Source organism: Centroberyx affinis, unplaced genomic scaffold, assembly GCF_046629955.1.
Source record: "Centroberyx affinis isolate AG114_WGS23_722 - 3 ecotype Tasmania unplaced genomic scaffold, CSIRO-AGI_Caff_v1 ptg001209l_1, whole genome shotgun sequence".
In the NCBI taxonomy this organism is placed as follows: domain Eukaryota; kingdom Metazoa; phylum Chordata; class Actinopteri; order Beryciformes; family Berycidae; genus Centroberyx; species Centroberyx affinis.
The window spans coordinates 90,084-232,636 of record NW_027279727.1 but is presented as its reverse complement, the minus strand read 5'-3'; the positions used below and the strand labels follow the sequence as shown (position 1 = coordinate 232,636).

General features: G+C 42.1%; 1 protein-coding gene across 1 annotated transcript; it reads right to left on the bottom strand.

The window, feature by feature from the left end:
• Positions 1–33,972: 33,972 nt before the first annotated feature.
• On the bottom strand, positions 33,973–91,412 carry LOC139648483 (cilia- and flagella-associated protein 46). Its single transcript, XM_071524621.1, has 61 exons — positions 91,364–91,412; positions 91,148–91,269; positions 89,304–89,435; positions 88,883–88,947; positions 87,812–87,976; positions 86,438–86,561; positions 86,190–86,281; positions 85,060–85,215; positions 84,758–84,857; positions 84,245–84,343; positions 83,374–83,564; positions 82,568–82,793; positions 82,160–82,277; positions 80,700–80,829; positions 79,945–80,069; positions 78,934–79,037; positions 77,781–77,893; positions 75,870–76,082; positions 74,602–74,803; positions 71,035–71,184; positions 69,477–69,587; positions 68,153–68,334; positions 67,638–67,769; positions 67,320–67,485; positions 67,068–67,140; positions 66,565–66,700; positions 65,849–66,032; positions 65,482–65,635; positions 65,325–65,378; positions 63,632–63,855; positions 63,306–63,440; positions 62,676–62,837; positions 61,978–62,126; positions 61,472–61,570; positions 61,327–61,387; positions 60,024–60,176; positions 59,258–59,458; positions 59,043–59,149; positions 58,179–58,361; positions 57,843–57,981; positions 55,868–56,065; positions 53,653–53,841; positions 52,876–52,989; positions 52,363–52,545; positions 51,509–51,682; positions 50,175–50,272; positions 49,750–49,826; positions 48,846–49,012; positions 48,451–48,557; positions 47,894–47,958; positions 47,145–47,318; positions 41,968–42,047; positions 41,531–41,591; positions 41,288–41,320; positions 40,837–40,862; positions 39,225–39,307; positions 38,442–38,554; positions 35,000–35,081; positions 34,666–34,802; positions 34,399–34,500; positions 33,973–34,138 (listed from the first exon to the last, which is right to left on the bottom strand). Exons 1-61 carry the CDS (start codon positions 91,410–91,412, stop codon positions 34,029–34,031), a joined length of 7,854 nt encoding a protein of 2,617 aa, XP_071380722.1. The 3' UTR covers positions 33,973–34,028.
• Positions 91,413–142,553: the final 51,141 nt, after the last annotated feature.

Below are 142,553 nucleotides of genomic sequence, written 5' to 3'. Positions count from 1 at the left end.
ACGTATCCACGCACACAGTGTTCATCAATCAGTACCCATACCTATTCACTTACCCTTACACACACCTCCAAACCAAATCCACACACACACACACACACACACACACAATACACCAAAATACTAACATGATCTACCTTAGCTTGTTAGGGACATACAGTATGCTGGGTGGGGGTGGGGCGGGTGGGGGTTGGTGGGGTTGGAAGTGGTGACTTTGCCTTGAAGATTAGACAGGATATAAATCAAACAAACCTGCCAGTGTTACATTTTGGGGCAAGGATTACAGACTGCACTGCATGCTGATAACGGGAGGGAACAATTCCAACATGTACAGATAGGTAGAGTTCCTATTTCTCACTTTCCTGACCCTGAATATCGAGCCGCTCCAAACTGTTTGCTGTGTTGTACTTAACAAAAAGGCATGTCGAGACTTGTTCTGCTGTATGTTTTCTCGTGTCAAGAGTACGTTTGTCTTAGTTTGATTTACAAGAGTTTACAGGTCATAGATGCACGCTGGTTATGAAAATGTCCGTATTAAAGTATATTTTTTGAAAAGCAATTAGGCCCCTCGTTGTTCTGTTGGTACCTGGATACAAATACAATATATACTTCAGCTTCTGCCATAAACGCTACAGAAAACGATGAAAATTCAAGTGCTACTAGTGCTGGGGGAAAAAAAGTAGTCCTGAAATTCCACCAGGGTCTTTTGTCTTCATTCTCTCTCAATATTATTCTCCTCCCAGATAGGCATTCTCAAGGTCCTATCCCACTCCATAAACTGAAGCGATCAATATTTACACCTACTTGTGTTGATGTATGTTGGACCATATGCATGTCCCAAAGCCAATCCCACACATAATAGCTGACCCTGTAATTCAGCAGCTATTGGGGAGCTGCAGGAACGGCCCATAGCCCACACGACGACATTACCTGGAAATGTCCATAACACCGTGTCACATACTTTAACATACTGGCCAAATTGGAGTGGATTAAAGGGCCTTATATCCACCAGAGACGAGCAGGCAGGCTGGACCAGGATCAATTCAATTCAGTGAAAAGTCACAATGTCCCTCCCCCTATTTTTCTCCTCCTCCTCCTCCTCCTCCTCCTCCTGATAGTAAGAAGATTTTTTTTTAGGTTGTGAGAAGTCAATGGCCCAAGTGAACAAGTGTTTTGGTTCTTTGGTAGTAGTCATATGAACAGCAGTTTATTATAGTCACAACATGCCAATTAAATTCGAGCATTACTCATCATTATACCATAAAACTGCTGTTGATTTAAGATGATTTGAGATTATTTCAGCATGCAGTTGAATCATGTGCACTGTGGAAAGCAATAACAGTCAATTTACGTTGTCTGTTTCTTTATTTGTGTAGTACAGGTTTAATGTTACTAAAATTATGGGTACTCTGGGAACATAATGGAAATATCATTATGGAAATGCACTTGTTTTCTGTGGTTTTCAGCCAATGCCCACTCAGAACCATCATGACAAGCAATTTATTACCCGCTCATCAGTAGATCGATTAAAGAGAGTAATCTTAATGGGAACTCCATAACTCCACAATTGAACCTCCAGCTAGTGAACGTAAGGTTAATGAAGAATTGTTTGCGTGCCACAGCAATAAAGGGAGGCAGGCGTTGACAGGCGGGCAATTCATGGCACCATTAAGGGAACCTATAGATCACTGCAGAAGCCATCTATGAGCACATCTAACCTAGTTGCTGTACAATTGATGCCAAAATACAAATACAAGCTAAAACAAGAGGATTTGAGAGAGAGAGCAGTCCAGGTGTGGTCAAAAGAGTCCGTTTTTAAACCTTGAAATAATAAAGTTGAAACTAAGAAACAGGTAATGTCACATAGCATTTGTCCTAGAGGTAGAGACTGACTAAAAACCAAAAGGCTGCTGGTTTCATCCAATCAGAATCAACAGTCTATAACAGACAACAGAGAATCAACAGTGTGGCGCCAAGTACCCACCATTACTGCTGAAGTGCTCTTGAGCAAGGCACCGAACCCCTAATTGCTTCATGGTTGGCACACTGTAGGCGACCATGTGCTCCAACATATCTGAAAAAATACACGTGTCTGTGTTTGTGTGTAAGTAAAAGGGCTTTCCGGAAAGACAACATTCAATTGCCTTGTGTAAAATAGAATAATGCAGTCTTCTCCATCCTCTTCTAAAACTTGAGGCAGACTTGACCAGACCTCCACAAGGCCACAGGCGATGGGTAAAAATTGGAAGATACATGTTTTAAATGGCCTTAACATATTATACGGTGGTTCTGATGACAAGGACTTCTTGTCTGCACACGTACAGCAGGTAATGGAGAAAGGTGATGACAAGCCAATCTTTGTCACAAAAGAGGTGGTAAAGAAGGTGAACCCAGGCAGAGCTCCATAACCAGTAGAAATGTTCTGCAGGAAAATTCCAGCTAGGTTTCTCTGGTTTTGTTTTACTTTTACTTGTTCAGAGAAGCATTTTGCTGAATGTGAAGCAGCACCACCCTGCTTCACATTCATACGGCTATATGCATTCACAGCTGGCAGTTCAAGTGAGTCACACTGAGGTTTATGTGCCTTGCTCAATCGCACATTCATGGTAGCTGTTGAGTGCGGGGAGATCAAGTCATTTTTACCACCCAGATTTTCACAGTTGTTCTGAGGATTCAAGCTGACGATCTGTAACCTTTAGATGACAGCACCTCCAGTGGTTAGTATTCTGTACCAACTCAGCTGGTCACTTTAGGAAGATCCCTCAATCCACCATCCGCAGAAAGCAACCCTGGGAGGTTTAATGAGATCCTGCCTGTTGCTTTTACACCTGTCATGGTTAAGTGCCCAGTGTGGCCGGTGCTACCTCCCCTAACAATGGCCTGAAACTGCTTGACCATCTCGTTCCTGGCCGATACGGTGCCATCAATGACCAACAAGAATAACCTGAGAAAAGTGACCACTCTCTGGTCTAAAGTCTGCGGGCAGCAGTGTCCAGGCCTACAAAAACTTTTCATTTCCCGAGCCAGGAGGAAGGCAGCTAAAATTGATGCTTACCTCTCTCACAAACTATAGGGCAGTTTTCAAATCCTGACCTCTGGCTGGAGATACAGTCTGCTATGATCAATCTGCTCAACCTGAACAAGGTCCCTGTGCTGGAGCCCTCTTTCTCTCCCCTCAGTACTCATGGACCGAGCAAACCACTGGATTCAACTTAATGAATGATAGTGACAGCATATTTAGGACAAGTAACTAAATAAGTACTGATGTGGGTCAAGGACATTTTAATATGTTAATTTATGTTTCTTGCTGATCTACACAAAGTAACGACTCAGCTACACCAGATGCGTTTCCGTTCCGTCCATTCATGACAGAAGTGTCGGATCAGATATGCAGTCATTTACTTCAATGGAGCTTGCTCCACTGGCCGCGACTGTTGAGATACGCATAGCTTCTATTTTTGTTGGAGTATGCAGCTGTTTGTTGCGTATTTGAGCCATATAAATGTACTGTATATACAGTAAATGCCAGGATTCTTCTTAGTACAGTCATTTATCATCATGTCAGCTTTAAAAAAAACATCATAGTGCATAGCAGAGAAATAAAACAGCTTAAAAGTTTGCAAAACATTTACAAACCAACAATGCTATCAAAGCTCAAACTAGATACGCTACAATTGCTAAATCTACTTGTGTTGTTTATGGACAAAAAAAGAAAAAATAGATAATTTTGTTCACTTAGGCGACCTATAGGTAAAATGTAGATAGGTGCAACACACAACGGACCTGGTGTAGCAGCTCAAAATGCCTTGCTGCAACTGGGCTGCAAGTTCAGATACGCAAATGTTACACATGCTGTTTAGTTTAGATTTAACGTGCAATCTGTGGACAGTTTTAATGTGGTCTATTGTAATGTAATAATCTAATAAAATTCAGTCTAATCAAGTCATTTTTAAAAAATGACTTGATTTTGCTGTTGATTTTAAAGATATTATCAGAGCCAAACCATGTATCCCAACATTACCTGGACCAAAGACTATGCTCAGATCAAAGCACCGGCCGACTCTCATAAGAAAAATGGATTTATCCTTTATTCATTCAATCTTAGACTGAAAAGCTCTTTTAAATTGAATTATAGTAACTCAAATTAGCTTTCATTGGCATGTGAAAGGACCTCAATTTACCCTCTTATGGATTTAAAAAAATCCCTTTGTGTGATGTCCATAAACTATTTTAATCAGACTTAAAAGTTGAAAAGGAACAAAGGAAATTAAATCAATGGTCATGAAAGCCACTTGAATGCTCTTTCTTATTTCTTATTGTAGATCAAGGCCTGCTCTTGATCTACTTCCACGGTCTTCACAAAGTGAGGTGCAGGTATGCCTCTCCTGGAGGGCCCTGGGAAGTTTCAAGGGAGGTGAGGAAAAAACTGCAATTGGACCTGTACATTGTAATTTAGTGTGAATGATAACTACTGAGATGGCAGACTTAATTGATGTTTTTTTTCTCATTTAAATGTTTTTATTTTTCAAACACCCTGCAACATTACAATACAAAACATACTGTTCACGTGGTAGTCTACAGGTAACAAAGTAGACTTAATTGATGTACGTTTGTTCGTCAATAGACACATGGGAAGATGAACATGGATGGGTATACCAACAATGCTATCAATATCTTCTGTATTTCTGTTGGCTATGGATAGCCAATGATGCGGCTCAAACAAAAGAGGCACCCTTTCTTCTCCTCTCACTTGACAATTCACCCAGGGAACTTATTGACCTTCTCATAAATCATTGTGAGTGCTCATACTCTCATTTAGTCAAAATACTGACAGGTGCCGTCTATCACCTATGTGGATTAGGTGAGAGCTATGGACAGCGCTCAGAAGGACTGACTGAATAACGGCTTGGGTGTGAGCATCTGTCATCTTTATTGAAGATGCTGAGTAGACATGGTGGCTTAGGCAAACAGAACAACCTTCTGATCAGTAGTAGGCTATGGGCACTGACCTAGTACACTTTAAGGTTAAAAGGCCTCAGATGTGATAGTACTGCATGTTCCTGATAGGTATAGACTGCGTGGCATAAAAGGAAACTACCTAGCTTCTTTACATAACAACCTCCTTCATCTGTGAGTCAGTCTGATCAACTTAATAAATTTGAAATTCAGACTTTTTGGACCAAAAATACAGTCACCATTCTATGGATCATATCAACACGTATATGCTGTAGTATATGCTGTTAAATCACTCACTTCTAGCATTGCCCAAAGAACTCTATCATCTAAGTTTTACTGATGGCAATGCATCCAGGTGGATCTCAGAGTTTGGCACCCAACTTTCCACCCATCCCTAGCACACATCTGAATCCCATCTTTCATCTCTGCCTATGGTGGCTGAACCCCTGGTGTCCTCAGGACACAAAATCAAATAGCCACTTGCTTTATCAAGGGGAGTCCCACTGTGTATAAGCCGCTACCTACTTTATGATTGATAACATACCACCAGAACTCTAGCTCAAGACCCAGTTGGACAAGATGGAAAAAATCAAGAAGAAAAAGAGTTCTACTAGACAAATCCAGGTGCTGCAAAACCTGGACACGAATCAGTAAAAGTGAGCGGGATCATGCTTTTGAGTAGAGAAGACTTGAGACTTGGGGTGCTGTGACTGCCTACAGAGTAAGGAAATTGCGGCAGTAATTTGCACTTTTCTGAATCATTAATTATAGGGCTGCCCTCCTACAATGGATTGATAGCTGCATTTACAGAGTTTGTGGGTGTCATTATGCTCTCAGAGGGGGCCCAAGGATCTGACTGAGCAACTGAACTCTGCTGCGCTGAGCAGTGGGCCCGTCTTTGTGGCAGTGACTTGGGCAAGTCTGCGGCTCACAGGTGATATCGCAGACTCACACCTCTAACTAGGATGACAGAGGGCAGATTGTATTGCAGAACAGGTGCTGTGTCAGTAAGGAGGAGGAGGAGGCACTTTAAAAGCTTTTGCTCTTTCTGACCCACCTCCCCCCGCCATGGCTCTTTAAGGTGCCAAATGAGGCTTTTCACTTTGATGTATTTACTCAGTCGATCAGAGAATATTCTTCAAAAGCCGTTTTGTGATGATCAGTATCAAAGTCATACCCGCTGGCTGTGTGGCTGCCTTGCAGAGGTATGGTGCCATGCTCATGCCCTTCTGGCAGATGGGTGTCACCGCTGAGCTTGGCACAACAGATCCTTCACTGCCAGCCAAATGAAGCTGTATCTTGCCGACGACGGAGAGCTGGTCAGGTATCAAGAAGGGCATCACTCACAAAGCAGCTGAACTGAGGACAGGGTAACTAGTGGGGGAAATGAAAAGAGGGATGGATTCATTCAGCGAGTGAAGTGAGCTGCTTGGTGTAAGTACTGTAATTAGATGATTAGCTTTGATTGTAAGTGCTGTGTACAAATGTAGAGCAGACTTGTACAATTTATGAAGATGATTGACAGTTAAGTGTGTTTCAGTAAGAGCCGGAGTGTGTGTATGTGTGTGTGAGAGAGAGAGAGAGAGAGAGTGAGAGAGAGAGGGGGCAAAATTATGTCCCATTTTCTAAATTGGGTTTTAAGTGCATACGTTTGATTAGAGGGGGTGGCTGGAGTGGTGGCTTTAAGTACAGTAAACTGCCATCAGGTGTAAGCCACTGAAAAGCACGACTCCGCAGTAACTTTTTTTTTTCTTTCGAAGCAAACACTTGGGACTGGGAATCACTACAAATTGCCATCTCTTTTTCTCTTCCATGTTTGTTTTTTCCACAGCATCATGGTCTTCAAGAGCCAAAGCTGCGGAGCCTCAGTGTGAATCACTTCACTCCTCTGTACCTGAGTGCTGTGAAACTTCATCATGGTGAAAGTCATTTTGAACAGATCAACTCTGTTCTTTATTGAGCCGTATATAATAAAATGAAGGAAAGGTATTATCAATTCAATTGGGACAATTTTACTTTAACTATAAATCTTCCCACCATAGCTGCAATTTTAATCTCCCATAATCTTCTTTGTATGCTAATTGAGTTTTGAGAACTTACTTCAGGGTTCTTTGTCTATTAGTTTGCATGGACTGCTGCAGTATAGTGATGTATATAGCTATATAGGCTATATAAGGTAAGACAACACATATTCTAACATTGCTACTTTGATCATCAGCTAGCAGCCTTTCCAAGGACAGCCAACCATTGCTCCACCGCTCTTTTCTACATCTAGCTATCTGCTGAGTGAACAAGCAGCAATCTTACCTCAGCTGAATAACTGCAGAACATATGAACAAGAACAAGATGCAGTTTTGGGGGTTTTACTTCAACCATTTTAGGCAAACACAAATTATATTATTGTTACTTGCATTACCATTACATTCCAAATCATTTCCCTGCACTTCAGAGGCTGTCCAACAAAGTAACAGTACTTTGAAAGGAAAACATCTAAAAGGAGATATAAATGGTGTAAATCTAGTGTTGTTGTTGATGATGATGATGGTGGGGATGATGATGATGAAAACCTCTCCTCTTCTCCTCTGTTGTGTAATGCCACAACTCCTGTAACCATCCCTTCAATATACATATGTCCAGGATCACTGTCCTCCAGAATAACATGCAGCCATACTGGGTTCTAGTGTTCTAAAAGTGGTTGACCTGTTGATCATTCTGTCCTATGGTATAAATTAAAAAGTGAATTATCTGAAATAGTGCTAATGCCATCTGGCACTGAAGCAAACACACCTAGAAATGCATTTGTTTGACTCTCAGGACGATGAAAAACTTTGATGCAAAACGAAGAATCATTTTAAGTTTCTAGTTGAGAGCTGAAAGTTAGGGATGAGTGGGAGGAATAAAGAACAGAAGCAAAACAAAAGGAAGGCATGGGAACCCCTGTCTACAAATTATGTAATTCTGTTGAGTCACATACGGAGGCAGCCCAACTTTACAAAGCAACACTATGAATGGAACCGGGTGATGAGTGATTTCTCAGAACCGGTACAAGGCCAATATAATTGCTGGTGTATAAATATTCCACAACATCACTTTTTTTTCACAAGATGAAAAAGGACATTAGGGCTTTCTATTTCCCCTGCACTTTTAAACCCATCATTAATTGATAAGATGTCATCATTTTGTCAAGCCTTCAGTGTTAATATTTTATCCCGGGAGAAAGGCGAAGGCAGAAAATTGTGAGTCCTGATGAAATGGTCCTGGTTGGTTGAGCTGAAAAGATCCTATGTTGTTGGTACCTTTGGGTGATTCAGATGGAGGCTAAAAATAAATCCAAATGTCAGTGATAAATTTTGACTAGAATAAATTATGAACTTAAATACCTGCTAAATTGGGCTCTAAAATAATTAGTCCTGAAGGATTATATGAATATCCTCCATCACCTGCAGGGAGAGGGACATTGCTTTGGCAAGGTATTCTACTGGGTGTATTGCAGAGTTCTCTGGATTTTTCATGAATGATTCAATGAGAGAAAAATGTAACTGAGAAAGAAATGTTCAGCTGCCATCTCTAAGCTCCCTTACTTCAGATGGATGAGGTCTTTGGAAGAAACTGTAACTGTAATCATTTTATTATATAATTAGATTAGTGTCCTGTAATCAGCACAGGATAGTTTTCAAAAAGTGAACAATGTGATTACAGTGATTTTTTTTTAAAGGATCATAGTTACATCACTGATAATTTGATGAATTTTTAGAAGTTAAAGTTGTGGTAGGCATTTTGTTATATAATTTTGGTAATATTTGTTGAAATTCTCTTTACATCTTGACAGCTATCAATAAATCAAATGCTCTGAGAAAAAATATGGTCTCTGTGAGACCCAGGCCCTGAAATCAGCCACTCCAAAATCTCAGGGCGCCTAAATCTTAACAACCAATCAGGACAGCTCTCTGCAAGGAGGCATCCCTACCTGCCTGTCAATCACACGCTCACAGACAGTCTAGTCCTGACCAGCCTGCAAACTGCAGAGAGAAAACTAATATATCCACAGAAGAGATGTGGTCAGATTCAGGTCAGTCAGTCAACTGCTGTTAGTAGCTATAGTTTTCCAAAAAATATTTTTTTTGACAGAGCTGTATTTTGTGTAGAAGATTTAGAATTTATCAAGTTTGCCCCTCTCATGAACACGCCTGAGCCTTGTTTGAAGAGAGGAGTTATGAGAGGGAGGGAGGGAGTGTGGGGGGATTGTTGTATACTTCCAAATTCTTGGCCATCTCTCCGAAGTTGCCTACCCCAGCTTTAAAGCCATGGGTCATCCACTGCAATATATCTTTATAGGATAAGCCCACTGTACGACTTCAGGTCTTAACATGGACCCAGATGGAATGTAAATGTTTACCATCAAATGACTGATTACTTAACATCACTAACTGATAAGATTTCATACATTACATTTTTGGAGTAAACCACCAAACACAGTTCAGATATGCCTTTTCAACAAGTTAAACAAGCTACACAGTCTTAGTCTTTGTGAACAAAGATTTACCATTTGGTGGATTCTCTGCTGCAGCTCATTTCTGGTCAGTGGTCTCACCCCTTCCTCATCATCCTCTTCCTCACTGCCATCATAAAAACTGAGAGGAAAAACATATATTCACTCATGTTAGCACTGATTGTACCATCGGTGATATAAAAGTACCACAAGAGAAGGGGCACAAGCCGAGCTTTACAAGAACAAAGGAATCAATCAGAAACCCAGCAAGTGCTACAGACCATTAGCAACGGAGTGGCTGCTTGACTCCCTGACTGACACATGCTGCTGGGGAGGGACGTGGAGTGCGATCTCTGACAGACAGCCATTAGTGAGTCACACCGTAACCCATTTAGAGGGCCAGACCAGAACCGAGACAGATGGCGAGCGTGGCTGGTTTGGAGCTGTGAACTGGGAGCGCGGCACGGGGCGAGCCGGAACGGTCAGTCGGCGAGCCGCGATACTGCCACCTCACGCTGTGTTCATTTCTCATTGCCACAGAGAGGCGTGTAATGAGTGAGACCCTCACGGCGTCCCGAGCAATCTCCGCATGGCCGGGCCCATGGCCGGGCACAAGGCCGGGCCCATCTATCCCATCTTTGATCAGCCGTAGCGTCGTTTGACTTGGAGGCATGATAGGGTTCTCTGGCTAATGCCATTGATTCATTAGGGGGGTCCTTTGAAACTTAATCGAATTAAAAGGAGAACATTGGGTAAAGGATGAAGGAAACTGGCAGACGTGTAGGAATTTCTGAGAGATTCTGTCACTGTTTGGTTTGTTTGTTGCAGACTCTCTTGTTGCCAAATTCCATTGATGTGCACTCATTCTAAACACACTCAATGGAAACTCGAAAGCGAAAGCATTGTCAGTTTAAATGCATGATTGATTCCAGAGTAAAATAAATCTGGCTGTGTTTAAAGTGAGTCAGCAATATAGATGAGTTATATGACAGAGAAGGAGCAAAATAAGCTGTAGTTTTTATCTTCTTTCACTCATAAGTTGCAGTAAAATCTGTGCACTCAACAATACAAAAACCTTCAACATGCTCAAGTGTAATTCTTGATGGTTGGCAATGCATTATCTCCTTTCTCTGGCTTGAAATCAATATAAATCTATATCCTTTGTTTAGTTATCAAGCAACAGAAAACAACTGTACAGGAAGATATATCATGGGTACAAATAATGGGTGTCAGTTATGCTGGTCACACACTATAAGACTTTCAATATCCTAACAGGCTGTGAAAACAGAAGGCAGCGGACACTAAAGGAGGGAATTTCTTGACAATCCAGTGGAAAGGTGTGGACACTAGACAATGAAACAGGGAGTGAAAATCACACAATAAATGACTGAATCTGCAAGAATCCCCAACACAGGTCTAAAAGACATGCAATGAGTCTGTAACATTATATACAAAGGGCTTTTTGGAGCAACTATTTTCTATTTTCCTAGAAACAAGGGACTAATTGGTTTCAAAATACAGATTCATTTCAGTGTTTAAGTGGGATAAACTTAATACGTAGGTCCAAAAATTCTGAACCTTCCCTTTAACCCCCCTCACACTACAAGATTTTCTATGCTAACCGTCCATCCTGACCACCCCAAATCTATTGAGTCAGCAGCAACTCAGCCCGACCTTGAAAATTGTTTGCCCAAATTGCGTATAAGATTGGGGTAAAGGTTAAGTAGCCTGACACTTGCATTATTGTGTATCAGTCTTCAATGTTTCTACTTTCATTTTACATAGCAGGGCAGGGGTGCTTGTACCACTGTTGAATGAATGCAGATCAAACCAGACCTAAAACCATTATGGTCTAAAACAACTAGCATGCATTTTGATGACTAGAAGCAAATGTTACCTGTTAGGGGGCAGGAGGGCATCAACATTCTGAATCATGGGAGGTGCTGTTATACCCAGAACTGGTGAAACAGAACTGATTTTCCCACAAGTTCCTTCTTCATCCTAACAACAAAATGAAACTGTTATTCTTCCATAGCGGTAGATGCCAAGGGGGAACCGAGAGCTAACTGTTAGAAAAGTGGGGCTCCCATGTGTGATATTGTGGCATAAAACACAGTGCAGAACTGTCGCCAACATTTATAGCCGGAAAAACCTTCTTCTGCACCAGGTAAGACATTCAGGGCCGTATTTACTAAGCATTTGCAGTAACGTTAATGCAGTTGCGTGCGTAAGACATTCGCGTTTGACCCAATTAATATGTATTTTGAGGAGTGGCAACGGTAGGGTGCAATAATGCAGGAGGAGATTATTGAAATAGATAACTTCCATCAATTTACTAAACCAAAATGCACATAATTGGACATGCTATGGCCAGAGGAACCACATCCTAACTTCTCACCCTGAGAAAGCCACAGCTGCTGGGTTATAATTATATTATTTTATCACTTCTTGATTTAATAAAAAAACAAACTGGAACCTCAGACCAAGTGGAGCCATGCCATGCCTGCGTTGACAAAACTTGTGGCAGCCCTTCATCTCCCAGCCTCTGGTTCAGCTATACAGTGGGGAATACCAGGCTGCTCTCCTCCAGGCACAATGTTAAAACGGCTTGCCTTACACGTTTCACCTGGTAGATATGTGCACTCAATACTTATATTGTACCTCAGGTGTTCAAATTGGAAAATTGAGACAGACTTGATTTTCATAAGTGGTCTTGATAAATCAGGTTGCACTCGTAATATTTTTGTGTACAGTAGTAATTTGCCCTCAGTGTGCAGAGCGGTGAAAACTCGGGGCAATGAATGCCACGTAATTCTGGTGTGAGCAATGTTAGAAAGAAAGAAGTTATTGGAGAATGTTTGGCTGCCACAATGCCAAATTGTTCCATTGTGTAATAAAATAGGCCTCTGTGTGTTCTAATAAGTTTGTATTCAACAGCCACGGGGTATTTAACCAGTGCCTACTGATAATGGACAGTTAAACTCGATTGTCTGATATTTCAAACTGCATCTATGGGCCTCACCTTGTGTGTGTAGTAGAGGTGTGCAGCCAGTAGGTCTGTAGCCTGCTGCTCAGTCTGGGCCAGGAGTCCCAGGACAGCTCTGGTCACTGTGTCATAAGTCCACTTCATACTGATCACAGGTTCAAAGGTGCTGACCCTTGACCCTGCCATGGCCACGATGCCTGGCGACACAGGGAGGAACACAGAATTGTATTATTGTACTTCCATTGACATACAGTAATTCTCTAAATCCCTAAGATGATCCTCATCTTGCTATCTTTGAGTGGACATTTGGAGTAAGAAGGACACACACACATACTCATGCTCACATACTCAGACTCTGACTCAGAGTTATGTTAACTCTGAATGTGAGTATGTTAGTTGAACCTACTCCTAGAAGAAATGAGAACCGGCCAAAATGACCTCAATTTGCAAAAATGTTCCCACTTCAAAGGTCTACAACTCAACTCATATTCTGACAAGGATATAAGTATAAACACACACACACACACACACACACACACGGTGGATTTAAATGGTGACCATACATATACCACCACACTCTGTGCTCCAACTGATCTATATGTGACATTATGTTTCATGTATAACGTTTTCCATGTCTTCTTAGAAACTAATGTCATGGGTGTCACACAAAAACAGTCTAGACAGCAATGTAGGCCAGGGCAAAATTCTAAATTTCAAAATAGATTGGTTTAGTTCTATCCCTGCTGTCCCAATGTGTCTCAGATTTTCCTCTGGTCCTTCAGCCCAAAAAGCCATCAGGTGATGAGTCTGTCTTTTAAGGGACGAATAATAAGGGACGAATAATAAAAGGACTCTCGACAAGATGTTGTGCATCACACCCTCTTACCCCTCTATTTCTACCTCTCCTTCTCCAAACCCCCCTACCGAAATTGTTCTGGAGGAACAACCACATATATTAACATAATTTGATTTGGTGCAGTGGGGCTCTCTGGACATTGGGCATGAGGAATCAATTCGAGGAAAAATCATGACCTCATTATTGTGTGTGGTGTAAATAATTGCATCCTGGATGACATGCTTTTCCTTGCCAGGACCCCATAAATATCTAAGTAAAAATTGAAATGTAAACATGTAATATCGGAGCTTGCTGTCAGATGGAATAAGCATATTTGCAGATCTGCTCATGGTCTATATTTAGATGAGGGTGCGGGGGGCTGGAGGGTCGTGTAAGTAGGTTTCTCTGTCTCCATCTCTTGGGTTCACTCTCCATTTCAAGGTGTACATTTCTCACGTCTCTGAGTACATATAATGGTACGGCTAAATGGGCAACCTCTGTCCTAGAATTCACAATGCCCAGGGTTGTCGGAACATGTTCTCACAAATGTTAAGTGATCTTGTGTGCATACTCACACACAGACACACAGACGCACACACACCGCGTTCGTGGAGGAGTAAGAGGCAAGATTCACTAATTACTGAAATTTCTTTTACATAAAAAGCAGGATCACAAAAAATTTCTTCATCGGCTTCTGACATGAATAAAATTCTCTTGTGTGTCTGTTTATGTATGACAAAGGCAGTCTGAGTCACACTGTCTGAACAAGACTGCATACACCCCTCTTGTGCAAAATAAATGTTCTTGTATGAAAATAATGAAGATAATGACGGGGCAGTGGTAGATCATTCTTGCTAACCCATGGTAATATTAAAATCTGACTCTGAGATTACCTGAAGATTAGAGAAGTGGGCTAATGAGTGGACCGTCGCCAGTTCAACGACGAGGAAAATCTGGGTGGGGGAAGTGAATGAGTAACGCTCTCCCTGTCCCTAACAAGTACTGTCAAAGTGTCCTTGAACAAGGGCAATTGAATCCCCAGCTGCTCCAGTGGAGCTGTGTATTGAATTGGGCAAAATAGGACCAAGCAAACTAAATCTGTATAAGTCACCCAGTGACAGGCCAACGCCTGCTGTGCACACTGCGCTTCATCAATAGCTCTGGATACATTTTCCACAGGGCAACTAAGCTGGCTATAGCAACAGTAAGCCTTACAGTCAATGCTTTCACTCAATGTAAGTACTGAATCTGCATACTGCAATATTCAGTTCCTGAGGGAAATGTGTGTAACATCCTAAAAACCCAAGACCATAGATACAAAAAGGGGCAGACAGTAAACCTTGCATGATGAACATCTGTATGGGACGTGACATACACCGGCAGTGCACCTGTTACTTCAGGAGGCCTTGAGCTTTCTATCACTCTTTCAACTGTGGAGGCTCTCTGACATCCAAGACCATTTGTCATCCCCACAATTGCCCTCCAACCTAACCCAAAAATGCTCTGTGTGCCTGGTGTGATGTATACCTGTCTTGACAAGGTCAAGGATCCTCTCGTGCTTTTCCACATCTGTGTGGAATTTTCCAAAGGCCTCGGCAGCACGCTGGCGGGTTAGATCCACCTCTCTGGCCTGGTGGCTAAGCCGCCGTCCCTCAGCGGAGGCTGACGTCTGCTGCTGCTCGATACTCCGTCTCAGCTGCAACAGAGCCAGTGGTGTTGTGACACGCTGGACCAAGTCCCTTTTTAATCACATCTTTCAGGAGGGAATCAGCTAGCAGTGCCACAGGGGTAATACCATTACTTACTACACTATTCACCTTTAACAAACCCATACTTCATCCTTACAGACTCAAGTGTGTTGCTGCGCATTATCGACAGATAGTGTAGCCTCCAAACGATCAAAGATCAATAAAATCTTTACCCACTGGGCCTATGTGTGTGTGCGTGTGTGTGTGTATGTGTGTAAGCGGTTGGGCTATAAGGCAGTAAAACAGCATCTCACTAACAGAGATCCATATATGTAGCAGGTCATTTCGGGGGTTAATTATCCTATTTTCTATTTCAAATCAATGTTTCAGCTCACCTCATTTTCTTCTACCCACACTTTCAAAAGATGAACACACATTCAAAGCAGAACACTTACAGCATGCACACGCACACACACACACACACACACCCATCAGCAGTCACATCAGCTAAGTGCCTGTGTAATTTATCTCTTTGTAACAGTCACTTCACCGAACGCCTGTGTTAATTACATATTTGCCTGTGTGATTGACTGCAATAGGGAAAATGGCGAGGGAAAGCATGGAGATGAAAGGAGACTTTAATTTCAGGTACATATGCTTCAGTCAACTACACAAAAAAAAACACTTCTCCAATATGCTGAAAGCCCTAAAATCATCACTGTGCCACCAAAAGCCAGACTAAATTGCACATTTAAAATGCTGATGCAAAAATGAATGTCTGATTGGTATTGGAGGATACAAACTTTATTCAGTCAGCCTCACTGAATCTTCCTCTGCCACCTGAGCCCTAACCTACAGAACCGCTCATCCATCATCTATCTTATCAAATACACACAAACATGCTTGTATGCACATAAGCGCAATAAATCATGAGCATGCTCGTGAGCACTCACACAAACAACACACAGACAAACACAGAAACACGCACTCACAATACCTGCTCCATGTCTGCGGTTATGGTGTCAATCACTCCACCCTGCTCCAATACATAATTGAAGAGGGCAAAGTTTATCTCTTCCCCTGACAGCAGAAGAGACAAACAAACAAGACTAGTTAATGGGGAAAAGCATAAAGGAAGTGTGGAGGAAAGAAAGTGTTTTGATGAAATGCTGATCGTGTCACACTGTGGACAGACACACTACCACACGATCAACAGACTAGAGGCTGTAAACTTGACCAAACAGTGTCTGTGGCTGTGCAAATAATTTTATATGCATTGTGGCTTTGATATTTCATAGGAGCAAAGCAAGTGGACAGCTGAATAATATTATTATTATTGTTCAAGAGCACAGTACCGATTCATAAAACGCTGCACATGTAAGCTCCCTTTATCACACTAGACACCATAGGGAGTATCTTTACGACCTACATACTGTGTTTGCGTTTTGTTGTGTCTGAATAAACACGAACACGGTAATCCAGATAATACATCTGTGGCTGTGTTGGGAGCCCAGCTAATAAAGCCTCAGTCTATATAGCAGAGCAGAGATAATGAAGGAACCGGCTTTGATTAGGCAATCGGAGCCAATCAGCCAGCTCTAGATCAGCGGCCCTGGGTCAAATTCTGTTTGATTTTTTAGCCCTTATTTGAGCAGGTGAATTGACTTAGGAACACATTCTTATTTACAGCAACAGCCTGGGGGAGTGGTTGCAGGTGGAAGGAGGGCGGGGGTTTGTGCGCTCACTGAAACAGTTCCTAGAAAAAGAAAGGTTAAAAAAAGAATCCCCCCACCCAGATTTTCCCAGCTCATTCTAGGATTTCACCTCGGCAATCTTCCCACCACAAGCCTGATTCTGTCTAATCTTCAAGCCTCTACCTCCTCTTTTCAATTACATTAGCACTTACACTAACTTTGATTAAATATTTGAGCTGTACTTGACAGAAAATAATTCATAGCAAAGGATTCCAAATATCATTTGATCCATATGTGGTAAATACAGTAACATCTGTAAGTATACAGTAAGTAACAACTGTAAGTAAATCCGTACATGTATGTAATCCATACTCCATACTTTGTTCTCTTGCATTCTACTTAATGTGTTGAAATCATCATTATTATTTCTACTGTTTTTATTCTATTTTTGTGCTTAAATTCTGTTGTCTGTTTCCCTGCTGAATCCTGCCCTAATTTTACAACGGGGATCAATAAAGTTTCATCTTATTTTTATACAGGATGGATGGTGGTGCATGTGATTCACAACTCTCTTACTCTCCATATAGGCTTTTGAATAGTCTTTTCTGCTCGGTGGCCCGCAGTCCAGGGAGCAGCAGGGTGGAGCGCCTCCTGTGCTCCGTCAGCCTCCGCCCCCGATGCTCCCCCTCAGCCCCACCGCCTGCTGCCGCAGCTGTCCGGAGCGTGGGTTCCATCAGAGAAGAGCGCCTCCTGTTGAGTGCTGGAGAGAGAGGAGCAGGGGCGAGAGAGAGAGAGAGAGAGAGAGCACCTCAACTTCAATGAAACAGAGACAGAAATACACTTTCTTTGCTCATGTCCAAAATATAACAAGTGGAATTTTAAGAAATATTCTCAAATTTTAGCACCCTATCACAAGTAAAAGCCACCAATAGTCCTGGGTGAGGATGAGAGGTGTCTATTTTTGGCAGCAAGATATGCACCCGCCTGCCGAGGCCTCAGAAACAGAGAATAGATCAAACTGTTGGACTCTGCTGCTCCAAACGTATGTCCGATTATTAATATTTCATTGCATATATTTCAGTGTTATCTGAATGAATATGAACATATGTGAAATGCTGTTGGGCGGTATCCAATGTCATATTTCCCATGCATGATTATTGTTTGTTGGTTCTGGCGGCACAAATTCCCTTGTCCTCCCAATAAAGATTATTAGAGAGAGAGAGAAAGAGAGAGAGAGAGAGAGAGAGAGGCATGAAAGTTAAAGTGTATTCTGTGTAGTTGCCACTACATGACGTGGTGAAGTGGTGAAGTCCAGGGTGCGTGAGAGTTGGAGCTCATTCACCAAGACCCTTTAAGACCATTATTAGCACCTCTCTTGAATGATCCAGCTCAGTTGTTATGCAGGTCACACAGTAGAAGAAAGAGCAACCACAGGGGAAAAAAAACAAAAATCCCCAAATAATCTAGTGCTTGTTGCTGGCAGACGGTGGCGATTACAACGAATTGCTAAGAAATTCAAGAAATTTGCTCTGTGGCACAAGTGCAAAGGCAGCAGCTACATTTGAGAATACAATAATAGGATGATTCTGAGAAAACAAAAAGACATGATACCTCGCTGTATTTCTCCACTCACACTGTGCTGGGAGCCATGCCTCCTCAGGACTAATGAGGCTACTGTATGTGTGGCAAAAATATGAAAGGATAGATTTTGCCTGTGTGAAGCATTCACGACACCCCTTACGGATAATGTGTTACTGTAACATGTCCTTCTAACACACTGTTTTTACACATTTGTTTCTGACAACACATTGTGATTGGACCAAACTAAAATGAATATATTAAAACCCAAAACTTGTATCTTTGTTTAATGTTTGATACTGTTGTAACGAGAGACACTTGAGTTGCCTAATGTCCCGCCATAATCACCAGGATAAACATAACCAGTTATGCTAATTAGGCCATTAATTAAGCTAATTCATGCTTTAATTACCAAATATTTCTATGTCAACATACTTGTCTTCACATAACACATGGGTGGTATTAATATGAACTCTATATATTTTTAAGGATTTAAGGATTAAGAGAGAGAGAGTTAGAGTTATAGCAGTAATAGGAAAATCACTCCTCATTAATATGCAAATTTAGGCAGCAAGATGCTCCAAAAATCCAAAAGTTAGCTCTAACACATTGATTGCATTGAAAAAGCATTTGTTTTTCTGTAAACAAAGGTCTTTCAGTACCTAATAACATTCCATTATAATTCCACAACACTACATGATTACATTATTATTCCATTATATGTTTTAGTCTCATGGCAGCAAATATTTTGTATTTTTTTTAATCTCATTTTGAAACTGGGCTCTTAATGGGTCTCTACATTTTAGCAGTGAGCACATTGAGGCTGCAATCCATGACATCCATTGGGTGTCTGAGCCCAGGGGGAACCTCCTCCATCCTCCGGCACACTTTTGCCTCCACTTTTCTCCCTACCACTGTAGCCACGGCCACACGTTCTCTCTGTGGAACCAGCCATTATTAAAATGCATGGCCAGCCCGGTTTTTCCTCCTGAGCCACCGTGCCCTTGCAATGAGGTGTGAGCAGAGAGATGGGAGGGGGTGCAGAGGGGTGGGGATGCTGAAGAGGGCACCAGGACAGCAGGAGGAGGAGGAAGGAGGCTGGGCTGGCTGCCCTGCTTGCCAGCACCTGGAGTCTAAAGCCCCAGAGGCGTGCCACAAGAACAGCTCCTTGCCTGAGGGCCACTCCTCCATCCACATTGTGTCAACCACAATTCGTCAGTGTGTCTCCACGGTTGTGACTGACATGCTGGCAGTTGGTTAATCAGTGAGACTGACCTAGACAGTCAGTCAGCACCGCCTGGGGGGCCTCAGCACGCTGATGCAATGAGATGCTCGCCGTCTCTAGATAGTCCCACACAATCGTAGAAACTTGATAGTTGCATATATTTTTCTCCCCTAGCTGATGTAATGGATGGCGAAGGCTAATAATCAGAAGTGAGCATGCTGCCGTGGGTGGATCCAGAGCTGGGAGCCGAGAGAAGAAGCCACAAGGTACAACAGAAAGTTTAAGTGACTCTTCCCTCCTTCTAGTTAGATGATTGCTCTCTCTTTCCCCATCTGTCTCTCCAATTACACCAGCGCTCAGTTTCCCGACTCACTTGGACAGCAGTTTTTCTGTGCCTCTCTCAGAAAAAAAGAAAAAAAGGAAAACCTTGTGGCTTTTCATCACATAGAAAAATAGGTCTTGTGTCAAAATCTAGTTTTCGAGTCCCAAAGCTTTTAGATTCTTGCGTTTATCTCTCAATGGATGTTTGGTAATTTAAAAATGTTCAATGTCCAGTCTATGATTTCATGGGAAAACAGCAAATGCTGTATTCACTGTGTGACCAATCTGGGGAACCGTTCCACTTATTTTACTCTAAATAAAAAATAATACATGACTGTGTACTGTATACTGTTGGCTCAAAGCATTTAAATAGAACCAGAAATGCACCATAACAGAGCTGACAGCTTCATGCTGTTTTGATCAAGTGGACACTAAAGTACACAATACCATTTCAGTGTATTAACTGAAGTGTAAGTCTGAACAGGACACACACCTTTTGCTGGTCACTGCACTGCATGTCATTTGTGCATATGGCCAACTTGGATTCTGAAAACTTAAATGTCAGACCCTCACAAGGTGATGGTGCAGAGCATCTTACCAGATTGCCACAGCGGGGGGTGTGGCCTTTCCTCTGAGGGGGCAGACTCTGAGTCCTCATCCCTGTGTGGGCTCTCGGCCTGCCTCTTCTTGTTACTGTGTTGTACAGTCTGTCTGATCTTCTCCACTGCAGCTTCATACTGGTTGAGCTGCACCTGCTGCTCCATACTTTTCTCTCTCGCCTGTAAAGCTACATTTAAAGCTACTGTAAGATACATGGGATAGCCGGCTAGTGCAAGGTGTAGCTAAATGGCTGGCGTCGCTATCAGTCTTTCTTTGTACCTGTTAGTGTTACTGAATTCTTCTTCTTACCATTTTACAGTCTGTTGTGTCAAAATCTATATAGCTATGTGATAACAGGCTCACAAAGACACAACATAGATGTCTGGCTCACCAACAGTCTGTTAGTGGTTTGAATAGGAGTCCACCCTGCTAGTTGGCATCGGTGCAGCTTTATAGAGCAACAACAAACTCCCCTCTCCTGGACTGTTAAGCTGTGTTTTTTGCTCCTGTGTGGTCCAGTCTTCAGCATTACCACATAACAAGGTCCTGTGAAACTTTATCATAGGCCTCTGCAGCCACACTGGCTCCACGCTCATTTGTCTGAGTGAACAAACAGCAAAGCACTGTTATGTGGCACATAGCTAAGTCTAGCATGTGGAAGCAAGATGCCTGGAAGTATTGGGATTCAAAGGCCTACGCCAGCAATCAACAGATAAAATGGACAAAGGGAGGACCTCCCACAGCCTATGAAGTTCTTCTCTCTACTGATGAGAAGCTGGGAGGTTCCATTTAGCTCGGCCCTTTCAATCAGACTCATAATTTCCTGAACACACCCACAGCGATAAGACAGTGGAACGGTAACAACACAAGGTGAGTAGTCTGAAGGTCGCTGATGAAGCCAATCAGAAGAGGGGCGATTTCGTCTAATGTGGAAGCATGGGACAATCGCCTTGAGGCTAGCACACTAAAGGTTCTGTGGAAATGAAACGGATCAGTTAATGCACAGGGCTGTAGAGAGTATGAAGATAAGCTTGCCTTGTGTGAATTAACAAGATATATTATAGGCTATATCATCATGTATTATGAGACCATACTGCTATTGCTTAGAAGATTGAGAAATCCATCAAGTCGCATTGCCATATGCTGCGCTGTGATGTTGGCTCATTGGAATTCAGTGGGATACCTGGGACAGCCTGAGACAATAACACTGCCATTCCAGCAGAGGACAGGTAACACATCGCCTTTTATGTTAAGCACTTAAAATTACTTATATGATATGGATACTGTGTCTTTTAATGGGTATCAAGAGGGTTAGACAGTAGACAGACACCTCTCTTCTCCTCGGCTTTGAGGAAGCCCTTGTGGCGTTCCCTCGCTTTGGTCTTCTCCAGCAGAAACTGTTCCGTTTTCCGAGCGCGGCAGAGGTCTCGCTGGAGCTCGCGAGCCTCACCGGCGTGACTCTCGCCGTCCTTTATCTGTCGATCCCGCGTGAGCCTCCTCCCTAACAGCAGAGGATGGATGGAAGGATGTCAGGAGTCCCATTTATAAACCGCTGCACCTGACACTATCAAACGCCCTGCTTTGAGGACTGATGTGTGTTAACTGCCACTGACATATCCTCACGGGTCCTCGGCGGCTCACAAAGCCTGACTGAGGGGGACGAAATGGAAGTCACGCAGAGAGGAGTCCCAATCTCATCTCCACTGAGGTGCAGCAGATTAGACCTGCCCTAAACCGTCTAAATAAGTGTTTGATGGCCAAGTAAATCAAATCGACCGAGTGAGCGAGAGTTGGACAGTGACAAAAGAGATGAGAGAGAAATGGAGAGAGAGGTGTGAGATTGGGAGAGGGGTTTTTACCACATATCAATGTGTTCAATGGCTTCATCCAAAATACTCCTCTTCCTCTGTTGTGTGGTTAATAACTCCTGCACACACACGCACAAAAAACAGTTTCATTTACAATGACCATGGTATGGGAATATGGAAACACCAGTGCTTATGAGTTGCAATGCCAATGCATATCTTCCTACCCTCTGGAGCTTGTGGCGTATCTGCAGAAATGTGTCCTTCTCCCCTCTCATGGTCTCAATGTCCTGACAGAGTTTGGAGTTTGTGGATACCAAGGCGCTGAACCTGCTATTGGCCTGATGGATTCATAAGGGGAGGCAGGGAATTACTGTCACCTCCTCTTTTAATGTAAATTAACTCACTCACGACAGCACATACTTGTCATATTGTAGGTTCAAATCTAGCTCTTCCTTGCACATCATCCACTGCCTCTTCCTCTTGCACCTTTCCTGTCTCTCTCATAACAGTTAACTAATAAAGCAGAAATATGATAAAAAAAATAATTTAGACAAAGGAAATGAGCCTGCTCTTTTCTAGCACTTGTCAAAGTGGCATGGAAGCAATCCGAGTAGCAATCGGGCACATATTTATGATCACATTTTACAGCTGTGTGCCAGTTGTACCGTGGATTATTGTGCTGCTCTGTTGGAAAATATTGCTATTTCAGAGTTGAATTTACAAGGCGGGCATGGCTGTTGAGAAGCCAAACAACATTCACAACACCGAGAGCTCTGTAATCCTTTCACTCAATTACTGTGCCCTCTGCTTTCCAGCACGAGAATAAACTTCCCCGTCTCACTTCCCGCCTGAAGACTTACAGAGTGGAATGTGGTCGGAATACAAACTCAGCTTCTCAGCATGCCTCGATACTCCAGTGCGAGAAGCTCAGATTTTAGCAGTGGGGTTTTTACAGTAGTTGTATGAGTACGCTCATACTTGAAATGAGCTGGAGATTAGATACCTTTTTGATGGTGTTTGATGTTTTGACAACGCGGCATTGACATGGCATATGTGTTCACGTAACCTTGAGGTCAAGAGGGCTCTAACAGCATTGAAACTGAATGGGAAGATCAAGAGAATTGGAAAAATGTCAAAAGAAAGCTATCCGAGCCATTAGCTGTTCTTCAACATGCCCTTCAACAGTCAAAAGGCAGCAGACGTGCATTGCACATTAAATCGCCCAGCTCTTGACATCGTAATGTACATTAGCTGCAGCCTTTGGGGAAAGCAAGACGTACACTAATATGGTAAAGTGCTTCGTATAGAATAAGAACATTTCCTGACTGTGAAATTCATGCTCTGACTACTTGGACAACAACAAAAGGGAAACATTCGAGTCTACTCTACTTATACGAGATGACGCTGACTAAACCTGGGTTCACATCCACTGTGCTACCATTGGGCCACACAAGAACACATTTTGAAGTAATAAACGCCGGTTAATTTAATAATATGGTACTTTTTCTTACATTTTTTATCAATTTAAAGGTATGTTTTATAAAATTTTGACAAGTTATTACATTATCTGCCTGTTATTACATTATCGCTCTCTACATGCCACTATAAAGAAACAATCAGAAGCACATACAGCATAGCTCTGCAGCCTCATAAGTGAATGGGTACTTGAAGCATACCCAGACACGCAGATCCAGCAGCACTGCAGCAACGCCTGCAGTGCAGCAGAGCCCTCACAGAAAATTGAGCGTGATAGGTTGTTAAGGGAAATCTAAATTAAACTATGCGAAATTAATTCATTTCTGGTACTTGGAGGTACAGAATGAAAGTGGTAGAACTCCCTGAACAGCACATCCCGCATATACTGTACAGTACATACTCTAGTCAGACAGCGGAACAAGATGAAGGGGGAAGAGAAAATATGTATAAGAGCAGAGGTGATGGGAATAAAGGAGGACACATTAAAGATGGAGCAAAAAAGTAAAAGAGGTAAAAGAGCAAACAAAAGGGGTTGAGAGAATAGGGGTTGAGAGGTAGATAGACAGAGCGAGTGAGAGAGAGAGAAAGAGACAGAAAGAGAGAGAGAGAGAGAGGGAGAGAGCGCAAACCTTTGCGAGTTGTGTGATAAACTTAGGAATTTTTCTGGCAGCGTCCTTTTTTGAAGTTGACCCTTTCCTCTCCTTGTCAATCTTCCTCTGAAGATCTTGGATCTGCAGCGAAACAGAGCCACAGGCCAAAGAAATATCAGTTGTGTCATGCTAGAGAACACACCACTCCTTTAAATTGACCTTAACAATACTAGTCTACTGTACGTTATGTTTTGTATGTGGGATTAGCAGTGCAGAAATATCCTCATATTAAAGTGAGTACCTGTCTCTTTTAAAACTTTTTGCTTAAATTGGCCCATAAATGTTGAATACTGACAGACTCACACACACACACAGTTCATGTGGGAAAGAAAAGATTCATAACATAAATGCCCTATCCTGGTCACAGGAAAAAAAACTTGTGAGATTCTCCAACGGGGCAAAAAATGGTGGACTTGCCTTGGCTTTGGCGCTGTGCATCAAGAGTCAAATCTCAAACTTAATTTCAGGCAATTTACTTTCTTCAAAGCAAAAACCACTACTGGGAATCAATGGCAGGTGAAGGGTAAACATTTCAAATGATACCCTATTTTTGAATTGGGCACACATAGCAAAAAAATGATTTATTACAGAGAAAATTTCAATTAGAAGATGCAAACAGCAGTGGAGGGAAGTCGTTTTGCTAGGTCTTTACCCAGATTTCAGCACAAGTGGAATACTAATGCCTTGTAATCACAGGCAGGCAGACAAATCTATCAGCCTATTTCAGATACGCGTGTTTGTTTGTTATCTAGCCCTCTTTGAGCCATCCAATTATTGTTTACCAAGTCCCTTACAGGGTGTAGATTGTATAATTTTCCAATTTGTCTTCAAATTCTGGAGGGTGTTGGAATATCACTGCAGTATTGTACGTTCTCTCTCTATTCTAGAGTTTATTTTCCACTGGGGTCTACATTGGAAATATATATTTTTAATACTTCTATGCGGTATCCCCTGTGTGCTATATATGCATGTGTATTTCAAGGTGCATGCTTTTTGCTCAAAATAAAACCATTAAATCATCAAATCAGATTATATGAAATCATAAAGAAGTGAAAAAAAAATCAGCATACAATATCAAAAGCATCACTACAGAGTAACAGTTTGTACCTTCACTTGAAAATGGCACTTAGGAGCTGTACAGTAGTGTTAGTGAAGAAGGTCACACAGGTAACGGTTTCTTTGAATTAAATGTTTCCAGCTCACTTCAGAGAGTATAAATGGAAGTGCATACACTGCATGAATATATAGCAGAGGTAAGACACTACACCATAGGGCCATAGAGTGCAGAGAGTCAGGTCATCCTGTATATTAGAGGTTTATTTCTATGAATATTATTACAACATGCGGTGGCCATATCTGGCTCCTTTTACCTTGAAAATGTGGCAGTAATGCAAAGAGGTGCACCAAAGAAGTCATTTCCCTTGACAATTCCTGAAAAGGCAGAGCACTGCACTGCATGCAAACGACCTGGCTGCTTCAGTGTGCCACAGACGACTGCCACATACTGTACTGAGGGAAAGTATGTGATTTATCTGCTTCGCTCAGCATTTTGTGTTCTATTGATTAAAAGCTGTAATCAACATGCAAATTTTCATATATTACATAACTGCTTTTATGCGCTTATTCTAATGTGCAATTTGACCTGAGTTCAGTTTGAGTTTCCTTCAAATGATGCTTTGAACTTATTTTGCATTGCATTATTTTTGTGGTTTTATATTATTTCATTTTTATATAATATCTTAATATACTGTATGTCTGTTTTTTTTCTTTGATTCTGTTGTTTCATTCATTTCTAATGTTGTTTCATTGTTGTAAAGCGTACTGAGACAACTTGGTGTGATGTTGCACTTTAAATACATTTTGACTTGACTATATTCAAACCTGTGACAGGATTTCATTATAGAAGTGCTATTACATCACCTCTTTGTATCCAGTACATACAGTATTTATTTACTTTGCTATGGTAACTGATAACACTTTAAAACACTGTGTATATTTAGAGGACAGTACACGGTGGTATGTGCCAAAAGCAATATGGCACATACTGAACACAGAATTGAAACCGCTACCAATTGTCAGGCCATCACGGCAGTTTCACTGGCTGAAATAGTCGGTGACGGTGGCTCGGGTTGAAGAGAAAGGACTCCAGCTGGGACCCAAAGTAGGAGATCAATCACATCAATAGCTGCTGTACTAGATAGCTTGGGTGGTGTGATGGGGTTGTCATACACTGCCTTAGCTGCCGCTGATACAGCTGTTGTCCCCGTAGCTCCATATAGGATTGGATTGTTTCATGGAGACTGCATTACGAGACACACTTTCTTTTTGTCACACAACATTGAGAAGACTTGGAGTCCATATTACAGTGTCAGGGTGCTGTTGAGAAATCGATACCTGGGGTCCGTATTATGGGGTCCAAGTTTGTCAATGCTAATTTTTAAGTTGATGATGAGATGGTTTTGTTTTAGATGATGAGAACACAGTTCAATTTAGTAGTTTAGTTCAGTTGCAGTAGTTTGATTTCCCTCCCACTCTGTTGGCTAGGTGACCTAGTGTAGTAGGAGACCTAAACAGCAAATTGGTAAACCCAAGCATACATACATACTGTAGATATTCTATGCATTGACTATGCATATAGTTTATGGTTGAGCGTACTGTATGTCTTGTGCTTTCCCCTTGCATTGTATGTGAGGTCTTGTCATCCTTGTGCCATGCATGTCAGTATGTACGATGAAACTGTGCAAGTTGTCAGAGTGTCTCTGCACCGCTGTCACCAGGACAAATTCCAGTGCATATATTGTCCTTGTTGAATTTCTGATTTCTGAAGAGTGCACAGGCATGAGACTTAAATGGGGAGGTCCTCCACTCTCATCATACATACAGTCGGCGTGGAGCTACTTTAACTGTGTCAGAACATATAATTACACAGCATCTCTCAGCACATTCAATTTCAAAATTGATAAAATAGAAATATCCTCAGGGAAGTGAGCGACAATCCTCCCTGTTTCAATATGATTATACCATCTAATTGCATTTTTATTGGCATGAATAGTATGATTATGGCTCCGGAGAGCAAATGTGAAGAGCCTAATTCTTGCCGTGCTGTTCAACTGAATGTGGAGCAGCAAAAGTTCCATTTTAATGCGTGTTAGTAGGGAGCCTAACCTCTACATCATTCCATGAGCATGGGCAGATTGCTTTCAAATCTAATTTTCAAAAAGCTAAATGGGATGATGTTGCTAATAAAATGATGCCTGTTTACTGGCTGTGTTTCCCCTCTCTGTTTTGAATGAAGAGGGAATCAATCTGCTTTACTGCCCTCACAGTTTTCTGCACCAACTAGATATTTTGAATTGGAATTCACCAGGCTTTATTATAGATATTATAAACCAAATTTTTTGACATGATGGGCGAAGGGCCAAAATGTAAAATGTTTGGTGGATCAAAAATGCTACTGGACATTGATTATTTAGAAATGGGACTGTGTAAAATCAGTAATAACTTCTTAGGGTCTTTTATCATCACTGTTATTCTTGATATGCCTTGGAAAAAGCAGTACTGAATGTTTGTGGAGGGCTGAATTTCACCTGTGGACCTCACTTTAGTTGTCATCTAGCTGCTGGGAAGCCATGTAGCATTAGTTATGACATTATCAAGCTGATTTTTCACCAGCAATGCCTAAAATTAGATGCTCAAATAAATAAATAATAAATGTAAGACACACCTCTTTTTCAAGATTGGCCTGCTTGTCTCTCTCTTGGGCCATCAGCCATTTTGTCATTGCAGAGGTGCGTGGCATATATGGCCTGGAACACATGATGATCCTCTCTCTTGCTGGGCAGCAAGCGAGTTAGTGAGCTTTGAAGTCCCTCCTTCTCAGCACTCAGGGAGCCAATGAGTTGTCTAGGAACAAAGAGACAGGATGAGTGATGATGCGAGCCTTGAGATGACCTGTCAGTGGTATGGAGATTGACAGGGGTTGTAATTTTGGCTAGGTACAAGGAGGAGGAAGGATGAAGGTTAGTTTGTGAACACCAAACACTAAGAGCATCTGTCTACAAAGCCAGTCAGACAAACAATAAAGGACTTTTATGATGTCTCCAATATGCAAAACAACAAAACCGTGAGCTTTGCCAAGGAGGGATGGTCGTCAAGTGAGGCATTACCATAAATCAGCGCATTGTCTAGGCGTTCATGGTTAGCATGCAGACCGCTCAGGCCTTGAATACAGAAGTGGAGGCTCCACGGATGCTTCAGATGGCTACATCAATCACACACTTATCAGAGTGGCTTCGGGTCACAGTCACGCCGCTCGTCAATGGGATTCCACATGGGGGAGACTCTCGCTTGCCGCATTAATTCCAAAGGCAGCCTCCGGCACTCACCTGACATGAACTCAGTGGCACTCAGGGGTGAGAAAATACTGTAAGGGGGGATGGCTGGGAAAGTCCAGCAACTCAGTGCAATCACGTCTCTGTTTTTTTTAAGATAATTTTTTTGGCATTTCTGTTTTATTGAACAGTCATAGTAGAGAGAAACAAGAAAGACAGGGCAGAGAGAGAGGGAATGACATGCAACTCTTACCTTCACGTTATGTGCGAAACTACTGTAAAAGCATGGATAGAGCCAACCATGCAAACCATCTGTATTTCTCAACTCTCACAGTACCTGCCCCTTATGTATATACAGTATGAACATTTACCACAATGAAAAATGCCAATTAGTAGTGCTGTAGTAGTACCTCTGTCTGCGGATGGTCTCCTGGGCCTCCCTCTCCTCAGCTCTCCTGGCTGCCCCCAGTCTGAGGTAGGTCTGCTGCAGAGGGAAGAGCTCACTCTCACCTACACACACACGCAAAGGGCAAAGGTCATACTCTAGAAGAGCATCCTCAGGCCATGGTTCTCCTTCTCTTCTCAGAACAAACAACATGATAATGTGCACCTATGGCTTTGGGGCATGACACAGATTCAGTGAGAGTGTGCTAAAAAGATGTTTAATGGTGAGGCACGAGTAATAATGTGCTCTGCCTGCCACTGTCAACACTACAACTCGGCCTCTATTTGCATTACAACAATCTACAGTATCCACTACACTGTGCTGAATGTGATGCTTCTGATGAAGCAGTGTGTGTTCGACAAGCTTTTAGACAAAGCAGTGCTCTGTAAATTGCTGGGATTCATATATCATCTATATCAATTGATAAAAACAAGTTAATTTTATTAAACTCATTAGAAGTGTTTTACTGCAGTAAATGACAATCTTTCTCTAAAAATAAACCATCATGAAAAAGTCAGGAAAAGGTTATGTAGCCTATCATGAAACGCAATTAGCTTTTTAAAATCTAATGCACCCGACAGTATATAGGCTACTATATAACTCACACAGTTCAATGATTGTCACCCAACATAGAACTGTCAGTAAGTGCCATAACGCATGGTGTGGGGTTATGGAGGTGGCTGCATCCTCTATAGATAGGGACTGGCTGGTGGAGCCTCCTGTAGCCAAACTGTCCTTGTGGTTTGCCACCAACTTGTTTGGTTCTTTGTCTAATATCACTGAACTGTTTCCTACATTGGGCAACGGCTTTCCTAGGACCAGACCAACACAGTAACCAAATGTGTTTGGCGCCATATTTTCATCAGTTTCAATCAGTTGCAGATGTGAAGCTCAGCAGTGTGTGTGCGTGTGTGTGTGTAAGTGTGCCCGAGTGTGTCTGAACTTTGGGAGCAGAACAGCGAGTGAGACAGACATCTGTTGGCTGCCCAGAGGGGTGAAAGCCAAGTGCTCCCTTGGTGAACAGGCAGAAGAAGCCACACTGCTGAGACAGACAGACAGTCCGGGGCAGGGGAGGCAGGAAAGCGGCATCCAGCGACTTGCCCTGAAAGTCATCAGCCCAAGAACAAGCTGTTCCGACCTCAGCGAGGCACGCATGATCTGACATCATAATTTCTCGAATGTTATTTCACCAGCAATTTGTTCCTAATGGGTGGAGCGCTCTGCATTCATGAGCAGCACTGTGGCACCGCAGCCACTGTGTGTCTGCAAGGAAGCCGCTCTGTAAACTCATTATTGATATCTGATCTGGGACACGGGGAAACGCCGGCCTTGCGCTCAACATAAACAAATCCATTATATGACACTGAATGTTGCTATGGAGCGGGCATATGTTTCTGTGACAAAATCAATAGAGATTTGTCCTCCTACAAGCCAATGAGATGAGACTTGAGCCCTTCATGTTGCTCTGAAACATCAAACATTTATTACCTTAAACAGAATACTAGTTTAAAAGGCCAATCCATAGGCTCATACATAAATGAACATAAGAACAAAATGTCCTATTTGATCAAGGACAAAATGCTGATTCAGGAGAGTAAAATACCTATTTCTTTATCCATCTGCTGGACCTGAGCCTGACCAGTACAGTACCTTCAGTACCTCTGTCCGCTTCAGTACTCTCCAACTTGGCTGTGCAGTTCCCACGCATCTTTGAGGAGTGTTCACCTCAACACACATACAAAGAGAGAGAGAGAGAGAGAGAGAGAGAGAAAGAGAGAGAAAGAGAGAGAAAGAGAGAGAGAGAGAGAGAGAGAGAGAGAGAGAGAGAGAGAGAGAGAGAGAGATTATTCAAAGGGCAGAAGCAACTAATTCAGGAATTCTCATGTTATTCCTGTGGCCTAAAAATGGCTGAACTACATTTATGAACACCGAAATCTTTCTACCAAAGCCAGAGAACTAAGACTCTAAAAAGTAACATTGTTAACATGTATAGCTTGGCACTGCTTCATTTATAATACATCTGATTTTGTCAACTCAGAAATTTATTTTTACACCCAAATAATCTTAAGTGTACTGTCAAAGTGACCTTGTGAGCAACAATCAGAATGATCTTTGCCAAACGAAGCAGAACAAACTGTCTCCATTCTGAAATAGGATCAAAAGTGATGTCTCTTAGGATGGACTTGCACACCCCATCTTCTAATTTCAGGTGTGACTTAAGTAGAGTGTAAGTAGAGAGTTTGTAGCGCATAGGAATAAGCATAGGAATAGTTATAATTCATTGGTATCCCCCTTTAAAACATAAATAGGGCAGCATTTTAAACCTGAGGTCACATAGTTCTTACAGTAAGAATATTTAGAATATTTTTCACCCACCCACAAGTCGCAAAGGGTGTGTTTACCAGGAATCCTTTGATTAAAATTCAGTGGAATATAACAACAAATATTGGGAAATGGAGGATTACAAGCTTATGGATGCATTCCATAGTCGGATAACCACATCCCCTAAATTAGAATTAGCAACCACAAATCCATTTAATTAAATTTGTTTGAGCCCCATTTAATTGAGAGGGTGAATCATGAATTCTCTCAACTGGAGTAAAGTGATGACAGTTCTGGTGGGTTTCATGTTGACACGGTTTGACTTGGCATGTCAAAATGAGAAGTTGAGTGCACCCTTACATGTAGTAGCAACTTTCAAAATGAACAACTAAACATCTCTACAAAAACACAATTGAAGCTGCACTTTTCTCATCTGACACTATATTTTTGACGTCAACTTACCAAAAAACACAACATACCTGCTTCAGATGAGGTCTTTTGTTTAAGCTCCTTGGACTTGGTCCATGATACTTCAAAGCACTGATTTCAGAGAACTGGTGTCTGGGATGACTCTTGATAACAGCAGCCCTCTGATTCCCAACACCACTGGTCTCCATGTAATCAGAAGAACTTGCATAGATACCAGATAAGAGACTAAACATCTCAGCACTAATTGTGCATGATACAGTTGACAAAGCTTGAGTAAACATTCACAAATTAATAAGGAAGCATAATAAAAAGTTGACTCAAAGTATACCCCACTACTGGTCATGGTCTCTTGTTGTTTCAGCCAGCGTTTGGTCCTCTAAGATGAGAAGCAGTTTGGTGTCATGAGTCTGATACTGAAGCATATCAATGCAACAACGGTAATCATGGCGAACGACACAGAGAGTACACTCGCTATAAACTCAATATACAGATAGTGTCGACCGCTGGGTAGAGATCGCCTACCGCAGGCACAGCTTCCCCACCAGACCAGCACAATCCCAGTTTACTCTGGTGTTTTCACAGTGCTGCTCCATGTTATTCCCGCCAGTAACAATGTTACTTTACTAATACAAGACATCTAGGTGAATCTCTTAGTGTTGTAGTACTCGAGATCGGTCTTGGTCTCGAGACCGGTCTTAAGACCACATTTTGCTGGTCTCGGTCTCGTCTCGGACTCGACTGCATTTTTACTCGGTCTTGACTCGGTCTCGGACAAAGAGGACTCGGAATTTTATTTCAAGACCAGTCTAGACCATAAGTGCAGTAGCATCATTACCTGCCGGTGCATTGTCTGATTTATTTATTTTTTTACTGTGATTGGATATAAAACTGTCCCCTTCAAATTGCAACCATGTGTGGCTGAGGAGGAGAGAATGAGAATAATACAATTTGCCTACAGAAATCACAGAGAGTTTTGCAAAACAGTTCTAAGAACAAGCACCGATTCCATACAGGCACATGGCGCGTTCAATTCAATGCGGTGCATTAAAGCATTGCGACACAGTTATCGGTTAAATTATAATTTCACTAATGTTAGGCTTAAATTCCACAAGGTAATAACGTTACCGTTAAAGTCTGTAGTGCAGCAGAAGACGTGTTATCAGGTTACTGTTTATACCGTTACTAACACAGGAGAGTAAATTGTGGAATTTTAAGTTTCACTTTCGTCTGCACAACAGGGCTCTGGCAGATTGAGTAGGGGAGAGCGGGGCAAGTTGTCACATTGGTCAAAGTCAAAACACTATAACATAAAAACAATTTGTAGCCTATACATGACATTAAGTTTATGTTTCTTCTCATTTCAGGAATCAAAATAATTATACATTGTGACATAAAAGCAAGGGTCAGCTATAACCTGATAATAATTTTGAATGTTTTAGTGAAGCTATCTGCTCAGGGTGTTTTAACACTTCTGTTTCATTCTGCCCACTGTCTTGAGCCTTTCCAAAGGTCAGTGAAATCGAATTGCAATGTTTCAAAGGATTGCCTTCTGTCACTGTGTACATACTGTACATCCATTTGTATTTTACTTAAATTCCTAAATAATGCTTTCTTTCTTTTTTAATTTTAGCAGAGAAATGGTGTAAATGTTGAGCCATCACTCTGATTACATGGTCTTGAAAATGGACACACATTGGTCTGGTCTCGGTCTCGACTCGGTCTCGCCCCCCTTCGGTCTTGGTCTTGACTCGGTCTCGCCCCCTCAAAGTCTTGGTCTTGACTCGGACTTGATACGCTCTGGTCTTGGTCTTGACTCGGTCTCGGTTTAGGTGGTTTCGACTACAACACTAGAATCTCTATAAGCTATCCTCTCCCAGGGATTACAGTGAATCAACATACCTTGGAGCTCCAGCCCTATTCTACCTCTGGAGCCATGCATGTTGCATAACTCACTTCTGAGTTCAGCATAGTAAAACATAGCAGGAAAAATGAAAACATTTATTCACGTAAAATTCAAAAGAAAGTGGAAAATACATGTGAAGAATCAAGGGTCATCTTTAATGGAATGTTTTACTTTGCAATGATTAAACTCCTCGTACATCTAATATTTCTGAATATTGTTTGCATTACAAAACTGAGCCACATATGCCACTAATGTTGGAACAATGCAAATCAATTTAGAGAGGAACTGAAGTAAATCATGTGATAATTAAATTAGGGAGCCCATAAAGAATACAGTTCAAGGCTGATGGTGTAAGATCCACTTTGTGGTGAGCATCATCTCCCTTGGAGTCTGAGTGGAATACATCTGCAGAGGAAAAACAGAGAAAGGAGTAATTATATCTGAGGGTTATATATTGAATTGTTCTGTCTATATCCAGCTTGAACTATGGATTTATTTTTTCTTACTTGGATTCGTTCTAGAGAGAGAGAGAGTCTGAGTGTGTGAGAGTGTGAGTGTCTCTATGAACTACCCTTTATGACGGGACTTAATACGGGCTTGAATGTACGTGACTATAAATGCAAATATGAATTGTGGGGCTCGACAAGATAGAAAGTAGGGTATACCATATGATCCTGTAACCTTCTGATTTCTGTCTAAACCCTGAACGTCTCCTTTCCTCAGGGCATGGATGGTCCGGCCAGAGGTCAGTCCGACTCTCAGGAGATCTGCAACACATGGTGTTACATACCGAGTGCGTTACTGTCACTAATGATGCCCCCCTGTAAGCATTGATCATACAATCTTACAACCATGGTTACTAATACTGATGACAGACACATGGAATTGAACTGTTATTTATTTATGGGTGTGTGGGTGTGTGTAAAACCCACTGTCCGTAATAGCTTCCATATTTTGTGTGTTCCTTTGAGGGCTGCTGTGCCACTGGTTGAGGACGATACTGCCTACCCCGGCCAGACTCAAAAGCACAGCGGTCTCCAGGGGTTTCTCCAGGGCAAGTTGTCCAGCACTGGAGAGAGAGAGAAAGAGAGGGGGGCGGGGGGAAACAGGAGGTAAGTGTGAGAGCAGAGATACTGTTTCCACAAGCTACCGACATAGCAACGAAATATACAGACAAGGCAAGACAAATCACTTCAACAAAGCATCAACTGTCAGGTTACATAAAAGTTGAATCTAAGTTGTGATTCAACAGAGCCGTTCTGTTACCTCTTCTGCATGTCAAGGTTAGACTGGCGGAGAATGCTGGCACTGTTCTGAACCAGGTCGAAGAGTAGCGCCAAGCGGCACTCTGGAGAGAACAAACATCATTGCCGTTATCTGACAGTGGAGTGCATACAGTAAGCCTCTTCTGGTGCAAACTCTCTGCTACAGGAATAGGCAGATAATGTTCAATGTTGATCGATGAAAGTGTAAAACAGTACCTGATGACACACTATAATCGGTGATGTAGTGATTAAAGGAACAATCCACCTTACTCTTCCACATATAAATGCAAATACACAGTATGCAGTGTTAGATATCAATTTCAGTACATTCCAGGAGGTATTTTGTGATCAAGTGTTGCAGTTAACTTTTTTGCTTTTTGCTGTTCAATTAGCAATTTCCTACATTTCCCTGGATAACTTTTGACAACTTGACGGTTTCAGTCAAAGGTGGGCGTATGGGCACATAAATAGTTTGAAAGTGTGACCATTCAGCTATGGGTTACACATGTGATTGGAGGCTTCAACAGCGATAGCGGCCACGGCCCTTCAATATGCAATATGTCTTGTAGCTGCATTGCATTCTGGCTATTGAGGCTACTGTCAGTGGAGATATCGGTCTCTTTGCCTCTTCTACGATGGATTTCTCCCTGTATGATTGTTGAACGCTGGTGCAAAATGGTGAGTCTACATACCAAAACCTGACGTTAACCATTGATGTTTGACATAGCTGACCAAATTTCTGCTATCAACAGCTCAATATGACATCACGTCATCTATGTTTGGCCAGTTTGGAATTGGAATAACAAAAATACACCACTACACAACAAAAATGCAACGGAAATGCAAGGTACACTGCCAACAGCTGTTGGGTTTAAGTGTTTTAGGGTGGATTTTTTTCCTTTAAGAAACTGGTTATTTTCAGAATAATATTAATTTAGGTCTTATTTACACAACAAAGGATTTTCATGCTGACATCAGTCTGATCCAACATGCTATTATCTACAGTATACTATGAATTTATGAACCTTCACATCAGCTTGAAAATGTGGGTATATCTCTTCACATAAAATGTTGGGTAAACTGAATCTTGTTTTACCGCTCAATACATGCCTGACTCCAATGGACAGTGAAAAATGATCACACTTTGTTTACAGCAGAAGAAGTGAAGAGTGGTGTGGAATGCTGAATGAACCAAGACAAACAGCGACCCACAGCTCCAAGATATTAGGACATGTGGTGCAGGTGGTGCAGCATGTATAGGCCTTTTTTTCCCCAGGAACACAAATCTGCCATCGCCTTCTATAATCATACTCCTGCTGGCCAATTAAATAGGAAAGCTTTGGTGTGTCGTGAAGTAACAGCTGGAATTCAGACCATGGTGTCAGTCGCACTATAGTTAGCAGCGCTAACACCAGGCTAGCGGGTGGCGCATATGTCTGGCCCGGGGCGATGTGTAAGGCCAGCTTGACTCTCTGTCAATCACATCAGATAAAGCCCATCCATCCTCAGACTACCTTTGTATCCTGGGGAGGGAGAGGGAGGAAAAAGGAATCAAGGAGCACTTGTTTTGTGCAATGTGTTTGAAGGTGCGGAGAACTTAAAGGTGGTTTGGGGCAGGTTATCATTTATTTAGGGAACACTGAGGGAGGGAAAAGACCTCCTCTAATAAATAAGACAGGGGAGATAGGTTGGAGTCTCCTTGTCCCCCTACTGTGCTGTAACCACAGCGGTGCTGGAATTTAGACAACAGAGAAACCTTTGAAACCAAATTTCAGAAAAAAAATCAAAACATTGTTCTTTAATGATTTTAAGAAAGCTACTCTGTAAATATTTCTAGAATAAATGTGAATCTGCTGATCCCAGATACCGCCAATTATTCCAAAATACTAATTCTAAAGAAGACGAAGAAGAATACTTGGCAGAATGGTTTAAATATTGAATCTGTTGTGTGTGACATACATACAACTTTCACCGCAGTTACAGGTATCACTGGATACCGTCTTCACCAACTTCTACTCCGACTGAATTGAATCCAGTGCTAAAATTCAGGTTTATAAAGCTCTTATTCTCATTTGATTTTCTCAGTTACAGTATTTCTACAAGCGCTCCATGTAGCTGTGAAAATGTTATAGCAGGGAACCCATAATAAAATCCCATTGATTTCACACTGCTGAAGAGGACACTTCTATATATACACACACCCACGGAATGAAAGATTGATGCGTTTGAAGAGATTAAGCCTACCGCTCCATTTACTGCTTACGTAAACCACACACAACCCTGCTCATAATTTCAATCATTCATTATCTTTCCTTTACCTCTTAAAAAAGCTTTAGAAGACTCAATAAATCATAGGATTGCGTAAAATCCCAGGTACATCACTTAGGACATCAGAGTTGTACAAGAATTTTGAGGAAAAAAATCTGCTCTTCCATCATTTTCATAAAAACAAACAAAAAAAATCTGCCTCTCCGTCATTTTCATCGTTTCATGTTTTTCATGAGTAAAGTTTATCTTGATAAATTTTCATCTTTTTGAAAAGGCCTATATGCAGTGATAGTGGCAGCAGCATCAACAGTATGTCTATGACACCATGACTGATATCCTGCAAGTATGAGAGGTCAAAGGTTATGTTATGGTAATACTACAGCGATGGCATATTTATAACGTCAGCTTATTGTAACAAATAGCTGGGACAGGTCATGTTATGTATATAACTTGTGGTATGGCTCTTAATGGTTGTGGTTAAGGACATTTTTGTGTATTTGTATTCTGAGAAATTCTCCTTTGGCGATCAACACAGTATCACAAAAAACAAATAAAATGTATGAAATGAGATTCAGATTTCAGGTCAAATTGTCTGTTTGCTCAAATTATGGGCTTTCCTGTGGAGAGAACAGGCAGAGGACTATTGCTGCCAACAGTACTGAGTACAACTATTAGGGCAGATAGTGTTTTGATAGCCTATATAACAAGCTTTACAACTGAAATTTCTGTTTGATTTTACATTCTAATTTTGTTGCAATGTTTCTGTAATTTTCTCTTCCATCTCGACACTAGCTATGCAATGCAATGCAGGTCAGCGAAGAAAACATTACCGCTGTCGTCATTTTGTGAAGTTTCTTTGAAATAAATCTGTCAAGAAACTTTTAAAATATTGTTTTCAGTACTTCACATTGTTTAATGAGACTTGTGGGTGAGGATCACGGCTTTGCCTGTATGATAAACAGGTTGGGAGGTCACATTGTCTCTAAAATAGGTCGGCGGGTGCAGATTCAAAATAAGCTGAGTTGGGTTCCACTACCTGTTTTGAAGAGAAAGCCTGATACCACAAAAGAAAATTGCCTTCAGGTTTCACCCAATATCTCAGGAGTGAAATGTGTTTCTTTGTTAGTACACCAAACTGAGACCATGGAGAATTGTTAGTGTATCAAGTACATTACCAGACAGGTTGAGGGCTGCTAGCTTGGCGGGCGGAACGTTTGCCATGAAGCGTTCCATCCCCAGGTAAATGAAGGCACTGCATTTGCACAGCAGCTGCTCCACCTCGGACAGACTTGACAGACATGGATGAGGGTTAGTGGAGTGCAAGTGATGTGATGTGATGTGATGTGTTGCAACGTAACAAATAGATGTTGAAGGTGCTCAATGCAAAAACCCAAGAAAGACAAAGTGAGAGGCACGGCGAAATCTGGAACATTATGTTCAACGTGACTGTCGAATAAGGACACAGCTCATTAATTTTGTTTTGTTTTTTTTGTAGAGTGATGCCTATTATATGTGTTGTCTTTCACGTCTGTTTGCACTAAACAGACAGCCTCTACATTTATATGGCATGAATTATCTCATTTCAAGTTATCATAGCATTCTCATAATTTATTGGACTGCTACATAGTACAATGTGACTGGATTAGGTGACACATTTTAGCATTATCATCATACTATAAAGCAAGGAATCTCTGTCTGTGTGTGTGTGTGTCCTTCGCATATCTCGAGAACCGTTCGTCCGATCTACTTCACACTTGGAGGGTGTAGTGCTGGGGACCCAAGGACATGCAGTGTCGGATTTGGTGCAATTTGGACACACGACACGTTCAATATTAATAAACTTTGAATTAACAAGTGAACAACGCTCTGTAGTGGGCACTGCACTAGTCATGACTGACTTGGACTACTTAATGGATTACTGTGTATAGTTATGGAACCCTTCATCCCTGACCTCTAACCTGGGTGTTTGTTTGCTGCCCATTAAGCCCTCCCACAGAGGAGTGAAATGCTGGCTGTGGGTCTCCAGAGTCTTCTTCATCCTCTCTGCCAGACTGCTCCCTTCTGTGTCACACACACACACACACACACACACACACACACACACACACACACAACAAGATGCACACTTCATGAAACCTTCCACTTGCTATAGATTTGACACTCACTGGGAATTGTAATTGGATTCATATAAGGCCAGCAAAGTAAAGCTTTTTTTAAAGGAGCGGGGTGGAAAAGTACATGAAGCGTGCTGTAAAAGGTTAAGATCAGAGAAGAGGGAACGGCGTGACCGGTTGCAGCGATGCTCGGCCACGTTACAGCGAGGAGAACATTAATCACTGTAGAATTCTGCTTCCTCAAAAGGACTCCCTGATCTCTGCTGGTCTAACACCCAGGGCCCAGTTGTTCAGAAGTAATCTGATCGGATTTTGGATTTTGGATCGGATCAAATCTTCAAAATGGGTTGTTCAAAAGAAAAAAAGGATTCTGAAATCGGATTAGATCACGTAATCCAATCTTGGTTTTGATCTGGATCAAACCTTCAGTATGTGTTGTTCAAAACTTTTTAGTAGGATTGGGATACCTTTGATCCAAAAAATCAGGATTATACTGATCCCAGCAGAAGGGTGGATTCAGAGTGGATATCAGGGAAAAAAAATGTAATAAAGCTTTAAAATTGGTCAAATAATAACATTTGTATCATGTAGTATATATACATTTATTTATATTTTGCACTTGATTTGTTTAACCGTTACAGTGATAAAGTAGATAAAGTAGACATTAGGCTACCTATTAAAACTTTCAGTACAGTAAAAAAAAAAAGGATTTTGTCCCCATAAAATAATCCCCCAAACAGCTGTCAATATCAAACAAAAATAATATATTTAATTTTAACTGTCATTTATCACTGTATATTAATTACAATGACACAATCATCAGAGATGAACTAGTCAAAAGTAGTTTCTAACCCTTCAAAAAGGTGGTCTCTTCACAAATGAAGAACTCTGAACGTTCTTTATTTTGTTAACTAGCTGACATTTAGCCTTTTTATGATTTAAAACACGTGTTCAAAATATCCACAATGTATTTGTGAATAATGTATATTTGTTTTTATTTATTTGTTGTGGGTCAGATGAGGGGTCTGACTGTTTAAAAGAAATTGAAAATGGAAGGGGATGTTTGTATTGTTTTATTGTGCTGTTTTCTGTCTCTTCAAATAAAAACACTTAAAGTGACCCCACACTGGCTATTCTACCTGTTGCTCTTTACATAGCTAGTAGCCTACATTGTGATATGTAGTCCCATTTAGAGCACTGGTAATCCGGATTTGGTAATCTTGAAAAATTTGTATCTGGATCAGGGTGATCCAATCCAATGTTGCTTTGAAAAACCGGCACAAAAGTAAAATGGATTACCTGATCCTGGATAGCAAAACATAGGATTTCCAAATCTGGATCATTCTGATCCAGATTAAACTTTTTGAACAACTGGGCCCTGGACACACCACCCATACAGACACTAAAACAAAGCTAGGGCTGTAAACTGATAATCAGCGACAACAAGCGTTTTTACTGGCCACGGTACAGTACATGTTCCCTCTTATTAAAGCGGAGATAAGATGGTTAAACTAGCGGTGACAACATTGGTATTATTTATCAGAAAGCTTATAAGTGTCATATTTTGCTCCAGATTGGGAGATTCTCTTTATAGCTCGTACGGTTGGATGCTGCGGTCAGGATTGACATGCCCGCAGGATAGCAGCTGGCGCAGATCACAGAGAAGATGAACACACACGCACACACACACGCACACACACACGCACACACACCACACACACACACACACACACACCGAATGTCTGATGATCTAAAGGGCAGATCTGGAACACCGCTGTTTAAATAAAATGTTAAACTACCTGAGTGTAGCTTGGCTGTATTGAATTGTAAAACAACAATAGGAAATGTTTGGAGGTCATTTACAGCTTTATCACTAACAAATAATTCCATGGATTACATTCACTTACCAAAGTTGCCTTCGTTGTATGGGTCAACAATATCTTAGAAGGTGTGTTAAGAATAATACTCTATAAAAAAGAACATATTCCAAGAGCAAAAATGAAATTTAAAAGTATTGAAAAGTATTCATGGCACATACATCATCAATAAGAATGCAATATGTACATAAATTATCTGTAGTAAAGTAGCCACAGACTTCTAAGATTTTTAAAAAACTATTTTTACATGAAGACCCACAAAAAAAAAGATACATTTGAAGTTGCGTGTGTCTACTGGGAAGGCGTTTGGAGGCAAGACACGATTCACAGGTGCCTGGATAAACAATAAATTTAAGTTATTATAGTTTAGGCCAAGCACAGCAACAAACGTATACTGTATATATCCATACAAATGCAAATAATGTCTCCATTACTTTTACATCTACAAATACCAGCTGCAAGGAGGAAGGAGGAAATGAGAGCGAGAGGGGAAGGGGTTGGTGGGAAAAACAGAAGAAGCAGTGCATGACAGAGGATAAATGCTCAGAAGCCAGAAATAGGATCTTTACAAAAACACATTATGTAATTGATTGAAAAGCCATACTTAAAAGAGAGGCGGGAGGAACTTAAATAATTGCCAGTGCTGACAGCAGGTAAAAGTAATATTACTGCCTGTATCTGGCAGGCCCAGATTAATTTACTGAACTCACCACTTTGATGGCTTTGCTTTGATCTCCCTTCCCCTTGGCTCCCTTGCCACCTTTGGTCTCCTTTTTGTTGTCACTTTCAACTGCCACAAACAGGAAGCAAAACTGATACATACACTTGTCTGAGGGGAAAATTACGCAGCATTTTGACTGGGGAAAAAAACAAAAAACAAACAAACATGAACTTCACTGCTACGATATTTGCATAGTCAATGACATTTAGCGGTGACTGGAGAACTGTTATAAAAGTTTCCCCCTGGCTGCATCGTCTGTTGCCCTCTCTATACTGTCAATGATCGTTTAAACTTGAGGAGTTGATCAATCAACATCAGCATTAGATCAACACGTTACCAGATTTCATGCCAGCTCCAATTTACTGAATTCAGTTTGGAGAGGTTCCATCTATTTTGAGGAAAACATGACCCTGAACCCTAAGAGATTTCAAATGACTTCATATAGACTCGGACACAACCACAACTAAAGTTTCCAGTGTGCTGCTAGATAAAAATACACCATCTGATTTTGTTTAAAGGCTCATTATGTATATTTTAAAACTATTGCATGCATTGCTCTAACAACCAAACTTATTCTCTGGTGTGGAGAACAAAAAAAGGACAACAAAACTTAAACCTAACCTAAGTTTAAAAACAAGAAATACAGTTCAAGTTTCATCAAAATGTGCCCAAAAGTTAATATCAGTTAACACTTTAACAACTCATTATGACAAAATACATTTTTATCCTACAGGGCAGCCATTCCCGGGAGCCAAAGCAATGCTGCACTTCCCATAGATCAAAGTGCTCATCGCTGTGGTGTTTCTGTACTTCACTTCCCAGAGATCACTTGGAAATCAAACAGTGTGTCCAGTATCTTGGATTCCTTGGATTTTCTGTTGGTGAGTTTCTATAGGTACAGGTATTTTCCCAGGAAAAAACTTTCACTAACTGGGTATAATTTGAATAACTATTGTGTTATATCAATCAGCAACTGACAGTAGCAAAAGAGACATTTGAAAATGTCACAAATGAAGCTGTGGTAAAATCTGAGGCGGTAACAACAGACACTCATACAAAAGTAATTTCCCACCTTAAGGCAGTCTTTTTATAGTAAGCACTAATTTATCCTGTGCATGTTTCATGCAAAGCACCGCATGGAATAACAAATTGCCCTTTCAAAAGTGGCTTCGGGCACTACATCTTCTTGACACAATGGTAAACTGTATATGTCAAAATTATGGTAATACTGGTCCGAAAAATTTCAAATTTTTCCAGTGTCATCCTCATCCTTGTGTTCAATCCAGGCATTGATAGTTGTGTGATAAGATGCATGTTTCTGTGCCTCTGTGTCAGTGGCATAGTGTGAAGTGACACACACAGACAAGTCAAAACACACACAAGCGTGCACACACACACAAAGACAGCCACACACACACACACTAATTTAACTGTAACCTTTGAATATCCACCGAAGTTATGCAAATGATTCAACCTTTAAAAAGGTAAAACTGTCTGCAACATCAAATTCAACGATCTCTCCTTTCCTTTCTTTTCGTTCCAAAATCTCAACTTGCACCAAGGGATGCAGTTTCACAAAGGGACAGAGCATCATTTTTTCTTAGGACTTTTAAAGCATAACCAATAATGACCTGATAATATAAATAAATAAAAAATAAAATAACATAAAATTTGAAGAGGGCCTCACAAGTAGAACTTGGGGTTTTGAGTTTTGATTTGTCACGTGAGTGACCATACCAGACACCAATAATTGAATTTGGGCAAATAGGGCTACTCTACAGCATCTCAATTAGTGGGGATGGGACGCCATCTCTGTTGAAACCCATTTTGTGATTTAGGCTGATAAGACAAGTGCATTTTTACATAAAAATCTTGCCTGGTGCAGCTTTAACAAGTTTGGTCATCTTCATCTTCAACATCTTCATCTTCAAGCTGAAACAGTTCACTCAGCATTTCCCTAGGCCACCATCTACCTGTAATACCCCCTGGATAATCAAACCTGTCTGCACTTTCAACAGCCCCCGCTCTAATGTGTCCTCGCAGGCGCAGAGAAATGACCACAGTTAATGGCCATTCCATTTTAGCGAAGCAAGCCACAGTGTTCACGGATGTCCGCATGAACTTCTGCATGCCAGCAGGATGTGAAATGACCTTTCTCTCCTGAACAAATTCCATTTCTATGGATGGCTGCCTGCAGTATACAAATCCTGCCATTAAGATGCTATAGCTAGTTCGAGCCATTATTTACTAAGAATATTATGAGAAATTTTGTGAGGCAAACATCCAGTCACACAAGTAGGCACTGGTCTAATTTATTAGACCAGCATTTTATTGATAGACATATGTTCCTCAAAAACCTTTTCCTTCTTATCTCTGACTCAGTGGTTTCCTAGAAATGGGGGATTTTAGAGGTAAGGCACATACAAAACACACTATAATAAATAATGGATGTTTTTTAAGTTCCTTGATTCCTGATTTAAAAGGGCAACTTGACTTATTTTCCGCAAAGGCCTGGTTATAAGGGGAGGAAGGGTTACATGTGCTCACACACCTGTACCACCCAGCACTACCATCCTCTGGCACAACTGGCCACTCAAGGGTACTTCAGTAGTGGATGAAGAAGGGGAGAGAGCGTTCGTACATTTTCCCACCCGGGCCTGAGATTTGAACTGCAAGCCCACTTCTTTAATCTTCAGTTCTACATGTGCAGTGGATCAAATGGTGAAATCACTGTGTGCTGCATTACTGCAAAGCTACATTGCAGCCATCAGGTGCCAGGCTTTGCCATTGGGCATCAGCTGTTGAGCTCATGTTCCCTTTGAAGTCGGCTGACCCCAATACATTGGCCACACTGAGCTGCAGCATCCAGACTGTATCCTGCATCAAGATATGTCAAGATGCCATTCCTAATGACTGATGCTAGCGTTAATGATGCAGTTAAGACATTTTTTGGAAGTTTCTGGTAATCCACTATAAAAATCATGTAGCCTTTGACCTATATTGATGTCAATCCATAGAAAGGGCTATAGTTTAAATAGCATCTTGTCCCGCCAGCTGATGTGGAGGGAGTAGGGGTGACACAGGATCTGTCTTTGTCCATGTGTTAGTCGCATGCAATATCTCCCAAACTAGAGGCTTAATTTTGATGAAACTTGACTGAATGATGTTTATTGCCACTGTGATTTGGCATTCACAGAATTACCCCGAAACCAACAAACTGTGATCGTGCATATTGTGATGAAGCATTCTGTATCTCTTGCTTTATCTGTGCTACCATCATGAAAACATGAACATGTACCTCATCACTGGAAGCAAGTTTCTCATAAAGGCACACGAGTTCCTCCCATTAAATTATATAGATATAAAGACTTCTGTCTCCCACGTAAAGTTTACTGTAGGATTGTTTATAATTACATATTAATCTATTGGTTGTATCTGGTATTTTGATCAGTAGACTACAAAATAAATCAGATGCCAGCCCATGCAATGGCTAAGGTGTCTCGCTTTATTTCTATTTTCAGTGATAATAAAAATGATCTCTGTAACTCTTTTTTCTGTGATTGCCTATATACTATAATTTTTCTTTGCTTTTAATGGGTGCACTGTGCACCGACAGAACCCTGGCAATGCTACTTATCAAAATGACATTACAGTGAAATGGATAAAAAAAACATCTTCAGAGGATAAAAAGGGCTTATTTTGCATTGTCTTTCACAATTCAGTAATATTGTCTGTTTTCATGTGGAGAGACTGGCTTAGTGTGGATTAGCCGCTTTGTACTAATTTGCAGGTATCTTTAAAAGGTGGACATCTTATTCTCTGGGAAGAAACGCTATAGTGAGTATATATGCTTAATATTTGTATTAAGTGTAAATATTAGAAAGACATAATGAAAGTTGGAAGTAAAAAGAAATTAGAGTCCTCCTGAGTGAACAACTCTTTAAGCAATTAAAAAAGTATTAGTATTTAAAATTATTTAAGCATGCTTTGCCTTTTAGATGAAGTAAAAATAGGCTAAATGAATGTAGAGCAGCAACCTTCTTGATGGGTTTAGACCTGCCTGAAATATCTCATGGCTACCAGCAAGGCAAGTTGGGATCCTCATTTGCACTTCCAAATTAATCTGTTTCCAATTAATGCATGTGTAATAAAACACTCTGTAACTCATGTCTTTTGTTTGCACACTTAACTAGTATGGGCATGCATGTGAATATTGGGTCAAACTAAGCTTGGTGTCTGTCTGTGTGTGTGTGTGTGTGTGTGTGTGTGTGTACACGTGCATATTCTTGGGTATATTGGTAAACTGATGGTTCTGACATTTGGTAGCCTTGGGCATGTCGGAACATTTTTGCGGGCCTATCCAAAAAAGAGCCAAATAATCTGTTTCTGTAGTATTAAGTAAAGTTGGTGGAATGTGTCACAGAGATGATGCTTTCTGGTTCCTTAAATGCCCCTCAGCCACACTGAACCTCTGTAATATTTATGATGTTAAGTAAATTAGAATTTCAATTTATGGATTCAAATAAACTATTTAAAGGTACGATGGGTAACATTTTAACATCAATAAATCATTACCACATTAAGGAGACATAAGGATAATTACCATAAACAAACAAGGCCATCGGCAAGAAGATTGGCAGCCTCTACTGACCTCTATACTGCATTTTACAGTGTGTGTTATCAGGTTGGATTTGGCAGAGAATCTGCAGGAATGCTTCACAGCACAAACAGAGATTCCTTTATGGCGCAAAGCTATTCTTCCAGCACAAACAGAGCTAAAGCTTTTCTTGTAACGTCAGATAGTGGAATGAGTGAAAGCACATTGGAAAAATCACTTCCAACATATTTATCCTCTTCATTAAAAAAAAGAGCAAAAGAGAAAACAAATGCACGCAGAGCAACGCTAGGGAGGTGGGACAAGTAACAACATCCTCTTTGTGAAAGGAAGCAATGAGGTTTATGGGATATGTGGTCTCAATTATGAGGAACACAAGCATTAGCACTGGCATGAGATAGAGGCTACCTATCATCTTGATCATGATCTCTTTTTTTTTTTTACGGTAATTATACAAGGGTATCACAATTAACTAGACAATGATATACTGCTGTTTATAAATGCTACCCAGAGCCCTTTTTAAAATGTGTGTATATGTGTGTCTTTGGTACCTTTCTCTGGCTCCTCTCTGTGCAGGCGACTGTGGAGGAGTTGGAGGGAGAAGTCTCGGGACACTGAACTCAGGCCTTCCTCCTGCAGGACGGACAAGGCCTCCAGCGGCAACTCCAGCAGCCTCCTGTCTGCCAGCAACACCACATACTCCCCGGGCTCCATAGGAGAGCTGACTGTACATATATTCACACACACACACACACACACACACACACACACACACACACACACACACACACACACACACACACATTAAATTAAATTGCATATTTCATGTCGGTAACCTTTCTTTTCCCTTGAGTTCATCAGACATTTGCTGTACAATTACCTCTATTCTAAGGAACAATTGCCACTTCTGTAATCTAAGGTCCACAATTCGTAACTGGTACAATGTGATTGCTCCAGCAACATTAATTTTTATCTATTTACATTTATTTACATCTATTTACAGTAAAACTGCAGTGCATTGTAAAAACATGAAGTTATCATTTTGTGCCTGTAAACCAATCAATATCAGTTAAAATCATATGTACAGCAACAGCATTGACTGGAGAGGGTAGAGCTGCAGCCTGCCTGAGTGGGCAGCTGCTGATTGGCTGTCAATGAGCAGTTAGGAACACAATAGATGCTGAACAACCAGTGTCCTGATCCATATGGTACACTGTATAGATAACCGCAAGGCCTCAGGGGGGACACCGACTATCAGCTAGATGGAGCGAGAACGCACCCGATAGACCTTTATCTGAGCCTCCTTTCTCTTCCTTTTCTCTGGGTTTGGTCGTCTCGGGGACTGATATTGATGGAGCCTGGTGCCTGAGAGAGGGAGATAAGGACAGGGGAGGATCGGCAGGGCTACAGTGGGGATCTGACAAAACCATAGGTAAGTGTAAGGAAGTGCAAGGAATGGGGACTATGGGAGAACATGCAGCAGTTGGTGTAAGCATGTAAGCCGCATTTTTGCTTAAAAACAAGCACATACGGAGAAGAAAGAACCTGACCGAACCAAGATTAATAGACAGACAGACCATTCTCACACATACAGTACACACACACTCTTGAATGTAACTACGCAAACAGCATGGGGACACGCACTCACATGCTACAACTGTAGATACATCAAATCATACAGTCAATCGCCATGCAAAAACTCTTTTGATAAGTAATAGTAGAACTCTAAAGCTCAAAAATCTTCACTTCAAAGTATCAAAGTTTACTGGGTCCTCCCTACGGCTAAGAGAATTAAATGAAATTCTCCAAGCCTTTGTAGTTGACAAAATGGGAAATCTGATGACCTATATAACTCACCTGAAGCAAGAGAAGTCAAACTGTGTGAGAATTGGATGCAGATAGTCTTCCATATCTTGCACAATTTCTCTGAAGTGAGATGCTACTTTTTCTTCTGCAATGCTTTTCTGTGCAGGGGAAACAGGAGAGCAAGCATAGGGAGTTGCAATAGAAGTAAGACAGTTGCTGCTGTCAGGCCACTGATTACTTTCATACACACACACAGCCCTGGCAGCTGAACAATGTTTGGTTGGATGCTGAAGTCAGGCTTCTCACATCTCCCCGGTGTGTGTGAGGAGACGTGAGCTGATGATAATTGCAGCAGAGTGAGCTTATTTATGAGGTGTGCAGTGGGTAATGTTAATGGGGAGAAAGAGAGGAGCAGAGGTCTGAAGGAGACCTACGAGGGGAAAAACTTGTCGCTCCTCGGGGGCGTTGAGCCTGCCCTCGCTGCCATGCCAACAGGCTTCCTTGAGGAGGGCATGTCTAGTCTCCTGGCCAAAGGTCAGAGTCCGCTCCCGAAGTGCCAGCAGAGCCCTCGGGCTGACTGAAACCTTGGCCACCCTGCAGCATGTCAGCGTACCTGCAGCAATAGAGTTCACACACACAAACAGACATGCATACTCACAGACAAATACAGGCCTTGTAATTGGTCCCCCTGAGCACCACCAACCCCTCTCTTGCTCCCTGTCCAAGATCTCTCTCTCTCTGTCTCGCCCCACGTCTCTCTCTCTCTCTCGGTCTCATCTTGTTTTCTCCTCCCTATCTTTTGTGTTTTATGAATTTGTCCTCATTCTACGGCAATGAGTCCAGCTGCTAGCCAATTCTTTTTTTTCTACTTTCCTTGCTTTTCTTGTGACACTGGTCCCAAGAAAGGTCATTTGAGTGGGTAATATGCTAATGCGCTGGGGGGATTTGTTTGACTTATGAAAGCTGATGTTCCCATGTCAGGCCAGTAGCAAAGAGGTCAAAGGGAAAGTCCAGGTGGTTTTCTATGCACTTCATCTCTTTTGCTCTCTCCTTGTCTTCATTAAATCTGAACTTTTCATCTGCCTTACATAAATGTTGCATGGGAATACTAATTACATCTGGTTCCATTTGAATGCTGACAACAATGCTGCATGTGGCACTGTATGTCAAATTAGGGCCATATTTCCCTGGAGCTATGGAACCAATTAGATGCAGTATAAGTATAACTCACATACACACCTTAAAAAATGCCCTGTTTGAAATGGCCTGCATATGTCATAAAGGTAGGAAGACTGATTGCAGCTAAAAATTAAGAACATTCATGTAAAAAAAATGCACAGCAAGCCTCACCTGTAATTTGCACAGCCTTCCCTTTCTGATTTTCTGTAGGTTTAGCCTTCTCATAGAAGGCGCCATACAGTTCTGACCTGAAAACAAACAAAAACAAAAAAAGCAGAACACACTTTTTCACTTTTTCCCTGCATACATTATGCACTGCATCTAAAGTTAATTTGAGATACTTAATTCCAAATAGCATAGCTGCATTCCTCCTGCATACACAACTGCAGATAGTTTGAATCATTAGCCCTCTAGTGGCCTGTCTGCCACATTGCAGGCTCCTTCTGCTCCAGATATGGCTGTAGTCAAAACCTACTGTGACCAGTGAACTGCTGTCATATACTCATACACCAAACAGACAGCCAGAGGAAGATGGGGCCAGAGTTCACAGCATGGCATAGGGGGAGAGCAAACAGACAGAGACAAACAGACAGTACCCATCCTCAGTATGCTGAAGCAGCAGGATCTTCAGGTTAGGCGGCAGCTCTCCAAGGATGTTTAGGTGGTTGGGATTGATGGTCAGGTGACTGTAGGCCTGCAGAACAGAAGGCCAATGCAACATCACAAGGCTGACTGTATAATGTATAGTCAAGCCTTCATCAGCCCTTCATCACAAATATGTCTCAAAAGACTTTACAAAGAACAAGCCTACCTGGATCTAACTAATCAACAATCAACCACAAAACAACATTATGCAATACGCAACAAAACAAAACAAGGAAACAAAACAAAGCACAAGCCACAAAATAAGACAGAGCCTTTGAAAGTGTTTTTGTGGGTTTTCTTAAGCTTCTGTACAGAACAAAAAAGGGAAAAATGCCCCCATTGCCAAACAGCCCTTCAAACAGAAGCCTGAATAAAGAGATTCTAGGTTACATAACAGAGAGGGCGAGATGTTAGTCTTAATGGTCTGATTTCAGAAACATGAAAAAAAGCGCCTGTCATCTAAGAACTTAACAAGAGATGCACCACCTCAGATATATGGAGCTATTTCTTTGCATTTCAATTTGAACAAGATTGTTAATAGAGTGGAAGAGGCACAACAACTATCAAAATTACAAATATATCTTTAAAGCTATGATAACGTTATGACATTTCAGTCATTCAATTTTCATTTAGATGATATGCTAATCATTTATTACCATCTGATGCTGATAGCATTTATTATTTCTAATTGCTGATGAAGGTCACAAGACCCAAATGCCATTCTTTATTATAACCCAATTACGACCCAATAACAATAAGCACTTGAGCTGCCTAATGTCCCGTCATAATCACCATGATATATTAAACATAACCAGCTATGCTAATGGGGTCATTGATTACGCTAAATAATGCATTAATTAATTAATATTCAACATACTTGTCTTCATATAACACATGGGTGATATTAATATGAAGATCTTAAAGTTATAACAGTTTTAAGAAAATGAGTTTTCCCTCATTAAGCAAATTTATGCAGCAAGGTCAGATCATCTACTGCATACGAGGAACCTGTGATGAAGTGTGAAGTTTCTATAATGTATTGTGCTTGAGTTGTTGTTTTCACAAGAATGTGTCTTCACTCAGTCAGACATAAAACTATGGCAAGTTGGAGCATCTTTTAAGCAAAAGTGTGTTTGCACCTCTTCTAGTCTATGTGATTTTGGAATCCTTCATTCAGAGTAAGGGCCAAAACAGGACCAATTACATATCACCATCAAGGGAATTTACTGAACTGGGTATGACAGCATCCATAAATCATGAGTGGGGGAATTTGGTGGGCCTGTACCTTGGAGAGGCTGTTGAGGGAGTCCTCCGCTCCCTTCAGCATGCTGCTGGGCCTCTCCTCCTGCGAGAGGAGCAGCTTCCTGCGGAGGCCGAGCAGAGCCGAGAGCTGGGACACACCGGTGTCACTGCAGGCACAACTCAGGACCTCAGCCATCATAGCAGCGCTGCAGCAGCTCTGCAAATGAAAGGGAAGATGAAGGATTTGTTTTAGGAAATGGTAATGCCAGGAAATAGCTGATGATAACTTGAAGAATAAGCTGATGATGATGATGTGCAGTTACAGATGCACCAGGCTGTGCTGCGCACACAGACACACAGTGCTGCATGTCAGCAGGGCGATGGCTGCCTAGAGCAGGGGTTCTCACACACTCACATTAATTTAGTTCCAGGGACCTATATCAGAAGATGTTTGTTTTTTATTGTATTGTTGTATTGTATTTTATTAAGTATTGAATTGCAGAACTGTCTACACTATACATGGGGAGATAATAGTGGTGAGAGTGAAACCTATGATTAGAATAGTCATTCTTATACATTCTTTCTCTATCAGATAATTCCTAGAAAACTGTTAAACTATTCCTCATTTTGCTGTAGAGTCTGTAGAAACCCTTCAAGGACCCCTCCACTATGAGAACCACTGGCCTCGAGGTTAGACAAGCAGACTTGTGACTGGAAGGTTGCCAAGTCAAATTCTCTGATATCTGCTAGATTGAATCTAGAGTGAATACAGAGTGAAAAAAGAAGCAAGGTTTTCATTTAGCTCAATAAAGGTTAAAAAAAATATATGCACTGCACACTGTAATAATAATAGATTGCATGCACATTAAATTCTGACACACCTAACCTGAAACGTACCTGAAACAGGGCTAGATATTGACCGGCAGCCACAGGGTCAAACTGGCCGTGGCACTCCAGCATGTTGAGGCAGGCATCGGCCAGGATGGAGGAGGGCAGCTTGTGTTGGAGACACAGGGTGATGGCCTGGGCCAGCGTCTCACTGGCTTGGGCCAACAGCTGCTGGGCTCCACGCCTCCTCCGCTGCACAATAACGAGATGTCACAGACACAAACACACACACACACACACACACACGCAGACAGGCACACATCCACACACATAAATGCAGGCGGTTATCAAAGTGAATCCCAGGAAATCATCCATAACTGATGCATGTTGCTGCTCTTTTATTCTGAACCAAGTTTTATATGGACAGTTGATCTCTCAGCGTTATCTTTCAATATGAAAACTATGCAGACTGCCTAGGGAATCACCTCTGGGATATCTGAGATGTGAGGTGAGCCTGAGTATAAAGACGTTAGATTAGTGGCGAGTCAGGAGTGATGGGGTCACTTGTCAGGAGGTATATACCTGCAGCTCAGCACTTTTGGCAGAGTGTGTCCTGGGCTCTATTCTGCTTGATTCTCTGCCAGTCTCTCTCCCTAAATCCTCCACAGGAAAGGCTTTAGGGTCAGTCCAGGCCTCCTCCTGCACAGGGTTCAGTTCAAGACCACAGAATAATGACCATGATTAGTTTACAATCCCCTCATGATCACAGACCATGAACACCTGAGCTCCTCTGTTTTAAATGAAGTAAGCCGACATCATCTCCCTAATCACTATAAGCTTCTAACCCTATGTTGGAACTGTTTCCAGGTTATTTGCCCATTGGTGTGTGTCTGCGTGTGCGCGTCTCAGAGTGTGTGTGTACATCAGGGTTCCCATGATGGCCCTGATGTAAAATTTCTATGACTTTCCATGACAGTGCTTCCACGACCTAAAAAATTGATTCCTTCCTGGTTTGTTAATGTTGTTTTTCAGCTCAGAAAACTTCTAAAGGGGTAAACAGTCTGGTTTCCACAAAAGTTGGGCTTGCTGTGGAGAAAAACAACTGAAAACCACCATCTAATACAATGAATGTGTGAAACAACATACATTCTGATATATTGCTGTAATGTGAGCCACTCATACCCTGATACTCCCTGATTCTACAGAGAATTCATCAAATTCCATGAACTTTCTGTCTGGAATACACCTCTGAAAATTTCCTATTCCAGATATTCCATTACCAGTGGGAACCCTGGTACATGTTATACATGTGTGCATGAGTTATTTACAAGTATATTTATTAGCGTTTATGTTACATGCCTGGTTGTGTCTGTCCCAGAGTGTGGAGGGATAAAGGGGGTCCTTCTGCACTGCCAGCAGCCTCAGGCACTTTCCCATAAGGCCCAAGCAGCGAGCTCTGGTCTCCACGTTGTCCAGGGAGCGAAGGCTCACCGCAGCCAGCTGGCCCAGGGCCGCCTGCCCCAAGGTCCTGCCCACACACACCCATTCCTGGACCGGGACACAAGGGAGGAAGGTCAAACGAGGCCAGAGCTCATGGACAACAGTGCAGGCACCGGACAAACAGACACAGAGGGATTCAGAGAAGCAGGAGGTAGAAGGAGGCTACAGTCAACAGGGTATTTGAGGACAAAGGGTGGGGTGGGGGGGATAGCCCAGTCACTGCAATTTCTGGCTTTCCAAGCTCATCTGCCTCACTCTCCCCCATTGGAATTTCAAGTCAACTCCAAAAAAGCAAATGGCAAAACAGTATTATTATTACAGTATTTTGCTTGGTATTTTGTATTATAAAATATTATTAGTATTACTAATAATCAGTACTTTATTATTAGTATTTTGCTTGTATATTACCTCTTCACTAGACGTTTCTGCTGGATCTCTCCCCTAACAAGCTAGTTTACTCATCTGTGTTGTGTAATGTGACTTTGTTTGTGTCAATTACAGGCCAGCATCATGGGAGGGGTGAGAGGAGTGGGGCTGTGCCAGAGACTTGTGCAGGAGGAGATAAGTTCTATTGATGTTGTTGCAGTTCCTACTAGTCGACAATAAAGGCTGATAAAGGTCACTTTAGAGGCAGTAGTTTTTGCTATGCGATGTAATTCTCTTCAACCTCTTTAATCAGGATCTACTAAAACAAACACACAAAGACAGAGGAGGAACCCAACAAACTTCACTGAATTCGAAAGAGCATTGATTGATGTCCAGGTCTTGGCTGAAAAGAATCTCATTTCACAAGCAAATCCCACCCACAGTATTGGCAGATTTATTTTCTTTTTCCAAGCCATTGTATTAGTAGCAGCATTATTGGACAGGAAGGAGGCGGGGTGGCTGTGGAGATAACATGAAGTGAGTACTCTAGCTACAAGTTTCATCACAGCCGGTATTGATCCCTCTGCTGATGATGTGGCCATTTAAGAGATTTGAAGAGTAATTTTGGAGAGTGAGAGAGACAGGCAGAGAGAGAGAGAGAGAGAGAGAGAGAGGGAGAGAGGTGAGAGAGAGAGAGGTGAGAGAGAGAGAGGTGAGATTATCAGCGACATATGATTATACTGCTCAACAAGACTGACATGAGGTCCCAAGTTGCAGTGGGAAACAACTTAAGTTTAGAAAGTTTGAAGGACTTCATTACCCAGAAATCATGACCCATGACATCAATGAACTGTACCCTTCTCTGACCTAAATGTCTGCTTCTTAGTGGCTGGTAGGGGAGAAAAATTATTTTCTCAGTAGGTTCAACCATCGTTGGTGAGTCCAGCTTTATCTGGAGTTTCAGGACGTTGTGTTCGATGCTGTTTAGAAGCAAATTTGTATTTTTGCAAATAGGCTGAATCTACTCATCTCAATTAGAGGGGATAGGACGCTCTTCTCTGTTACAGCGCCACTTTTTCATTTAGACTGATGACTAATCTGGAGTCAGTTTCAAAATTTCCCAAATAATAGTTAAAGTTGCTCTGTGTAGGTTTAGGAAGGAAATTTTTTAGGAAGGGAGTATTTACATAAATATCTTGCCTAGTGCAGCTTTAATAATTGGTCAAAATGTTATAAAATGTCTATCCAAATGGGTTTAATGTAATAAAAGCTGTTAATATAATAAATTGACAGATAATGTAACAACATCTTCAAACTGATATTCAAATAATTTTAACACTAGAAAGGCCAATGGATTTTGTGTGTGAAAATCCATCAACACTGCCTTGTACAGGAGGTGGGTCTTGGGGCTGTCAATTAACTGCAATTTGGCCTTTCTAGTGTTAAAAAGAAAATGTTACACCCTAATAATTAAGTAATTTCCAGTTAATGTAGTAATTTATTACATTACTGGGGAAAAAATAAGATGTCAGTCTGAAGATGTTTTAACATTATCCGTCAATTAATTACATTAACAGGTATTACAGGGCAAGGGTAATACTTTTGCAACACTTCAGTTAGCTCCACTGTGCCAGGCAAGGTTGATTGAAAAATAAAATAAAATATTTCAAATTTGGCCGGGGTTTAAACTGCTTGTCCACTGCCTAACCTGTTCTGTAGAGTTGGGGTCGGGCGTGCAGCGTGTAAACTCCTCCAGCGCTATCTCAACAGAGGCCTTCCTGTCCCAGACCAGAGCGTGGCTCTTCTCCTCAGCACACAGCTGCTCCAGCATGGCCAGGGAAAAGTCTGCCAGGGCCAGCCGCAGGCGAAGCAGCCTCCGCATGGCTGCCAGTGACGGCCCATGACTCTGGCAAGGGTAGAAAACACACCGCCATAATCACAGAAATGAGTAAATGCACACATACCCATAGGCACACAGAAGCACAGATACACAAGTATATGCAGCACATACTGTAGGAAACCAAAGTAACACACACCTGAAATATACATATTAACATATTTTAGCATATTGAACACATAATGTATAAGAATATAAAAATCAAGGAATACTGATGTAAATGATTGATGAAATTGTTTGCAGTAACTTGAGTCCACATCAACTCATTTGCTTTCCGATTTCAATGGGTGACCAACCTGGGATCAGAAGCACATCTATTTTACAATATATAAATATATGAATGGTATTTAGATGGTCAGTGAAACTAGTGTTCTTAACTAGTGGACCGGAATGCAGAAGTGGGTTACACATGATGGGGTCATGGACAAATACCAACTTAGGTGAAACATGTGTGATCTGATATAATGAGACACCGACTTCATGGCAAATGAGAAATTTGGGCTCTGATGCGAAAGCAATTGAGAATCACTAATTTAAACAAGATGGAATGCAATATGGAATGAAAAGCAGCCCAGCTCCAGCAAATTGAAAAACCGAGCAGGCAACTTCTGTGGTTGCAGACGTTAACTCCCATGTCCAATGTGGAAGTCATAACTTACTGGGGCAGCAGCACCATCTGCTGAGAACCCACTGGTACAATTCAACCTCCCCAAGGCCGAGTCAAACATTCACACAAGATTTAATCAAAAACCCAATTCTACAAGGATTTACAGCAGGTGTAGGAGTTCAATCAATTGTTCTTTTATGATTCCATCACCATGTAAATTCAAGAGGCAGCCAGTATTATGCCCAGTCCGTCTCTGGCACTGAAGCCCTTGGATAACCTCGTCTGTATGGTAGTTTGGATTCTGTGTGGAGAGAATATGGTTCTCGCACCCATCTGTTGTTGACAAACTGATGGAGGCTTTATCTGTTTGTATCAGAACATTGTTAAGCCATGGCTTGAGATCTGGAGCAGACCCAAATATGTGCACAGATGTGTGCATGTACATACACATGCCCAAACACACATACACACACACAGTAATTTAGCTGAGATATCACGTACATTCAGGAGCAAGGCTTTAACAACATCATGAAGCAACTTAGGCTAATTGTGATTTGTTCTCTCATTTTGGATGTTGGCATCCTATGCAATCTTCAACAAGACTGTTGTAAGAAAATGTGCATTGAAACAAATGGCTAGATGAACATTGTAAATCACTTAGGTGCTGGCAGCCAGGTGCTGGCAGCGACGGATTTAGGGGGCCAGGCAGCAAATCAAGCCTCTCTCTCTGACAGTCGGCCATAAACAGGCCTTTTCACAAGCAAATCCCATTTCTCAACATTCTAAACATGCTCAGATACTTCTCTAAATAGGATCAAAAATGTTGCCATCTGTGTGTCCTTACTGGGCCAACACTGATAGCCAGAACTCTGTTTTGGAGCTGGAGTGTAACAGCCAGGCAAATGTAATTTCCACAGTTGAGAGAGATTCTGTTACAATGAGGAATGCCTGCTGCCTGTTTCCAGTACACGCTTTCGGGTCTCGATTTTTAGTTATCTGTTGATCAGCATCTAAAAAAAAAAGTTTGGTTGAGTGGCAGTCATTGGTTAAAATGAGTGTGGATAGTAGATAGCAGAAAGTTTCTCAGAACCTGTGGGAAATGAAATGCCCCTAAGGCTTTCGCGAAGTCATGATCACAATGGGAGATGGATGTTCGGGGGACATGTGTGCAGTATTTACCTCTTCCTGCGGAGGCAGCAGGCTCTGTGCATTCAGCACCACATGTTCCTGCACTGTGACAGCTAGCTGCATTTGGGAGTAGGCATCCAACAGGTAGTGCCGTTTCCCCTCTATATCAGTACTATGGCTGGCTAAGATTCTGTGGGGGAATATTGATAAGAGTTGACAAAGACAGAGAAAACAATGTATGATTGTGTGAGTGACATAGCAAATGGGCATGCGAGTTGAAATTGACTTTCAAATACTTTCCTTATTATTATTCTTTGTAGAAAACCCCAGTCATCAGCCACCTACGCAGGTTTGATTCATATGAGACCAGTATAGGAACCGACTAACCTCAGTCCCTGTGCGTACTCCGCATGGGCCTCTGCTGCCTGTTCTCTATAGTCCAGTTTAATGAATCCATTGGCACTCTCTCTGAGTGTATCACAGGCAGCCATCAGCCTCTGGACTGCCTGGGTGCAGAGTGTCTCTCCAGGTTCACCGCCAGCAATAGCATGTATACATTCCACTGCGCCTCTGTGAAAAAGAACACTTTAAATCTAGACGCCTGCTCATCTGAGTGTGCTTGGCTAAGGTTTTAGACGTTAACAACATATGCCATTTAGTGGATGCTTTTATCCAAAATGCCTTACAATATAATGAATGCATAGATTTTTAGCATGGGTGACCCCAGAGGGATTCTAACCCTTAAAATTGGCAGTGTAAGGGCCATTCTGGACAATGTGAGGAAAAGTCTGTCACATTTACTACTACACATGTAATAGCCAGTCAACCTTTATTAGAGTATAATATCAGGTCAACAAGTCCATAGTCATCACACTGCATGAAACAAGGGGCTCCATTTTGAGAATTAACGGTGCATGGCGCTAAGAGCAGTAAAAGGCGCACACCGTGAGCACACAGGGCATGGCAACTGAATAAAGAATAAACTGTTCCACCACATTTAGATTGCAAAGAAGCATCTTCTAGGATTATTGCTGTTTTTGTTTATGTGATGAGATTTTAAACAAGCACCAAGTATTTATCAAATGGTTATTGTATGTCATTTTGTCTTACAAAAACTAGATAGTACAGCTTTAAAGTAAAAGAACAGAGAAGGGAAAGGCTTCAGCTCAACCCTAGTCAGGGCTCAAAGGGTCAACTTCACATTGAAACATAACGCACTGTGTAAGTTTTACCACAGCAGGGTGGCTTTACCTCATCTCTAGTGACATGATCAAGAACCTGAGCTCTGGGACTCGGTTTAGCTGCTGCTCCTGAACCAGCTTCAGAGCCCCACAGCCTTGTTTTACAATCTGATCAATCTGTGAAAGAAAGTAATGAGCATGATGGGAAACGTATTCACGTATTCATATATTCACTACATAAACAAGATACATCTACAAGGTGGTTAGAAGGAGGGGATTCCAGACCTTGGTATGTGCATCCTGGTCTCTCTGGCCTACTGTAGCTCTGACCATGGTAAGGGTGAGCTGGTACCAGAACTCCTCATCCCCACCCAGGGCCTGGGCCCTGTCCAGCAGGGCCAGGGCCTGGGCATGCTGCTGCTCTTCACAGGCCAGAATGGCCAGACTGAGCAAACTCCTTGCCACGGCTATCTGGTCTCCCAGCTCCTGAATGGAGAGGATTAGAAAAACAGATACATAAGTGGAATGTTAGCAGAACCAGGATAATTACTTCATAAGCTAAACAACTGATAATATGGCTGACAAAAAAGCAAAGAGATACGTCACAAAAATCTATTGATATCAATATATTTACGTTGCTCTTTATCACAATTGCTATTAGCCAGCCAAAACTGTACGTTGAATATTTTCCAAGAAGACATTTTCCTTTACCAGAACCACTGACGAAATAGTAGATGTATGGTATGTTGTTTTGTACTCCTAAATTAGCAACATTGGTATCAACCAATATTGGTCTGCTGACATGGGTCAAATAGCTACAAATCTATTTTTTGATTTATTTTAGCCTATTTAGGTGCCAAATGGTTGGGGTTACCACATAGGACAAAACATTCAGTGCCAGAAAGTTTAGATGATCTCAAGCAAACTATCTTTAAGTCAATTTATTATACTTTTTTGTGACTGACAATATCTCATTTTTTCCTGATGTGGCACATCCCAACCATCTGGTACTCCTGTACATACTGTACAGTCTTCCACTCTTTCAACTCACCGTTGCCACCAAGTGGGCCTCTGCCAGCAGCTGCCTGGCCGGTTGATAGAGCCCCATGCTGAGGCACACCTCTGCTTTGTCCAGCCAAATATCCTGAGCACACACATCCGCATTCTGTCGCCCAGACCCAGCCTTGTCATCCACCTCAGATTTCTAGGAAAACACCAAGGTTAAGGTCAATTCACTTTTAATTTAATTCATTTAATTTAATTTATTTCGATTCAAAATGTAAACAGAAAATAAAGTTAATTTGTTAATGATAAGTGCGTCCGTTCTCTGTTATTTGTTACTAGGCAGGGATAGGCCAACCTTCTCTTTTTCTATATTTGGAGAAAATCCACTTCCAGAATCTGACCTCAACCCTGGGCAGGCAGTATAATGTTTGCAACTACGTACACACACACACACACACACACACACACACACACACACACACAATATGAAAAAATCGGTACAACGGCAGAAACCTTTGATTATGTGCATTCTGTTGAGATCACATCGTGTTAAAGTTTATGGGACAAGCCCTCTAGATTTCAATGTAAAATCCAGGCCATTCATAAGCTAAATGGACAAGGACAAGACAGATGACAACCATTAATAACCATCATAAAAAAAAAAAATCATTGTGATCTCACAGGATTGACTTAAGTGATGACAGCCATCCCAAGTTTAATGGCACAAGTAATTCAACTCTCATGAACCTGGGATAATAATGAGATATCGGTGTCAGATTATAAAAGTGCACTTAGGGCATAAATTCCTCTCGCCAATGTAAGTCACTAGTGGGTACTTGCCAATCACGCTCTCAAGTGTAATAAAACCAAGAGTGAGCGAGTAAAAGTCATTCATTTCAAGGGTCGTTTCTTTCACTTCAATCCTAGGTTTAATAAACCTCTGCAATATTAATGCACATTGTGGTCTGTTGTAGAGAGCGTTTCATACGGGTGTACATTGCGAACTGACTCATGGTGGGACTGATCACCTCCCTCCACTTAAGTCCACAAACTTGTACAAAGGCCACTGAATGGTTTAGCAGAGGATAGATTTGTTGTTGTAATGTTATATACAGTAGTTCATATAGCTATGTGCTGTGCTTGTGAGGTGTAGGGCTAAGACTAAGGCCATTATCATCAGGTCCCTTCCTTCACACCCAAACTGCACTTCTGTATGTCTCTCAATGGGTTGAGCACAAATCATGCTTTGATTTATATTTACCATGTCTTGTTACCCCATATGTAATGATCCACATGTGTAGCATTAGAATAAAAAATGGATACATTCATTCTGTGAGAAAAAGGCTGACCTGATTGAAAGTCATGTGACGGCTCCTCCTCTCCCGTACGAGAGCAATGGCTTTGCGGCACCTGGAGTCATGAATATCATATCATATCATTGTTCATAAAAGCAAAATGTACAAACATGAAATCTTTATAGTGGAGCTGGCATACCCCATTTGTTCTTGTTCTTGGATGCTACTCAGATTCAGGAGCTTCTCACAATATGGTGAATATGTCTCCACACCCAACTGGCAACAGATCCTCACAATTCTAAACAGGTGAAGAGATTGAAGAGACATATAAAGAATTTCAGAAACATGTAGTGTGACTTAACAGATGTCTGGGGGAGATGTTGCCTTTTAACTGCTATGGAGCGAATGGACCCCATCCCTTCCCCCACTTGCCCTGTGCAACAGCAAACAAACAGTAACTAATGGCCACACAAGATGACGTCCATCAACCCCCTAGTTTTTCGTGCAACACTTGATTTTACTTGGTTGAGCATTCTCTTACACTGGCACAACACTAAAACAAAGTGAAGTACAGTGTGTGGAGAAAGGTCTGGTTTCACAAAGACAAGAGAAAGATAAAATCTGTAAAATATAAAAATAACATACTGTCTCAATGCCAGGAGCTGTTGATGCCAGTATGAAACATTAATGCAGACATGTTGTTACCTGAGACGGTACAGGTCAGAGAGGCTCCTCCTGTCCAGAAGGTCATGAGCAATAGTCTCAGCAAGGTGCATTATGGGCAGGGTGAGGTGGGTGAGGGAGAGCGAGTGCAGCTCCTTTGCCAGTAGGCTGAGATAGAACAGGCTCTGAGTCTACAGCCAAACGAACACAGGGGGAAAAAAATAATAATAACTTTGTAATGCTGTTTTAAAAAGTGTTTTACAAATAAATACTATTACTATTACAGTAAAGAGTAAATAGTTTGATACCAAATGTGAACCTACATATTAATGCTATCCACTGCTAGATCAGATTGGGCTAAAATTGGCCCATTATCCCACCATGTTTGCTCCATTTCTAGGCTTAACAAACCTAATTTCATCATGTAATTCCATCCCGCTGGGGTGGTAGCTGCATAAATGAATCACGACACATATTTAATTTAGAATAATGTGAGTTAAGCCTCTGCCAACATTCTGACTGGATCCACACAGATCAATAAGTGCACATCCTCTTTGGACCAACAAATGATGGCTCGTCAATGCCACGGTCAATGCTGAATCGATGCTTCCAGCAGCTCAGCCTTCCACCCTGGATGGCCGACTGATACAATATCCATTACCTGCTGTGCTGAAAACTAGACTCAAGTCAAACACCATGCCACAGATGATGGTGGTGGAGGGTAATGTGTGTAGCCTTGCCTGTTTGGTGATGCTGTGTGTATTGATACAGTGGGGGCTGCTGTTGGTTTTGAATGTCTGCCTGGCCTGGTCAGGACAGCTGTAGCGGGCCCAGTCTTCTGTGGTGGTGGGAAGCACCTCATCCTGGAACTGCCGTTTTGGTTTCTCCTCGGCAGGGGGAGCCTGTCAATCAAATGGGGGAGGGAATTGACATTTGGTATTATTACTGGTGGTGCAGTTTTTGGCTCATCTGGTAAACTAAAAAAAATCTACCTGCTATGAGTAATTTCTACCAGCCTACCCATTTTCAATGTTATAACGGAGCATTTCGAAGCATTGTTTTCCTTTGATTTGATTAACTCACAGTCAGAGAGGGAGAAGTTTGAGAACAGGCAAAAACCAAAGACTGTAAATAACAAAGGCATTCAAATGTTATAGTCTCAGAAGGTTACCAGCCAGTATGAAAGACAAATTGTACCGGCATTTGGCAGGTGTTCATTTCGGACCCTGTGTACAGTAATTGCCATGTGGCAAGAAAAGTGACAATGCATGATTGTCAAGAGTGCAAATTGGTGGGTGACACACTCTACTAGACTCATGATGAATCAAATTTGAGCTGTGGAAATGAGCTGTAGGACATACCGGCTGCGCCTCTTTGGCCTTTTTGCCTTTGCCCTTGTCTTTGTCTGTGTTTTTGTCTTTTTTGGATGCAGTAGAGGGAGGCGGCTGGGTTGGCTGACTCTTTGACATCTCATTGAAGACCTCGTGCACCGTTGCCATGGACACCTGCAGTGACACACAGAGCACATTGATGCCTGCTCCATACCGACCAACACACAACTTGGATTCGAAGAACAGCCCCTTCCACATTCTCAAAGTTATGGAATTGAGCTTACATAGTAATAGCTGAAGAGCCCAGACGCAGCTAATAATTGGAAAATCTTGCAGTAAAGATATGGTTTTTGGGTGCCCTTTACCTGCCATGTCTGCAGGACAAATGTGTAGGCTCTGAGTAGGTTGAGCTGGTGCTGGGGTGAAGTCCTATCTGCCATGACAGCGAGCAGGGTGTGTGCTCTCACCAGGCCGTCCAGACGCCTCACCTCCCGCAGCTTAAACAGACTTGGCGTGAATAAAACTCCCTGGACTCCTACCAGGGACTCACGTTTCACTGGGATCGCACCCCTCTCTTTGGACTGGCCCTCTAGAGGAAGGATACACATTATGTACCAATTTAATGTTACGAAGAAGGAAAAAGGTAGACAGGCAGAGGGAAAGGACAGTGCAGTTTCATTTTTTGTTATCGTCGTGAGATTACCTCTGTTACGGGCGTTGTTAAACATAACCCTAAGTCTCCATTTTGATGTAGGTTTCTGATTAGGCTTGGTGCTCCTTGATTGACTCCCAAAAATCTGGACTAATCCCAGATTTGAGTCAGATGACCCAAATGAGAGCAAGCAAGTCCATGCAGGCTCTCATGTGGACTTTTTGAGCCCTTGATGTGGACTTTCCAGACTCAAGCAAGGGCATTATCCATAAAAAAGGAGAATACTATGTCATTTGAAAGTGTGGCAAGTACATTAAAGAACAAGAGGCATGCTTCCAAAGTTTGTATTGTTTTTAATAATTTGGCGGTCCCTCCCAAAAGATGTTCCTGCATTTGTGAAGCTGCTACAGATGGAAAATAATCCATAAGTATAAACAAAATAACATTACATTCTTTATACTTTTAACCATGGCAAATAAAGCCCAATAATACAGAGGCAAAAATCTTTAGAATATAAACCTGTATAGGTGAAAATATTGTTGCCCTGCTTATATATTTTATTTGCTAATGCACAACCTGTGGATTTATTATCAACCCATACACATCATGCTTTCAAAACGTTTTTCCACTCATTCATTCTGTTCTTACTATACCCACTACAGGATCTTGGGTTGCCAATGCTGCACTCTGTTGGACCAAAATCTGAGAAATGAGGGCTCACAAATTCAGGGTCTAAACACTGGGACTCAGTCCCTGATTCAATCCACTTCATTAGAGAGAGTGAGCTTTGTGTGTTGGCCAGCTGAGATCATTTAGGCCATTTAAGCTCAATGTTCCAGAGAGTTCATGCTGGTAAGGGTGCACTTCATAAAGGAGTTCATCTACAAGAAACAACAACAACAACTTTGTCTTTTCCTCTCTTTTTTGACAGTTCTTTAGAGAGCTCCTAGTTTTCTGTTTTCAGTTTGTTTGTCCCTTGGGAAATATTTAGTGGACTCTCATGGTGAGCATCTTATACTATGCAAATCTCAGTGAATACCCATATGGGTACCTAAAAAAAAAACTATCCCTTTTTCTTGTTGGTTGTTTTGAGTCAACTTATGTCGGTTCCTCTTCCTTTGAAGCACATTTGTCTGGTTTCGTTTTTAGGGAGCGTAACCATTGCAATGTAAGAAAAAACAATGAATTTCATTGCTGATGCAACTGTGGCAATGCTGTGAAGTGACCCTTCTCTCAAATAGGATCAGATCTTTTTCCCCTTAGACTATCACAGAGACAACACAGTGTTATTCTGCCAAAAGTCTGTGCGCTATGGGATTCCCTAAAATACACATACACACACACAAAACTGAACCCATATGGCAAAAGACCCCTGAGAAATCTGCATGCCACGCTTACATGCTTACCTCTAGGGGAATTCTCCAAATCTGTCAGTGTATCCCCTTTTGGTTTAGGTTTGCCTGAAGAGTTTAGAGCATACAATAGCATTATTAGGAAGAACACCTAACCAGATGTTAACGCATTTGCCTCATGAAACAATGAACATTTTGAACTGAGTTGTACCTGCTTCCTCTGCCTGTTCAGTGTCCATGTGTAAAAGGATGTCTATGGCCCATTGAATTTGGTGTTGAGCATCAGCTTTGGGGAAGTTCTGACAGTACAGCCACTCTCCAAACTCCAGCAGAAAGCCCATCTTCTGCCACTGAGTCTCTGCACTCTGATCACAGATGGCATCAGAAACATTAGGGGACAAGAGCTACTAGCTGCAATGACATGTTGGCTCCACGAGATGGTGCTGGAGACTGTTTAACATTCTTGCCTCTGCTGAATGCACATACCAGACATGGAAAAAAAAAAAATCAAGTAACTTCATGATTAGAATTCTCTATCTAAGCACTAAGGACTGTTGGCAACTGAGCAGAGGTATTACCAGCAGAGAGGTGATGGAGTTCTGGTAGCAGGCCAGCTGTTGAATTACATTGCCAGCACACGGCGCCACCCGGTGCCACATAAGTGAACAGCAGAGCTCTCCTTCATCTTTGAACTTCTGCATGTCCATCAGCACACTCTGCCCCAGCCGAGCTCGTACCAATACGCGGTGTTTAAGCAGGGGCCTGGGGCAACAGAGAGGATACTGGGTGGGACCATGGCATGTTAAAATCTATTTCAATATTATCTGAGTCAAGAAAGGTGAATAATGATTCTGACTTGTTTTAGATATTTGATTATGACTGTTTTGCCCTGATAACAACCTACTATAACATCTTCTACCCTCTAGGGTGGTACGTTTTTTTTCTGCTATGTCTGTACTTTACGCATTGGCAAAAGAAAACAATGCCTCCCTGAGGAGGTCAATCAATCAGTTGATCAATCTATCTCTCCTTCCACACACCCATCCAACCAATCAATCCATCCATCCATCCATCCTTTTTTTTTGTCTTTATGCTATGTCTGCACTTTATACACTGACTGCATAAAACTAAATCGAGGATATTTAGGATATCAATCCATTGATGAATCAATCAATCAAGCTATCTATCTATCTTTCCACCCACCTACTAAATCAATCAATTATCTATCCTCTTTGTCTACCTGTCCAATCCCTCTCTTCTCCTTCCTCTTCACTATGCGTGCTTCTGTACTCACAGCCGGTGTCTGGTTTGGGGCATGTCTCTGATAGCTTTGTCCAGCAGCTGCAGAGCAGTCTTCCAGTCTGCTCTGTCAGTATGGATGTAGAACAACAGACTGTAAATGGCTGCTCTCAGGGTCAGGTCATCTTCATCTGTTCACACACACACATGCATGCACGCACAGACACAGAGAAATACAAAACTAGATTAAAAATGCATCTTTTCTACAAAGCAAGTATGCATAGAGTGAATGGGTCAGCTAACACTGCAGATCTAAGAACAGATCAGTGGTCCAAATAGACTACTCAAATGCAGATGCCACCTCAAAGCTGTACTGGAGGGAATAACATCTTCTGTGCACTCTACTAGTTATAGTACAGCGGTATAGAACACTCCCTGTGGGAAGCTGACCAATCAAACGGATTCATAAAGAGGCAGCCAAACCTTTCATGAAGCAATTTGCAAAGGCATAACCTCTAAAAAGACATGGAGCCATTTGATGTTCCTTTTAGCACTCACTTGATGCTTTGGGCTCAGAGCTCCCAAGAGGCAGTGTAGTCAAGGCCGCCAAGCCCTTCACTTTGCCCTGTTTCTATAAGAGAAATGGAAGAGGAAAGGCATTAACACTTCACTGCCTATAAGGGTGAAAAGAGAGTGGTGGTAGTGGTGGATGAGGGCTGGTTATAGTGAAAGCACATTGACATATTGGGTAGATCACTATAGGTCACTATATATAGGACCTTGCCCCGTATCCCTAAGAAGGAGTCATACATTTGCGTGTTTGGTGTTGGTGTGGGCCAGGGCATTCAGGATCTTCTCTAGGGGCTCTTGGAGCTGCAGTCTCTCTACTGGGGTCTGTGTCAGAGGCAGGCAGGTGTTCCAGTAGTGCCTGGCAGCAGCCATACACAGCACCGGGTTCCCAGCCTTCTCTGCATAGCTGGGGACGAGAGAAGGAGGCCATGAGAAGAAAGGCAAGGAATGACAGAAAGGGGGGAAAAATAATGACTTTGAGATGAAAACAAAAAATAGAGTGGCGTGAATGGGTTTGCAGCTGCCCGAGGCAATGTGTGAAATGACTGAGGACAGTACCTAACACTGGACAGGAGCACTTTCATAGCTTCTCTGTAACTGTGTGGATCGCCATTGGACTCGTGGACCAAGCTCAACCCCCTCAAACAGGCTGCACTGCTCAGCATCTCATTCACTGCTGACGGGCCATACCTGGAGATATGAGGAAATTCGTTAGTTATCAGTCAAACTATTCATCAATCAATCGACCAAAACTAAAAAGTACAAACTTTGCAACTCCATTTGAACTCAAGCAAAAAACACTGAAAGCAGTGCTTGCCAATTCATACCAACTGCAATACTCTGTAATGGGCACAAGGTGTCACTTGCCCTTCATACAACTTTACAAGCAAAAATCTCAAACACCCCCACTTCAGTCCTTTCAATAACAAAGCACACCCATTCACATCAAGTGCAGCCCCTCTAGCCTTTCTTTTTTAAGAATCAGACAAAAAAAATAGATAGATAGATCTACCCTGGCATTTCCCAGCCTCTCTTGGTGTTAAAATAAACTCTAACCAGCCAACTGCACTTACAAAACACAAGGCATGGTGTTGAGGCTCTGAGCTGCTGCGCTTTCCAGCTGCAGAGCGCTCTGGGTGCAGGATGAGACCAGGCTGTGGTCCTTGGCATGGTGGCAAAAGGCAGCCAGCTGGCTCCACACCTGCAGCTCCACCACTGCATCAGTCCAGCTGCAGTCAGACGCCATGCGCACCAGCTATAGGTGAGGAGAGAGAAATGGGGAGGGAGGGAAGGACAGTGGAGGAGAGGAGGGCGTGTGGGAAAAGTGGGGAGGAGGGAGTGAGGGAAAAGAGAGGTGGAGAGGAGGGAAAAAAAATAAATTATGAAAGGCAAACAAGGAGTGATGGAAAAGAAGGCAAGGAAGAGGGGAGGCAAAACGAAGAGGAGGAAAGAACGGAGCGAGGGAAAAGAGGGGATGCAAGTGGGGAGTGAGGGGAAGATTGGAAAGAGAGGAGGGAGTGTGGGGAGACAGGGAAGGCAAGCAGGGAGTGAGATAAAAGAGGGGAGGAGAGGAGGGAGTGAGGGAAAACAAGAGAGGAGAAAAGGGGTGGAGGGAAAATGGAGGAGAAAAGGGAGTGAGGGAAACGAAGGAAGGCAAGCAGCGAATGAAGGGAAAGTAGGGAGGAAGAGTGAGTAAAAAGAAGGAAGGCGTAGAAAGAAGTGAGGGAAATGAAGGGAGGAGTAGTGAGGGAGAAGACAGGAAGAGGGAGTGAAGAAAAATAAAGGAGAGGTGGGAGAGAGGAAAAAAGAGGGCCAAAAGAGGGAAAAGAAGGCAGGGGAGAAGGGAGTGAAGGAAGAGTAGGGAGGAAAGGAAGGAGGGGAAAAGAAGACAGCAAAGAGGGAAGTGAAGGAAATGAAGGGAGGCAAGCAGGGAAGGACGGGCAAGTAGGAAGGAGGAGCTAGGGAAAAGAAGGGAGGAAAAGTGAGTAAAAAGAGGAGGACAGAGTGAGGGAAATGAATGAAAAAGGGGGGTGGGGAGTGACGGAATAAGAGGAAGAGAGGATGGAGCGAGAGAGAACAGGGGGAGAGAGGAGGGAAAAGAAGGGAGGAGAGAAGGGAAGGAGGAAGGGAAAGAAGGGGAGAAGACGGAGGGAGGATAGAGGGAAGGGAAGAAAACATAGAAACCCACGGGGCCTCTTCAGTGTCAGAAACGGCAATTCCAAACAGAAGAAACATACAGAGATTTCAGCTAACCTCAATCCGACCAAAGCATGATAATCAAGGCAGCTACAGTACTTTGAAGACATTGAGGAAGGCGGAGACACAGGCAGAGGCTCTGGGAGCTAGTGGGTCATCTTGGCATCTGACACAGGAAAACACAAACAGAGAGGCACATACTGTGGAGAGACTGGGGACAGAGAACTCCATCTGCCTCGGGTTGCTGTTGCACTGGAGCATCTCCACTCCAACCAGCACGCGCGTCATGGCCGACACTAACTCATTCTTACACTGTGGGAGAGACGGGGGGGAGGGGGACAGAAAACATGCATACTGAGCATTGATACACCGAGTATTTCATTGCAGTCCTGCGTTGAATATACAATAGTCCCATAAGTTTAATTATAGAGAAGTTATATACATGTATTACTATTTGCTTCTAAATTATACATCTACAGTATGATTACCATACAGTATGTGTCCCAAATACTGCAGAGAATGGCCTCGTTGATAATGCATGACTTCCTATTGCATGGAAAATGAGTTGATGAATGATTTATTGATTGCAATTAAGAGATAAATCCCATTTATATTAACAGTGCATTTCTTAATTTGCATGGCAAGAAACACACCCCATCTTGCTGTGACTCACTCAAAGCGCATCACGGTGAAGGGACTAATGTAGGGCAGGAAATTCGTAGCTGACAAATGGTCACAGGATTGTGTTGACTAATCAAACAGTCCATTTAACTGACAAATTGTGAAATTGCTTTCCCCACATTCTTGTCCCACAAATAGGCCACTTAACATTTGAATATGATCAAACACCAATGGATAAATGGCTCTAATGCCACATATGCAGGAAATAACTCCTATAACATGAAAAAGATGATTAAAAACAGCTTAAAAACGTCAGGCATCGTAAGTGTACAGTATAATAAGCACATTCTGAATGCATTGTGAGTATGACATACTACATTAGTACAGTATGAATGTGGAATGATTATGTTATGACGCTGAACCATTTAGTCATCGCAAGGGGCATTCACTCGTAACATTTTGCAGATTTTGTTGTGCAACAAACATATTTCCGAATATCTTTTTTTATCTGAGACACAGTGTACACAAAGGACCCCATTTCCTCCAAGTGGAAAAGACATTGATATTTATATGAAGGTATTAAAATTGAATAACAGCTCTACTTTCTTCTTACTCATCCTTGTTGTTGACATAACTGCATTTTCTCAGCATTTTACAGCATATATTACTTTTGTAGAATATTTCATCATTACTATGGCACAAATTCCATCTTTCTTGATCTTGATTTGGCAGGTCCCTTCAATACACCTACTGTATAAGCTGCTCCAGATTACTCCAAGTCAGTGTGAATTACTATCTGTGTTTCACTTATGTATGGATTTGAGTCCAGTGCCCAAGCTTTCAAAGAGAAAAAGTAATCACCCTCTCACCACTATATACTAAAGGATTAGCCAGAGGAAAAGCTGGCTTTAAGAACAAATGTGTCGCTTGCTACTGCCTGGATACAGGATTCATAATTATAACACATTATTCCATGTTATGTAACTGTAACTTTAATGCACAATGTGCCTATAAAGTGATTACGGTATAACGCCTTATGAGCGACACTTCAAAATGAAGATCCTAAACATTGATTAGCAAACTACTTGACAAAGGAGGAGCAGCCCTAGAATATTGGGACTGATGCAGAGGATGGTACCTCATCATCTGTCTCCATCTTTGGGCCAATCTGCTGCTGCAGGAGCCTCTTGATTTGCACCCATGTGGCCACCACCTGTTTCCTTGCTGCGATGGGGACATTCTCCCCTGGGATGGTGCAGTTGGATAGGCGAAGGGCGTAGTCACACAGCTAGGAAGAGACAGAGAAAACAACTGAGCTCAAGCAAGTATTCTATCTAAGCATTCTATTCTAAGTATATGTGCGTAGTATAGTATAGTATATGTGGTCCTGAAAAGCTCAAGGAGTAGAGCATGGCATGAACATGGCCTGAGTTTTGCTTTCCACTGGGGCCTAACCCTAAACCATATTAAAAATGCATGCATTTGTGGTATTGTTAGGCCGTTTGGATCAACGCGTCCACCAAATGCTGTGTGTTTTGTTATGTTCTATATCTGCAAGACTCCCTTTTCAAGTCAGTACACACTGGGCTTTTGACTTTCTGTAGCCCAAGGCCCCTGCCAGCCTGTCAGCTGCAGACATGACAGCATCCACTGTAGACTCACAACTCAATAAGTCTTTGCGAGAGACTGTATATGACCCCTCTGTAATGTAGGCCTATTTATATAAAAAATGTATTGGAATGGATGATTTCTCATCTTGCCATCAGAAAGGAAACCGATAAGATGACAGTTAGTTAATAATTCACTGATAAAGTGCCTTTCATCTAGAGTTAAAACTGATGTTCATGGTAGATCCTTTGAATACAAACGGAGGAACGAAATAGGATTCAATTGGTAACTGCAGCATGGAGAACGGAGAAATAAGACTTCAACAGTACAAAGAAGCCCACTCATGACAGGGACGTGTGCGTATGTCTGTGTGTGTATGTGTGTGTTTGTGTGCACGTGTGCATGCATGCGTGCATGAGTAACATTCTGTGTGAGAGGATGGAAAGATGTCAGCCGTGAATTCCTTAGGAGAACGAGATGTATCCTGAGAGCTACTCAACTTTCAAAATCTGCATTTCAGAAAAGTTCCCCCTTACTGCTTTCTTAGATTGTCGTATCTGTCATGATATTGTATCAAGGAGGAAGCAATGCTCCCTGAGTGGCCTCGTATTTCTATAGAGCAGACACACACACATATGCGCAATATGACATGAAGCCCCAACAGCGCCTGTGTCTGCACTGCTTCTTTCAGCTGAGTGTCAGCACCATGGACAGCGGTCACCAACAAATAAACAATGGGGCTTTCTCAATTTGAATTCTTGTCTGTTCTTGTGTCCTCCATGATGCATGAGCTCGCTGATGAGAACAAAGGGGAATGGGTTCCCTGTTGTTGCATTCTCGAGAAGTTTGTTCTCTTCAAGACAAATGGGGAGAAAGTTCTCCACAAAGACACAAGTATCGACTTCTTGGATGTGATAATCACCAGGTTGTCTGGGAGAGAACAAACTTCTCAAGAAAGCAAAAACAGGGAACTCATCTTTACAGTTTGATTTCACCCATTTGCCAGAGTTGAATTGTATTGATTTAGCCTGATATTTTGTTGAAGGAAGATACATAGGGGATGAGTTACAAACCTTGAGATTCAAGGCATTATTGTTAGTAAGAAACAACTGACAAGGATATTGACAGCCAATGAGCAATGGAACCATCAATATGCATACTTGAGGGACTTCAGTCAGTTCAAGGATTTGTATCAGTCAACACTTAGAACACCATGTGTCAGAGGAGAGGTTGGTGTGGCTGCACTGACTCTGTATATTAATTTAATGTGCACATTTTATATCTATTCACATGCGTTTTATGCAACTTGAGTACACAAGTATTTAAGTACTCATTTTATATATATTGTGTGCACGAGTTCATACTTTGTTACCACAACATTTTTCCCTACAAGACAGGCTGCTAGATTGCAGCCAGTTCTGGGCTCGTCAACCAACCTCTGCTCCATTCTATTCTGTTTTGACTCAGATAGCGACTGAGAGCCTAAAGGGAGGCTGCCAGATGCCAGACTGCCCCTGGACAACCCCAACACCCAAAAGCAATCCCTGGAGCAATTCTGCACCCCCACTCACTCCACGGTTCACTCTTCACCCCCTTTCCCCTGCTTGGACGGTCTTCAAAAAAATCACCCCACCAGGTCCACACCACCTCTTGGTGTCTGTGTGTGTGTATGTGTGTGTGCTTTGCCCTGCTGGCATTATATTGCACACATTAACAACCATAGCTACACACAAGCACACAGTACCACACCCAGTGTCTTCTCATATTCTCTATTAGCACTGCACAAGCCCTTGTATCCATGTGTGCTCTAAGCTACAAAATTCCAAGCTTTGCCCATGCTGTCTGTCTGGTCCAATCAGCGCTGAGTGTTTGCAGAGGAAAGAAAACAAATGATGCCTTGTTGGGTTGACAGGTCTGACAGTTTAAAAACATTGAAGGAGGACAGACTCTCTGACATATCAGATCAGCTCAACTTAAAACCTCACACACCCCTCCACACTTTGATTCACTAGCAAAATTTGAGCCTATCTACCTTGGGTAAATACACACACACACACACACACACACAAAACACACATACACAAAATCACAATTACAAAAATAATAAATATATAAAAATACAGAAACACACACACACACACCTACACAAATGTGCACAAATCCAAATGCAGAAACACAAATAAACATGCACAGATAGTACATGCTCACCCACACACACAAATAAAGAAACAGGAACAGACTTAATGCCCTCACACAAGTACAGCACATACACACAAATACAAATACAAACACAGACACAGAATCATAGACTTAAATGGGCCCTATTATAGAATTTGAATTTTCTTTTATTTATGTACATATATGATCAAAGTTGCTCACTTTGGTGTGACCAACAGATTTTTGGTAATTTTGTGACCAGGGTGCTGGCGCACCTGCAGTGCAGTTGTAAAAGGGGTTGGCTTAGGAGAAATAAATTATCAGTAGGTGTAAAATAGGCAAGCAAAGCATATACAGTATATACATGTAAGTGGTGATGTGGGGTTATGTGATTTTGGAGAGGTCTATGTGGGCACGCCATCACCTACTAAAGCCATGAAAATAGTGCAGAATGCCACTAAGATGCATTAAGATGTGGTCTGAGTAGGAGACACAAGTGTAATTTTTGATTCCAAAATTGCACTGCGCAACTCGATTTCTATTGACATTCCTCACTAGTGCGCTCCCCCGCCCATTTTGGCACAAACAATGTCATGCTGAGCCACAAAATTACCAAATGGGTGCATTCAGATTTTTCCCCATTATCGAAATTACCACTTACGCCACTTGCACTGTCTGCCTGAACTAGCTTCGCAGGCTTCGCTTTGTTTATTTGCAAAACATCATGAAGAACATTTTTCTTACCTTGGGAGAGAACGAACTTCTCAAGAAAGCAAAAACAGAGAACGTATCTCTACAGTTTGAGATGGGCTGTGTGCTTGATGTAATCATTGATGAAATCATGAAAACGGAATAATATGGGACCTTTAAACAGGTGCATGCACACACAGGTACACACACAGGAACAAATACAAACACACACAAATACACACACACACACCTCCAGTGCTTTGCGGGCATCCTGGAGTGCAGCTGGGTCTATGGGAACCCCATGGACGCTGCCGGTCCTCTCCATCCCTTTCCCTGCTCTGTTTTTGGCCTTCTCCCCTGGCAGGACTGCCTTGCTGCTGTCTGGTCCACACAGAGGTTGGATGAACCCCCGGGCCACAGCGTCACACAGCAGCACGAACAGAGCGCGATCCCTGAGAAACACAGCAGAGGAAATGTTCCAAACTGACATTATCTAGCGAAAACAAGTTCTGAAAGTTGTGCTTGGAGGCCAAACAACTTTTTTTAATCTTTTAGGTCTTCCTGAAAATATACAGCCTTACCACGAAAATGTATACTGAAGTTTCCTGGGCCACATTATTATAGGACAATATCACTGAATCCAAAAATTCACATAATTATGCCTGAGGACAGTTTGGTCTGTTTTCATGAACATTCACTGCTGTCTACCACAGCCAGAAATAAGAGAAGACCTTAACTCACCTCTAATTCTACGAGTGAGGTACAGCTCCATAGAGAATGAAAACGATTTAAAAAAAAATCGACTGATTTTCTGAGGACAAGGATACATATTGCTGTTGTCAGCTGAAAACCTTATACTGTATATTGGTAATTTTCATGTTTTTACCAGAATTGAAGCATATAGTCCTCTATGGGTTTGGGAAATTTTATGACCCCTGGGCCAGTGAAACCCTTTCAAAATCCTTTGAGAAATTTAAAAACTGCACCATCATCAACAAGGCTGCATTTCTAAATTTCTGAAATGTTGACATTTTGTAAATAAAAGGTTTTCAACACCAGCAATATTCTAGTTCAGCGTTTAGCGTTGTCCATCTTCGGTATGATGTGTTTAATCATATATTTATTGCAGAATTGATCAATACTATAATGTCCGTGGGTAGCCTGAATTGACCTAATGTAATATTTTTATCAGATTCCACACAAGTGTGCATGAGTATGTTTTATTATTATTCTGGGTTAAAATGGAGAGTTTTAATGTCCCATGATCTAAATACAGTGCCAGAGGCTTTTCCACTCCATAAAGAGTAATGTTCTGGGGGAAAACACTGAATACTTGTAATTTTTTTGGCATGAACATGGTCAAATTTAAATGCTTCAATCAAAAAAAAAAGACAAATATCGGCATTGTTATCTGCCTTCAAAAAACCCATATCGGTCAACCATAAAAACTACCCCCCTAACTACCCTATGTACAGTAGTGCTACACTGTATAGTAAGATTGAGAGACCCGGGCCCTACCCAGTGTGTTCTGACTTTCTGAGCATCTCCACCAGCCTCTGGAAGGTGGGCAGGAGGCGCTGGTGCTCCCCAGCTGCCAGCAGGTGGCTGTTGTAGTTCCACAGGTACACGGCTGTATTGGCTACCACCCACGGCTCCCTGATCTCTGCTCCCAGCTCCGCCGCCCGCTGGAAGCTGGAGGTGGCGTAGGCAGACAGCTCCTGGATCCACTCTCTGGGTGAGAGAGGTAGAGAGGTAGAGCAAGAGTGGGGGAGGGAGAGAGAAAGTGGTGTGTGTGTGTGTGAGAGAAAGAGAGAGAGAGAGAGAGAGAGAGAGAGAGAGAGAGAGAAAGAGAGACAAAGATAGTATGTAACAGCACTAAAAGTAAAAAATTAATAAATAAAACTTTAAATAATAATCTGCAACAGAAATAAATGTCCGTTTTGCTGGTCTCTATCGCAGATTGATAACACAATAGTGATTCTGGTGTACATGAAGTGATGTGTTTCCAGCAGCAACAACAGCGATTTGTTTGGAAAAAACAGAAGAATTGGGTAGTTAGCATGAGCAGTGATAGCCACCATGGCTGAACAGACAAAGAAAAGAGCGCCACCTAGAGAAACTCAACCTGCATCAACAGAAAATCTAAGCTCCGCCCACACTGTTTGATTGACAGGTGATCTCTGAGAAGTGCAGTGCAGAAACACCACAGCAATGAGTGCTTAAGATGGAGACAAAATACAAAAAAACAACAGAGAGTGATAGTGAGAGAGAGAGAGAGAGAGAGAGAGAGAGAGAGAGAGAGAGAGAGAGAGAGAGAGAGAGAGAGAGAGAGAGAGAGAGAGAGAGAGAGAGGTGGGACAGTGGGAAGTGAAAGGATAAACAAACGTCTCACGTAATTTGTCAGCACAATGAAGTCTGTATTAAACTGCTGAAATGGACTGTGTATCTACAACACTAATACCAGGAATGGCTTGTCACTACTTGCAAGGCAAGCATAAGCTCACTGAGTAACTTGGCTTATATTTTTTGAACGGATAAATCATGTTATTTCCATGTGACATTCAGATGGTTCTCTGACCTGTTAGTAGTCTCAAAACCAAATGTAATGCGACATTAGAGTCTCATGTCCCATGGTCCCACTGCCAGTCCATTCGATGAACTAGCTGGTCATTCCAACTGCCAAACAATCTCCAACAGTCAAACACAAAATGCCATTAAACACGTGCTTTCAACACAATAACACTGCAATGGGACATGCCTACATCTGATTTTTCAATTATCCATCCGATTTTCCATTGCCGAATGCGCGAACACGCAAATGGAGGGTAGGGGATGGATTGAGACGGAGCCATAGGCTATGTTCAAATCAATAGCTATCATCTCTATGCCACACCCTGCATGGATATATTGTTGTGGAAAACTTGCCCAGGGAGAGGATGTTGGCACTGGGAACACAGATGTCAGTGATTTAAATGATACAGAGTTTTACAAAGCATGTTTATCTGCTACCTAGAAGTTATGGCAGTTTGATGAAAAGTCGTCTTTTTCCTTGTTTCGTGTCCTCCATAGGCCCATTGGAATGCGGCCGCAGACTTGTGCAGTCCAATCCTCAACAACTACGATGATTAGCTAATGACATGACAGATCCTATGATCAGATCCACCTAGCATTTTAGCCACGCCCTTCTCATTCTAATGTGGGAGTAATACAATAGGAAAAAGAAAGAAATGAAAATACTAAATAGGAGAATCAGAAAATAGGAAAATAGATAAACGAATAAGCATGTGCCATGGTAGAATAAAATGGCCTAAACAGAAACATAAGTAGTTAAATATTTCAATGCAAAGGATAGAAATGAGAAAATATTAAAATCGTTAATTTAAAAGTGTGTGTGTATCTTCATGTATGTGTGTGTGTTTGTGCCTCCACCTGTAGACAGCCCAGTGTGGATCGTCTTCTGAGACATGAACCCCTCTCTCCTCTGGCGGGACGGCAGGGCCATTGAGCTGTATCCCCTCCGCTCGCAGCTTATGGATGGTGGCCTGAACAAGACGGAAAACACTCACTTCTCAACCTCAAAAGGCAACACTCAAGGTGACTTGTCCCTTTTAACAACTCCATCATAAAAGGAGCAGTGGGACCTCCCACAGTGGGGACGGCAGGTTCGCTACAGCCATCATGGCTCAGCTGTAGCAGATCAAAGATACAGGAAATGATTGGTGATCTTTTGGCTCCAGTGGCAGACAACTCAGCTAAGACAAGAGAAAAATGCGTCTGTCGTCGCACTGGAGGGTAGGTTTCCTTTAAAGAATCAATCGATTCAAAAACCAAAGGGAGCCAACTGTCATAGAACAAAGAGCGCATGAGAGCAGCAACTACAGAGGAGTGCTGTATGAGTCTGGTTTTGGCAAGGTCATCTATTTGCTGTGGATAGTTGTCTCCATTTTCTTCAAAGTGCTGTCAAGTTAATATCTCTGAGGACTTAATAAAGGCTCGGAGCTGGAGGCTTGATGGGAAGTGAGATTACACAATAAGACAAGCACATAAGAAAAGCACAACAATTTCTGACTCCAACCAATCAACATCTACCTCCTGGGCTTGTTAAAATCCCATCATGCATGTCTGCTGCTGCAAGCACTCTTTGTTCCTAATCTCATATCTCAAAAGGAGAGCCCACCCTTAAAAAGAATTCATATACTAGAATATAATAATCTTGGATAGTTCAATAAATATTCGTGAACATGAACAACTCTCTCCCACAACTTCTGCATCCTAATGAGCTTTATTTACTGAAATAAAAGTTCAGAAACCAGAAAATATACCCATGTCCCTGGAAAATAAGGCTGTATCATCATGCACAAACCTAGTCTCCCATTCACTGTCAATGGATCAGCTCCAAAAAGTGAGTTTTGGGGGGGAAATTGTGCCTGCACGTTTTGACTAAACTGACCCTGAAGTTTATAGGAATAATGTGTTATTTCTGTTTGAGAGTGGATTGTCGTTTTAAGAACGTCAGGGAGTGTGTGTGTGTGTGTGTGTGTGTGTGTGTGTGTTTGGAGGCATGACTTATGAGGACACGCACCTCAGCATTGATGAAGTGGATTTCAACTAAGAGGCGCAACAAGTCTTTTACAGAGCTTTGGGTTACTTTCCAACCATGAGGCCCTTCTGCGTAGCTCTCTTCCTCTACCCATTCACCTTCTGGATTGAAATGACACAAACATGAGCAATGAGCATGAGCATTGTTGATTGAAGCATGAATATGTGATACCATATTTTAACATTTTTTTTCTATATTTTAAATATTTTCAGAATGGAAAGCAGTGTCTCTAAATGACAATATCAGTAAAAACATAGCTTGCAATTATCACTAACTTTCACACATTCAGAAATTGCTGTGCCATGTTTTAAGCTAATAGAGTAAAGAAAGGATTTTAAGATAGACAGAAATGGCCTAAAATAGTAATTACTCAGACCATAAACTCTTCAGATTATCATCAAGATTGATTGGAAATCAGAAGAATCTCCCAAAACTCCCTTTGAGAGGGCAAGAGTAATGAGAGACACATTCTCTGGGGGACACTAGCATCTGTTTTGTTTCTCACATAAGCATAATAGACAACACGTATTTTCTTTTTTATTTTAGCATTAATACTGGCAGAGGAATTCAGTGTTAATGGCTGAATTCCAGTGACGCCACATAATGTTTCATCAATGGCATGGGCAGGTATTTCACATATGTAGCACCATGAGAGACATAGAATTGAAAGGCATTACATAGATGCACTCAATGTGAAACTAATTTTAACATTCATCATAAGATCAGTTATAAAAGTAACCATATTAAATACTTGCAAAATAGCAGCTCAACTGTTAAGTTTTTGCTGCATTGATTGAGATTAATTTAGATACTCATTTACATTCCAGTAAATGAGGGAGGCTGGGATTGATATGGATCAGTCAGCAGTCATACATCAAAGCCTTCTTCATTTCTTAATTTAATTGTACTTAATTTCAGACGTTCTTCTTCATATCATTCTATTATCTTAAAACACCATCTCTCTCAGTCTTGGTAATATTCCTAATATCCTACTGTCAGTCTTTGTAATCTTCCATCTCCCATCATCATAAAGCAAGCAGAATCGACATGCAGCTCGGCACACATCCCAAACTTCCTGCTTCCTGGCTGTCTTCACCAGTGCTGCCCACAACTTCACCCTGGAAACAGCCGGAACAAAAAAAAGAGAAAAGTGAGAGCAGTTATTCCTTTTTCAAAGGTGGAGGTCAGGGCAAGAGCACAATAATACACTTCTAAGGTTGTTTGTTTGGGAGACCATGAATAATCTGTGATTCCTTAGAGAAATCCTCCGGTCCTGATAACTATGCTCTCTCCTCACCATGAAGACTGCTATTTTTGATGTGCGCACTTTTTAGCTGTAATGATATCGGGAGACCAGGGGGAACTCAAGTATGCACTATGAATGAATAGATGGAATAGAAGGACGCAGACTCCCATAGTCACTCCACAACCTCAGCTTCAGAGGGGACCTTGTGGATCAAACATTCATTACTATCTCATGTTCAGTAAAAGCGAGGACTAATAAATTCAGCAGGGCATAAGAGGCTGATTATGTAGGCAATTTTCCAACCGGGGTTCCTTGGAAACCTGACAGCTAAAAAGGATTACTAAAAAAACTTGACATGGCACTTGCCTTCACAGAATATTGCTGCGCTGGTAAGGCATGAAGACAGAAACACAAGCAGGCAAAAGTGGGCCTACACAGTGCAGTGCATGCAATCACATGTACGTAGACACAAACACACATGTAAATGCACACATACACACACCTCTCTGTGTTGTTGGTGTCATCTCCTTGTCTGGACAAGTGGCCCTCTGCCCTCTGTACAGATGTAGAGTGGTGCTGAGCCTTAGCGGAGAGCTGAGCCACCGGTCCAGACCCAAGACTGCCTACGGCAACTAGACAATCATTGGAATACATACACACACAATACTTTATTTATAGTGTCGGAAAAGCTTCTGAGTTGTCTCATAAGTAAAAAGTCAATTACATTTTCTGGCTAATATGCATACAAAACAGTCTAGTAATTTTGTTACACAACTCCCTAAGCCTGTATGTCCATAATTTATACAACATGGAATAAATGTGCACTCATGTGCATAGTAAGGAGGTTATCTATTTGAGGAAGTTATGCAATTATCCATATTATGCCATTCCCATGTATGAAAATGGAAAAGAAACCAACCACTATGAAAGTGAAAGGCCCATTTCCAACAGCTCCAACCCTTTCAAACAGGGACGTGATTGATATAAAATCAGATTAAAAACTTGAATAAGATTTAAACTAAAAAAGCGAGAAGCATCCCTGATTTTCTGTCAGATCAACGTCTGCGTCTGCAGCAGCAGCAGCAGGGGCACTCAAGCGTTTGTGTTAGGGATTGAATTATGAAGAGAGGTCTGTGCCTTTGATTGCAGCATTTTAGAGAAGCAAAATGCTCCAGTGCCTGTGCGCTCACCCTGAGAGTTCAAATACACACACGCCCGTGCGTGATCACACGCACACATTCTGTCTCACGCGCACACCTCTCATTGATGAACGTCTGAGGGACAATACAAGATGGTAGCAACATTACATGCTGTAACTAATTCATTTTTCTTGCCCGATTGCCCGATTCTCAAGGGTTACTCGGTACGCTGGCTTTGAAGTTCACAGCACAGTGATTAAGTGTCTTCGTCTTAGGGAGGCATTCTTGAGGTGCACAGAGAAAAAACAAGGGGTACCTCTAGGGACCCAGGGTTTTAACCCATGCCAGCTTTTCCGATGCCTGAAGAAGCAGTAGCCCTTTGACTAGCTGTCAGAGGCAAGTCCTTCCTTTAGTCATTAGGACTGCCGAATGCTCATTTGATCCTGAGCATCGAGGAGCCTAGAGTGGGTCTGAGATCAAAGGCTCCCCCAAGGCCCAGGCCCTTTGGCATCAGGGTTCCACAATCCACTGCACACAGTGGATGGGGCTTTGCTATGAGCAACACTGAGGAACATCCTGAACCCCTTTCTCTGTGAAATTTCACATTATCTGGTATAGGGCTCAGGATAGGTCGACATTCACATTAACCCCCTGCCCAAACTCACTCACTGGCCCCAAATTAAAGACCTTCTGCTCAGACTTACAGACTTGAGTTTCAAACTGTCTCTACTAGGGAAGATATGTCTACATGTAATTCAGAAAAGGTTGTTGTAACATGGCATTGAGTTTTAGTGGAAACCGCTGAAAGAAGCAACATCAGTACTTTTGGAGGTGTTGTCTGCATCCAGCACCATCTGGAAAGCATCGGGAGCCAAGAGGAGTCCCACGTTGACCAGCATGGGACGGCTGTCTGTCATATCTTGGGGCTGCATGTCCCTGGCCTGGTAGAGAGAAAGAGAGAGATGGGGGGAATTCAGACTTTTCTTGTATGCTGTTCACCTACTACTCTAAGTTCTACTCTCAGCATGCATGCTCTCTGCTGTGACTTAAAGCACAATCTACAGCATCTCAATCTGGGGGGGATGAGACGTTCTTCTCCATTGCAGTCCCATATTTTGATTGAGGCTGATAAGATGGGTGAATTGTTACATAACCCTCTTGCCTAGTGCAGCTTTAAAGATCCCTTACATTTTGTAATGTTAAAACGTCTGACAAAACTACGGCAGACAACCTGTTGCAAAAGCATAGCAGCCTTATCCTCGGTCCTGGCGGGGGTTTGGTAGACAGTCCCTCTGAGCCGCAGGAGGTGGAGAGCTGAGGACAGGCGTTCTCGGTGCATCCCCTGATCCAGCAGCATGGCTTTCTCAAGGTGTGTCAGCGATGCCTCCAGGCGCCCCTCCTCCTCTTCAATCACTGCCAGCTCTGAGTGGGCCTGACAGCGCGTCTCCAACAACATGCTGTGCAAACAATGCACAAATCAATATATTATGGAAGCAGTGGAAACACAAACATCAGCACACACACGAGGGCCCAAACACCAGGGGTTTTAGGTCTGATACCACAGCTGATAATTGGGAGGAAGAACTAAATATATCTATTTATCGCCCTGAAAAATATCTCAAATTTGTCTCCCAGTAATTGTGACAAAGGGTTACATTGAAAGTTCTTTGACCAATAAAAGTTATTGTTTCTTAACATAAATCATTATAATAGCATTTTCTCAACCCAGGTTTTTTTTTGCAGCTTAAATGGAACCATCTTAAAATTTCTTATAGAACACACCAAGCAAATATTTAGACGTGGAATAGATGTTGATATAATTTTTTACTGTGCCATAATATCATGTGAAACTTTAGTGCTCGTTTTTGTTGACGTTGAACTTGGCACCTCCTGCATGTTACCATCCATAAAAGGCTTGCTGGGCCATTCTTTTTTGACTAAGTTGATTATATACAGTCCATAATAACAACAATATCTAAAAGACCCTAACACATACACACACACAGATCAGTGTATCATGATCAATTTGAAGGAAACCTTTGTATGTCTTCCAGTACTTGGGCCACCCTCAGCAGTGGTGCCTTGATGCGTCTCCTGAGGTTGTGCTGTAGGAGGGGCAGGCAGAAGCTCCACTGGGTAGCACACACCGCCTGCATGGCCCGAGGGTCCCCCTCTCTCACTGCACTCTGGAGCCACTGATCCAGCTTGCCTATCTCCTTCAACCGGACCTGTGGGATAACAACTACAGATTGGGAATCTCTCCTGCAGTAATGATAGAGTATTCAACATCTCTATCAGATGGGCTGTAGGGTTTGACTGATGGGTCTTTTCAAGGCTGATACCGATATTTTTTGCCTGTCTTCAAATTTGACCATTTTCATATCAAAAATGTATTTGGTATTAAATGATTCAGTGTTTTCCCCCAGGAAGTTTATTCTTGTTAGGTGAAAAATCCCTGAAACCGCATTTACACAATGATTAGACACTAAAATTCTTCACTGAAACTCAAGACGAATGAAGTTGTTTTAGGTGGATTAGCAGCTCCTTAAGGCAGTGTGACCCACCCCACTTATTCAATGGAAGGGGAAGCATTGCTGCCTTTAAATGAAGAAATAATTTACAAAAAACATTGTTGAACAATTTAATAAAATGTGCAAATGAAATAAAATTTCATTGCAGGTTTTACATACTATTTTTACATAGCTGTTGAGGGAGGATACTGATTGTAATATAATATTAAATGGCGATATATAATAAAAAAATAATATATCATCAAACCGATATATTGGCCTAACCCTACTGTATACCACATAGGATTAAGCCAATGAGATAAAGTGAGTCCACTGCATGCATTAACATGCTCTGGAGCTAGACACATTGAGGATAATTCATGCACATGATAAAGTACCTCCACGCAGGCTTTGGAATAGTCATTCATCTTCCCTTCTTTCTTCAGGAGGCTGAGTTCACATTGGACACACTCCATTATTATGCATTGGCCAACAGTCTAAAAAGACAAACACAGACGTGAATTCAGGAAACAGGGTTCAGCAGTGCCTGGAAGAGCAAATGGCACATTTCCATTTCATATGTTATGTCAAAAATGTCTTGTATAAATGTTGTTTTTTATCCAATCATGCCACCCAATACAGTATGTGAATGAGAGCATAGAGTAGAGCAAAAGTCTGATTCAGAAATGTGCACCTTTCCATATATATTTCATACTGCTGAGAGTAATCAAAAAAATGCAGGGACCTCTTGGGCATAAGCTCAGTTAAGTATTCTCATCTCTTGTCAAGTGCCCCATTGAGAGTGGGTGTCAAATTCCACGCATATATTTGCATGTTTTCATAATATGTACAGTTTTAGAGCATGGCTCCATACTAATGGATGAAGTGTTGAGCGAATATCGGTCACTCACGGCTTCTCCTGCCAACTTTAGCTCTTTCAAACAGTCAGCAGCCACTTCCTGATGCTTCATTTGCAAGGCCAGCACAGCCAACTCCAGGAGGAAGGCGACTCTGCAAAACCAAGATAAAACATAGTTTATACAATTCACAGCACTCCAATACAGTAATGTGAGCCATGTGCTACCCCATGGGATATCCATATGTGGTGTTATTGTAGTGGGAGGTGAAGATGCATTTGCAGGAAGAGGACAGGGAGCAACAAGGGGAAGCTTGTTGGAGAGGAGATTTGATCAGCACAGCTTGGGTCACAGACCTGTCAGCTGGAGGGATGGGTGTTGGGCTCTGATGAGGGCTGGAGGTCGGGGACGCAGCGGGTCCTGTGGTACAATCCACCAGCAGATGGAAAATCTCTTTAAGCTTGGCAGCATCCTCCTTCTTCAGCTCACCCTGCTTCCTTTCTTCTATCCTGCTACTGACAACAAGAGTAAGTGTTGACGTACATGAATATGAACACAATCTGCACACAAGCAGATGCATGCATATATACTTTCATGCCCCCTCTAACATACACACACCAAAGAGTGCATACACCTCAGGCAAAATAACCTATGTGATGCTGACGATGGTGGGGTCTGAGTGAGTCATGCTGTCTATGCTTATAGCTGAGCTGGAGAGCCATAAGGAAGTCTGACACGTCGAGTACACGCCTGGGGAAAGGGGGTGGTTGCTGGGTTTGTGGGGGTTGTCCGACTCTCTGCAACACCACAAGCCACGCTAAACTGGTAATGTGCCCGGGCAGCCTGATAAACTCGCCCGCCATGGGATGCCATAGGCTTAGCTGAGAGCCAGTGGATCACTGGCCCAGTGACCCAGGTTTAGTGGTTACAGAGGGTCCAAGTCAGCTTAGGGAATAAAAGCTTTAGGATCAAGAAAGCAACAACAGCCCACAGTAAATCCTACAGCCTAGGACAATATGGCAAATAGCAAAAATACATATCACGGGTTACAATTAGAGCATGGTAGAAAAAAGCATCGTGCATGCCTGAATGCTCATTATGTAGCACAAATCATGACCTTGTTAACTCAATTTGGCCCCAGTTTTGGAAGGAAGCATTCAGGCAAGGGGCAAACATGCAGTACATCAAAGCATATTCTTTCAAACAACATTTTAAAACAATTGCGCCTCCAACAAATTCTTCAAATGCTTTTTCAAAGCAGACATTATCAAAGTGGATCAAGACCTTCTCCCCTAGGACTGCTTTAAGAAACAGCTACAACTTGTTTATAAGAGCTGCAGATAGATGGGATGGGCCTTCATCACAGCAGTAGAAAAAAGCAATGCTTTCTGCAAACCAAATCATGCAGCAATTTGAGAGCAATAAAACAGCATCCAAAATGAATAAGTAAACCTTTATTTGAATATGACAAGGAAAAATGCCTTACTTTTTAAGTTCCTGCATTTTGTAAATAACTGCTAAGACGACACTCTGCTCAGTCATTTTAAGCAGGCCACTCTCTGACAGCTTGTGTTGTACCTATGGAGAGAAGAGTAACGCTAGTGTTAATAGGTCTTATATAAATTCCCATAAGAAATCTTACTCCACAGTGTTTTTTAGCTCTCTCTGTATTTTCTGAACACTGACATAGATATTTAAGCACATTTTAGTGTATAATAAAGGCAGACTGTTTACCAGTAGAGTAAAGATTTTTGGATAAAGATGAGGGGTGTGCGTCTCGATGAATTCTGCTGTAACTTTGGCAAAACTGCGAGCATCTTCCATTTTCCCTGAGTCCACGAGGCATTCAACCAAGTGCCTGAACAGACAGAGAGCAGATGAGAAATGAAATTTGACTGACAGAGAGGAATGAAGTCTTGCAAACTTAGAGATGCAACTTCCTGATTTGTGCGGTACAACAGCCATGGGTTATTCAGCTGTTTCCACAATATTTGGACATCGGTCATGATGTGTCTGAGTTTTACCACAGCAGTCTCCACAGCACCATGGTTTTCAAAAGGCAAATTCATGTCAGTCAGTTGGGGGCAAGACACTCCACTACTCTATGCCTGTGCACTATCAAACTTTATCATGGTGTGGTAAAAAAATAAAACTTTTTCTACAAATCCTATTTGTTCTTCATTGAGCACTATCTAATTAATAAAAGGTAGTGAAAGTTGTATTATTGTGGAAATGTAGCTTCAACTGTAAATCTTCCTATCATAGCTACACACAACTCCCCAAATTCTCTTGTCATATGCAAAAGAAATTGACATGAAGTCAAATGATAGGAGCACATCTGTGTTCATTGATTTGTTTGCCTGGACTGCTGCTATACAATGATGTAAAGAGTCATATACTGTATAGCTAAATTGGATTATTGGATTTTTATTGGATTAGATTAGATGAAACTTTAATGATCCCTTTGCGGGAATTGCTGTGCTGTTGCAGCAGCAAGTAGTGATGTGATACATCAGAAAAGACTAATATATAAATAAGAATATAGAAAAAAGGTTAGCAAACATACTCAGAAAATTCCAATATTCAGACATATTAGGGAGAAGTGGGTGAAAATGGATGTGCAAGACAGCAGCATTGTAAGGATGCATTAACATGGATGTGCAAAATAGATACAGCAGTACAGCAGTTGTACGCGTAGCAGTGGACATGAGGCAATCTGAGATTTTTTTTAGCATTTTCTCATGTTCCCCTCAAACAATGAGGGGAATATGAGAAAATGCTAAAAAAAAAAAATAATTATAAGGCAATCCATAATCTGGCATTTTATAATAAAGCACATTGTTGTATGAGCTGTATAATATGTCATACAGTAAGATGTGTTTGCTAATGCTTCCATTGCTAATACTGATAAGCAAGCTGAGTAGCCATAGAACACATTCTCCATAGAAGGGATTATGGCAGCCAATTAACTAGGGAGCTCAGATCACATCCAAAATAGCTGTTAATTAATTAGGCCTGTACATCATCCCCGTGAATGCACCGTGAGACTGTACAGAATCTGTACTCGTTAGTGAATGAGGAGTCGGGGAGCACTGCAGTGGCACTTGCATCATGAGTTCAGCCCTCCAGCTGTGGTCCCGCTCCGCCACCTCCTCCAGACCTCGGACCACCTGCCTGAGGGACGGAACCAGGTGGAGGCGCCGCCCCGGCTGCAGGAGAGGACGCACCGTCTGGAAGTACAGCACCGAGGCGTTGAATACCACAAAGTGGTATCTGTTAAAAACAAGCCAGATGAGGGAGAAGCAAACAGAGAACAATGAATTATTCACATGGCTGCACATGCAAGCCATTTGATCTCTTAGTACATCTCAATTCAGACCAAGTGTCAACTTTGTACGGAAAAAACACTATGAATTGCAAATGAGTGTGCATTAACCATCGTCCAATGTGCCATGGGAGGATAAGCTGTATAGTGCATTTCTATTTGAAATAAAAGTAATTTATGAATTCCAGGCACTGTTCTAGAGAAAATGGAGTGAACAGTCTGTTTGAGTGTTGCTAATTTATTCACCAGAGAGTGTGTTATGCATTAGTCTGGGCTGGTTGTATTAGATATGTATTCCCTTTGGTGTTAATTGGGATGGTTCGCCCAGCCCGTTTACTGACAGGTTATGAGTTCATTAACCAATGGATTCAGCACTGATTGGTTGCAACACCTAAGCCTGTATCGCCAAACATCCTACAGTGAAAGCAACAAGGGAACTTCTGTTTGAGGCTGTCTATTACATCTCTATTGCCCTTTTCACCCTGCTCAGCCATACTTAGTTGTCAAAATTTAGAAGAGGACATGTTGAACATCATCCATTTGTGAACAAGGGGTGGGTGCGAGGTGTGAAGGATCAGAACTTAGTCATATTTCAACTATGTTCTCAGCAGATCATATCTTTCAAATCCCAGAATATCTCCCAGATTGAACCCCTATAACCTACCATAGCTCCGAAAAAGACATTCCCTTCTTATTCGGAATATTTCCCTTTTGTGATGCCTTTGTGCAGGCACGCTATAGCACTATAGTGCTTTCTGCCAGACAATATGAGAGATGATATACACATCATAAATTATTCAACTTCCCTGCCACTTTAAGAAAAAAGCCAAGGGAACTTCCGACAGGTGGCATACCTTGGTTTGTCCTTTGATATCTCAATTGCTTTCAGAAAATACAGCACAGCCTTTTCAAAGTCTTCCTGAAATTGAAATAATGCAAAAAGAGAAGGGAGAACATGTGTCACATCATAAGACAAACATATTGTGCAATCTAGGCCACTATTTAATAAATAATCAAGACAATCTTTAGCCTTCACTAAATGGTGGAACAACAAAGGGCTTTGTGCCTTGCAGGCAGAATCACATTTTGCTACAAAAAGTGAAACCAGTGGTGCTTGTTTGTAAAGCAATCACTCCATTTTAAGTGCAAATAAGGATATCTCTACAGTAATTGTCTGTGTGTGTACAGCATTGACACGCACGCACACACACACACACACACACACACACATAGACACAACTCCTTGAGGAGCTGTGTCCAATTTACTGTCCTCACCACACTCCCAGTGGCCGATGGAGACTTCAGCTGGCCCAGACAGAGGTAGGCCCGACACAAGAATTGATTAGCTGGCGGTTTCCCTTCAAAGTACATCTTTAGACACGCTTTGCTGATCTCCAAACAACCCAGCTGGAATAGAGCAACACAGAAACACAAATGCCATGAACAAAATAAATATTTAAACCATACTCTCAAACATATTGTATTTAGCTTCACGTGTCACCACCGTTTTTCTCTTAGATGCATTATTAAAACTGTTTGGAGATGGCTTAATGTATTTCTGATGCATTTACTTCCTTGTTTGGTCACAATTCACATCAATTAAACTTTGACGTTGAAATATTTGCATATTCTGAAATGTTTTAAAATTGTCTTCATTGTATAGGCTGTTGCCCATAAATGTCAGCTAAGGTCACATCGAGTAGTTTTCATTTGTGGGATATCATACTGCTATGTTAACATAAAGTACTTCCTTTTTTATTCTCATGTTAACAGACCATAAAGTTATTAAAAGTGAATAATGATGAATTCGGGATTACTGAGTCAGAGGAAATGTGGTTATGCAACAGGTTTTATAATACCAAGGTTTCTCTGCAGAAAAGAAGACGAACATGATTTAGTCCTATTGGGGTAATTGTTCAGTATTCACTTGAGCATGAGCCTTCATGCGAGTAAAAGAATAAAGCTGCATTTTCATTGAAGCCCTCATTCTGTTACATGAAGGGAAAGAACCCCCAAATCACCTTATAGAATACCACTGTGTTTCATTATTCAAATATGTTTTTCCCTTGCCCTAGGACAGTTCAGTGAATATTCATTACTGTCCCCTATTGGCAGAATAGTTAGATGTAACTACAGCTACTGTACAATACCAGTGGCATAATGAAATCTGTGATCAGACTTTGCTAGGAGAGGGGTCCTGCAGATGTTTTATTTCCATGCTTTATTGATATCAAATCGCTGTGGATACTGTCGCCTAAGGCTATCATCAGTTGAACAAAACAAGGCATTGGCTTTAAGTGGAACAACCCCAAAAGGGTCTAGACAAAGTCCTGCCTTATTTGGCACAACCAAATATAACCTCTCTACATGCTAATGATATCAGTCTCAGGCACAGCCTAGATCCACAATCAAATGAGCGTATGATGGCTGCATACTGTGTACTCATGCGGGAGCCCTTTCAATCCCTGCACCACTAATTCAGACGCCTTCATAGAATAAGATTGTATTGCATGCCTTTACTGTAGCAGGCATTCACAAATAGGCTCGGGCTCTACGTTCTCCGCAGTCGGATGCCAATCTCTCATTCTAGGAGGCTGCTCGAAGCATCGTGTCTTACATGCCAGCTCCAGGAACCGTTCAAAACATGAACATTTTCTTCGCTGCACTAAGAGAGAAAGGTTGCAGGCACGTTCAGAGCCTGTCTCCTTTCATGCCGACCTTTCATTGAGAGGATTTCAGCATCAGATCCCCATTGTGGGTGTGCCTGTTTATGCAATGTAGGCCTAATCGTGGTTATGTAAGATCAATTGACTTTGTATGTGTAGCATTTAGAGTGGCATTTATTGGATTTGTAGCCATTTCATTATCTCCTCTCCATTGGCCTAGTATGAAGGGTAGGCTTTGGTAAACATCATTAATCTAGCCTGGCATAGACACTAGAAACTCCACATATTTATTCATGTATTCATGTTGTGCTTGTGACTGATGTTTGCTTAACTTCGCAATCAGATCAAATTAATGACTACTGGCTCATTAAGTACATACTGGTGGTATATTTGTCAGCCAAGTTGAAATAAACATTATTACATTGAGCCGTCTATGCCCCGCGTCCTTCTCACCTGTAGAGCTTCCTCCGCACACAGGACGTACAACTCTGGGGCAAAGCATGGGATTTGTCTGCTTGTTCCAGCTGCTGTCGCCTCTCTTATCAGGTTGTAGGCTGTCCGCAGAGCAGCGGTGTCTACAAAAAGTAAGTCAAAGTCTCGTGAGGAAGGGATAACTTCAAACTTGCTTAACTTTGTGTTAATTGCCCCCGAAAGTAAAGCATGACAAACCTTTTTGCTCCTTTGCCTTGGTTAGACACTGGCGAATATCAAGATCCATGTCAGGTGGGAATTGGACACTTAACGTTAGCTAACGTTGACGTGCGCTTGTGTTAGCTCAAGCAGTACTGAAAGCTAGCTGTTGTCGCTGCCTTTCTAACTTTACACAGGTGTATACAATTGTTAAATTGTGAAACCGTTTCGGGAAACATTGGCTACGTCAGCTCGTTTAAGTCAGTAGTAAAGATAACACTAACTATACTATGCGAAAGCTACTTTATTGAACCACAAACGTTAGCTACAACAGAAATGTTAGAAACGTCAAATTCGCCTCAAGATAGTATTGCAACCAGGACGGGGCGACGGGAGCTGTTTGTAGTCGGAGGAGTGTAACCAAGCAACGGGAGACTGGTATTGAACTACGGTAAGCGCAAAAGTACAAAAGTGCTTGGTTTTCTTTCGTTGCAACCATGGGAAGGAGTTACAGTTTGTGCAGCCTCATGGGGCGTTGTTAGTCTTTTAATATGCTCTTCTTTATATGAATAATGTCGCTCAGCGTGCTATTCGCTGCTAGAGTTTTGTTTTTGTTTTTTTCAAACAGCTGAAACGCTCTCAGGGAACAAAGTAGAGAGGCAAAGCGAATACTGTGGCTGCAACTCTAATGGGCTTGAGCAACTAATTTGTGTTTTTATTCATAGAATCATGTTACCTGCCACTATTTCAAAGTAGCGTACAGTTATTAGTTCATCAGTGGCCCTCAGGCAGTTTCCCAATCAAGTCTCCAGCACTCAGCTTATTAAGACTCCATCATCTCCTTAACAGTAGCCTACCTAGAAATACTCACATTTGGAATGGCCTTCAATAGTAATGGATTTATAATTATTTATAACCTAACCTCACTTGACCCATTTAATACTTTTTCACTGTTTTTAATGTGTTTAATGTTTTGAAATTGTGTTCTTCTGTATTTTCAAAGACACATCAAAGCCAATTGCACTAGATGTTTTGTTGAAATATATTCACCACCAGGAGACTACTGGCACGTCCATGAGCAAGCATGCAATGGGCCACTAATTATGCCTCTATTGGCTCACTGGTGGGCCACCAGCTGTGTACTGGGGTGGTGAATGCCGTATGTGTTCGCTCACAGATGTGAGTGAGTTGGGGATTTACTGTGCGTTGGTTGGTGGGTAACAGACCGAGAAATTCATTTTTAGTGACATTTTGACATTTGAGGTGCAGAGAGATAATGGGTAGAGCAAAATCCCCAGACACTAGTGGGACAGATTGGGCCCATGGACCTTGTGTTTGACACATTTGTCTCAATGGATGATGCTTCCTGCAAAAATTCAGACTTTGGTCATATAAATGTCAGTTCTACTCATATACTGTAGGTTTTTGAAGAATTTATTGTGAGCATGAAACAAGTAATTATCATAACCTATCATAACTGGGACCTCAGCAATCTGGGCAGAATTTGGTCGTTGTTTTTGTTACTGCTGTCATATTATAGCAGTAGACCTGCAGTGGTATATCGTCTACAGGAATCCTTACTTTAGCCCTCAGGGCAAAATCCATACTAAATACAATTTATCTATAATATTATATAAAGTTCAATCAGTATGTGCCAACATGAACAACTCTACAAAAAGCTAGAAACAAGAGAAACAAGGCTCCAATGTGTGATGTCATCAAGAGACAAAACCTAGAGCTGACAATGACAATGGAGACTTGTTGGAGCTTTTATACCCAAATGGGCTTTATTTAATAGAAGCACTAATACTGTAGCTATTAACCAGAAAATGTGCCCGTATCCCAGTGAAACACACCCAGGGCATTGTCACTCTGTCCACAACGTCTGACTTCCATTCACTGTCACTGGAGCAGCTCCAGGAATGGCCCACATTAACAAAAAATGACTTAACTGTCCAAGATTATATGAATAACATGTCTGGAGTCTGTTTTAGGGATTTAATTAAATGGATTAAAGAGTGAGTTGAAGTTCAATCCAATGAATGGATGTTAGGCTCCAGCTAGGGCTCAATGCCAGATTTTAGTTCCATTCAGTTTCTGTTTACACCCCGTCAAAAATACTATTCTGCTGAAGAGTGGCATGTTTGGTTCATGGTCTCTTGCTAAATGAAAAAGAAAATTGTAATGGCATTAATTGATGATGCATGTGCTGTGTCGGTGAGTTATCTTTGTACCACTGGATAGATCCAAGCCATATCTGATGAGGAGATAATCTATATGACACAATCTTTTCAACGGCATTGATGCACTCCAAGGTGGAGAACAAAGATAAACAATGCACCAGCAGCAGCGAAATCACATTACTCACCCAAGCGTTTTCCAGACATGAATAGACGCATAACCCAAAAGGCTGATGATGCTGCGCCTCACACCAGCGGGATTATTGTATAAATGCATTCAGAGGAGTCAAAAAGATTTGTTCTTTATTTTTTATTCCAGAATTTAGAAGTTATAATGAGACAGAATCTAGTAATTAAGAAAAGCCTGCTAATCCTTACAGCATCCTGGTTTGCAGCGGCTGCTTGGTATCTCACACTGTGCTGGATGGAGACATCCCATCCCACAGGCCAAACTTTTTCATCCAGGGGGTGCTACCATATAGGGCTTGGTCCTTCCCGTGGTAATAATAATAATAATAATAATAACTTTATTTATATAGCACCTCTCAAAACTACCGTTACAAAGTGCTTCACAAACAAAGACAAATAAAAGAAAGCAAGAATTAAATCACAATCAACAAAATAAAATAAAGTAACAAATAAAACAGTTAAAAATAAAGATGACATTGTGGATAAAAAGGAACACATAAAAGAAACAGATAAAAACAAGTACAGATAAAACAAGTACAGATAAAACAATTAAGAAAAATTAAGAAAAGGTAAAAGTAAGTCTTGAGAGAGGATTTAAAAGAGGGCAGTGAATTTTCTAGTCTAAGTTCCTCAGGTAAACTATTCCAAAGGGTTGGAGCCCTAACAGCAAAAGCCCTGTCACCCTTGGTCTTTAGTCTAGACCGTGGAATAACTAGCAGGGCCTTATCAGAGGATCTCAAGCTGCGGGCTGGTGAGTTAAAAGCTCAGCCAGGTAGCTTGGTGCCATATCATGCAGGGCCTCAAAAGTCAAGACTAAAATTTTAAAATCAATTCTAAAACGGACAGGCAGCCAGTGAAGGGAAGCTAAAATAGGGGAGATATGATCATGCTGACCGGGTCACCATCATGTGGTGACCCGGGTAGTCCGGCCTGTGGTCGTTTGCTGCGTGTCCTCCCCTCTCTCTCTCCCGTGCCTTCCTGTCTCTCTCTCTCACACTATCTCTGTCTAATAAAGCATAAAATGCCTAAAATAAATATAAAAAAAACAAAAACTTTTTCATCCAGTGACCGGGTAAAATAAGTTCGACCTGGCAAACTTTCACAAAGTTGAAAGCTTTGAAGTTGCAATAATGATTGTTTGAGGCATTTCTACCATTAATCAATAACTAGCCCTACAGAGAGCAGATGCAGTATTTGGGCATCACAGGAATTTATTGGATTTTCTATAAGTATTTGTTTCCATCACACGATATGATTTTAAACAAACACTAACTTCTATATTTTATTCAGCAATCTCTTATCTTTGCCATCACATGAACCCAGACTAGGCCTGTGTGTTGTGCGGTGAATCAATTACCAACATAGATTGAATTTTCAGCTGAATTTGGCTCAGTGTCTTTGCCTTAATCCTCAAAGATTTCTTTTTTTTTTTTTAAGTTGAACGTGGGTTGTGTGCAGCAGTGGCATAGAACACACTTCAACTCAGGTAGTGTGCCCGATGGGGACCGGGGATTCCGAGCTGCTCTGTGCCCTCACTATCACGTATGCAATTCACCTCTCATCCATAATGGATCAAAGCCATTGAGTGGAGTAGATTCTATTGCATTATCTGGCCCCCTGATGAGATAACTTTCAGCATCTCTGCAAATTCCCACAATGGCAGCACATCCTCGAGATGTTAAATCAGCAAGATCAAATCAATTATTGATCGACTCACAAATTGCTATTAATAATTGAACATTATGCAGTACAACTTTTGGTTGCACATGTGGTGCCTACATACACACGAATGGCAGCAGCCAAACGGTGATCATATTGGCCCGCACAGGACTAGCTGTGCCTGTCCTCACATGCAAGTCCCATTAGAGTTTAATACACAGATGCAGATACAAAGGCTCATGATTTAGACTCAGATGCAATAGACTTTATCTATGATTGAAAAGGCAAACGGCCAATTTCTATATCCATATGTTTAGGAAACGCTTCAATCTCTGACACTAACAAAGATGACAGAGTGCGCTGTATAGAAGGCAATACATTGAAACTTGTAACTTGTGATGTATGTAATAATAATCTTCATTTATAGCATTTTTCAAGACAAAGTTACAAAGTGCTTATGTAAGGCAAGCCTGTTGAAAATATTTGAATTCATGGTATCAAAACATACATATCAGACATTTGATGGGCTGATTAAAATGATGTAGGCTACATCTAGTGAAAAAGATTTACACTGGTCTGAATTGAGGTAAATCGAAAATATTATCTCTATCAGTATGCATTAGTCTGCCTCACAGCAGCAATCACATATATACGGGTGCACACACACACGCACACACACACACACACGCACACAGTGGCAACCAACAAATGATTTGTCTGCATAATCAGCAGGACCACCTACATTCAGGATCTAACTCACTCAGCATGGGATTTCAAATAGATGTCGGTGTTAGTGCTTTGAAAGAATACAGTTCAATAATTCACTGTGGATTTTCCTGTGAAAGGCCACATGAGGATCGTGTCTCTGAGGGCTGCAGTGGAGCCGCTTCTAATTAGTTTCTCTACAACCAAAGCCCCCTCATCTGACAGCACATACAGGAACAACTCCACAGCCATTGATTGGCCAATGAGCCTGGGTTTAAATTCGAGGCACTTAACAAGCGCCTATTTCAAACCCTTTCAGGCAATAAATCATTTCCACTTGCTTATTACCATGAAATCATTAAAGTCCGTCCAAACAAGATCGAAAAACTACGTCTCTTTTTGTTTGTGCATCACTATATATTCAAATTCAATTCCCCGTAAGAATGTGCTATTCTATTAAGGGCAATTAATGATGTGAATCATGGTGTTGGCACGTTTGTGAGCATCTGTTACACCTCATCTGGCATCCTCAGCGAAAAACACCCTCCCCCCATCAGTTTGCTGACTCATTATGAGCAATATACTATTTTCAGGTTCTTTGCTTGGACTTTTGGTTCCCTAGAGATTTTTGTAATCCCACCCTGTAATGTTGAGTTGGTTAGTGTGGCATCTGCTTAAAGTTCGCACCCAGCAATTTATCTGTACTGTACACCAAGTGTCCTATTTTGAGGGCGCAATACACACTTTAAGGATGACTTGGTTTCCCAAACTGCTAGCTTAAAGAGTTCAGCTTTTGAAATTGATCTGGTCTGTCAGAGCTGGACTGTCAGAGCCACAGTCTCTTATCTACACAAGCATGTGTTCAAATGGCTGATGAGAGCATTGACTCACTGCTCATGGTCTTATTGGAGATGACAGATGTCACTGATTTGTTTAAACATCCTTCAGAGTGGGGATTGGATTTGATGGCACCCTGGCCGCATGCTCAGCAATAACTGAAACGATGCCCAATCCCTCACAGCATGTATTTGCTGATTTGGTTGCACTCCATAGAGATTAGTCATTTTGACAAAGCTGAACGGAAGTAGAGCGTTACACTAAAGCTGCCTATGTTTCTTATTGCTCCATATGTTTCACATATGCTGCAAGTCTCATTTTGAGGTAGATTCAGTGTACGTACGCTGAATGCATCTACTGTATGTACTGCATATCAAGGCTATAGCCAGGGTAGAATGATAAATGAATTTTGAATAGCTTTAAAGAGATTATTGTGCTTTGTGTCTCATAAACACTACATTAAGAACATAGGCAACGTAGTTGTACTACATACTAAATACTGTACTCTAGCCTACATATTGAATAGCGTATTGCTCATGGAATCTGATTATCTAACAACCATCACTGCAAGTGAAAAAAAATATAGGCCAAGGTCTTTGCTGACTTACTTAAATCACCATGAGACTGTTTCAGAATCTGTGTAATTTTCACTTTAATTGCTCAACAGCCTGTGATTAAAAAGCCCTAATGTATCTGATGGAGGTTGAGGATCCATTGAGAACTTATTAATCAGTTGTGCAGTCAAGTGCATGGAAGATAAATGAGTCTTTCCTTCGCGGGATGTATTTTATTCCACTTAGATTGCTGGGGATAAGCCAGGTTGATTGATCTTCTCGTTAAGAGGTTCGAACCTCTCCGGTTCAAACCCACCCTCTCAGCGTGGATGCATACTGTCAGTTGTGATTAGACACACTCTGGTCCCCCGTTGACAGGCATCAAAAAACCACTTAGACACAGAGATGGGTATCTGCTGGTTGCACTTTTACATCCCACTTTACCTCTTCTTGAACCTGACAGTTCTTTAGTACAGCTTGACCTGCACATAAACCATCTTATATTCATAGACCAAATAGCACTTTGAGTCACTTCACCCAGGGGACTATCATGCAAACTCAATAACATAAATATAGCTCATGCTCATGCTCATACTACTCATAGCAAATAGCCTCTGCACATCACACTTTCCCAAGCCTGGATTAGCGACCGGGAAACTGGGAAAATGTCCTGTTCACATGTTGAGTTCATATATCGCTAGTTTTGTTTGGTATGTGTCATGTGTGCCAAACAAAAATTGTTATTATTGTGCTAATGCGCTGCACATCAGATGATGCAACTAGTTTACAGTACCTAGCTAGTGACAGTCAGCATAGGCTATGAAAAAAATAAAGAAAATCTATATGGATTGCTTTCTCTTGTGCAGTAGGCCTCTTCCAGCCAACGATGAGGACAGTCCACCACAATCAAAGAGGGCAAAAATTGTCAATAGACAGTATCATAAAAATGACCTTGCTTTTGACTTCATGTGATGGGATGACAACTGCCCTCTAGCGCGTCATCTGCTAGGAAAAGTTGGCTTATGCTAACATGGTGCCAAGTCAACTGAAAACTAAACATCCCTTCCATAAGGAAAGAGACATGGCCTTCTTCAAAAGAGTGAGGGATCAAAACCGAGGCAGTAAGACCGTATGATGGACTGTGTGAAAGTGTCTGATAAAGCGCTGGAGGCGAGTCACGTATTAGCGGAGCATATTGCAAAGCAGACGTAGCCCCACAAAGTAGCCGAGACATTCATCCTACCTGCGTGTCAGAAAATTGTAGGTGTGATGCTTGGCGCCGAGGCTGCGAAGGAGATTTCCAAAGTTCCTTCATCTGACAGTACCACCAAGAGAAGAATGGATGACATGTCAGCTGACATAGAGGGAAGTGTGACGGAGAAACTCCAAAGTGAGCAACATGTGGGGCTGCTCAACGTCTGGCAAACGTCACATATGTCGATGGTGAATCTATCAAAGGGACTTTTTGTTTCTGCAAAGAAATGGAAATACACAACAGGAGAAGAGATTTTCAGGGTAACATAACTATTTATGGGAGAAAAATCTGTCCTGGGATATGTGTTCCAGTCTGTGCACAGATGGCGTGGAATGTGTGACAGGGAGAGTGAGAGAATTCATAGATAAAGCACAAAACCCCAACATCGAGACCAACCGCCGCATTCTCCACCGTGAGGCTTTAGTTGCTAAACCCATGCCCCCCGAGTTGGCTGAAGCGCTAGACCAGGACGCATCATGGCCTCCGAAGTCACGCCTCTTCTCCACACTGTGCGTAGAAACGGGAGCTGACCACCCAAGTCTTATCCTGCATACAGAGGTACATCGGCTATCTCAGTCCTCTCCCGTCTTTACCAGGTTCATGGAGAGCTTTTGGAATTCTCGACGGAACGCGCTTGTGCTGCACACGGACAAGCCCGCAGACGAGAGGTGGTGCACTAAGCTGGCTTACCTCGCAGACATAGTTAAAGGTTAAACGCCAAGCTTCAAGGCAGGAATGAAAACCTTCTAACCTCCAAAGACAAGATTTGTGGGTTCACGTTCAAGCTTAGCCTTTGGCAAGAAGCTTTGGAAGATGGCTCCATGGAGCGCTATTTCCCATGTGTGGCTGATATCAAGGACCATGACTGGATTCAAGACCCATTCAACCAAGAATCCTCAACAAAGACGCTCCCTTTGAGAGAGAGAGAGAGGAATGTGCAGAGCTCTGGATGGACCGCACTATGAAACTTAGTCAGATCGCTCTGGATAAGTTTTGGTGCATCTGAGTACCCAACCATCTCTGGACATGCTATTGCACAACCTCTTGCTGTTTTTGTGAGCTTGCATTCTCCACCCTTGCCTCACTAAACCGGTAAATAAACTTAAGACCATTACAATTTACAGTAACAAATATTTCAATACTAATTCAAATTTAGTCTATATTTTCATTATTTTGACTAAAAATTAAGGAAATTCATTTTATTTTACATTTGCAAACAATTATATTGTGTGCATAGTTGATGGTAGGTTACATTTGTATTTGCATGCCTCTCTGTCATCTCTCTTTTAAGAAGAACATCAGACAAGACAGCAGACAATGAAGAGTGCCTCTCGTGTTGTTTGACTACTACAGTGTGCCCTTGAGCAAGGAACACACACACACACACACACACACACTCCCCCCAACCCCCCTTGCACACACAACAACTGCTCCAGGGATGCTGCACTCCTGCTGGTTGACCCCTCATCTCTCTCTCTATACCTTCATTCATTTTCTTTTCCCGTGAAATCTTTTTTTCAGGGTAAAACATATTATATCCCAGCATACATTGGGTGGACAGTCCATCTAACACAGATAGACAGACAATCAAGCAGTGAAAGCTATGCAGAAGTAATGGGAGCCAGTGTTTGACTGTAGCATGCTTGCCTATATTGATTGCTTAGCATGTTGATATGTTGGATTGTTGGCTCTTGTTTGTTTGTAGCCTGCTAGTGGACATACTGTTTGCCTGCAGCATGGTTCTGGCTGCTTGTTACTGGCATGTTCACTTATCTATTAATAATTAGCATGTTGATATCTTGGCTTGTTAGCTCTTGTTTGTTTGTAGCATTAGACATACTGTTTGCTCGTAGCATAGTTGCTGAAAAGAATGTATCTCCTAGCAAGAAAAACTGAAAAATATGTCAAATATGCAGTGTCTCACAGAAAAGGTATTTCCACTTACCATGTGACTTGAGTTTATCAATAGTTATAGCTTGGTTGAAAAGAGCAGGTATCTGATGGGGTCCAGAATTTTAAAATCGTTCGACTAAAACATATGAAATATGAATATCTATCTTCATCTATCATGATTAAGACAGGGGTATTATGACAGTATACAGTAGGGATGGAAAGTGTTGCATGGTTCATGCCCAGACAAATCTTTCTGAACAAATCTTCATGCAATAACGTCACCTTACGCCTGCACGCCAAGAACCCCTGCTATTTCTCGCTTCCAAATTCCTCAGTGATAGTTGACAAGATGACACAACACTCTTTAGTCTCGTTGGAGGAGCCCAGGTAATGTTCTACGCAGTGTAAGCAAGGAAAACCGGAAAATATGTAAATTATTCATTGTGACATGGAAATGGCATTTCCACCTGCCACAGATATCCGACTTGAGTTTATCAACTGTGACAAAATCTGCCAACGCCTTGTCATATGATAACGACAATTATACATATTTATGTCTGTTTGAGGAGCAACCTGTCAAGCATAGAAAGGTCTACCTGGCTAATGAGAAACTATAGCATGTAATATATATGATGCTGTAGCTTAGTATGTACTGTATGTCTGTGTGCATGTTTGTGAATGTGTGCTGTATCTCCCTTCTCTGGTGGCTGGTATGTTTCTCCAGCCAGGTGCCGGTCCTGCCAGGATGTGGAGGAGGAGCAGGCTACGTCTGGAAGAGTTGGATCAAAAGCGGAAGGACCCACAGTGATATTTAATACTTGCGCAACATCGCCGAGCTCAGGTACCATGGTAACCAGCCAGAACCTCCCTCCCTCCCTCCCTCCCTCCCTCTGTCCCTTTCCTATCTGCCTCTGTCTCCTATTCCTCTAACTATTCATCTCCTATCATTTAAACAGACTGTGTTCTGTTGGAACAAATAAGCAATTAAGAATGAGCAACTGGTTACCAAGCTGTTTTAGTTTACATTTTACATTAACTAAAGGCAAAAGAGGCAGAGAAATGTTAACACCCTACACTGGTGACAAAGTTCACATCACGGTCACATTATCAAAGCAGTTTCCGAGAGGGCAACTCGTTCTCTCTCTCTCTCTCTCTCTGCTCTTTCTTCTCCATTTTTCCCCTTTCATGATATGAAAAATAACATGCTCTTGGGGAAAAATTAGTAATGCTATGTTGACACATTATCATGCTTGGAAGAAAGTAATATTTTTGAATGTGCACAAGACCGAAGTCTGTGGAAAACAAACTTGAGTCAGTAATGTAGCTACACAGCCAGTGTGTGAACTTGCAGGAGTATTTTCTGGATGCATTTTGTTTTATAATACAGCTTGGTACGCTGTGTTTTGTTCTATCGCTCCTTGGCTGTTCGCCCAACAGATTGGCGAGAGCCTCAGGAAATCCGCCAAAATAAAGCATCCAGTCCTCATGACATGGATTATTCAAAATAGAGTGACTCAAAATTTAATAACACACAGGAAAGTAGAGGCAAGTCCTAATAAACTTCAGGCTTCAGACTTCCCAGTGTATTGTTGTTATGGCCTTTTTTAGTGTGTCATGGAAGAGTGCACCATGTCTTTCGGGTTTCAGGTCTTTCAGGTCAAAAAATACAAATTCAGTCTGACCAAAGCAAACCACGGGGTAACACAACACTAATGCAGTGGGTAGATAGTGGAAACGGAGGTGTATATGTAGAGTGATGTGTATAGTCTACCATCCATCCTATGTCTTGCACTGTACATCATGTATGTATTGTTGGCCTTAAACGATGCGTGTAGGTATGTGCTGTGAATCTCTATAAGTTGTCAATATATCTCTGTGCCAGTGTGACCGAGGGAAAGTACATGAATTGTACCTGGTGATTACACTACAGGCACATGAAGGCTATAGCGAGGGAAGGGAGAAATGAATCAAAAGGAGAGCAGGAGAGGGGGAGGCTTTAGCGAGCGAGCGAGGGAGATGCGATACCTCTCTCTCTGTCATCGCATGCCCTTCAGGATGGTCCCAGCTTTTTTACGGTTCACGCGGCTTTCCTTACACCAGACTGAGTGGTGCAGATTAGGGCATTTCCCTCTCTGTTCGCAGTCCCACTTGAGGGAAACACTTTATGTAAGGGCACAGATGGGCCGCTATGCTCCTGAAAATCCATCCCCCGTGAGCCAAGACGTCGAGCTCAACCTTAGCCCCCCCCCCCCACCATTATTTCTCTCTCTGCCTTTTACTGTCTCTCTCTCTCTCTCCCATGTCCGCACTCTGTAGCTCGATTTAACTCCTTGCTGTAGTTTGCCTGCAGGGTGCGAGTGTTCTGAGCCGATGCGTGACCCTATACAAAGGACCCCCCCCCCCCCCCCCCCTTCCTTTCTCTCTCCGCATCCTCATCTCCATCATCCTCCTCCGACACACTGACCTCAGTGGCCCGGCCCTGTCCGCCAGCTTCATCCCGTGACCCCTCGCCCATTTTTGAGGCTGACAGTCATCACTGTCTCCTCCGATCAGGCTTACTCCGGCCCGGGCTGTCCCGGTTCTCGTCATGCTACCACATAAGTCCAGTCAAGGGCCTTGGCGTCTCATCAGTTTCATCACAGGCTTGAGTCAAAACATACACAGGCTTGACAACAATATGATCGCAGTTGTGAGATTACATTAAAGAGACGGCAGAACTTTTTTTCTCAGCTGGTGGCCAGTCTTTTCTTATTCAATAGCATTTTCCATTTGTAATCCGTGGCATTTCTGAAAGGTTTGCTGTCAACAGCTGGGGGCTATCAGTACTACTTCAGACCTTGCACACTGTGAAACTTCAGCTGCTGTAAAATAATCCTCAACACTCAGAATTTCATCCTTCTCATTCAGTACAGTGTGTATAAACTACCGTATACAGTCTCCTGGTGCACTGGAGCAATGCACAACTGGTCACTCACTTCCCTTTACAGCTGCAACTATATTGTATGCCAGGCTGCTCAAATACACATAGTACTGAATGTTAAATCTGTGTAGAGTCTATCATCCATAGTATGTCTTTCGCTGTCCTTTTGCACTGAGTGTTAGGTCTCCCTGTCCTTATATTGTGTATGAAATTCTGTAAAATATGTATCAATATGTCTTTACGCCAATGTCAGTGTTGTACTTTTGCATTGATAATGATTCAGAATACTACAAAAAATAACCAACAGAAACATACAGATCAGTAGACTGATCCAGACGGATTCAGCTTTTTAAGAATTATTTCGGATCCTTTTCAGAAAGTGAAACTCGGGGCCCCCATTCCGGGACACCCTGGGGGCTCGGATCCCAGCTTGATATGTATGATGTTGTGGAAAGATGTTGCAGACGACGCCTGTGAACAGACTGCTGTTCTGCCGCCTCGTTGCAGAGAAACCAAACTAGAGACTCTGCTGGCTGTAGATTATTAAAATTACATTCAGTGCTTCTGTATTATGTTAGTGCTAGGTGGCATCACAGATTGATTTTCTTGATTTCAGCTACTGGGAAAGGGATGTTTTTGTTCACAAATGCAGACATAACTAAGATTATAAGAATCTAGCATAAGTTCTATTTTAGTGTGGATTTTCACTTTTGATTGATTTTCACAGTGCATTGTATTAGTTATTGATGATTATTTTAAGTGGTAATCTGCTCTGCACTTCCCAGAGATCACCTGTCAATCAATCAGTGTGTCCAGTACTGTGTCGTCTTTTTCCTTGGATTTTCTGTTGATGCAGTTTGAGTTTCTCTTTTCTTTGTCTGTTCAGCCATGGTGGCTATCACTGCTCATGCTAACCGCTCAGTTCTTCCAATATTTATTACAAACAAGCCACTGTTGCTGTTGCTGGAAACGTAAAACGCATCACTTCCTGTGCACCAGAGGATTTTTCAATGTGTTTAGAACAGCAAATGGAACAGCCTTCATGAGCTGGGTTAATCAGTACTGTGTTACGTCAATTGTTAATAGAAAGTAGCAATACGGACATGTATTTCCAGTATATGAAAACGTCACAGATTATTACTTTAATCTACTGAATGCATACAAAGTAGGTTGATGCCATCATGAAATTAGGAAAGGCTGCGTGCAGTAAGATTTAAATACCTGCTGGGTTTCCATGGGAAAAGCATATTAATATTGCTAGAAATGGAGCACATTGTTCTTTAAAGTGTCACTACATGGCACAACCACTGTACCCATGCTATAGTGAAAGACATCAATCGTGTTTACAATCCTGACATGAATATGCATGTGTCACAGATTGTTGCTCCCCTTAGTGGTTCAATTCTCCCTTTGACCCCATTTGGGCTCCATGTTTAATGCCATTGTGTACTTTCCATACAGGATAATGTCTGCACCAGCATGCCCATCCCCCCCCCCATCTTCCCTTTTTGTGAAGCAAACCGACGGCGGTGTTGCTCTGTAAGTGCTGCACTTCTTTGAGTCAGCCGTGATCCAGTACAGTAGGACCTGATGTGTGACAACATCGACTCACTAGTGGTCCATCAGCCCGCACGCTAAAGTTAGCTCTCATGAAAGTGAGTGAGAGAAGAAAGAGCAAGCACTTCTTCACATCCCTCTTCATTACCAACAATCAGCAGGCGGTAATCACTTCAGATTGGTTGTGTATGAGATGTTGTGCGTGTGCGTAGGCATGTGTGTGCTGGTGAGGAAAACCTCCAGAGCCAAAAGAGAAAACGCAGCACACTGTTTTCTGCCACATTCTTCTATATTTGGAGTATTCCACCAGCCTACATTTCGGTAAATATTTCAGCGGAAAATATTTTCCTCGCAACCCTGAGCAAATTAGAATTTTTTGCTCTCATCCTCTCTCCTCTTTCCACCCACCCTCTCTGTCCTCCTACGACATGCATCCCAAAATGATCAGTGAATCTCGGTCCCTGCTGGTGCCCTGTTACACTCTCTCTCGTGCTCTCTCTCGCTCTCTCTCTCACTCTCGCTCTCTCTCTCTCTCTCCCTCTCCCTCTCTCTCAATTTCTCTCAATCTCAATCTGTTCCATCTCTCTCGTTGCTTTCTCCCATTTCTCTTTCTCCCTTTCTCTCCTCTATCTCTCCCATCTTCCTTTCTCTCTTTATCTTTCTCACCCTCCCATCTCTCTCTCTCTCTATCTCTCTCTCTCTCTCTCTCTCTCTCTCCCCCTCACACACACACTCACACACAACGTGTCACTCGGTACAGGAGGGGCTGTGTCCTCCTTTATGAGCCAGAAAAGCTTTAGGCTAGATGATGTTATTGCATATGCTGGTATTGGACGGTCTGGAGTCTTTTCAGGACTTGTCTTTTCTGGACATGCAATATAGATATTCCTACTCATGAAGTTCAGCCATTGAAGCTGCACTAGGAAAGATTTTTACATAAAAATACACCTGTCCTATCAGCCTAAATCACAAAGTGAGGCTGCAACAGAGAAGAGCGTCACATTCTGCGTAATTCAGACCCAGCCACAGGAGTGACGAATCAAATCTTAAAGGTGTGGTTTTTTTTTAAGTTTGTGCCAATCATCTAGGTTTCATCTTTCCCGATGGTGTCTCCACACAATCAGCATAGATAGAGAGATCAGGGCCGGTTTTCCTTCAGAAGAAGAAGCCATTTGCTGTGCCATTCATTCTTGTACAGTATGCCAAACAAATTCCACAGACTTGAAATAGCCTGAGCTAGATAATCCATCACAGTGAACATGAAACATTAATTTGGTTTTATCAAAGTGAGCGCACACATCACGTTACGCTCTGCTTACTGTCAATCACCTGACACCCACAGGAAGAAAAGGAAGCCTCCGCGATGGAAATAAACCCTCAAAAACTAAAATTTACACACAGCATGCATTGTAAATTGATTGGGGGAAATGTACAGCAGACATAGACAGTACTAAATGGGCTGTAACTCTAAGTGACACTGGTATTTGAAATCCAAATTGTCTCCTAATCATCAGTGAGCAGCACTCTCCAACGTTGGATCTTTTACCCCTCTTGTCCCTTTGGTATCCTTTGATATAAAGCGATCACTGACCGGAATGGTTGGTAAACATGAGTGTACTGACGTCACGTTACATAATTTCCTGGTATTGATGTTCAAACAGTTTTCAAACAGTTACCTCCTGCTGCCATTTGGGGCCAAGGCGTTGTCTCATATGTTAAATCAATATCAATATCAGTAACTGGATTCACAGTTTGAGAGAAACTGCTGTTTACTTTGCGGCTGCAGACTGTGTGACCTGTTCAGACTGCACTGTGGACACTGCCACTGTCTGGATCTCACTCTGATTACTTTTTCGGAGCACGCTTTTTTTTCCAAAAACCCACCGAGGAGCACCGGCTTGAGAGAGACAACGTTCACAGGACCTTCGACAGAGGGAGTGGGCGGCTGTACTCGCGCTGACAGAACTCGGCGCGTGGGTGACGGGGGAAGAGGGTGATTATTTCTGAGTGTCCGCTGGCATTTTGCCTTCCTCCTCTCTCCCCTCCTCCGGCTCTACAGTGCTGTATACCCCTTGTGGTGACAGTGACAACAGTCCTGCTTGCCAAATGGCCCAGACCGCCTGTGTTATGCTGGAGGCTATCTGAAACTCATGGGCATACTTTTCTATTGGAGTTACACACACACACACTCACACACAGCTATCCCCACTAATCTTGATGCCCTAAACATATAATGACTCGGGTTAGGCTGATATATCGCTTTACTTTTTATTAAAAATCAAATATCAGCCAGTCAGTGTTGCCCACTTCCGACATGATGGATATGATGGAGATTGTTTGATTACATATTTACTGTTTAATTGATCAATAGAACATTGGCTTTACTGTCTATGGGAAGCCATTAACCTGATTTGAATATACTGCAACATTGTCATAAGATTACATTATTATTATTATAATGAGTTTCAATGGAGAGTTCTAATTTCCCATTATCTAAATGCTGTTTCACAGGCTTTTCCACCCTGCCAAGAATAACATTCTGTGAGAAACATTGATTGCCTGCATTTTTGAGGAATTGTTTTAAAGATATTGAATATTGGCACAAAATAAACAGCGACTTCAGTCCAAAAATATCAGTATCGGACTTCAAAACCCCATATCAGTCGAACCCTAGCTAAGACTCTGTCTCGGAAAACAGCAAAGTTTGAAATCCATATGGCAGAGGAGAAAAACAGAGTGGGAGGCTGGCTATCGACACGGTGACGATGCTGTACTGCAGGAGCAGAGAGTTCATGCCTTGATAACTAGGAGAGTTTAACAGATAGAGGCTCTGTTGAGGTGGAGGTGTAAGCCGTTTGAGGAATGGGAACTCATAAGAGTCGTTAAGCAGCTTTATCCCCTGCTTCATGACTCACCCCGGCATTTAAATTGCACTCAGACCTCTATTTACATTGAGTCTGGGGGCTCCGCATGGTAATAGTGTTTTAAAAGGACTTTTCTGGCTTGAGCTTTGCCTTTTATTTTCCCAATTGATTGGTTCTCAGAACTGTTATGTGAACTCAAATGCTTTCGCTCCGTGAGGGAATGGTGTGAGAGAGAAAGAGATAGAGAGAATTATTTAAATGTGTGTGGGCTAGAAAGAAAGATACTTACACATGCTACAAATAGCTGCACACACACACACACACACACACACACACACACACACACACACACACACACACACACACACACACACACACACACACACACACACACACACACACACACACACACACACACACACACACACACACACACACAAACCTCCATCTCTATATTAAAGGTGGTACACTTGTTTTCTCTATGGCTGAAGTGGATTGTGGTGTGGGGTAGCACCAGTGGGGCAAAACACACACAAGGACTCGGCCGTGGTGAACACCAAAACCCTTACAAGGGTGCTGTATTGGGGAATAAGGAATACAAAAGAGCTGAACCAGGCTGGTGGAGCGTGAAGGAGTGAGTAGGGAGCCAGTAGTCCAGTGTGTTGGTGTGGGGGCAGGTAAGCGGGCCAAGCCATGGTGAGGGTGCATGGAAGGTTACAGGCAGGCGGCACAGTCGTCCTTGCGGCCTAATGGCCTAGTCACATCTGATTTCACCCAACAAATTATCTTTGCGAAGAAAAAGGATATGCCATGTGTGATAGGGGGGCATTTGATTTGAGGAGGGTGTCACTCTTACCTAATTAGTGGCTATCTTGAAGCAGGGGGGAGTTGACTGAGTGGTCGGTCACAATACTTTTCCACCTTTTAAATTAACTGTGACACTGGAACTGCCTATAGCTAGCATTATCATGGCTAGCAGCTAATAGCTGACAGTCGGCTGTGATGCTGTGCTCAATGCTGAGTTGTAGCTAGTTAGCTATTAGCTACTAGCGTGCTGGTTAACTAGTAACACTAGGGTAACTTAAACATCTATCAAATCATTATGTGCATGTATCTTCTTGTCCTGACTGCAAGCCACGCTGCATCTCTTCTTCGCTTATTCTTGTACTCTGCCAGAACAGTGTTGTATAAAACTGGATGATGTGACACTGCCATGAGTTCACCACACATGAAAAATGCTGAATGAAATTGCTTTTTATTCACCCTTCACATGGTTTTCAATGGAGGTAAATGAAACGTGAATCACATTTTCGTGCACTTTGGTACGTAATGTGACCGCACCTTTAAACGTCATCAGAGATTTAGTCTGGAGACTTAATCGCTGAGAAGCGTAAGAGATGGAGCGGTGGTGGTTGTGCAGATAAAGAGTCATTTCAGCACATAGCCGGGTATAAAACTTTTGTAGACCACCAGGATGATTGATAATGGGCTACAGCTGTGTCCCAGGGCTCAAAGGTGTGTGTGACTGTAGGGCTCGGCCCTCTTCCCCTGGGAGCCTTGAGTGGCGGTCGCTGGCCAAGGTGCTGAACCTCTGCTGGTGCAGAACCCTGTGGAGCGGTGTGGGCCCTGCGTCCTGAGGGCGAGGGGCTTTGTCCCCACCGCCAAAGGATAAACATGTTGGAAGCAATTTTTCCATGGGCCTTTCACTCATCCTTTCACAACATCCACTATTGTGAGAAACTCTGAAAGTTTTAGCTCCATGTAGCACCTTTAAGACCAGCACAGTATGGACAGAAAGCTGAATCAGTTATTTTCGAGGAAGAGATGCTTGTTTCTGATACTGTGACCCATACAGCTACACAGCAAGTCAGCTGAGGAAAGGTTGGTTCTTGTCAGATGTTCTGTCTCCATTATTCATGTCCAGGTAACTGTGGACCAGCAGGTTGTTCTGGGAGTCACTAGTTTGCCTACAATCCTGGAAATCCATAAACTGAGGGGTAATCAGTCATAGTCTCCTCTATCTGATGTGTTCACCAAGCCAAAGGTGTTGCCTTTGCTACTACAGTGTATTTTTTCCTTTTTCTTCAACTGGGGCGATCCAAGTAGGACTGAAGAGGTGGACATTTGCATATTTTGTCTCTTACAGACAAGTATTCAGCAATTCAAAAATAGCCAAACAAACACAGAGTTTAATTTATGGAAATGCTGACACCAATGCAGAGGAAAAGCAAGTCACGTTTATACTGTACTGTATGGAGCTGCAGCTAAAGGCAATTTTGCAAGGAGCCATAGCATTTCTCAAGTCAATATTCAGCTGTTACGCCAAGCACTTTCACTGAAGCACTTCTTTTATCTTATTTCTCTATCTGTCTAGTTCCTACACAACTTTCCATTTATGTTGACAGCCGTCTGTCTATTGAAGGGATTTATGTCTAATTTCCCCTGACGACCCAAGACATCCATTAATCATCAGTCAGAGGAGAAGAACAAATGCCATACCTTCTGCATACACGCGCGCAAACTTTGTTTGGTTATTTTCAGATTTCTCGCATTTCTTGACCCACTTAAAAAGATGCAAGTGAGAGACATAATATAATTGGCTGCACAAAAGTAGGTCACCCGTTGAGCTTTGAAGAGTCAATTTATGGTGTTTTGGAGCCGTGAAAACCAGCTTCTCTTCATCATGAACTTTCCAGATGTTCCAAGGCTATATTCTCCCGCTCTTTCTGTGGCTTTGATTAGGCCGTGTTTTGAACCGGAGAATCTGTTCAGTGATGTTAATGGTGTCGGAGCAACATCAAGTGCGGAAACCTCTCTGGAAACGGACTCCCAGTAAGACGGATGCACGCTGCTTGGGAAATGTTATGAGGAAATAGCTCGCCCGTCCTCTATACGGGATAACCCATTAGCGTCAATGATTTGGAGACGCGCTTGACTGGGAAAAAAAATTATGCAGTGCCGCAGTAGTCTAAACTAGATCGGTCCTCCCCTCCCACAGGAAGGATTTGCCTGATAACAGCTGCACCAGCTAGTGGAGACTGAGAGACATTTGACTGCCCACCGTCCATCATCTCCTCATGGCATTCCCTTTTCCTTTTAATCACTGATTCTTTGGTATCTTTAATCACTCTGGTCTGGCCAGTGTCTGCACATGCCGTCCATTACTTTAAATAAAGGCAGGGCAGCTACACTTGATTTGGCTGGGGGTGGGGGTGGGGCTGGAGGGTAAAGAAGGGTCTTCTCCTCTCTCTCTCTCTCTCTCTCTCTCTCTCTCTCTCTCTCTCTCTCTCTCTCTCTCTCTCGCTTATCCTCCGTTTTTTTGTGGCGCAGCAGAAAAAACAGCTCCTCTGTCCTGCGGCAGAGTTTGTACTGAGAGATTATACAGTGCGCCTCTCTCACACTTGACAGGCCTTTGTAGTCTCCCACACATTTCTGGATAATATGGCAGACCTGCTAATCTGACATCATGTACAGCCCTGTCACCTGATCACTGGCAGAATGCTGATATCCAACAGACGGCGTCCCGACGGGAGAGAGACGGACAGAGGAGAGAGACATTATGATATGAGAAATAAGCGGAATGAAGCCCCAGTCTGATGGTGCATGATAGATGAGAATTGCTAGTAGGTGATAAATTTTACACTAAGCGCAGACTTGGACAGACTTACACTAGTCTAGTCGTTGACGCAATATGCCACATGCGTAGAAACTCTAAAGCATTCCCAGAGGAGGTTCTAGGCTTGAGGGGATGATCGAATATGAAAATTATGGATACGTACAGCACATGCTGGTGGTTATTAAGTCATTTTTATTCTGTTTACTTGTTCCTAGAAACACTGCTTGGAAACGGTCCAATTTCCACTAACACCACACAGCACAACACATCTGATGTGATGACAACTGATGTGTGTCCTTGAACACACCTTAAACCGGGCCTTGAAAGCGCTGAAAGCTTCTGTTTGCTGAGGCTAAAGTCTTTTGTAATGATATTTGAGTGGAAATATAAGTGCCATTTTTTTTTGCTGGTAATAATTCTTAACATTACTATACCATATACAGTAAACCTGTGGGTGTTTGTTAACCTCGGGTGCTGGTGCATAGCATTCTTGTGTGCTTTTCACAGAAAACGGTGTTATATGTGGAGGAGAGGGCGTTATTTCAGTGGGTTTGAAGTGCATAACATACTATAGATCACACCAAGGTGGATATACCGGCCACATTCCCCCTCTTATTTCATATGGTGCACCAAGACTGAAAATCCTATAGGTTCTTTTCAAAGCAATGGAATACTGTTGGACACGCATGGGATATTGCTTCACCAGATGCTTGACTTGGTGCATCGGTTTAAATCAGGAATTTCCTTCCTTTTTTGTCCAAGAAATCAACAGTTTGTGAAGTTCAAAAGGTCTCATGATGCCCTGAAACAAGGTGATATATGGTGCAATTACTCCTTAACATCGCATGGCAGCTTTGTTCTTTACATTCTATGGTAATATTTCAGCGAACTTCCTAAATTAAGACATAAATTTTGAGTTAATTAAATTTCATCATTTAACATAGCACATTTACCGCCTTTTTAATTGGACCTGTAATAAAAAAAGGACAAGAACGGTGGAGGATTAATTGAGTCAACCATAACATAAAGCTGTCACTCAGTTATTTAGGGGAGCATATCACTTTTAACAGTCTTTGCGGTGTATGACCATCAGTTTACTTGAGAAGGTCAACAATATGCATTAGTACTTTACAGGGTACAGCGAGGCCAATTGCAGTCTATACAGAACTGCTAACCAAGTATACCAAGGAGGAGTAGCGGTCTATTCATTATGTTGGATTGGTGTTACAAATCGATATAATTTTTTTATAATTGGTTTCCTGCGCTGTGTGGTATTCTCATTTACTGATAAGAGAATACAACCTTTTACCGCATGAGGAGGTGGCGGATCGTGTATTGAATGCTGCTTCTGCATGTTCTGTAATTACCTCCACAGGCACAAAGATGCCCTCAACAAAGACTCTCTTCCCCTCATCCCATAAACGTGCGGGTTATTAATCATACTTTACAGACATATAGACAATTGCTTTCCAGGAAATGTGTCCCAGCGAGTCACCCATCCCATCATGTCGACACACACACACACACACACACACACACACACACACACATACACATTCACGCGCATGAGCATGAGCACACATGCGCATGCAGACCCTCAAACACACACACACACACACACACACACACACACAGAGACATACAGAGACATACACATACATACACGCAGAGCATGCTACCTTATTAAGCCCATGAGACTCTGCGATGAGACTTTAATTGTTAACTTTAGGAACAGCAACAACATTTGCTTTGAGCATATTTATATCTATTTACATATTTTAGGTAACTTTGAACATTTTTAGCCACTTTGAAAAGGAACTTCAAATACACAGTGGAAAAACACAGTGCACTCAGACTTCTGCTAGTGTACTGTGGAAAAGAAATTCATGCTGCGAGTCCTGAGGTGATCAGGCATTTATTTGTATTACAATAGTCAATGCTCAGTCATAGATGCAAATGTACATATGTGTTTGAGGTGCATGGCTGTACTCTATGTACTAGATTTGGTCAAGTCTGGTCATGTTTATTTATATTTTCTTTTATCATAAGAATGTGTCAAAGGGCTTAACATACCATCATATACAGTACATGTCATATACCATACTATATCACTATATACCATACTACATCATATATACTACATATACATCATATGCATACTACATGTAGCCTACATCATATACTACATCATATATACATACTACATATACATCATACTACATTATATACATACTACATATACATCATATACTGCATCATATACGTTCTACATATACATCATATACTACGTCATATACATGCTACATATACATCATGTACATACTACATCATATATACATGCTACATGTACATCATACTACATCATATACATACTACATATAAATCATGTACATACTACATCATATATACATGCTACATATACATCATACTACATCATATACATACTACACATACATCATATACTACATCATATACATACTACACATACATCATATAATACATCATATACATACTACACATACATCATATACTACATCATATACTACACATACATAATATACTACATCATATATACATTCTACATATACATTATATACTACATCATATATACATTCTACATATACATTATATACTACATCATAAACATACTACACATACATCATATACTACATCATATACATACTACATATATAATACATCATATACATCATATACCACACTACACACAAACACATTCACCCTATGGGCAATTTAGAGTCTTCAATTCACCTCTGTGCTGTATGCATGTGTGTGTGCATGCGTGTGTATTTGTGTGTTCCTTGACTCTCCCTCTGTCTCATGATGCGTATGCGTTGAAGGCACGCTGACAGAGCCAGTGTGATGGATTCTCCCTCACGGTGATACTCTATGCTAAACCGTGTCCTAATTAGAGTCTTTAAGAATGTGGAACATAATGTCCCCCAGCACAGGCAAAGCAGACTGTAGAAAGGAGGAGTGTAAATATTTCTACCACCCATCCATCATCTATCCATCAATCAGTGCCATCCTACTCCTCCAGCACGCCCAGATTCTTTGATCTCTTGTGCATCAGTGACATTGCGTTCTCCAGATTCCCCAGATCACATGACATCAGACTCATTCATTCATTGTCTTTACCAGCTTATTCCTTTTCAGGGTTACAGGGGGCTGGAGCCTATCCCAGCATGCATTGGGCAGAGGGCAGGGAAACACCCTCGACAGGTGCTAAAACAGATAGACAATCAGTCACATTCCCATTCATACCTATGGACAATTTAGGCTCAGACGCATATGTAACTGCAACATCCTGAGTTTGAATCCAGCCTGGGACCTTCATCCCCTTTGTCTCTTCCCAATCTTTCCTATGTCTCTTCACTATTTAAAAAAAAAATATATATATATATATTTGTGAGCCGAGGATCTCGCGTTAAAGTTCAAATGAAATGTTGGGTCGCAAGTTATTGAAAATACAAAATAAAACAGGCATTACACAGGTATGAAATACTCATCCACACTAACTCTTGGGATTTTTTGGGATAGAGTTATATTGCCAAGTGCAGTAACCGTACAGGTGGGATATTGTCTTGCTTACGCCGGCGCAGAAACAACTCGACAACTTTCAGAGATTCACTCGAGCACATACTAACACACACACCTTACAAGGACGTCAGGACCCCCGAATACAGTGCAAGGGGACAGTGCATGACGCGGCACCATTTCCAATTCATGAAGCCAATCTAAATTCCTATCCCAGGGTAAGGGGAGAAAAGAATTGAAAAGCTAGAACATTCTGCACAGGTGTGATACCTGCAGGCTGGCCTCTGGGTGACCTTGGACCAAATAATACATAGACACACACACACACACCTTCCCTCTGCCACTACTGGCCACGCAAATACACTCACACACACACACACACATACAAGCACTCTACTACTCGAACTACCTCTCATAACAATGCCATATTATTATATTATATTGTGCAACCAACAGCGTCTTGTTGTTCTGACAGCTGACCTGACCTTTCAGTGTTGTGATATAAAAACCGAATTCCAGATCTCCAGTCTGTGATGCATCACTAGTGTGTGTGTGTGGCTGACCCGCTGGTTAATTGCTGGTTGAATACTTCAGTACCCGCGATCTCACATCAACACCATAGAAAACTTTAAACATGCGTAGCAAAAAGCAGTGTGCCCCCGGATACCCATCAGAAAGTATCGCTTTGCCGGGAGATAATTAATGCGCCAAACTTCTCTCTTTTAAAGCGACAGATAGAAACCGGGAGAGAAATGTATTTATAGAGGCTCCTTGAACCTGTGGATTGCAATTCAGATGAATCCTGCAGACACTAAGAATAGAATTATTTACACTTAGGCCCCGAATAGGCCGAGGCTCATTCCTTTGTTATATGAGTTGAAATATTTATTTTCTGGCTTTTGAAATATTTATCTTCTTTACAGATACAGTATGGGGTGGCTCGGGTTTTTATCCTTCAGTTGTTGTCGGCGGCTTCTTGTTTAGTTGGAGGCACTTCACCTTCAGTAGAGTAGTATATTGTTGATTGGCAACCTCTCTAAATAAACTATGTGGGTTTCAGCTTATGGTCCCTCACCTTCGGGACATCTCTTCAGGATATTTTTAATAAATCTCAAGGCCCTCAGTCCACATCTTTGTCCACACAACTGCGCATGCCCTGAGAGACATTATTATTTGTGTGCTTTCTGACTAACATCGAAATATTCAATTCTTGTGTGAAGGAGAGAGGGAGCGGAAAAGGGAGGGAGAGACAGCGAGGGACAGGGAGAAGACAGAAGACAGAGAGAGGTGAACTCTGCTCACAGGCAGAGGTGGAGGCAGAGCTGCACTTCCTTCTGAACTGCGCCGGGTATGAAAATGTGAGAGAGAAATATTTCTCCAAACTCCAAAATATGTGTAATTTCGAAAAACTTCCTCCTGACAAAAAACTCCTTTATATCCTTGGAGAAAAAACGTGAGTGTGCCACACTAGCTGCTGTTTATATAACATGCTGTGAAAACCTGAGACAGGAGAACTGACCTAAATATTTTCAATTTTTTCCTTTGTGTGTGATTGAATAATTGCAACTTTCTATTGTTCAATTATCTTTGTTGTTATTATTGCTACTTTTTCTTGATTATCACTGTTTTGCTTTGGCAACAGATACTGTTTGAATTGAATTGAACATTCAGCACACTGTCAAACAAATGCTACTAAAACAAAAATTTGCTCAAATGTCATTTTTTTTGCTCAAACAGTGTTCCAGGTGCAGAAAGACGAAGCAGTCCCCCTGAATTGAGGCTGGCTCATCCTAACAGGCACCCATGAGCCGCTGCTTCTCTGTTGCAAGAGCCGCCGGTGATGTCTGGAGCATCCACACGTGAGCCCGTATCCTGTTTTAGGTCATACTACTTGGGATAAGTTGTTTTTGTGCGTCTTCATATCCTGTTTACAGATATCCCTGCAGACATCAACACATAGAATATTCAGAATGTTGCCATGGAAACGAAACTTAGACCAACAGTAAGCTGTTGCCTCAGTATTGTGTTTGGCTTATTTGTTCAAGGTATACAAATACATTGCCAAAAAATCGACTGCATTACATCACCATGATTGTAGCTTATGCTTATTTCCATCATCACTATCCTGGCTAATATTGGTTTATTCCAGTGATTGTATTTGAGTTTCTCATGAGAAGAAGCTTAATGAGATTGTTGTAAATGGTGTATGGTGTCTACATGTGTTAATAAGTGGAACACAGGAATATTAATGCGTACGTAAACGCATCGATTGTGGGTGTGAAAAGAAATGACACCAAACGTAGAACGCCATCTCGACAATTCTCATGATCCATTGCAGCAGCAATTTGTAATCAGCTTGTTAGATAACGTAATACATCATGTATACAATATATTATACACTATAATAGCTCTGTATAATCACCAGAGGGTCTGAGCAGAAGCTGGTGGGGTTCATGGCAACATTGACTGTTGCAGGGTAGATATGATCCTGATATTATTATCCTGATATGATTTTCTGGTTACGGTCTCTTTAGCCTCAAGGCCACCCAGTCAGAATCCTTGAGTGTGACCCCCATGTGCATCCAGAGGCAGGCATGGTAAGCATTTGATTGAGGCATCAGTTGATTGTTCAAATACAACAGGTTTACAGTGCAGGATGTGTGCAGCCATGTTCTAAATCTGGCTCATGCTATGCGCTGACATTTTCTCTACTCACTTTCCTGTCTGACTTCATTTTGATTTATTTGGGCAGGTGAGAACGATGCCCTTTGAACTCGGGTGGCACCAAATAACCGCACAGACACGCCTGAAAATGCATCTTGGTCCTCTTCCAAGGGAACTGTGGTGTGGTTTGTTGGGAGTGAGAATGTAATCCATCAGCAAATAACCAACTGCAACAACCGACCCCAAAATGTTTTATGGGTATAAAGAAACAGATTTTGACATCTGATAGCCAGCAGTTCCTCATGCTTGGAAAGTCAAAATGAACTGAGGGCAAGCCACAGTCTGGACTGATGCTCATAACTGGTATGAACCCCAGAGACAGTGAAGTACAGCGAAGAGCACAGACAAGTCCATCATGCTTAGCTAAACTTACAGGGGCTGGAATCGGATTTGTTTTTACTCCCCCCTCGCTGCCAAAATCTCTTAGCTTGCAGGATGACAGGTCACCAAAACTCTGTCCAATAAACAAGCTACTTGTGAGTCAATGTGACTTTTGTTTACAAGCCCTGGTTCACTTGTAATTGGGCAGTATCAACCAAAACAAATTAAAAAAAAAATGCAACAAAGTGCAGAAAACAAACTGAAGGTGTGATCGCACCCTAACAGATGACTGAGGTGGGATGGACTGCAGGCTCTGCTGACTCAAGGACTGAGGGAACACACAGCCAAAAATCATGCTTAGGGTACATTGGGCAAAGGGAACATTTGGCTGAAGGAACATTGATGTGATTCTTACAGAATCGGCAGAATCCTTCACTGAGACAGGAATTTATCTTGATGATTTCTTTATTTTGACAGTGTCCTGTATGTATTATGGCTTCGATGCTGTTAGCACCTTTTAGTGCCATAATAAATGTCAGCATTATTCCAGTGTACCTTAAATGTTATGTTTGTTTTCGATGCTTTTATAGCTTTTTTGTTTTGTTCAGTTCTCTGAAAGGTTAAATATTGTTTTCTTTTTGAAACTCTCGTTATGGGTTGATGGATTTTGTATGAATGTGACACTTTTTTGTCACATTCGAAGGTATAATCCAATCCAACAAAGAAACAAACGCGGAGACTGACAGGCAATGTCAGTGCAATCTCAAGGCTATTTTGACAGGAAATCAGATTAAAGGATGTTACCTTTGAAAGAAGAGAGGAGACTAAAAAGTTTTTTTTTTTTTCACCTCCTTTTATTAGAAGCAAATCCTCATATTTGAGGCTTGCCAGGCTGAATGCGCCCAGATTCTGCGTGACTCTGCCCGCTAAGCGATGCCAAAGCTTTTCCTGGGTATGTGTGGGCATATACAGTATATGAGTAAAACAAAGCTAGAGAAAGACTGAGAGAAAGAAAGAGGATAGGAAAGGTGGTTGAACGAGGGAGGGATCAAAGGTGGGGAATATTTTAAGAGAGGAGTGAGAGAGGAAGGATGTTAAAGCGAGGGAGATGGGGAAGAAAACAGGGAAATGTGTGTTGTGGAACCAGTTATGCTTGGTGAGCTTCTACCTGCTCCACCGATGTTGCTTTTGGAAAGACTCCCTCTTATCTCCCTCTTTAAGATTCCTTCCTTTAAAAAAAATTGAGTGAATAATACACTTGGTGCACTTGTTTTTAATGACCCAAGATCCCCTCCAGCTCTGAAAAATAAATGATGTAAAAGGTAACATTATTTAGTCAGAAATTGACACAGTTGTTCAGCTCCATAATTAGTTTTACACACCGTTGCAACACACACAGACATTTTCATTTATGCATTAACACAGCGAGGCAGTTGTGTTACTCACACTCCGTCATTCCGCCTCGTACACCAAGTTAATTTGGTCATTACTGCCTCGCTGCCAGGAAACACTCGACACAGAGCGTTTTAATACGAGCGCACCAGAAAAGAAAAAAAAAAAAAAAATGCGCTTACAAGGTTTGAAACCTCAGGTGGAATGACAAGGCAGTCTGGCTCCCTCTGACAGCTGTTCCCGCGAAAGAGAAAGCAAGAACGCCGCACACAGTTTACCCCAGATACCACAGTCCCCTCTGGCAGCGGCATCTGTCTAATGAGGGTGCACAGTGGCTCCTGTGAGGCCAGACATGACGAGGCTTTGATAACGTGAGGATGCCGAGTCCTCAAGATGCGACTGAAGGATGAAGTGTCTCGAATGCGGACGTTTTTATTTGTTTGGTGGGGTCACTGGCCAAAAATAAAAAAAAATATATACCACTAATCTGTACATACCATATGTTTATTCTTATAAAGCATTGCTAGAAAATGTCTGTATCTGTTGGACTGCATGCTTCTAGTCAATATCTTTCCACGGTACAAGGCCAGCAGTGGGCGTATAATGAATTCAGCGTGGTTAAAGTTTAATGTAGTGGTTTTTACTAACTGCCACTTAGGTGCCCCTACCTGACAATAACTCTGGCAGGTGTGACTGACAGCTAAATGAGGGGAATTGTGCTCTTGCTCCATTAAGAATGAGAGTCAATATTGCACTGCTGTTGCCTCTGGATAGGCTATTTATTGAACAGAATTGACTTGCTTTCTATGGTTATAGCCATTATATGTCTGACTGCAATTGGAATGGGGAGATCTGCTGTCCTTGGTGCTGAATTATTCCAACTAAAAGCTTCTCTCTCTATATATAAAGTTCAGCCCACAAATTTCACTGCCCTTTTAGAAATAATTAGGCTTTAATGATGCAGAAATTGTTGTCAAATAGACATAGGTCTTCACCTTTCCAACTCAAGGGCATTAGGTTTATGTGACTTACAGTGGTTGATGACATAGGACTTGCTCTGCAAAGCCCACACTCTCGCGCGCGCAAGATAAATTGTGGAAAAGTGATTTCTGAGGCTTTGCACAGAAATCCATCACCCAGATGGGGGGGGGGGGGGCAAGGTCACCTTGCAACTGTGTGCAACCCGTTCTCTTCGAAACAGATGCATTCTTTGAAACAGAGAGATTATGGTAGTCAAAATATTGCATAATGCATGGCCCTGCTAATATCCCAGCAAGCTTGTTCTGCTAATTATTGCCGCTGCGGACAAATGTTGGAAATTGGGATGAGATAGAGACACTGTGCAAAACGTATGTGGCAACTCAATGACTTTATCTCCCAAAGACTCACTTCACTACCACACAAAAAATGTAATCACTTCAAAAGATCCACATATACAGTAGATTGTCTGTAACTCTTTACATATGAATAATGCATAGTACACTTGACCCCTTGAGAGCTCCATAGAGTAGAGATCAGTGGACAAATGAATAAAAGGTTTGGTTTCGGGGGTGTGCCTTTAATCTAGGTTCCCCCCGTGACCTGGGTTTAAGTGATAGAACTCAGAGAACACAGCACATATAAATCATGCATAAAACATGCATGCTTCCATATAACCCATGGCAAAGTGGTTTGGAGAAAGCCACAGCAGATGAACGCGGGGCTCAGGTGGATGTGGTGGAAACGTCCCGATAGGATTCAAATGAGGCGGGGAGGGATATGAGGGGGAGATTTATCACGAGCGGGCCTGTCGTTGGAGGAAAGGGTGAAGGGCTGAGTGGCCTTCAAGGTACCGGCCTTGTCTGGTCACCTGTCCCCTGCTCCTATATGCATAAAGGATTACAGGGGGAGGGACCCTATTGGCCCCTCAAGGATATTCAGAAGGCATTAGGTGTATAACACGGCACAAGGTCAGCAGGACCTGGCAGGTGACACTTGGCAATAACTTCTACAGAGCTCTGTACTGCTGCTGGAGGTTTTTATGTTTATGTGTGGCATGGTTCTGGTCCTGTCATTTGTTTGAGAAAAGCAAATGCAGCACATTTGTGGGACAGGTAATCACTACTAGCAATGGATTTTGATTGACCATCTAGTTATCCATCATCATGATTGTAGTGGTTAACTGTCTAGTTGCCATAGGGTACAGCTTATACTAAGATCTGACTGATATGGATTGAGGGCCGATACCAATATCAATATATTGCGCTGAAGCTGCCAAAAGCTGATATTCATTATCTTTAAATTTGACCATTTTCATGGCCTAGATAGATAGATAGATAGATAGATAGATAGATAGATAGATAGATAGATAGATAGATAGATAGATAGATAGATAGATAGATAGATAGTATTCAGTGTTAACCCCTACAATTGTATCCATGACAGAGACACTGACCCTAAACCTGTTTAGAATCTGTTCAAGATGTCTCATTAGAATCAATTCAGGTTAAGGGCTTCCAATGACAACCATTGTAGTACTGATCAATTCTACAATAAGTATGTAATTATACAAATTGCATCATATCCATCGTATCGGAGGTGGATGACATTGACTGGCTGAGAAAATGAAAGGCCGATATCAGTCTGATATATCAGCAAACTATTAGCAAACTATCGGTCTGACCCTAGCTTAAACTATTGCCACTAAACTCCAAGCCACTAACTGACCACTTATCACAATCAGATTCACTTTAATCACCAAATGCACGAGAAATCACCCTGGTGACATTGGTAGAGACATATTGACAACATGATTTTCACAACAGAGTGAAAGATGCATGGTACATGCCTGGTCAATATGCACATTATCACATTGAATGACAGTACTCCCATCTGGACAGAAATACATTTCAGTATGAAGGTGATCAGTCAGAATACTTACGCTATAAGTGATTCTTCTGTACTGATTTGAGGAAATGTGCCAGTATATATCTTTATTTCGACCATGTACTGTTGAAGGAATGGATGAATGAAGTGTATCAAGATGAGGAATAACTCCATTGATATGGTCCTTCATTATCTGTAATAATAATAAGGTGATACTTCACATATTGGAGTTTTAGTTATAAAAACATTTCTCAGAGGCAGAGCTGCTCTGGAGGCAGAAATAAACCCATTGGTTGAGTTAAACCTCAATGGGCGGAGCCAAACAACCTAGGCTACTACAGGCTACAGGCTACTACTCTAATCTGCTAATACTTTAATGATCCCCGTGGCGAAATTCTTCCTTCTAACCCCCCTCCACAGGGAGGTCAGAGGTCAGGCTCAGCTACAGAACAGCAGCCTGGAGCTGGTAGGGATTCAGTGTCTGGCTCAAGGACACTTCAGCAGGGCAAATGTTTGCCAACAAGAGGGCTGAACCCAGGTTCGTCCAGTTGAATGGTGATCTCTCTCTAACCACTATGCCACCTTGCTGCCCTAAGACGCAGAGAGTGAGCTCAAACTGCTGTGGCCGACATGTGAGCTGAGGTCGGATCGGATCAGCGGCTGGCTGACTGATCGCCCCTCACTGTCCTTGGGGCGCAGAGCGGGGCGCTGCGGACCGATGTGGAAGCCATTCCCAGTACGCCCACGCACAGGGAAGCAGAGGCGAAGAGGTGAGGCCCGAGGAGGGTTGTCGTGCTCCATCCATCAGAGGCTAACACCTTGGCAGAGGGTCCCCCTTCCTGACAGATAGCCCTCGGGCCACCTCAGCTTCACTCCTATTCATTTACAGATGTGTCTTCACCTGTTTTCCTTTCTGTGAAGCTGATTGAAAAGTAGAATGGCTTTAAGGGCTGCTGCGGAGCGTTAAACATGCACTGACAGGATTATTATCACTTGATTTCACTATTGGTTAATGTTTACAATGTTATTAGAATAGAAGCACTGTATTGCTTTGGCAACATAGGTCTCTTTCCTGTCATACCAATATAGCTGATTTGAATTTGAATTTGAATTTGATTTCTCCAGAGTAGCAAAATAGAGATGGAATGATAAATGTGTGTTGTGTATCAATGACCCTATTAAAATTTCAAGATTCCTTTTTGGCACCTTGACCTCTGGTCACTGATTTGAACGAACCGGGCTGAATTAGAAGTCTATTTTTGTGCAGCACAGTGTTTGAAACAAATATAATTAAATGCCTTTTGGGGGCAACATGGTTCCTTCTCTGTACTTCTCTGTTGTCTGTTTTGTGAAGAAAAGATTGTCTCGACTCGCTGTTGAATTGAGGAGGTGATGTAACCCATTAAATGTTAAGTGTCTCCATGTTTTTTTTTTCAGCCTCAAGCTTGCAGTGTTATGAAATATTTTTTTCCATACTGTAAAACGACAGTTTTGGAAGGGTAATGCACAGCAGACATCATCATAAGAGTTATTCTGGGCATTCATCTTGTGCCGCTTTGGAGAATCCAAATCAGCTGTGAGTCCATGGCGTGCGTCATTGCGCATCGGCGCGTCTCGCCCATAGTAGTTAATGGGAATCCGCTGACAGAGCACAACCAGTTGTTTGTGCGGACAGATGTATGCGCGGACCAGCAGGTGATGTCTTTCACAAAACTGGATTGAAGTCTCAGTAACAACTGCACTGATCTGAGGGGACACTCTATGTTTCGGACTCTTATTTCCAGGATACGCTGAAATATATGACATGCTCTCGGCCATCAGCTGTTACAGGTAAACTATGTGTTTTAACTTTATTGCATTGATTACGTATTTGTGAAATGTTTTTGCATGGATTTTTTGCATGGAATGCATGCTGTCCGTACCAGCATTTCATAGCGCACCTGAAATTTGGAGACGTTTGTTGTCCCTTTGTGCGCCTTTTTCCACCAGCGCGCCTTTGATGTGAGCGTGCCGACTAATACAGGCTGGATGCCAGTGCTTTACAGGTCCGATGACGGTTTAAACTTTAATCTAAGACATTTCCTTTTATCTGAAAGAAATCGGAAAATTATTTAGTCGTGTTTTCTGCATTCTCAAGCTTCAGATCTTTAAATGTTCTATCTGGGTAATGATAAAAACTGAAAACAGACAAATAGATTCGTCCTGTGCGCGCGCGTGTGAGTGTGTGTGTCGCGTGCGGGCGAGCATATGTGTGCGCGCGCGTTTTCCCCCTTAATTCGGCTGCTTTCAATTAATTCTGCGTGTGTGCGCAGCCAGTGCACCAGTGCGTAAATGATGTTCTACCTTAATGTGAATGAGGGTTAGGAGGTTAACTACTTTTTACCTAACCATGCTTACCTTTTAACAATTGATTGATCTTTCCCGAGGGCCATTTTTTTTAACATTGTGCTCAATTTTGTAAGGGGGACACTGGCTACTGGGGTCAAGCTCATACACTGTAACAGAACTGACGCTCTAACCTTTATGCACAGAAGTGATTTTTCAGGACTGGAGTTATCAAATTGACGGGTGAAGGTCAGAAATAAATTTAATATAGACCCCCAGGGCGGGTGTACATGTGCAGTCGACTGTATAGCTGTGCCTTTATAGGAAGTGGGTGTTATTGGGATACATAAATGGAGAATTTATAGAGTTAACCATAGCCTGTAGACCTTTTGCAAGCTATCTTGTCCTTGTGCTTTGGATTAGATAGTTCTTATCCATGGTGATTTCCACTCCAACCTATCTTCACCAGACAGCTCTGCATCAGATAAAACAGTTAAGCTGCCAAGCCAGTAGATAAATGCTTAGAGCAATGCTTTGATTCCACTGTGATAAAACTGTAATTAAAATCCCACTGCTCACAGAAACCCCAATTTTAGCACCATGCAGCCTTTTGGTGATTTTTTTGCCCCAGCCAGGCTTTCTGTTTCACAATTGCCATAAAGATAATGCTTATATCTGCTTGAATAAGCACACTTAATAGGCCTACTTAATTGGTATAGATTTTGTATTAGCTGGATTCTTCACTCACACGGTAGAAACAGCCAGCTGCCATTCAGATTTAGCTCTCACAGCGCGGGCCAGCCATCACAAGAAGGCGCTAGAAGGGAGAGGAATGAGATTTACATAAATAGAGTTGTGTAGAGATAATGGAAAGGCTCTCTGTTATCATCAAAACTCCAGAGCTGGGAGTCTTATTTGCCTCCCCTCTCAGCATGACAACATGGCAGATTTAAGAGAATTTTGAAAAAAAAAAAGTAAAAAGAAAATCAACAACAATGCAGTCTTACACAACAAACGGGACGTATCGCAACGGCAGTGCCTATACTAGATATGGGACAGCATTGTTTATTTGTTCTTTTTCAATTTTCTTTCTCTCTTTTCTTTTTTTTCCCCCTCTATTTACCTGTGTGCTGTGGCCATCGCCTGCTTTCTGTGGTCTAGCTAGATAAATGGGAACATTGCCTGGTGTTGTGGTGCAAACTCATTTTTTCGGAGATCTTCATCTTTGCACTGAATTAAAAGGAGTGTCCCCAGGTTGAGAAAAAACGTACTCGACAGCAGTGATATCCCCCTGCTGCTTGCTCTCAGCCTGGTGCACCGTGACAGTGTGTGGCCAGGGCCATTTGGCTTTCTGGTTCTTGTCTTATGGGACGCTGCCTTGACTCAGCGGGCACAGTGTCATCTGTCATCGGTAATATAATCTGATGGCGTAAATCCTCCTGGTATTGTCCATTCTCAAGCTGTCACAGTGTCCAGCTGCGTCTTCAGATCAACTGGTTTCCCTCAGGCTTTGCATCTCAAGGATTACATGTGAAAGATATGTGGCCGAAGCCAAGGAGGGTGGCGTTGGTGTCCCAGATGCACTCAAGCAGCCTCGCAGTCATATTGCATTTCTAAAGCGAGTCCAGTGCATCACCACCTACATTTGCCATTGTTTCTTCCAGATAATCCTTCTCCTCTTCGTCTTCTTTCACCTTCTTCTCCTCATAATCATCATCCCTGTCCTCATCATCATCATCCTAAGTGCCGCCTTCATACGTGTTTTCTAATCTGCCTTCTCCTCCATTTCGTCTCACTCTTCTTTATCATCCTCCTCCTCTTCGTCCTCATCCCTACCTCCTTATCCTCCTCCTCACCATTATCATCATCTGCATCACCGCTGTCATTGCAAGCCTGCAGATTTCCTGTCCACACTGCATGTTTTAGGGGGGGAGAGAGAGAGAGCAGCAATATTTCTAGCTCATCCCAATACTAATGCGGAGTGACGGACGCCAGGGACTTGTCTGGGATGATGAGAAAGGCAAGTCACTCAGAGCCTGAATCGAAGCCTCTGAACCAGCAGATGAAACAAAGGAAGAGATGCCTCCGCGTAGATGAAGTCCGTAGGGTGTGAAACTTTGTCTTGGTGTGTTTGAAAGAGGGAAAGAGACAGAGACGCAGCAAGAGAGAGAGGGACTGAGAGCGTCTCTGTTTTGAGGTGAGCCCAGTCAAGTTACTTTCATATGAGAACAGCTGGTTAGTCAGTTGCCAGGACCTTAAACACCTTTCCATTGACAACACCACTAAGATCCACTAAGATAAAAAAAAAAGATGAAAGCGTTCTACTGCACACTGAAAGGCTCCATTAGGCTACTCCATCCCGATCCACGCTGCTTGTAATTCTTTAGAGCTCTTTTTGCTTCAATGTACTTGCTGATACTCTAAAGGAATATTAAAGATATTAAAGTAATGGAACACATCTGAAGCCTTTCAGTGTAACGAAGAAGTCTTTCATCTCTATGTGGGTATTTATTCCTACTGGGCACAGGATATCTGCAATCTATGGTATCCTCTGACAACATCTCACAAAGCGGATTGTATGATTGCCCTATCAATAGGAGGTGATGATGCCCAGCTCCTCCCATTGTGCCCTATAAGCTGATGGTTTAGCCTACCTGCAAAATTGATATGGCTTTGCATTTGCAGCACAAACCTCCTAGCAATTACGGCTCGACTCCATCATAGAGGTGCAGTTGGGAATTGGATGTGCATAAATAATGGCGGCATATAGCAGCCGGGCAAAAGATTGCGGTGGTATGGGTGTAGGTCAATTCGGTAAGGTTACAAGTAAAAGTGAATAGTCTTGATAAGATTTTGTTTCCAAATTTAGATTACTGTGACACAGGGAACTGCCTTGTCTTAGGTGTTGCTCCTTTGATCCTATGTACTGTATCCTATGTTGGTTTTTGGCTTTGTTAGCTAGCTAACTAGCCAGCAGGCTACTTTACCAAAGCAGCTGTTGTTAATGCTAACATGCGACTACAAGCCACTAACTGTAGCTTCTGTTAGATACGTTAGCTAGTGTACAAAGTTAACATTATGAAGTTGTTAACAAGAGGACAGTGATAGTTAGCTAACCAGATACTGGTTAGCTAACAAGCTGAACATAAAATCAGATCAGTGGCAAAATGAGATGGACAAGTCATAAATGCAGCCAACTGTTCACAGTTAGGCTGTTTCCAAAGAGCTGAGGGCCTATATGGCCGCCAGATAGGGTGCATTACTGTTGCATCATCTGGAAGCCCTTTAAATGAGGGAAATAAATTAGAATAGGGTAACTGGAGGGGGAATTTTATGGACAGGCAGCTTGGAGGCCACTGGGCTTTGACATACTATAGATGTGACTCATATAGTACGCCTGGAATAAGTACCTTGAAGAGCAAGAGAAGAGAGAAAAGCCAGAGAATTAGATGAAGTGACTCAGTAGCTCCAGATGTCTTTTTATATTTACCGCTGCCCTTTTCAAGTCAGCTTAGAATCAAATTGCCAACAGAAGAGTCACTGCTGAAAGACAGGGATCACTTGAAGAATGTCAGTGACCCTCACATGGGAGCGTCCTTCATGAGGATAGTCACTGAGCTCAGGGCGGACGCCAGGACAGAGTCATTTGACAGACAAACAGCACAACTGGAGGAAGGAGAGATAACACTTCCTTAGATGGAGCCCAGCCCAGCCTGGGGGACTGATAAAGACAGCCAAGAAAATAAGTCTTCATCTCCTAAAATAACAAGTAAGCGTTTAGCTTTTGGTGCTTTGCAGATCAGGGTTAAAGTAGGAGTATTAGTATTCAGCAGCCATCTGTCTGTGCTTGTGGGCGTGCGTGTGGATGAGTTTACAAGTGTGTGTGTGGAAGTCAGGGGCTGTAAACAGTTCTTTTCAGGAACAGCAGCACACCTCTTAAAAGGGATACACAAATCTGGTAGTGTGTGAAAGAATGTGTGTTATGTAATACTGTGGCGTGCGTGCACTTAGACTCAAATTTACCTTTGAGCGAAGGTATGAATCTGAAATAAGGCCACAGAGATTTGGATGAGTGTGAGAGTTTTGTGTAATTTATTTACATTTTCAGCCAAAAGATTATAACACGACCTTCTCTTCTGGAAGTCAAGACAATGAGAGATGAATCCAATTCAACACGATGATGAGAAATGAGTGAATGAATGAATGAATTATTATGTACTTTTCTCATTTACTCTCTGACCTTGTGTACTGCACAGGTGTTGCCTTGTCTTCTTATCCACTCATCCACTCACTAACACGCACAATTTTTGGCCGTATATTTTTTGTTAGTGATGGCAGTTATTGCTCTGTAAAGCACATGTGCCAAAGCTGCTTTGATAAGCACACTTTAAAAATAGATTTGACTTGACTCATTTACTTGGTCTGCCGGGACCTTTGCCAGGATTTCAAGTCAGCAAAACACACCCAATCATTTAAAATAAATGGCTTTTTTTGTCCTGGAATTTCACTTGCCCTCCCATTTTCTGAGTTCAGACCCCCCCTAGAAGACATTATCTTGCAATCGATACAAACACTACTTCTTATGATGGAAATACTTGTTTTGGGGCTTTCAGAAGGCATTAATGTCAGAGATTACAGTTAAATGGAGACTGCAAGATCGCTCAGTCCTGATGAAAACAGTCTGAATATTTTGGTCTAATGGGTTGACTGTTAACATTGGAGTATTGGAGTATGCTTTGCTTTTTGTCGTGTGCAGTTATGTCTCTCTTCTCATATGCTAAATGCTGGTCTGAAAAGTAACATGGATGCATATTTAATGGCGGCCCTACCACCTATGCACTGGAGATCAAATGGTCTTTTTGCATCAGCTTTCTACTCCAAATTGCAGTAAATGATGCCACATCGCCCTCATGTCATATCACTTTAAACCCTGCATCTTGCATTAAATCATTAGTTGGTTTGAACAGGTCCATATTATGAATTGTCTTATTTGCATTGGTGTGTGTCGGACTAGATTTCATCCAGGTTACTATACTGTGGCTAAAGTGTTTCTAAGAGGTTGTTTCATTTGGAGCGGGGCTCAGTCCTACTGAAAGGTGACCGGGATGCGAGTAAATTATCACTGATAATGCCATTGCTTATTTATCTATTCTATGTCTGTGCAATGATCATTTGAACAATAATAGCATTGCAAATTCATTAGAATAGAGAAATTATATTGTCAGCATGCATTGCCATACCACAGTGATGCCCGCTGTTCATTATAACCGTGGTATTGGCTCTATATCTGCGAAACCAAACAGTTAACCCATTAGACACGCAGTAGGTTGTTTATTTGGTATTGTATTTTGTTGCCATATATATTGGCAGATGCATCTGTCCAAAGCGACTTAGACTACCATGAGTGCATACATTTTAAGCATGTGTGGAAATCGAGTTCCAGTGGCAATTGAAGCGTTAATCCTGGCAGCGTGTTACCTGCTGAGCTACACAGCCACATATCGACTGTTGTGTGTGGTATGGAACCACAGATAGCCAGCGAGGTAACATTTCCACCCACCGGCCTTATCTCAAGCCTGTTCCACTGTAGTTAAAGCCACAACCACAGTAGATAACTTTCAACATTACATGAAATATTTCCTTAGCCCAGCTTGCCGTCCACAGCAGTTGGGTCTCGCTGGTTAAGCCACTCGGGTCTCTGAAGGTTTTCTGTCTGCTTTCATCTTGAGAGAGGCGGAGAGGGAGAGCGAGGCGGAGAGCGCGGGGAGATAGAGGAGACGAGAGGGCTCTCTGTGAAGGAGGCTGAAGCTGCAATATCTCTTATTGCTTTTCACCTAAGTCTGGAGCTTAGCACTAGACTTTGGAGTTGGAGGGAAGTCATTATTGGGAGGTCATTATGCTGTTGAGAGAATGCCCCCCCAGGCGCGTCAGTGGCTCACTGTTTAGCGGTTGAGGGAAAGACTTCCAACCAAAACCTGTCCTACATCGCAGTATCTGTGGGAGAGGCAGATAACCAAGTGACATGGAGAAACCACGGTAACCTGGGTGATGGATATCAGCCTGGTCGTAAAAATATCTGTGGACTGTAAGGATGAAAAATAGGACAGAAGGCACGGACCATCTGTGATGCCCTCTAGCTGAGTTTGAGTTTGAAAACAGCACCTGAAAAAAAGGGAGGGTTAGGATTTCTTTTCACTGGTTCAGCACATATTATCCCTTGCGTGTGTATTGAAGTGTATCAAACTATTTCCGCTTTCGAAGAGAGCAAAATCCATATTGTCTGACTGCACTCCCTGTAAATGGCATGTAAATGTCCTCTGTGTGCTCTTATTGCAGATAGACTCCACCTGGCGCCTCCGCTCCCTCAACAGCCATGGCTCTCTTCGTATCTGGGGGGACTGTGTTCACCATCCTCCTCATTAGCAGGTAAGACGGGCTTCAGGAGGAGACATACAACCGCTGGGATCCGCGGCCACAAAGCTATCTTAACACGGAGGAAGCGTAATCAAGTGGTGTCAGATCCAGATTTGTAACAACACTAAAGCTTTCGCGCGGCGAGCTGCGCGGGAGATGGAGAGATGCACGGCCGCATCGTTTTCTTTGCGAACCATCAATACTCGATAACAACTCCCCGCGCATCGGGCCAAGAGCATTGAAATTCCATTGCCACCCCCATGACACCGCTGAGCAGCACCAATGAGGCGGGCTCCGGCAGCACATGTATCAGGCCCTGCATACAATTGGTGTAATAATCCCTGCAGAGGTCATGCAGAGAGAATGATGGGATGTTTTGGTGCACATTTGTCTGCTACCGTGAAGAGGAGCCTCTACTCTTCTTGTCAGTTTATTTTCAAACCGCAGAATGCACTTTGCACATTTTAGCTAAGCCAAACCCTCAGGATACCACTGCATCCTAGTATTAAGATATTCTCCACATAGTACCGTGGTTCTGGGCACAATCAGCGCTGGGATTAATTTACTATAGCAGGTTGCCTGGCTGTCAGTGGATCCCGTGCATCTGCATTTGCTATAAACGCTTAGGACCTCAGTCCCTAAAGCCATAGGGAGGACTTTGGGCATACAAGCATATAGAGCATGAAATGAAAGCTCATCAATGGATAAAGATTGATTCTTCACACCAAAAATCCCAAGCAGATCAATTTTGCATCAAATATTGCTGTGTTTCTGCATATCATCTTTATCTGTAGCGACACTTCAGCCAGTACACCGGTACAAACAAACTTGTATACTATGTCAAACTTTGAGTTGTTGCATGCATTCCTTTCATAGAGTATGTGTGCAGGCCTAAGCAATGGCACAAAGCCACAGGAACATAAGAGACATTTTTCACTCATGAACACTCATGGCTAAAATATTTTCCTGTCATGACCTCCATGACGTTGTGTGTATGAAGACTCCAGAAAGATGATTTATACTGTGTCCAACCCACTGGCAAACTCTGTATGTATGAGGCGCAGGCCAGTTCATTGTGTAGCCTTGCTAACTTTCACTCTGACCCATGTGATTAGGGAAGCTGCACTTACCCTCTGCCAGCAGAATACAAATGCACATTACCACCAACACTCATTGCCACACCAGTGACCCAGCAGCTTGATGAATAGGAGATAAGGCCTTGACAATAGAAAAACTGCCTGGACCATCACCTGACAGCAAATGAGTATCTCTTTGCAGGTCACAACTATGCAACCTCTTAAAGAGTGATGAAAGTCACACATTAATCTACCATCAAAGCCCTACAGAGACGTGAATGACCTGTTTGAGCTCTTTGTGTGGAAAGAGCTCTGACTGGAGAGTGAAACGCATGCTTCATGTTGAAGATATACCACCAGTTCTATGAGAGACACAGCACTGGCAAATGCTTGAGCGTCAATCCGGCCTGAGCTAACTTCCTCCTCTCATGTTCCTGTGGCTCCCACTGAAAGCCCTGGCAGCATCAGAGCATTGTTTTTCTCCTCCCAGTCAAAAGAACAAAGAGAGAGATTCAGGAGGAGAGGCTGAGGATCAGAGCTGAGCTTGTTATAAAAAAAGCACTTGCTTGAAAAAACTGACGCAGTCGGCTGTGGCTTTGACTGTCACATAAACTATTTACTTATCTTTGGCTAAACATGGCATCGGTGCAGACCATACACATGGTTCAAACACACTTTATTATTTATCTATCTGTTTATCTGGCTTTATTTCTAACAGGATGATCACATTGAGACTATGGAGTCTCGCTTGCAAGAGAGCCCATAGGCAAAAACAAGCAAGAAACAACAAAAGGAGAGAAAAAAATATATATAAATAGGGGAAAAACAAAGCAACAAAAGGTAAAACACAACAAAAACATATTTAGGGCAAATATTTCAAGAAATGGAACTTAACTTTTAAAAATGTGAAACGATTACTTCAATTTTGCTCAAAGCGATTAGACAATATATGTGACTGCTCTACATACCTAATTACTGTAATTAGTATAACCCAAATTAAAGTTGATAAATTATCTAAAACAATAAATATTCCATACAACCCTCAACTTACTGCTGTCTGGATAACTGGGCAATTTTTGCATAGTGAAATACCCTCGGGGGAGAGAGATTATTTATTTATATTGGTAACTAAAAGTAACTGCACTCCTCTGCAAGTTGCTCAGCAGCTCTGCGCTTATAGATGCAGGCTGCAGCATCAAAGCAATCAGGTTTCATTTCTCATGTAATCTCTCTCAATAGAATCTTAATAACATAGCTCTGTAATATATAGCAACCAATGGCTTTACGGTACTGCCTCCAGCATGCATAGATACAGTTCTACCCAAGCCTATCACAGGCAGATTAACGGCTTACACTATGATTTTCTTGCTTTTACTGGAGAAATTACTTAGGCCTGTGTAGAAATCCATTTTAATGTGAGCTTTTTTTTCCTGATTGTCACTGGACTTTGAATGAGAGATTAGTGTAACGCTATGCCTAGATATTTATATGACTGAATTGTCTCAAACCTATTACCAAAAAGGGCACACTTTCAGAGATTAGAGGTACATGGGGAGGGATTATGGCCTTGATAGAATATTGTTCCATGTACTTGATTTTTCCCTTGTTAAAGGGGAAATAAGTAAGGTTTTTACTGTCCCATAGCACAAAATGTACATAATATACCTGTGCGGAGGGGGGGTGGGGGATGATATGTCGATCAATACCCATGACTCAATGATTGCATTGCAATGTGCTGAGATTTCTGGATTTCAAAACTGCCCCCACCCCCCACTAAATAAATAACCTCTTCAGCCATTCATGCTGGATTTCTGCTCTAATTAGCTATCTTACTCGTCTCTATTGTGAAATATGACTTAATTGTTTCTGTCACTCACAGGCTACTGTAGCTCAAGCGATGGCTATACCAGTGACCTGTCAATATTATTGCACTTCCTACTGGTTGCCAATAGGTCATAGATTACTTAATACCCTTTTAAGGGACAGTTTGAGCTTGTGCTTGGAAACTTTCAATAGTATTGAAATCAGCTTATGGGCCACATATGGCCTGCCCTACAGTGGATGCACAGTATAGTAGTACGGTGAAGTTCACAGTCTGAGTGGGCGGAGCCAAAAATGGTTGATATAAATTGTGAAACACACTAGAAAACCCAGTGTTGACCTTTGTGGGTCTCCCTTTGAGATCATAAGAAATTGAGATTGGACTCCAACTGAAAGTCTGTTTGGCTCATCCAGAACTTGGCATAATAGCGGAGAGTGATCTTCATGCTTTTGACAAGTTCATGCATGAGGCTGCGCAATGATGTCACTTACTATGATATGGGTTCACATACCCACATGATATGGGTTGCCAGATTGTCAAAATATGATCTAACACTAGTATGTTGCTTGTTGAACTCAGTTCAACTTCAAATGTGCACACTCCACTTTGTCAATAATCAATAGTATGAGACTGAACGGTCAGATTTAAAACATGGTGTTGCATTAAGCATCACTGACGTGAAGAATTGATCCTAGATTTTGCTGGCCCAGCCCAGTGGATTATCTTGTGTTTATAGGAGACAGGTCCCCCGGTGACATTTTCAATAGAGAGTGGTTTTACTGTTTTCTTAAACATGGTAGCTCATTTCTTCAGAATAAAGTGAGCAGGCAATTTAGATTCTTTTCAATTGGACAATTTCCTCTTTGCGATGATGGCCATTAGTAATTGCCTTGTCTCGCCCAGTTGAAATCCATCATTATCCTTTTCTGGAGCAAAGCAAAAGACATAAGCAAGAGAACCCCAACTGTATAGCATCAAACTAAAAACACTTTTTTGTGTTCATTAGGTTTTATTATAGGCCTCCGATCTGGAACAATAACCTCCTTCTCTGCCATTTCAATTTTCTCTGTGGACAGTCATGGCACTGTTTTCAATCAGCAAGGACCTTGCTCTCTCCATGTCTAGTTATTTTTTAATCTTAAACTTTGTGGATCATTGCGAACCAATGAGATATCCAAGGATTCCAATACGGGCCCCCACCTACTTATTAGCCTCTTTATTTCTGTGAGAACAGCTTGGTTATTGTTAATTTATGACAAATCACTCATGTCAACACTCTTACCACCAAGGTTACTGATAGGGTTAAACATATTCTTCTAAGCACAGTCTTCTTTAACAATTGATTGATTTTAAATGTGCACATGGGGCTGATTTCACTCCTGACTGCAGATGACAAACGAGACAAATGTTCCCACTTAGAAGCAGAGCATTCTTGTGCACATGATTTGGTACTGTGTAACTCTAGAACCTTAAAAGTCATCTGACTGTTGTGAGTTTCTATTTAGTTGGCAAAATAACAATGTCCATTGATGTATGCATTCTGCTCATATTGTGTCACAGACATTGTGTGCTGTGAATGAATCATTATAAAGAATCGTGGAATATTTCCCTTGAGTACTTCAGGGTTGAATTCCCTGAAGTACTCAAGGAAAATATACAATTTATACATAGTACAGTTTAAAATGACTATTTTAATGTAAATGACAGTTCTCATTGCAATCACTATTCACTTGACTCAAGTAAAACTAGGAGTAAATATACTTGAGTAGAGGAAAAACAACTCAATAAAACTAGCTTTACTCAAAAAAATCTACTCAAATACAGCAGTCTAACTTGTTGTTAGTTACTTTCCACTTCTGCTCACCTTTTGCCCTACCTGCCATCATACTTGAATATGGCAAATTGTGTTCCTTTTTCATACTGTATAAGGCTGATGGCCAAGCCTATTAAATTATCTGAATGAATGCTACCAAAGAGCACTGTTGAATGTTTCATAACATGTAAAAAATAATGGAAATAATGTTCGCAAATGGTTGAAGTGAGAAAAAGGAGCCATGAGTTGGAATAGCACTTAGCGATATCTGGCAACGGCTGTGATAAATATAATTGTATGAAAGGGTAATAATTGTACAAAGTTCAAAAGCAGCTACATTTCCCTGACATTACTGCCTCATTTTGTCCCCTGGTTGGAATTCCTTATCTCAGACACATGAACTGTGGAGACGTCAGTGCTCCATCTCTTATGCAGCCATTAAATCAAACAACGAAGCTGTCACTCACAGCCAAACTGCCATTCCATTGCTTCCGGGTGTGATTTTTTTTTGCGAATTTAGCTGAATTATTCAGTATCCATGGAGAAACATTACACATAAGGACCTTGCTTGTCTAGGCCATCTGTATTTGCAGCGGAGTGCCTGAGCTCCTCCAAGGTCCATTTCAAATTAAAACTTTGCACAGCTGGAGCCATGGATAAGGCTCTTATTACCATGAGAATGGTTTGTAGTGTCATGTTAATTAATACTAAACAGAGATCTTACTTTAAGATTTTGGCCTTCTTTTGAGTTCTGGAAACCTCTGATCCTGTTTAAAAGAAGATATAAGGAGGCACATGCTTGCCTTAAGAAGGGTGTTAGCAGATAGCTTATCCCAAAGGACAGGGATTCTAAAGCCAAGATCATAGGGCCACTTCTTTGTGTCTTCCTCTCCATTGGAGCCTTGCTCAAGGTTAGAAGGCACTTGCAAATGGGATTGTCACGAGTTTATGTTCTCTGATATACCATGACTTTACAGACTCTACTTCCCGATGATCCCAGGATAATGTTTAAGAGTAAAACTACAGTATATAATTGGATCGTTATCTAGGGGCAAAGAAAGTTCAATCTGAGAGGCTTTAAAAGATTTTTCTCTCAGCAACACCAACATTAAAGAATTTGTATTGGTTATTCCTATGGTGTATAACACTCAGTATCTCATGAACAAAGCTTTCCTAAAGCAAAAGGCCAAAGAACTGACGGCTCAGCTACACCAGGTGTGTTTCAGTTCCGTCCGTTCGTGTCGGAAGAGTTGGATCAGATACGCACCACTGGCTGCGCTCACAGTACATCACCGGATCTGAAACAAGAGCCAGATCAGAGACGCAACTTTTGAGATACGCATGACTTCTATTTTTGTTTGTTGGGTATTTGAGCCATATAAATGTATATAAATGCCTGGATTTTGCTTAGTCTAGTCATTTATCACTGTCCCAGCTATAGAAATGGTGCATCATGGTGCATAGCAAAGAAACATACCTATACTTGCTAAATGTAATCGTTCTCTAAGGAGTTCTATGGACTTTGTACCTGATGATGTCACAAATTTGAGTCTGAGCTCTCTAGTTTATAGCTTGAGAGAGTTGGTCACATGTAATGTTGATTTGACTGTTCTCTACCATTGGTCTCCAATTATGTGCCATGCAGAGCGAGGAGTCTGCAGGTTTTGATTCCAACCACGCGCTACTCCAGCTGATTTCAATAATTAGTTCACCCTCTCTGATTGATTAAAGGTGTCCTAATTAGTGAAATGAGCTGGTGAGCTGGAATGAAAACCTCTCTGCATACTCATGGTTCTCCATGCCACATGATGGAGACCACTGTTCTTCTTGACCTTAGAAATAACACTTATCCTTGATGAATGGTGTTGCCCCTTAAGGGGAAAACTAGCTTTTCATCCGAACTGATGAAAATAACAGGAGGGCCAGTGTGTTCTCTCAGTGCTGTAGGAACCTGTCCAGTGAAGAATTGCAGCTTGCAGCTTATTGTCACTGTGCACGTTTCAACATTTGAGCCAATGTCTTCCATGGCAGGATGGGTCGTGTTTTTTTGCAGCGTGCACTTAATGCGGCATGTAACTGTGACGATAGTTTTGCTTCCATAATAGGTCCATCAAAAAAACTAAAAAAAAAAAATTATGCATTACAAAAATCAGATGTAACCATTAATTTGCATGAAAGTAGGCTGCTGTCTTTTTCAGAATATAATTAGACTGTTACTGTACTTGCTCTGCAGACATTCTCATTCTCCACGCCTCTTTGCAAAATCTTGGAAAACTCTATTAAGTGTTGCTCCACTAACCCTGGAACGCCCTGGGGATTTGATTTTTGCCTTCCTATGGATGTGACAAAGTTGCTGCCAACTGCTCAACTCTTATGTTCCCTGTCAGTAGCTCGGCTCACTTTTGACAGCCCTTAAATTAGGGGTTGGGTGGGGGAGGGTGTAAAGGGGTGGGGTGTTTTTTCGCCTAGACAACCGCTGGGGATTTTTTCACTTTTTTGGTTCATTCTGTTCTGTCCTTGGCTTGACAACACCACCAATTACAACCAATTACAACCAATTACAACCAATACAACCTTGTTTCACGCTGTATTGTTGTTCACTGCATCGTATCATTGTACTCATCATACCTTTGCATTACTCTTCCCCCAGCTATGTTAAGAAAAAGTCATTTCCATCTGTATTTTGGCAGAGGCACCCATTAACACGCCTGTTGCTGTATTTCGCCCAGCGTTGCGGAAGAAAACACACTTAATTATCCTGCTGAGTGGATTTTTCTGGATGGTTAATTTTTTCCCCTTAACAGTTTTTCCCCAGTAATGACACACCACAGTGATGGAAGGGAGAAATGGTAAAGGCAATTATCGATCGCCCACAGAGGCATATATTGTTTGTTTGATGATTTTTCCTTAAAGAAAATCCCAAGCAGTTGAGTGTGATCTTGTTTGGGTGTTGTCTAGACTGTCATTGTGCCATTAGGCTGCACGTTATGTTCGGCATGTACAGTACAGAGCCTGCCTTCATAACAAGCACTCTCTCTTCCTCTGTGTCCTACTTTTTCTCATATCGACAAAACCACTAACCATCTAGTTTCCCTGATATTGTTGAATGCTGCTTCACGTGAAATACAGTGGGAACATAAAATTCACATTTAATAGACCAGGCAAGGTGCCTGTACTAAGCTGAGCTGCCAGTGGCTAGACTAAACTACATCTAGAAAAAGAAAAGAAGAAGAATTCAGAAAAAGATTGACAAGCATGCTTTTTTAATTTTATCATATGTTTTCAATGATTTCATCTGCGTTAGGGGAATTAGAACTGCCTTATACCTATAAAGGACCATGTCAACCTTCAAAAAATATGACGATATGAAATTGTTGTAAGTTGTAAATTTTGTTTTTGTTTTTTTCCAGCAATAGCAGTGTCATTCCATTGCATCCACAGAACACATTCAGACTTTCCTCATCATGCTTTTTAAATCCTGCACACTAGATGTGTCCCAATTTAAGAAACAGTGCACCACAGGGGCATGGGGGTCTTGGATTAAATGCTTGGCTGCCCATGAAACCCTTTCCAATCTTCCAATAGACGGCCATCCAACACTCGCTCTAATTAAAACAGACACAATTCAATCCTTAAAAAACCAGTTGGTACGGGACGCCTCCAGTGAGGATGCCAGCTTTGTTTCTAGAGTTATATACTCTATAGCTCCTGGAAGTCTGCCTTGCTCTGGGTTGCTTCTTGTCAATTAAACCCTTTCCGAAAGATTCAGAGGCAGTCAAATTTGCATCAGCGTTTTGCACTCAGTGGAAATTGCATTATCTCGCGGCGCTGGACATCATTTTGGTCAGCGTCGGGGGGAAAGGAGTGAGGGACTCGCTCGCCTGCGCGGCACCCAGACGTCCCCGGTCAAGCCCATTAAGGAGACTCTGTGCATCCAACTAATTACTCATGGCCGATTCTCAGACCAGTACCCTGCTTTATCCGCTCAGAGAGAGGTGAGCAGGCGCTGGATCTATACACGTGGGGCAGAAAGCAGGCCGTCAATGCTCCCCGGGGGCTGGGTTTTTCTCACCGCAGGTTCACAGAGGAGGTGTTTAATCACTCCGATGTTCATAGAATAATAATAATGCTTTGTGAAGTTTAACTCGTCGATAAATACAGGACATACATGCTTTGTTCGTTGCTTTGACGACCACGTGCCTCTGTATTTTCCCATTTGTCAAGATGCATTGTACCAGTACAATGACATTTCTTACTGTGCAAATAATGCATTGATCTTTTATCAAAAGCAATACCCATTATAGTCTATTGATTTTTGCAAACTTTCACAACTTTGCTGTAATGGCAAATTCAATAGCGGTAAATGGGTTCTGTCAACATGCCAGCAGCATGTTCCATGTGTGACAAATGGCTTCTGGAAAGCAGCGCTGTGTAAAAGGCACAAAAGCCACACGAGTAATACAACATATATATGACCGTACCGTAAAACCTGGGCGAATAACTTAACTGACATTGATTTATGATTCAGGACACCGCTTAAATTCTGATTGTGCTAGTGCTCAATTGATTGAACGCTGTCGTTATAGAGAGCTTCACAAGTTGAAGCTGCCAAGTTAGCAATACTTCAGTTTAATTGGCTGGGGATAATGGAGTGGAACAAAGCTCACTCCGTCCCCTCCGCAATCAACAGACCACGCTTGCAGAGCTGTGCGTGTTACTAATGAGAATGAGGTCAGAATATCCTAATGGAATTAGCAAGGCGCTATACATCTATAACTGAAATGAATCTTAAATCGTATTTTAATGTAAAAAATAATCAGGATTGTTCAGCACAGGAACTTGAGTAAGCTTTGTAACCCATGCAAAATGCAAGGTAGTAATGATATGTTTTTCTTTCTCTCCACTGGTCAATTAAACCCCCAACTTGGCAGCTCTTTGGGTGGCTCCTTGGGTAATAACTTGCCAAGATGGTTCTGGTTTTTCCTTTGAAGCATTTGAAGCAAGAAAGTAGCCTGAAGTGGCCGAAGACATATTAAAGTGCTCTTGTAACTTCTGCCATTTGCCTGAAACACAACGTCACACATTTTGAGGATCATTTTGAGCCAGATCTGGTACTGACGGGCAGATAAAGGAGATTTATGAGATTCAGACTCGGGTAGGCTCATGAAGAGAGTAAATGTTATGTATTTGGCAGGAGGGAGTTCTTCTATTCTCCTATGTGGAGGGGCTTAGGGAGCTGCCTGGGATAGCATGAAAGGGAGAAACAGCCGCTTTTATCCCCAAACCCTCAGACGCAAACTCAGGAGGACTTTCTTCTTTCTTTTTTTCGTGGCTTGCCTGGTTGCCTGCCTTTTTGCATCTCGGAGCTCTCGGTAGTGGCTGAGGGTGTGAGGACGTCTCGAAAAAGTCCCCGATGAGCGAGAGAATAATCTCCGCGTATGAGAGCAGCAGCGACTTCCCTCAAATCCCATTTCACAGCGGCAAAAAAAATGAATATTCTCTGCGAAAAGGAAGAAAAGAAGACGTTTAACGCGGCCTGACAGGCGCGGCATCCGGTGCGAGGCGAACACTTCCAGCGCACCTTGAGGATGGAGCTAATGCCATACGTTTTACCTGTTCTCCCCCCTGAGCCGCCTGTCACTAGACGAAGGATGCCTCTCCCGACTTAGCTCCAGGCCTGCCGAGGAAGTCAGGAGGGCACGCTGTGTTCAGGCCTCTGCGCAGTGAGACGGCTGATCTAATTCCAGCCCCGTACGGAGGGAGCATTAACCATTGTCTAAGGGGTTTCCTTTTCATCTGGCTCCGTGAATTAAGACACAAAATCATTCTTCGCTGCCATTCGAACGATCTGAAAGCAGCTGATTCTTTGACCTCGCGGGTCAGTTGGGGGTCCTGCTTTATTTCACATGGAGGAATTTTCATATATCCATGACCTCATTTCAATCCTTTGAAGATGTTACATAATTTGACATAAACCCTCAGGAGCGCATTCTACAGTTTAGCACCCGGAGTGAAAACACAGGATTGATGGTTAAAGGAAGGAACGGGGAACAATAAAGTCTATGTAAATGAGTGACTGCACCGCGAATCTGGAGCGTCTTCTCTCATGACGCTGTGTTGCGGGGCCGCCGAGCGTTTCCGGTCTTTGGGGCGTGCGTTACAGGAAAACATAATGAAACTGATCCCCTGTCGCATCAAATCCCATTCCGCTCAGCTGATTTGAACATGCTCTTGAATGGGGAATAGGGATTGGATCAAATTGCTCCCTGTGTGTATATAGAACACACATGTTGCATCCCCCCCCCCGTGTGCCGGCGGCTGCGGGGATCTCTGCAGCGGAGAGGAAGCCATGCAGCCGAGGGGGCCAGGGGAGCGAGGAATGACATGAATCGATGGAGGACGAGCGAGAGGAGCCGGTTTGCGGTTGAGAGTGCCGCTGAGTGGGAGGGAGGACGGAGGAAGAAGAGGGAGAAAGGGTCCGTGGAGAGTGTTACTCAGCTCTCTGCGGGGGTTATGTTGGACTGAATTAATCTGTTGTGAAATGCGCAAGTTGCTGCCCGGACTGATGCCTTGTGTGCATTGGAGGTGGGGGAGGAAGGATAGCGGGGGGGGTTGGGAGGTCCCGGGGGGCAGGGTATGTCATGAAACAGGATCTGAAAAGGCGAATTCCCCACAGGGTTCGATTCCTTCCTT

Coding starts and splice junctions, on each gene's coding strand:
- LOC139648483 (XM_071524621.1), bottom strand. CDS start 91,412: ATGGATCTTGATATTCGCCAGTGTCTAACCAAGGCAAAGGAGCAAAAA. Junction 79,038..79,944: donor GAAGATTACAAAGACTGACA/GTAGGATATTAG, acceptor GTGAATGGGTAG/AGGAAGAGAGCTACGCAGAA. Junction 50,273..51,508: donor CCCTCAACAGCCTCTCCAAG/GTACAGGCCCAC, acceptor TCTGTTCTGCAG/GCCTACAGTCACCTGACCAT.